Genomic DNA, 116,162 nt, shown 5'->3' with positions numbered 1-116,162 from the left:
GCGATTATGTTCGCGGATTTGGCGATTATGTTCGCGGATTCGCGTCCCGAATCGACATTTTGGATATTTGGCAAGCCTAGTAATTTATTGCATTTTTTTGGGAAATTTCAGGGTAATTTATGGCATTTTTAGAATGATTTATTGAAATTTTAGGGTAATTTTTTGCACTTTTTTTCTGATGGTAAAAAAATCATCTGACGTAGGTACTTATTTGCTTTTGTTCTCGTTAGCATAAATTAGAATCAGCATTATACACAAGTAGTAATCATTGTACTACATGTATGATGCAAAATGCTTTTATTTCTTAGAATTGAAACATCTACCTATTATTACCTATCTACCTATCACCTATAAAAATATTATGAGTCGACATCGATCGACGTTTCCAAAGAGGAAATTCGAGGAAAGGAGAACTGTTATGCAGGTACCTACTGTTTGTTTATTATTATTATTATTAGTTAGCTTCATACGGTAACAACTGACAACTTTTTACGACGAAAATTATTTTATTTTTTTTACGAGAGAGAATTAATGAGAGCAAAAACTACTCGTACAAAGGGATCAGACTCTCTCTCCCTCTCTCAAATTATAAGATATACCCTCAAGAAACAAATTAAAGATCGTACCCCTACTCTGTCTTCATTCCTTCTTTTTCCAGTTCTTCTTCTTCTTCTGCTCTTTTTCTTCTTTTTCTTCTTCTTCTTCGTCGTATTTTTCTTCTGCTCTCTTTTGTTCCTCTTCGTCGTCTTCTTCGTCTCCTTCTCCTCTCTCTTACTTCTCTTCGTCTTTCTTTTTCTTTTATTTTTCTTTTTCTTAGTTCTCTTCTCCTTGCATTAAAAATAATTTGGATGGAAGCATCTTGAATAAAGCTACAAGTTTATAACAATAGGTACCTATATCCTGAAACGTGTTCTCTCCCTCTTTTTCCTCCCTTTCTCCCTCTCTCTTACCCTCCCTTCTCTCTCTCTCTCTCTTTTCCCCTCTTTCCTTCCTCATTCGCTTCCCATTTTCCCCTCCCTTTCTCTTCTCTTCTCCTGCCTCTCTTTTCTAATTTGGGCAAATAGTCTGTTTTATTGTTACTGTTCTAAAAAAAGAAGAGAAAAACTAATTTTGTTTTCATTTTAACTTTCTTCGTATGACTGAACTTATTTTCGCATCTTATCTTTCCCATCTAGGACTCCATTATGAAGAATACATATACATAGATAAAGGAAAGATAGAGAAAATTGAGAAATCAAACTCAGGACTGTAGTGTTAACAACCTGGCAATCGATGAAATTTTGACATGGGAAATTAAAATTTAGGGTAAGGACAAAAGTGGTCACAGTATTGTTACTGTTCTAAAAAAAGAAGAGAAAAACTAATTTTGTTTTCATTTTAACTTTCTTCGTATGACTGAACTTATTTTCGCATCTTGTCTTTCCCATCTAAATACACCGTCTACCTTCCAGTCTAGCCTAGTGAGTTGTCAACTAAAAGGAACACAAAAAATTACCTCTTAGCTTAGACGATAAAAGAAAAAGAATATGAAAGAACTTTGTAAAGAAAACATCGAGATATTCCGTGGCAAGTGAAATTTTCATTATGATTTCCATAAAAAGAAGAAAGGACTGCATTATGAAGAATACATATACATAGATAAAGGAAAGATAGAGGAAATTGAGAAATCAAACTTAGGACTGTAGTGTTAACAACCTGGCAATCGATGAAATTTTGACATTGGAAATTAAAATTTAGGGTAAGGACAAAAGTGGTCACAGCAACACCATGCAAGAAAAACGGAAGTTCTATAAATAGTTTCCAAACAACCTACTTCCGGCTTTTCTATTTTCCAACAGCTGGTATGGTATGGAGTATAATTAATTATGAACGGATGACCATTGTGCAATGTAGGTACTTATCCTTAATAACTTTATCGTACTAATGCTGAGCAACTTTTGTAGCAAATTCTACAGTCAATAAGCAAATGATTTTGCGTTTAGTTGGAATCATGATGTTTTTCTTTTTTTTTTTTCTTCCTTTAAGCTCCTTCACAGGATCAAGTAAATTCTTAGCTTTCCAGAATCCTACCAAGCTCACAAACAAATATTAAAGTTCACCATGTCCTTAGAAGAAACTTCCATTCTATCTAACTTAGACCATCTAATTTACGGGACAGTTCTCACAAAACATTTGAACCGTACTCCAATTTTACGACTCCTACAAAAGGTCGAATTAAACTTCTAAAAAAGAAAAAGGCTCCTTATCTAATCTAGCGTACAACAATCAAAAAAACGCAAACGCCAAAAGTACAAACTCCACTTAAATAAAGTAGGTATCTTCCCAAAGCTGAGTACACTAAGTAGAGTACTACTCGAGACGCTGTAAAACCCTACCATTAAAAAAAATAATAATGGAGGGAATGCGAATAAAAAGGAAATCTTTCTTCCCACCAAACTTGAGACTTCATTTTGTGGTAACTAAGCTCAGACCTTAGTCAGCCTATAGGCCTCAACGTTTCATTGAAGTATTGTACAACATACAGGGTGTCTCGAAATTCTGATTCCTATGGTTTTCTTGTAACCAGCTGAAATTGGGAAGAAAGTGAAGAAACGTAAAATAAAAACACATTTTTTTATGATTACAAGTGAAGACTTGTCAGAAGTGAATACTTACTTTGTCTTTGGAAGACTTGTCAGGCACATAGGTCTCAGACAAGTGATCTGGATGTAGGTCAGGTAACGAGTGACTGATCCGCATGGTGGACTGTTTCACGCTTTCCTCGTCACAATCATTGCTACTCTCGCCCTCTCTGCCGGCTAGTGACCGTTGGTAGTGCGTCTGCCTTGTAAGCGCTAGGCCGCGGGTTCGATTCCCGCCCGGGGTGGATTTTATCCTGATGGGATTATGTTCGTTCTCGGAACGGCTGGCTTTCTCCTATCCTGTCTTCCTTCTCTCTTTGATTTCGGGACGCTAAAACTTTAGCAGTTACAGTTCCCTCTGTCAAACCCCTTATTCTTTTCCTATGTAACCTGGAGCATGGATTTTACAAATCGGGCACTTATTGAGATTGTTCTTTCCAAATTGGACTAATTGTTGCAAAAACTACACCAGGTAAATTAAACACAAATTTTTCTGTACGAGGAGAATAAATTTGAGTAGGTATTACGTTTTCCTCTGCAATAAATCTCAAAAATGTTACCAGTACAAAAAATATGTAAAATTTTCCTCTTTTTACTGCTTTTTATTGTAGAAGGACGAAATAACTAGAAGGACGAAATAAAGTCGCGCCATAGGAGGTATAAAATTGTCGTGCGATTTTGAGGACTTTAGCTAGGTAGGTATGTAGGACTGTAGGTATTTGCCTGTAGGGAAAAGTATAAAACATAAAACATTTTATAATTAGGTTATTAGGTATATGCATTTTTTTAAACCTCTTTATTTTAGAAACATCATATAAAATTTAACATAACAAAAGTAAACTTTCATAATTCATAATAATATTTATAACTGTAGTTCCCTAATATGATATTTAAATTTTTAACTACATACATAGATTTGTGAAAGATAAAGTTTGAAATTTTAATACTAAAAAATTCGAACTTTAGGCACAGTGCACTTGTAGCATACTTATTTATTCTGCCAATCGCTAGGAAAATGAAAATCTATCAAATATTATACTTGATTAATTTTAATCGGGAAATTAACGAATTGCTAAATGTATATTTATAAACAAATAAATAGGTAAACGGTAGTAAGTTGATAACTTTTCCTCGTAAAATCGGACGGGACCACAAAGAATAAATTTAACGAATCATTTTGCTTTAACTAAGTTTACTACTTAACTAAGTTTAAACACTGTTTGTGGTCTCAACTCTCGACCATTACTCGACAAACCTCATCCTTAAAAGTCCTGAGAAACCCAACCTCTCGCAAGGTGTCTACTATTTTCAAAATGCCAGACGCAAGGAGTAAGGAGTACCCTTTAACATGCAACTGACAGCTTGCGTGTGACAAAACTCGAGACGATAAAACAACGCGAAAGTTTAATTATTATTAGGTATTATTCTTGTTTTAATTAATTATGAGCTTGTTTTATAAACGTTACATAATTTATAATATAAATTATAAGATATACCCTCAAGAAACAAATTAAAGATCGTACCCCTACTCTGTCTTCATTCCTTCTTTTTCCAGTTCTTCTTCTGCTCTTTTTCTTCTTCTTCATCGTCTTTTTCTTCTACTCTCTCTTGTTCCTCTTCGTCGTCTTCTTCGTCTCCTTCTCCTCTCTCTTCCTTCTCTTCGTCTTTCTCTAAAATTAATATGTTACCTATCCAAGTCTGTTCCATATGTGAGGAAAAATTTTGGAGATGACAAAATCACGAAATTAATAGAGGCGTTCAACTCACATAATAAGCAATGTTATAATCCAAACTGTGTCATGTGAGAAAAATAGTGGAGATGTCAAAGTTCACTTAGGTATAAATGCAAATTAGTGGAGATGACAAATTCACTTCAAAGTAGTGAAGATGACAAAATCACTTTTAAAAATTAAACGTCGAAAGGTGTTAAAATCACATAGTAAACATGTTAAAATCCAGATCGGTATCATGTGAGGAAAAATAGTGGAGATGTCATCTTTCAGCTGTAATTTTTTATACACATTAGTGTGGAGATGACAAAATCACTTGTAACAATATGATATGCAGTGAACTACCTACGCAGGAAGGTTAAATACGAGTAGTCTGGCAAAAAACTAACAAATTTTGTCCAATTTCTTACTCGTGAAAGCGGAGGAAAAATCCAAGAAAGCTAGAAAAAGTAGAAACTGTACGGATTTAGAAATAATGTGTCTTAAGTTTTAACACTTTTAATACGTATAGGATATACTTTTAATGCGTATAGGATATGGGAAAACTAGGCCTTCGAAAGTTCTTTCAACTCGGCACATGTGGGAGAAAGATGGAGGGAGGGAAAGAGAAAGAAAAGGGAATGGGGGAGAGAAAAATGGAGGAAGGAAGAAGAGGGAAAGATGGAGGGAGGGATAGAGAAAGAAGAGGGAATGGGAATGAGAAGAAAGAGAGAGGAGGAAGGGATAGAAATAGAGAGGAAAGAGGAAGGAGGGAAAATTGACATAGAACTGCTCTTATGGGGATAAGACTCTAGAGCTCCCTAACGAGACAAAATAAAAAGAGAGGGATGGGGAAGAATAGAGATAGAGAGAGAGAAATATGTAGATAGAGAGAGAGAGAGAGAGAGAGAGAGAGAGAGGAGAGAGAGAAGGGGGGATATCATAAGTTTTAAGTTAGGTTCATTATCCGACTGGCACACATAATTTCCCTCCCTCTCTTTCTCTCTCTGCTCTTCCTCTTTCTCATTTATGTCTTCTCTAAATACCTCTTTTTACCTCTTCCATTTATTTATTATCTCTGTCTTTTTCCCTTGATACCTAACAGTCATATAATATACATGCCATCTTTCACTTTCTTTCTTCACTCACCCTCTCTCTCTCTTTCGCTCAGTCTCTATTTCTCTCTCTCTCCTATAATTTTTTATTCTTTCCCTTCCCCCTCCTCTCTCTTCTCTTTACTGCAATATCTCTCTCTCTTTCTCTTTCCTTCCCTCATTATCTCTCTTCTCTATAATTTTTGTTATCTTTGAATCTTCCTCCCTCCTTCTTTCTTTCTCTCTCTCCCCCTCCTCCTCTCTCCTTTCTCTCTCTCTCTCCCAATCTATCTATCTACCTATCTCTATTTCCGTCTTCTATCTATCTCTTCTCTATATTCTTCACTATCCCTTTCTTTCTCAATCCCACTCTCTTTTTATCTCTCTCTCCTATAATAATTTTTGATTCGTTCCCTCCCCCTCCTCTCTCCTCCATTTTCCCCCTATCTCTCTCTCCTATAATTTTTCCCATCTCCAATGCTCCAGTTCAAATTTATATTTCCCTAATTTGTGGTTTCCTCTCGGATTTCCAACTTATTTGACTTCTTGTTTTTCCATCATTAAATTTCGTATAATTTTGACTTCAATGAGTAAAATATTGAGAGCTTGATATCTTTTCATTTGATACTCAATTTTACTTTAGTTTTTCTCATTTATTAGTTTTCATGTTTAATTAATTTAATTTCTTGTAGTTCTTCAAGTAAACTCTTACCTACTCTTATTAATAATTCTCTCTCTCTTCCTCTCTCTCTTTCTTTCTTTATCTACAATTTTCTCTATCTCGTTTTCTTTCGCTCTCTCTTCTCTTTTTCTTTCCTATCAGTTGAATCCTTATTATCAGTTGAAAAGTTTGAATAAACCCTAGCCGCGTGAAAAGCCCCTAAAAGGGGAGAAAATGGTTTTCATTCAAGTTTAGTATCCTTATGGTGGATTTCACCAATGACATAATGAGAGATTTAACTAATGGGCGAATTTTTAATGATCCAAAAAGGAGTTTTTAATGACCCAAACAGGAGTTTTTAAAAACTCCTTCTTTTTGGATCACTAAAAACCCCCTCTTGGATCATTTAAAATTCCTTCTTGGATTATTAAAAACTCCTTTTCACGCGGAATCGAATGGTGAAACTTTTAGAACTGTCCGACTTAATGTAATAGAAAGTCGTGTGATGTTCACACCAGATTTTTTTTAGTCGAAATAGCTAATGGTTATGGAATCTATGGTGAACAATTTTTGGCGTGGGTTCTAATCCTGTCCGATTTTTTTCCCACCTTTCGGAAAAGTTAATTCGGATTTTAAAGCCAATGTAGCTCTTTTTTATGTAGCTTTAACCTATTTTTAACAATTTACGTATCAGGTACAATAATATAGGTACCTGTAGAGCCTTCTTAAGGCTTTTAGCACCATACACAAAAAGGGCACCTAGAGGATAAGTGTAGGGACCAAGGATCCCAAAGGTGTAAGCTCCACGAATCGTACAGCCATAGAAGTTCCTAAGGCTACAGAGAGAAATAATCAATAATTTATTGATGAACTGCATTTCGGAAAAGTTAATTCGGATTTTAAAGCCAATGTAGCTCTTTTTTATGTAGCTTTAACCTATTTTTAACAATTTACGTATCAGGTATAATAATATAGGTACCTGTAGAACCTTCTTAAGGCTTTTAGCACCATACACAAAAAGGCCACCTAGAGGATAAGTGTAGGGACCAAGGGTCCCAAAGGTGTAAGCTCCACGAATCGTACAGCCATAGAAGTTCCTAAGGCTACAGAGAGAAACAATTTATTGATGAGCTGCACAGAGTCTGGGTTGCCATATGACACAGCATACTACTCAAACAGACATGTTACATTGAAATCAAATTCTGGGGGAATTTCTAAAATGTAGAATGATTGTCTAATTGATTTCTACGAACATATACAATAATCACGAATCAGCTCAATCTAGAAATAGGACTGATAAAATAGGACCGATGTGCCTCCATTCCTGCAGGACTTCCTGTTTCTATTCCTGTAATTAATTAAGTTGAAGAAAAGGAAGCAAGTTAACGCTGCTCTAGCAACAAGTTCAGATTTCCTGTGCAGTCTTCACGGAGTTCAATTTTCCTGCTTTCCTTTTGCTGCACTTTCCATTTTGCCTTGACTTTACTTAATGTTTGACTATACTTCGTTATTTATAGCACTTTTGTAATTTCTTCTTTCTACTGAGTGTCTCGAAAATGTTTATAATGAGGTCAGATACCACGGTTGGGCCAAAACTTTTGGTTGTTTTGGTTGAGTGGAAGAGCTTACTGCTTGAAAATTCTGCCTTTTCAAAAACGTCCATTTGCTCTTAGATAAATTGCAACGCAAAGAAAATATTTCAATAAGGTACACTAACACCTTTCTCTTGTTGGGAAAAAACGTAATACGTAATAACAAAATGCTCTTGCATAATAATGAGTTTATTTTTATATACCTAATCCATTAACCACTAATTCATTATGTTTCCACTTGCTTTATAAGTACTTTTATACTTTACAGGAAAATAAAGAGAAATAAAAATACAATGAAAAAATTGATTTATTCACACGCTATAAGCATCAAGGCCATGTGCAGGAATGAGAATATAAAGTGAAACTGTTGAAAACCTTACCAATCAGTAGATCCTCTGAAAACAAAGGCAAATTTAAAAACTTAACTGACCATAAAAAAAGGTATCAAAACGAAGGCAACAACCCTAAAAACTTGGTAAGGTAAAGACCCTATAAAAACTTAACCAAATGGTAAAAACTTCATGGCATGCTGAAATTGATATTTTCAATATTTTGTTATTATTCATATATCCAGATTTTTTGGTCACCCTGTGTTTAACTTCAAAGTTTTCGTTCTTAAAGTTTTCAAAATTTCCCCGGAAAAAGGGGGCAGGATAGGAAACGAGGATGTATAAAATTTTTGGCGTATTATTAGTTTGCCAATAATGTTACAAGTTCAGATTTCCTGTGCAGTCTTCACGGAGTTCGATTTTCCTGCTTTCCTTTTGCTGCACTTTCCATTTTGCCTTGACTTTACATAATGTTTGACTATACTTCGTTATTAGCACTTTTGTAATTTCTTCTTTCTATACTGAGTGTCTTGAAAATGTTTATAATGAGGTCGGATACCACGGTTGGGCCAAAACTTTTGGTTGTTGTCGTTGTTGAACGTTCTCGAGAAAACCGAAATTTTGGTTGAGTGGAAGAGCTTACTGCTTGAAAATTCTGCCTTTTCAAAAACGTCCATTTGCTCTTAGATAAATTGAAACGCAAAGAAAATATTTCAGTAAGGTACACTAACACCTTTCTCTTGTACGGAAAAAACTCAATACCTACGTAATAACAAAATGCTGTTGCATAATAATGAGTTTATTTTTATATACCTAATCCATTAACCACTAATTCATTATGTTTCCACTTGCTTATAAGTACTTTTATACTTTTCAGGAAAATAAAGAGAAACAAAAATACAATGAAAAAATTGATTTATTCACACGCTATAAGCATCAAGGTCATGTGCGGGAATGAGAATATAAAGTGAAACTGTTGAAAACCTTACCAATCAGTAGATACTCTGAAAACAAAGGCAAATACCTTTAAAAACTTAACTGACCATAAAAAAGGTATCAAAACGAAGGCAACAACCCTAAAAACTTGGTAAGGTAAAGACCCTATAAAAACTTAACCAAAATAAATGATAAAAACTTCATGGCATGCTGAAATTGATATTTTCAATATTTTGTTATTATTCATAGCCAGATTTATTGGCCACCCTGTGTTTAACTTCAAAGTTTTCGTTCTTAAAAAGTTTTCAAAATTTCCCCGGGAAAAAACTCGGAGCGTTAGACGGGTTGTGTTTGTGTTGGTTTTAACTTTTCGATGACTCACTTCAGGAAATGGAGCAGCCAAATTAATTTAACAATTGCCTGTTTAACAATCTTCAGATGGCATAACCCCATTAAGACTTTGAGGGACAAAGAGCTCCTAAGTTATCTGCCAACCTAGTTAGCTTAGTTGATAGCGCTCCTGCCTTGTAAGCGCTAGGTCGCAGGTTCGATTCCCTCCTATCCTGGGAAAAAACGGGCAGGATAGGAAACGGGGATGTATAAAATTTTTGGCGTATTATTAGTTTGCCAATAATGTTGCTAACATAAAACTTAGGTATCTTGTTGACGTACTAATCTGTTTATATTGCTGGATTTGATCCGACAAAAAGGGGAAAAAAACGGGAAAAAGTTTTAGCTAACAAAGTAATGGAAATAGCGAGAGGAGAGGGACTTTTTTGCGGGGATTATAGAGAACGTAGGATGGTAGGATCTGAAAACAGAGGTACTTACCTACAAGCAAAAGGAAATGAAAGAATAATGTTGCTAACATAAAACTTAGGTATCTTGTTGACGTACTAATCTGTTTATATTGCTGGATTTGATCCGACAAAAAGGGGAAAAACGAGAAAAAGTTTTAGCTAACAAAGTAATGGAAATATCGAGAAGAGAGGGACTTTTTTGCGGGGATTATAGAGAACGTAGGATGGTAGGATCTGAAAACAGAGGTACCTAGGTACTTACAAGCAAAAGGAAAAGAAAGGGTTAGTAGGGAGAAAGCGATAGACATATCAGAGATTGGAAGAAAAAGAAATGGAGAAAAAGATAATGTTGCTAACATAAAACTTAGGTATCTTGTTGACGTACTAATCTGTTTATATTGCTGGATTTGATCCGACAAAAAGGGGAAAAAACGGGAAAAAGTTTTAGCTAACAAAGTAATGGAAATATCAAGAGGAGAGGGACTTTTTTGCGGGGATTATAGAGAACGTAGGATGGTAGGATCTGAAAACATAGGTACTTACCTACAAGCAAAAGGAAAAGAAAGGGTTAGTAGAGCCCCCTCTCTCTCTCTCTCTCTCTCTCTCTCTCTCTCTCTCTCTCTCCTATAATTTCTGATTCTTTCCCTTCCCCCTCCTCTCTCTTCTCTTTACCGCACTATCTCTCTCTTTTCCTCTCCTCCTGCCCCCTTCCCTCATTATCTCTCTCTTCTATATTTTTTGTTATCTTTGAATCTTTCTCCCTCCCTCCTTCTCTCTCTCTCTCTCTCTCTCTCTCTCTTGTATAATTTTTCGCATCTCCAATGCTCCAGTTCAAATTTATATTTCCCTAATTTGGTTTCCTCTCGAATTTCCAACTTATTTGACTTCTTGTTTTTCCATCATTTTGTATAATTTTGACTTCAATGAGCAGTAGGGAGAAAGCGATAGACATATCAGAGATTGGAAGAAAAAGAAAGGGAGAAAAAGAGAAACATATAATGGTAAAAACATAATGGAGAAGAAAGAAAAGAGAAGAAAGTTGAAGATGGACTATAGAAAAAGAATAATAAAATAATAGAAATAGGTATCAGAGATTGAGAGGAAAAGAACGTAAACGGATACACAATAGGTAAAAAAGATTTCAAAGAGAATGGAGGAAAAGAATAGAAGGAAAGAAGGACAATAGTAGATAGAGAGACAAACGTTAAGACAAGAAATGGAGAAGAAAGAAAAAGGAATAGAAAGAAGAAGAATAAGAAGGAAAATTTTGCGGGGATTATAGAGAACGTAGGATGGTAGGATCTGAAAACATAGGTACTTACCTACAAGCAAAAGGAAAAGAAAGGGTTAGTAGAGAGAAAGCGATAGGCATATCAGAGATTGGAAGACAAAGAAAGGGAGAAAAAGAGAAACATATAATGGTAAAAACATAATGGACAAGAAGGAAAAAAGAATAGAAGAAGAAGGACTATAGAAAAAGAATAATAAATAGAAATATCAGAGATTGAGAGGAAAAGAACGTGAACGGATACACAATAGGTAAAAAAGATTTCAAAGAGAATGGAGGAAAAGAATAGAAGGAAAGAAGGACAAAGGTAAATACAGAGACAAACGTTAAGACAAGAAATGGAGAAAAAAAAGGAATAGAAAGAAGAAGAATAAGAAGAAAATTGTGAAGAGGAGAAAGTGGTTATGTCAATGTACCATAGGGAGCAAGAAAGCAAAAGGCAAAGATGGTAACAGGTGGTAGAAATAGGATAGGGTAATAAAATTACAGAGGAGGTAATGAGAAGGTAATTTGTGCACATTCAGGGGCGAGTTTTGGAGAAAAGGGTCAACTTAGCCCTTGATGGGCTCCATAAAAACTAGAATTAAAGTTAAAGAAAAAGTTACACTTGTAAAATACCTATCTGTTGACAAAAAGGTTCAGTTTTTGAGAACGCGGTAGATCTCCACCCCACCAAATCAAAATTTGTTCTTTTTGTGGCTCGACTTTTGGGTCTGTTTTGGGGTAAAATCATACCATTTACCTAAGTTCGTTTAATTATTTTACTCTATTTCCTTCTAAGTTTATAAAGAAAAAAGAAATCCCTTCGTAGCAAAAGGCAAAGATGGTAACAGGTGGTAGAAATAGGATAGGGTAATAAAATTACAGAGGAGGTAATGAGAAGGTAATTTGTGCACACTCAGGGGCGAGTTTTGGAGAGAAGGGTCAACTTAGCCCTTGATGGGCTCCATAAAAACTAGAATTAAAGTTAAAGAAAAAGTTACACTTGTAAAATATCTATCTGTTGACAAAAAGGTGCAGTTTTTCAAATCAAATCAAATATATTTATTTAATGTATATCAATATGAGTTATTGTTTTGAGAACGCGGTAGATCTCCACCCCGCCAAACCCAAATTTGTCCGTTTTGGGCTCGACCTTTGGGTCCGTTTTGGGGTAAAATCACCCCATTTACCTATGTTTGTTTAATTATTTGACTCTATTTCCTTCTAAGTTTATAAAGAAAAAAGAAATCCCTTCGGATTAACAAAAGAACTACGCATAACTTGTGTGTTGTGTGCAGTTTTTTATGATAATAAAAAATGCTTTCTCTATTTTTCCACTTTCAGAAAGCATTACCTCTGTGTTAATCTCGAGAAGCTTACGTACTTTTTACGTTCATATGTAATTTACGGTAATTACAGGACAGGACGCCCCTGTGAAGCCCCCTCCTTACCCCTGAATCTCCCACCTAACCCGACGTGCGACGTGGTAAAAACTTATAATTATCATATAAATTACACCAGAAAACGGAATTTATGGCCTGCAGGGGAATGAGAGGGAGCAGATTATGTGCGAGGAATTTTAAAACCGAGCTTCTCTTCTGAACTTTCATGCATGGAAAACAATGTAGTTGGGGCATTTTTTTTTCTTTTCTTCCAAAGTAGGGTTTCTAAACTTAATTAGTCTACTTTAGAGTCAAAGTTCCGAATAAATTATTATTATTGTTGTCATTATTACTTAATTTTTTATTCTCCTCCCTTTTCTTATTTTCTTAAATGGGCAAGAAAAATCAAGGTGGATTTCCAGTTGGGGCATTTTTTTTCTTCCAAAGTGGGGTTTCTAAACTTAATTAGTCTACTTTAGAGTCAAAGTTCCGAATAAATTTTTATTAATGTTGTCATTATTACTTAATTTTTTATTCTCCTCCCTTTTCTTATTTTCTTAAATGGGCAAGAAAAATCGAGGTGGATTTCCAAAAATATCGGGTGTGAAATGTGATGTAAAGAGATGAAAATCCTAAAATAGAATAGGAAAAAGTTCAATCATGCACCTAATTTAATTCAATTTATCTGTCAGATTGACATAAAGATAAAAATATCTATTTAATATACATACCTAATTACTAAGAAATATCTACCTGTAACCGTACTCCTATACAGGCCTACAGTAAGTTGATAACTTTTCCTCGTAAAATCGGGACGGGACCACAAAGAATAAATTTAACGAATCATTTTGCTTTGACTAAGTTTACTACTTTAACTAAGTTTAAACACTGTTTGTGGTCTCAACTCTCGACCATTACTCGACAAACCTCATCCTTAAAAGTCCTGAGACAACCCAACCTCTCGCAAGGTAAGTTGATAACTTTTCCTCGTAAAATCGGACGGGACCACAAAGAATAAATTTAACGAATCATTTTGCTTTAACTAAGTTTACTACTATAACTAAGTTTAAACACTGTTTGTGATCTCAACTCTCGACCATTACTCGACAAACCTCATCCTTAAAAGTCCTGAGACAACCCAACCTCTCGCAATGTGTCTACTATTTTCAAAATGTCAGACGCAAGGAGTAAGGAGTACCCTTTAACATGCAACTGACAGCTTGCGTGTGACAAAACTCGAGACGATAAAACAACACGAAAGTTTGATTATTATTATTATTCTTGTTATAATTAATTATGAGCTTGTTTTATAAACGTTACATAATTTATAATATAAATTATGCTGTAACAAATTAACTTATCGTCCCGAAATCAAAGAGAAGGAGGACATGATAGGAAAAAGCCAGCCGGTCAGATTAGATCAGAACTGCAGGCTTGGATCAAATTTTTTATTGCCATGAGGAAGATAACGTTGTGAAATAAAAGGATAAGGCAGTCAAAGGGTTAAAATTAAAACCCTTCTCCGTTAACAATTTTGCATATTTCATATTCCAAGAGAGCTTTAAATTTATTCCAACAAAAAGTATCCTTCTACACTTCCTCCCCCAAACCAATAATATACGAGTATCATCCTTTTGCGTAGACAGTCGGTGATTTCCAAATTTTACTGTGCTTCAGTAGAAGGAAATAGAGGAAAGTGGCAAAGCATTGGAAAGGGGAATAATTGAAAATGGAAAGTAGGTAGGTATTTAAAGAGCAGCAAAGGAAAGAGTTAGAGTAGAGTATGGAACAAAAAAGAAGAGAAACACTTGGGTCACACTGGTGAAAAAGAGATAGGAGAGAAGGAACAAGGAGAAGGATAGAATTAGGGGAAAGGACGATAGAGGAAGAGAGAAAAAGGGAGAGAGTAGGAGAAGAGAGAAAAAGATAGAATGAAGGGAAAGGAGGACGAAGAAAGAGAGGAAGAAAGGGAGAAAGCGAGAGGATAGTATTAACGGGGAGAAAGATAGAATGAGGCGAAAGGACGATAGAGAAAGAGAGAAAGAGAGAGAGAGAGAAAGAGTCATATGTGTTTTATATTATAATGGTGGTTGGGGTTTTATACGCTTTTGACATTAGGGTACCTACGTGTTGCTGGCTGAATGTAAATAAACAGAACTTTTACATAGATATAATGTACATACATTAAACATAATTCCTACATAAATATAAGAGTTCTATATATTTCATGTAAATAAACATAGAGACTTTGGAGTGCTCTCCATTCCATGCTATTAAATAAACATCGCGATATAAACATAACCGTTTTGAATTGCATTTTCCATGCAAGATGAAAGAGAAATATGAACGGATAACTGTTTTATTCCATCCTTCATATACCTTGAAAGAAAGCAGACATTACACGATTACTAAAGCAGTTGAAAGATGAGTAAGGAAAGGAGGGAGACATAGACAGGGAAAGAGAGAGCGAATAAAGGAAGGGGAGAGATAGAAAGAGAGAGAGAATGAAGGAGTGAGAGTGAGAGCTTGCGTGAGACAAAGAGGAAGAGCTTAGTATCACAAAATATCACATCCACAACAACTTCTCACATTTCATTATTAAATTTTCCTTCATTTTTTCCTTTCTCTATCACTTTCTCCATTCATTTTTTTCTCTCTCTCTATCACTTTCTCCACAAATTATAAGATATACCCTCAAGAAACAAATTAAAGATCGTACCCCTACTCTGTCTTCATTCCTTCTTTTTCCAGTTCTTCTTCTTCTGCTCTTTTTCTTCTTCTTCGTCGTATTTTTCTTCTGCTCTCTCTTGTTCCTCTTCGTCGTCTTCTTCGTCTCCTTCTCCTCTCTCTTACTTCTCTTCGTCTTTCTCTTTCTTTTATTTTTCTTTTTCTTAGTTCTCTTCTCCTTGCATTAAAAATAATCCATAAATTAACGCTCTTCCGATCTAAATCTTACCTGCACTCGGATTGGTAGGATGATCATCGCCCAAGTGGTCCTCCTGGTCCGGAGGTCGTTGGTTCACATCTCGTTGATCCTCATGATTCGAACTCGAAGGACCCCCGTTCGGGCCAAACACGTTAATTGCGGGACCGTTTAGCTTGATAACTCCAAGCATGGTGGCACAGAACTGACCACCGCGAAAGCTTGACACTCTAAGCGAGCGCTTGAGATAGGTCGACATGCTGAGCAACTTTTGTAGCAAATTCTACAGTCAATAAGCAAATGATTTTGCGTTTAGTTGGAATCATGATGTTTTTCTTTTTTTTTTCTTCCTTTAAGCTCCTTCACAGGATCAAGTAAATTCTTAGCTTTCCAGAATCCTACCAAGCTCACAAACAAATATTAAAGTTCACCATGTCCTTAGAAGAAACTTCCATTCTATCTAACTTGGACCATCTAATTTACGGGACAGTTCTCACAAAACATTCGAACCGTACTCCAATTTTACGACTCTTACAAAAGGTCGAATTAAACTTCTAAAAAAGAAAAAGGCTCCTTATCTAATTCAAGTTCAGATTTCCTGTGCAGTCTTCACGGAGTTCGATTTTCCTGCTTTCCTTTTGCTGCACTTTCCATTTTGCCTTGACTTTACATCATAATGTTTGGCTATACTTCGTTATTAGTACTTTTATAATTCCTTCTTTCTACTGAGTGTCTCGAAAATGTTTATAATGAGGTCGGATACCACGGTTGGGCCAAAACTTTTGGTTGTTGAACGTACTCGAGAAAACCGAAATTTTGGTTGAGTGGAAGAGCTTACTGCTTGAAAATTCTGCTTTTTCAAAAACGTCCATTTGCTCTTAGATAAATTGCAACGCAAAGAAAATATTGCAGTAAGGTACACTAACACCTTTCTCTTGTTGGGAAAAAACTTAATACGTAATAACAAAATGCTCTTGCATAATAATGAGTTTATTTTTATACCTAATTATACAAATCCATTAACCACTAATTCATCATGTTTCCACTTGCTTATATGTAAGTACTTTTATACTTTTCAGGAGAATAAAGAGAAACAAAAATACAATGAAAAAATTGATTTATTCACACGCTATAAGCATCAAGGCCATGTGTGGGAATGAGAATATAAAGTGAAACTTTTGAAAACCTTACCAATCAATAGATACTCTGAAAACAAAGGCAAATCCCTTTAAAAAACTTAACTGTCCAATAAAAAAGGTATCAAAACGAAGGCAACAACCCTAAAAACTTGGTAAGCTAAAGACCCTATAAAAACTTAACCAAATGATAAAAACTTCATGACATGCTGAAATTGGTATTTTCAATATTTTGTTATTATTCATATATCCAGATTTTGCAAACGCCAAAAGTACAAACTCCACTTAAATAAAGTAGGTATCTTCCCAAAGCTGAGTAGTAGAGTACTACTCGAGACGCTATAAAACCCTACCCTAAAAAATAATGGAGAGAATCCGAATAAAAAGGAAATCTTTCTTCCCACCAAACCTGAGAAACCAGGTAACTGGGTCACTTCTCAAGAAAAACACTCCAACCTCAAAAAGAAAGTAGGTATTATCTCTTTTACTTTTTTTCGAATTATTATTTTTAGAACTCGTGCAAACATTTGAAAATGCGTGGGGGTTCTCTCCCCGAACATTTATTTTAATATGCTGACTCAAGTCTAAGTTAACTGCTGACTGGGAGAGGGAAGGAGTTCAGTCAGCGCGGGGAGAAAAGTTTTATAAATACACACAATGTTATACTGAGTGGGTGCAGTTTTGTGACCTCAAATTTCAGGGAACCTCGGAGCGTTAGACGGGTTGGAAAACCGCCAAAAAAACGGTCGAAATCCGTCCAAAAGCGGTCAAAATACCGCCAAGCGCAGCACCTATCTTAACTAAGCTGTTGATTTTCGCGTTAGACGGGTTGTGTTTGTGTTGGTTTTAACTTTTCGATGACTCACTTCAGGAAATGGAGCAGCCAAATTAATTTAACAAAAACACAATGTTGTAATATTATTTACGTAATAGTAGGTGGGGTGCCCTTGGAAATTTGATATTTACTCTCACCTTTAGGGGAATCGAAATTTGATTTTCGATGTGCTACCTACTTACTAACAGACAAATAAATAATAAAATAACATTCTACTGTCCCTCAATAGAATTTACATTGGTTGAGATGAAAATCCATTTTAGGACTTAACTCTCGATTGTCTCTCGAGAGTCTAAAGTTTACTTTCCTGAGTCTTTTGAGTAAAATGTATCATGTTCAGAGAAAAGCTTAATTGTCAAACTAAAAATGTAAATCTTCCCCTCTCAGTGTATATAACATTTTATAATTATGTTTGCACACTATAATAAATGTTAATAAAAAAAACTTTCCTAAGTCTTTTGAGTAAAATGTATCATGTTCAGAGAAAAGCTTAATTGCCTGTTTAACAATCTTCAGATGGCATAACCCCATTAAGACTTTGAGGGACAAAGTGCTCCTAAGTCCTCTCAAAAGCTATTAAAAATAATTATCTGCCAACCTAGTTAGCTTAGTTGGTAGCGCTTCTGCCTTGTAACCGGTAGGCCGCGGGTTCGATTTCCTCCTATCCTGTCTTCCTTCTCTCTTCGATTTCGGGACGATAAGACCTTAGCAGTTACAGTTTCCTCTGTCAAACCTCTTCAAAATAATAAATATAATAATCCTTATAAAGTACGTCCATGTCATCCAGTATCACCATTAAACTGAATCCTGACAACTATCCTGTCTTCCTTCTCTCTTCGATTTCGGGACGATAAGACCTTAGCAGTTACAGTTTCCTCTGTCAAACCTCTTCAAAATAATAATTATAATAATACTTACAAAGTACGTCCATGTCATCCAGTATCACCATTAAACTGAATCCTGACATAGCACAATGCCTGTTGTTATTGAATATAATCGTGCCCAACTACCTCTGCAACAACCTACATGCTTTCTCTCATTTCTCCGCTTGTATCACAAAATATCACATCCACAACAACTTCTCACATTTCATTATTAAATTTTCCTTCATTTTTTCCTTTCTCTATCACTTTCTCCATCCATTTTTCCCTCTCTTCCCATATTCCTTTCCCTCATCCTTTTCTCCCTATCAATCTTGTTCCTCTTCCTGTCAATCTTCACTTCGCACAATTTTCTCCCTCCTCTCTCCGTTTCTTACTTTTCTTGTGATCTTTCCCTCTCTCCCTCATCTACTTTTCTTGTGATCTTTCCCTCTCTCCCTTCCTGCTTTTTCCTATTCTTTTTTACTTTTCCTCATGATCTCTTTCTTCTCTCTCCGTTTCTTACTTTTTCTTGTGATCTTTCCCTCTCTCCCTCATCTACTTTTCTTGTGATCCATCTCTCCCTCCCTCCTCTCTTCTAGTCTTCCTTCCTTACTTCTTCTTGTGATCTTTCCCTCTCTCCCTTCCTGCTTTTTCCTATTCTTTTTTACTTTTCCTCATGATCTTATCCTTTTCTCCCTATCAATCTTGTTCCTCTTCCTGTCAATCTTCACTTCGCACAATTTTCTCCCTACTCTCTCCGTTTCTTACTTTTTCTTGTGATCTTTCCCTCTCTCCCTCATCTACTTTTCTTGTGATCCATCTCTCCCTCCCTCCTCTCTCCTAGTCTTCCTTCCTTACTTCTTCTTGTGATCTTTCCCTCTCTCCTTTCCTGCTTTTTCCTATTCTTTTTTACTTTTCCTCATGATCTCTTTCTCTCCCCCTTCCTTTTCATACACCTCCACATTTACTCTCATTTTCGCGTTGACTCCTTTTCCACTTTCTTAAAATAGAACATCCACTTGTGAATACACCTGTTGTGTAAATGTTATATCTAGGACAGTCTCGAGAGCGTAGGTGGGACTCTTCCGGGAGCTTCTATAATTTGATTGAGTACACTGCAATTTTATTTGATTGCGTACATTGCAATTTTGTTTGAGAGAAATATCACATCCACAACAACTTCTCACATTTCATTATTAAATTTTCCTTCATTTTTTCCTTTCTCTATCACTTTCTCCATCCATTTTTTCCTCTCTCTATCACTTTCTCCATCCATTTTTCCCTCTCTCTATCACTTTCTCCATCCATTTTTCCCTTTCTTCCCATATTCCTTTCCCTCATCCTTTTCTCCCTATCAATCTTGTTCCTCTTCCTGTCAATCTTCACTTCGCACAATTTTCTCCCTATTCTCTCCGTTTCTTACCTTTTCTTGTGATCTTTCCCTCTCTCCCTCATCTACTTTTCTTGTGATCAATCTCTCCCTCCCTCCTCTCTCCTAGTCTTCCTTCCTTACTTCTTCTTGTGATCTTTCCCTCTCTCCCTTCCTGCTTTTTCCTATTCTTTTTTACTTTCCCTCATGATCTCTTTCTCTCCCCCTTCCTTTTCATACACCTCCACATTTACTCTCATTTTCGCGTTGACTCCTTTTCCACTTTCTTAAAATAGAACATCCACTTGTGAATATACCTGTTGTGTAAATGGGATATCTAGGACAGTCACGAGAGCGTAGGTGGGATTCTTCCGGGAGCTTCTATAATTTGATTAAGTACACTGCAATTTTATTTGATTGCGTACACTGCAATTTTGTTTGATTGCGTACACTGCAATTTTGTTTGATTGAGTACACTGCAATTTTATTTGATTGCATACACTTCAATTTTATTTGATTGTGTACTCTGCAATTTTATTTGGGGAGATCATAATCTACTGATCTCAGCTCAGATACCAAAGGCATTGTACACAAAATCTCCATCGCACACGAAAAAGTTGAAAAAATAAGCATTAAAAACAAAATAACCAGGTGAAACAAATCCCCAACCTTTGCAGTGTACGCAATCAAATAAAATTGCAGTGCAAGAAATCAAATCAAATTGCAGTGTACTCGAATATTAAGCCTTTAGGGACAAGGTGATTGTGTCACATCCACTAATGCTAGTTTAATCTACTTAGTTACTTTCTGTCTGGTTTATAATATTTTGTAAGAAATACAATAAAATAGGTAACTGGGGGGTATTTACTCTCATTTTCGCGTTGACTCCTTTTCCACTTTCTTAAAATAGAACATCCACTTGTGAATACACCTGTTGTGTAAATGTTATACCTATCTAGGACAGTCTCGAGAGCGTAGGTGGGACTCTTCCGGGAGCTTCTATAATTTGATTAAGTACACTGCAATTTTGTTTGATTGGGTACACTGCAATTTTATTTGGGGAGATCATAGTCTACTGATCTCAACTCAGATACCAAAGGCATTGTACACAAAATCCCCATCGCACACGAAAAAGCTGAAAAAATAAGCATTAAAAACAAACAAATTACAAACAAACAGAGATCTCAAGTTAAGTAAAACCATGTAAAAACAAAATAACCAGGTGAAACAAATCCCCAACCTTTGCAGTGTACGCAATCAAACAAAATTGCAGTGCAAGAAATCAAATCAAATTGCAGTGTACTCGAATATTAAACCTTTAGGGACAAGGTGATTGTGTCACATCCACTAATGCTAGTTTAATCTACTTAGTTACTTTCTGTCTGTTTTATAATATTTTGTAAGAAATACAATAAAATAGGTAACTGGGGGGGGGGAAATGTTTGTGCCTTGTTTAGTAAAAAATTATGTACCTATGTACTGGCTAGTTAGGAGACAAATTGAACTAATAGCAAGAGGAGTACTAGGTACATATTACATACACGATTTGGTATACAAAAAAAAGTATCTACGAAACTAAATGGAAAAAGTTTCATTTTCATTATTGCAAGAGATAGTTTCTCTTAAATTTCAAAGTGCTTTCTCAAAGAGGTAAATTTGAAATCAGCAAAATCTTACCTTGATAATGCCAATCGCTTGTTCTCTGGAGGGTAGTCGACAAATGCTGAACTGGACAGGTTCCAGATCCAACCTATGCGAGAGCTGACGCTGAAATGTTTGGTGTCTGGTGGGTACTGATGGAAGCGTGGTTTGTCTGAGAACCTGAAATCGGGGACAATGTTGGACAGTACAGTCTGATTTTCCAGAAATCCAATCTTTGTTTTTTTCTTTCCCCCTTCTTCTTCTTCTTCTTCTTCTTCTTCAAATAATGTATTTTTTAATCTAGAGGTAACTTGGAGTAACTTCGGGTTTAATCCCGTGTTGGGACTTCATTTTGTGGTAACTAAGCTCAGACCTTAGTCAGCCTATAAGCCTCAACGTTTCATTGAAGTATTGTACAACATACAGGGTGTCCCAAAATTCTGATTCCTATGGTTTTCTTGTAACCAGCTGAAATTGGGAAGAAAGTGAAGAAACGTAAAATAAAAACACGTTTTTTTTTATGATTACAAGTGAAGACTTGTCAGAAGTGAATACTTACTTTGTCTTTGGAAGACTTGTCAGGCACATAGGTCTCAGACAAGTGATCTGGATGTAGGTCAGGTAACGAGTGACTGATCCGCATGGTGGACTGTTTCACGCTTTCCTCGTCACAATCATTGCTACTCTCGCCCTCTCTGCCGGCTAGTGACCGTAACCACCGCCAGGTGGCGGCACACTGGTAGCTGACGGCGGCTAAGAGTACTGAAAGCAAACAAGTAACCCCCGGGTTTATAGTGTCAAATTACAGTCGCCCTCTGAGAATGCTTGGAGAAATAATATCTGGGGCCAGCCTAGTTAGCTTGGAATAAGATTGCGCTTGGCCAGCCTAGTTAGCTTGGTTGGTAGCGCGTCTGCCTTGTAAGCGCTAGGCCGCGTGTTCGATTTCCGCCCGGGGTGGATTTTATCCTGATGGGATAATGTTCGTTCTCGGAACGGCTGGCTTTCTCCTATCCTGTCTTCCTTCTCTCTTCGATTTTGGGACGATAAAACTTTGGCAGTTACAGTTCCCTCTGTCAAACCTCTTATTCTTTTCCTATGTAACCTGGAGCATGGATTTTACAAATCGGGCACTTATTGAGATTGGTCTTTCCGCATTGGACTAATTGTTGCAAAAACTACACCAGGTAAATTAAACACAAATTTTCCTGTACGAGTAGAATAAATTTGAGTAGGTAGGTATTACGTTTTCCTCTGCAATAAATCTCAAAAATGTTACCAGTACAAAAAATATATAAAATTTTCCTCTTTTTTACTTCTTTTTACGTATAATAGAAGGACGGAATAACCAGAAGGACGAAATAAAGTCGCGCCATAGGAGGTACAAAATTGTCATGCGATTATTTTGAGGACTTTAGGTAGGTATGTAGTAATGTAGTATGTAGGTATTTGCCTGTAGAGAAAAGTATAAAACATTTTATAGTTAGGTATGCATTTTTTTTAACCCTCTTTATTTTAGAAACATATAAAATTTAACATAACAAAAGTAAACTGTCATAATTCATAATAATATTTATAACTGTAGTTCCCTAATATGATATTTAAATTTTTACTACATACATAGATTTGTGAAAGATAAAGTTTGAAATTTTAAGACTAAAAAATTCGAACTTAAGACACAGTGCACTTGTAGCATATTTATTCTGCCAATCGCTAGGAAAATGAAAATCTATCAAATATTATAAGAATTTTGATTGAAAGTTGATTGGAGTATTTAAAGTTAACAAATCATTCCTTCTCCCTTATTACCAATCCATTTTTTTATAAACCTACTTACCTACATCTAATTTTATTATTAGGTACGTAGGTAGTACGAAAAAAGTTTATTTGTGAAGTTAAAAAAAAAGTTAAACGCTAAAAAATATTCACATCATTCAAAGGCGTCCTTGAGAGGGAAAGTACTCACATACGAGTACTTATACCTGGTCTGTATTACTCTCACGAGAATGATAATGTGTGAAATAACGCCGCGTAATTGAAACTCAAAGGCTGCTGCTCACGGGTAGCAATTAAAAGGGTCAAAATAAAAACTCATACTGTATTCATTTGGAAATGGACTTGGCATGCATAAGTCAAATTCTCAAATACCTATTGAGGACAAATTCTTTACATACTTTGGTCGGGATCGGATCCGCGGCCTTTTGAGTACCAGGCGAGTGCCTTGACCATTACACCACCGAGGTAGCTGATTCATGATTTATTCGAGACACACCCATCTCTAAAGGTATGTCCAATTGTCCAAACGTCTACCGGCCGTCGATCGACGAGGTGAATCTATGTTGTCGAGGCAGTGTGGACGGTTCAGTCGATATCGATCGATTCTTTACATACTTTGGTCGGGATCGGATCCGCGGCCTTTTGAGTACCAGGCGAGTGCCTTGACCATTACACCACCGAGGTAGCTGATTAATGATTTATTCGAGACACACCCATCTCTAAAGGTGTGTCCAAACGTCTACCGGCCGTCGATCGACGAGGTGAATCTATGTTGTCGAGGCAGTATGGACGGTTCAGTCGACATCGATCGACGGCCTATGTGTGGGCACAACTTGACGGATTGCAACCCTTGTGAGAACAGCCTGAGTGTTTCAGAGAGAGAAAAGCGTAAATTGCAAAGAGAAAAACACGGAAACTCGGTGATAAGGAAAAGAAACTAAAAACACTCATCTCCATAAAACAGAAACCGTAAATTGCAAAGAGAAAAACACGGAAACTCGGTGATAAGGAAAAGAAACTAAAAACACTCATCTCCATAAAACAGAAACAAAAAAAAGTTTCAAGCTTGGAGTGAAAATATTAAGTTTAATAAAAATAAATAACCCCAGCTCTTATGCTAGCCGCAACAAAGGGACCCTTTCATGTACTGAGGGTCTTGGATGTTTAGTTTACGTCCATGTTCGAGTACGAAACATTCCACCCTGGCTGGACTATAGCCCTTGTAAGACTCACTATCAGGTATCAGGTGTACCTGATAGAGTGAGTGACTGGCCTTGGGATAGCGTTCTACAATACAAATGAGTGTAAGACTTTTTTTTAGGTAATTCTGAGTCCTAATGTGAGCTGAACTAATACAGAGATTATCTTCGAAGGTTGTAACTTTCCGCTCCAACTCACCGAAAAGGCAGGGAAAAAAAGGTACACAGTTGGTACCTACCTCAAGAAATTACTTTTATGTTCGAACTTTTATTTGAAATTTCGTGAAAGCTCGGGGATACAAAACGTTTCAAGGAGGAGAGACGAGTACATATTTAAATGAGGGTTATGGGGTGCTTTCAATATCCGGTGGAAACTTTGATTAAATTTGTTTTCACACCTAAAGTCGAGCAGTTTTTATCGAACAATGTTTGCATGGAGGGGAGAAAATATTATGTTTGGCTTGAGATACAGGTGGATTATTTTTAGTCCATTGAAGCTTGTAAGGGCCTACAAGCTTCAAACATTACTAGAGTTTTTTTTTTCAAGAGGTTTGATGGAGGGAACTTACTGTAACTGCTAAGCTCTTTTAGTCCCGAAATGGAAGAGAGAAGGAAGCAAAAAGCCGCCCCGGGCTGGAATCGAACCCGCGGCCTAGCGCTTAGTGCCTCAGGAAACTATTAAGGTATTTTTCAAACTCTACAGAACAGGGTTAACTTAGGGAAACTTTGATTAAATTTGTTTTCACACCTAAAGTCGAGCAGTTTTTATCGAACAATGTTTGCATGGAGGGGAGAAAATATTATGTTCGGCTTGAGATACAGGTGGATTATGTTTAGTCCATACAGGCCCTTACAAGCTCCAAACATTACTAGAGTTTTTTTTTCAAGAGGTTTGATGGAGGGAACTGTAACTGCTAAGCTCTTTTAGTTCCGAAATGGAAGAGAGAAAGCCGCTCCGGGCTGGAATCGAACCCACGGCCTAGCGCTTGGTGCCTCAGGAAACTATTAAGGTATTTTTCCAACTCTACAGAACAGGGTTAACTTGAGTCAGGTGTGGGTGTGTACATATAGATTTATACATAGAGATAGTTAGGGAATTACAATATAGGTATGTATAGGGACAATAAAAGTACCAATGTATCTATTCTATGTACATTGTACATAGAATAGATACATAGGTACATATGTACCCACATAGGGATAGGAAGGGAATTAAGTTTCTACGGGTAACCATAACGTATTCACCCCGAAGTCAAATTACACAACAATGTGGGATTTAAACTCTCTCTCCTCCCTCTCTCCCTTCGTCCCTCTTTCTCTCCCCCCCCTCTTCTCTCTCTCTCTTCATCTCTTTCTCTTGTGTAGTACTATTGCGTTCCAAATCTTGTCTGGACCTTCATACTCATAAGTATAGTTGTATGGCGTGTAGCCTTTGGTTAGGTTGTAGCTTCATTTCGAACAGAACGTACCTACCTACTTTTATCTTCCAAGTTGGCATGGGGTAAAACTTATTAATGGTGTTTTTATATTCGATAATTTTGATCAAGATTTCGGACATAGTGATTTTATTGTCGGCCAATTTGATCGGGAATAGAAACGTCATTGTTTTATTGTCAACCATGTTGATCCAGCAGCATAATAGGTCGGTATATCAATTTATTCAATTTTTCCCAAAGTTAATGTTGGTGAAAATAAGAATTCTGATTAAATTTAATTCTAAACTATAACTTTTCCTTGCAATAGCCCAATAAACTATATGAAATCACAAATGATCGACAACTAGTGCAATGCATGATCAACAACTAGAACAGGTGATCGAGAACTAGTGCATTTTTTGATCGAAATTAGATACACACTGATCGAGAACTAGTGCTTTTCTGAAAAATGAGTTTGAGCTATAAAAAAAGCATAAAAACAAAAGATATTGCTATAAAAAATAAGATACATAAAAAATTTGAAGTCTTAGCTTTAATTTGACACCAAAATTAAAATATAACAGTGTCCAACAATAGAACCAGAGCTAATTGAAACTTAAAAACGTGAAAAATGATCGACTACTGGTACAGTCACCCTACCTACTTTTTGTTTGTATTTTCTTAACTCTTTAAAAAGTTTTGTTCTTCTTAAATGTCATTATTACCTTTAGGGCCCTTTATATGTATAAGATAGTTTTCGCCTGCCTTTTTCAGCTCTTGAAAAGGACATGTTTTGTTGTTTAAACTGATTTCCGATATTATATTTCGTTGTGAACTTGTGAGTTTTACTCTGTTTTCCTAAGACCAAAACACCTGTTAAGGGCTAACGTAATTATTTCATGTTCTGTAATTCTCACCTGAGTACTAAGGTGTGTCTGTTTTCTTTTAGTACACAAAGTCATGCAACTTGTAGACTGTAGGATAGGGAATGAAACTTTTTGATCTCAACTGAATTTTTTGCTGTTTATCCCCCCTAGAAACTTTTCTAGTGTAAAAAGGGGTTTCCTTTGTGTTAACTTAACCTAGATTTTGCCCTGATAGAGGGTTTTCTGTCTGCCCCATGTGTGTCCCAATGCCCCAATAGAAGGTGATGTAAACCTTATGTATCACAAAATGGCCAATGTGATTGCTGTTAATCCCATAAAATACACAAGACCTTCTTTAGACTTTTGGGGTAAAGTTACTTTTCAGCCTCATTCAAGCAGGGCGCCATTACTTTGAGAATAAACTGTGTTATGACTGTTATGTTATGAGTTTATAAGCGTAGTGTTAGGTGCTCATATTCATAACAGTATATAACAGTAAAGGTACTTACTTGTATGTCTACTTTTCCCATATACAAACAGTACTATGTACTATAGGCACAACTTTTCTCGAAAGGTTTTCCAGTCTTGAGCTTTATTGTGACTTGAAATACCTCTTATATGTCTTCGTTATAGTTGTTATAACTTTCCTCTTTTCCTGTAAGAGAAGATACTCGTTAGACCAGCTTTTTTTGTAACAGTACTTATGTGTAGGTATTGTTTTTCTTCTCCTGTTATAACTATTCAGCTTCTTATTAAACCTACATACCTACCTACTTTATGGTGCTCATATTCATAACAGTATATAACAGTAAAGGTACTTACTTGTATGTCTACTTTTCCCATATACAAACAGTACTATGTACTATAGACACAACTTTTCTCGAAAGGTTTTCCAGTCTTGAGCTTTATTCTGACTTGAAACACCTCTTATAATTATGTCTTCGTTATAGTTGTTATAACTTTCCTCTTTTCCTGTAAGAGAAGATACTCGTTAGACCAGCTTTTTTCCTTGTAACAGTACTTATGTGTATGTGTAGGTATTGTTTCTTCTCTCCTTTCAAAACTATTCTGCTTCTTATTAAACCTACCTACCTACTTCATGAAATATTTTCAAGAATGTTTGCTTCTAGACCATGTACTTAAACTTGAAAGTCGCCAAGGTTGTTTATGTAAGCTGTTTATCAGCTATCCAAATTCATGAGCGCTAAGCCTCGGCTTCAATTCCTGTCCGGGGCGAATTTTATTCTGAACGTTCTCGGAACGGCTGGCTTTCTTCTATCCTGTCTTCCTTCTCTTTTCGATTTCAGACGATGAGACTAGCCTCGGGTTCAATTCCTGTCCGGGGCGAATTTTATTCTGAACGTTCTCGGAACGGCTGGCTTTCTTCTATCCTGTCTTCCTTCTCTCTTCGATTTTAGACGATGAGACCTAGTAGTAGTTACGGTTCCCTCTAGCAAATCTTTTGGGAAAAAAAGGTCGTGAATTTTTGGCTTGCTGTGCCAGATGGTCACCCAACTGGATAATAACCACGCGCGACGTTTCTGAACTTCAGTGATCGATTAGGTGTATTCAAACTATTCAACGTGCTATTGCCGCTGGCTACTGTGGCATTTTTAATCATCCCCTGATCTCTGAAGTAATGTCCAATATATCTGATTCCAGGGCCCTAATGGGAAGAGGGAGAGGTTGGGTTTTAGTTGGTCTGAATGTCCCGGTATCCGGACATCAATCCCACACTCCCCATTGCAAAGGTTTTTGCAGTGGGCGTCTTTTTGAAGATCTCCCCCTCTCCACAAAAAAAAAAATCATCCCTGATGGAATAGCATCAAGTACATCCCCTGATGGAATAGTATCATTTGCAAATAGTGTTTTTTTTTATCCAAGCCAGGGGGGACAGACATGCACGTTTGAAAGTTGAAACTCATCCTAGCTTTTGACGTAAATACCTAACTAACAGGATAAAAAAAACGAGCCATTTAGGAGTACGAACTAGAATAACATTTTAATTACATTGTTAATTATTTTTATTTGTTCAGAGTAACAAAAAAGTACAAAAACTTAATCAATGTACAATTATAACTAGGGGTATGGAAAGGAAATAAATATAAAACAAAAAATGGGTCCGAGTTTTCTGAGAAGGAAAAAGCTAATTATTCTGTACTTTTTTTTTTTACAAAAGTTAAAAATACATAAAACCCATCTCAGAAAAAGTAAATTTTCCTGAAATCTTTCCCTGTGTCTTCTCGGAAAAATGATTGCAAAATGTCATCAAGTTAATTATGTTTGGACACTTCTTCAAACTAGTTACACACTCCTACACCATCTTTCATGCAACACTTTTTCTATGGAAAAAGAAGTACCTAGGACAACTTTAATAAAACTATTATTTATAGCTCCCTTTATGAGAAACTTTGAAGTTCTCACTTCTTGCCTCTTGTCTTCCACAGGACCTTGCATATATATTTGTTCCATACGCAGTAAGGTACTCGTCTTAAATATATTTACTTATTTCTCAAATAATCCAAGATAAATTGATAATTTAAAAAGTACCTAAAATATAGTACCACTGTTTCAGGAACACAATTTGAGTTTAACTTCTGTATTAGGAATCTGATTGATTGATCCCAAACTTTTTTGCCAGTCGGATTGCTTCATCCAGGAGTTAAAAAAAAGAGTTCTCAGTTTATTGTTCCGACCATCTTGTAAGTGCCTTAATCATAGCAAAGATTTCATCGCAAATACACAAGAGCTCGAAATTTGGCACCAGAATGAGAACTCACAGACACTCAGGACTCGGGCAAAACTAGGTAGTGACTCATTAGCAAAGATTTCATCGCAAATACACAAGAGCTCGAAATTTGGCACCAGAATGAGAACTCACAGACACTCAGGACTTGGGCAAAACTAGATAGTGAGCAAAGATTTCATCGCAAATACACAAGAGCTCGAAATTTGGCACCAGAATGAGAACTCACAGACACTCAGGACTTGGGCAAAACTAGGTAGTGACTCATTAAGTCAATTGCACTTGATATTTCAAGCATTCAACAAGCATGAGTGTGTTCTCAAGATTTCTCAACAAGCATAGCACTTGACCAGTCCCACCTCATCACAGTTCATACACTTGAGCGCCCCTGTCTTCCTTCTCTCTTCGATTTCGGGACGATAAGACCATAGCAGTTACAGTTCCCTCTATCAAACCTCTTAAAAAAAAAAAAAAATCCCCTCTTTTCCTCTTTCCTCCCTCCCCCTGTTTAGCCTCTTATATCAGTTTCAGATAAACAACAGGTGAGCCTGATAGCCTCCTTTTTTTTTGTGAGTATCATAGGATCATTAAAGCATAAAGCCTAACTTTACTTCTCAAATAGGATTCTACCTACCTATAATAAATTTTCTTCCCAGCACAGAGTCGAACCGGAGATACCCGGAAATGTACTTCAGAACTCAGGTAGATACCTATTTTATAACTTGACTTAGACTCGAACCACCAACCTTCAGATACGAAGTCTAACGTGTTAACCACGAATACTACTGAGGTTTGTAGACTGGGTTAGTCAGGTGTGTACATGTACATATAGATTTATACATAGAGATAGTTAGGGAATTACAATATAGGTATGTATAGGGACAATAAAAGTACCTATGTATCTATTCTATGTACAATGTACATAGAATAGATACATAGGTACATATGTACCCACATAGGGATAGGAAGGGAATTAAGTTTCTACTCGTAACCATAACGTATTCACCCCGAAGTCAAATTACACAACAATGTGGGATTTAAACTCTCTCTTCTCCTTCCTCTCTCCCATCGTCCCTCTTTCTCTCCCTCCCTCTTCTAGAGATCTCTCTCTCTCTCTCTCTTTCTCTTTCTCTGTAGTAGTATTGCGTCGTTCCTACTGGTAACCATAACGTATTCACCCCGAAGTCAAATTACACAACTGTGGGATTTAAACTCTCTCTTCTCCTCCCTCTCTCCCATCGTCCCTCTTTCTCTCCCTCTTCTAGAGATCTCTCTCTCTGTCTCTTTCTCTCTTTCTCTTGTTGTGTAGTACTATTGCGTCCCAAATCTTGACTGGACCTTTATACTCATAAGTATAGTTGTATGGCGTGTAGCCTTTGGTTAGGTTGTAGCTTCATTTTGAACAGAACGTACCTACCTACTTTTATCTTCCAAGTTGGCATGGGGTAAAGCTTATTTGTTCTCTTTTCTTTTGTTATGAATTACCAACTAGACTTGTTGGTTGGTGACTATTTAAGCTCCTTTATGACCGATAATAATTTTTTTGTTTTGTTTGTTGTTCTTGTTTGTTTTCTTCTTCTTCTTTTCTGCTAAAGCTAATCAGTAGGTATCAAAATAATGGCACCATTTGTTCTCTTTTCTTTTGTTATGAATTACCAACTAGACTTGTTGGTTGGTGACTATTTAAGCTCCTTTATGACCGATAATAATTTTATTCTTATTTTTGTTGGTTGTTCTTGTGTTGTTTTCTTCTTCTTTTCTGCTAAAGCTAATCAGTATAGATGGCACAAGCTCTGCTTATACGGATGGGTAGGTATACCATTTATATGAAAAATGTATGTTCTGGGTTTTTTGTCGATCAAGTATAAATGGAAACTTATTGGAAAAAAAATGGATTTAAAGCGAGTCACAGTTCACACCCAACGTGCCTCAGTCTACCCCACACTACCCTATCCCCACAGTACAACTAATGGCACCAGCTCAGCTTATACGGATGGGTATTCCATTTATACGAAAAATGTATGTTCTGAGTTTTTTGTCGATCAAATATAAATGGAAACTTATTGAAAAAAAAAAGGATTTAAAGCGAGTCACAGTTCACAACCAACGTGCCTCAGTCTACCCCACACCATCCTATCCCCACACCCTACATTCCCACAGTACAATGTCACATTTCCATGTCAAGCCAGGAAAATTCTCGGGAAAAGCTGGAGGCAGATATTAAAAAAAAAATTAAAAAAAAAAAAAAATGGATTTAAAGCGAGTCACAGTTCACACCCAACGTGCCTCAGTCTACCCCACACCACCCCAACCCCACAATACAATGTCACATTTCCATGTCAAGCCAGGAAAATTCTCGGGAAAAAGCTGGAGGCAGATATTGTCTCGTAACTTTAGCCTTGAACTTAAAAAAAAGGCTGCTGAACACATTTTCCCCTGAAACATTTTCCCCCCATTGTGACATGTGTGACCCAATTCCAACTCTCAATGTCCTATTTCAAATAAAGTGCTGAACACATTTTCCCCTGAAACATTTTCCCCCCATTGTGACATGTGTGACCCAATTCCAACTCGAAATGTCCTATTTCAAATAAAAGACTCCTGTAAACTGTGCCACGTTTAATGTAGGTGAAAATGTAATTGTGCATTTTGTCTCGAGCTTTACGGAAAATTGGAGTCTATTTTGTAAATTGTTCTTTATTTTCACTCAAATGTAAAAACCTTAGTAGTTATACTCGTGTGACGTTAAACCCCAAAAGTCCATTTTATTCTTTTATTGTCCTATGAAAGGAGGGTTAAAAATAGCAAGAGAGTTTTAGGTAGGTACAATATAAAAATTAATGTACCTACTACCCTTCTTTAAAAATTTGGGAAATAATGTTCAGCAATTTTTGGACCCTTGGTTTTAAAATGTTGGTCGAGAGCGGAACATTTCTCTCCCGCAGTCTCTGCACTCTGTGTATTTCTTATGGATCAAAAACTGATCATATCTCAGGATCGATTTAGATTTTCGCAAAAATCCTTTCTTATTGCACACCTAGACCATAAAAGGAATACCTACTCCTACCAAATTTCAGCTTTCTAGGTATTGTGGTTCAGGAGATAGAGCGATCAGTGTGTAAAATGTGAATGAGTGAATGGATCTTGATTTTATAATATAAGATGATCATATCTCAGGATCAGTTTAGATTTTCGCAAAATCCTTTCTTATTGCACACCTAGACCATAAAAGGAATACTCCTACCAAATTTCAGTAATCCTCCTGAGTTCTCCTGACTCGTTCAGCCTTTCAATAGCATCAGCATCCTGAAACAAACAAGGAAAAAATCAAGGATTAAAAAAAGAAAGAAAAACCCAATTCGAGAACACATTTCATAATGAAAAAAGTTCATTTTATTTGATCTTACCTAGGATTAAAATACTCTCTCCTATAAGGGAGGAAGAAGAAGAAGACTTTCTCCTTTAAATTGGTATGTAACTATGTACCTACCTATTTTTCGTCCAGTGTAACTCGATACCAGTCAAAGGAAAGGGTACCCATTATTATTCTGCCCATCAGTCGGTGTTTTGAAATAATTATTTTATCAATGCCTTTTTGAGCCGTGGATGCATAAGGAGTAAGAATAACTAAAAATTTCACGATTCTAAGCAATGTACAGACAAATCTACAATTTTATTTATATATATAGCTCCCTTTATGAGAAACTTTGAAGTTCTCACTTCTTGCCTCTTGTCTTCTACAGGACCTTGCATATATCTTTGTTCCATACGCAGCAAGGTACCCGTCTTAAATATATTTACTTATTTCTCAAATAATCCAAGATAAATTGATAATTTAAAAAGTATCTAAAATATAGTACCACTGTATCAGGAACACAACTTGAGTTTAACTTTTGGATTAAGAATCTGACTGATTGATCCCAAACTTTTTTGCCAGTCGGATTGCTTCATCCAGGAGTTTAAAAAAAAGAGTTCTCAGTTTATTGTTCCGACCATCTTGTAAGTGCCTTAATCATAGCAAAGATTTCATCGCAAATACACAAGAGCTCGAATTTTGGCACCAGAATAAGAATTCACAGACACTCAGGACTTGGGCAAAACTAGGTAGTGACTCATTAAGTCAATTATTGCACTTGATATTTCAAGCATTCAACAAGCATGAGGGTGTTCTCAAGATTTCTCAACAAGCATAGCACTTGACCAATCCCACCTCATCACAGTTCATACACTTGAGCGCTACAAGCTCTGTGGTGAAATGATTGCGGTGCACAGACTTCTTGCTGCCATTGCACAGACTACAGGGGAGCAGTCTGTACCCGCCACAGACCTGGCAGATGGTGCAGGCGTCCGGACTCTGCAACAGAATGAAACAGAACAGATAAGGAGTGAGAAACATTGCGGAGTAAAACATAACGGAATGAGAAATGTTTTTTTTTTCTTATTTTTTTGCTAGATCTGGTGGAATTCCAACAAGAGACGTCTTATTGTTCCAAAATCTAAGATATAGGAGGACAGCATAGGAGAAAGCCAAACGTTCCGAGAACGACCTTTTTCTGTTTAGGATGAAGTTCGCCTCGGGTAGGAAATTTGGAATTAAATGTTTCCTGTGTTGCGCATTGCATACATACAAGAAATACCCGGCGTTCATACAAAATTCATCCCTTATATCCTGGTTAAACAAATTAACATGATCTACCATTCCATTATTTTTCCAATGATAAGTACCAGCCTAATTAGTTTGCAGGGTAGCGCGTCTGCCTTGTAACGGGTTCGATTCCCGCCCGGGGCGGATTTTATCCTTAACAAATAAGGTTCGTTTTCAGAAAGACTGGCTTTCTCCTGTCTTGTCTCTTCGCTTTCGGGATATAAGACCGTAGGAGTTACAGTTCCCCCTCTATCAAACCTCTTGAAAATTCTAATGATTAGTGATTGCGATGGGTACATAGATAGATATAGGTATCTATTTTATAATCTATGTTGTTTTCCTCTAACTGATGGAAAACAAGAGTTTCCCAACTTTAACCCTTCACATTATACCAATTTTCTCAGTTCTAATCCCGTCAGAAAATGACGGGACCTGATCCCAATGCAAAGTCCAAGGTAATGAAGATCGGCCATTATTTCTATCCTTGATATTTGCATGTTCAGGTGTCCATTGTGTTCCTATGACTATAATGACTATACTAAGTTCACATACGAGAATACTTTGCTAGTACCTACTGTTACGAGATATCATTATGAGCATGTTTACATGACTTGGCATTCGAAGTGCATTTCTCATCTCGTGTTACCTATACCTCATAATTATTGAAATATGCAAGTCTATATGCATTGTAGAATCATGACATTGAAAATAAATATACCTAGGTAATATTGGTACAAGAACTATAAGTAATAGGTCTGGTATTATCTTGGACATACATAATTACGTTAATTATATACCTACATAGGTAGGTATGAGATGGACTTTTCAACATCCATTCCGTTATACTTTAATTTCCTTAAATTCTGAAATTCTGGCAAAAGAAGACGCTACAATCAAAACAAAACGTAATACTCGTAACCCAAATGTTTTTTTTTTTTTACAATAGAGAGAAAGTCAGTCGTTTCGCGAACGAAGGAACCTTATCTGTTTAGGAATTTTAGGATAAAGTCCGCCTCAGGCGAAAATCGAATCCGCGACCTACCGGTTACATGGAATACGCGCTACCCTCCAAGATAACTAGGCTGGCTAGCCCATTTACTTTGATAGCCAACTTACCTTGTAAGGTTTGAGGATCCTCCTGAGTTCTCCTGACTCGTTCAGCCTTTCAATAGCATCAGCATCCTGAAACAAACAAGGAAAAAATCAAGGATTAAAAAAAAACCCAATTCGAGAACACATTTCAAAATGAACAAAGTTCATTTTACTTGATCTTACCTGGGATTAAAATACTCTCTCCTATAAGGGCTAGGAGGAGGAGGAAGAAGAAGAAGAAGAAGACTGTCTCCTTTAAATTGGTATGTACCTACCTACCTATTTTTCGTCCAGCGTAACTCGATACCAGTCAAAGTAAAGGATACTCATTATTATTCTGCCCATCAGTCGATGTTTTGAAATAATTATTATCTATCAATGCCTTTGAACCTGTTCTAATGATCTGGGTTTCGTATTTCACAACCTTCTCTTTATTGACTTAAAGACAGACCTGAGGATTCCCCTGTTTTATTTGGTCGGATAGATCTAGGTAGATAAATAAATACCTATAAATCTACCTAAGCATATTTTATGTTTCGAAGACAAAGTTATAGTAGGGAGGTAAATATAATAATAAAATAGGTATAAGCTTTGCCGTCTCTTTACTTTCATAAAGGGAATTCAAAATCTCAAATAAAATGTACGTAGGGAGGTAAATATAATAATAAAATAGGTATAAGCTTTGCCGTCTCTTTACTTTCATAAAGGGAATTCAAAATCTCAAATAAAATGACTGTAAAACAATCCAAACTTGTGTAAACAGAGGGTCCCTCCAAAAAATTGAAAATCACAATCCCCTAGGGACGCTCAAACCAGGACGGGAAATGACGAAAATCCCCAGAATATGAGTACCTACCTACCTACCTATACCTATCATAAAAATATGATGAAAATTTCTGGATATTCATGAAAATATCATGAAATTTCTGGATATTCATGAAAATATCATGAAATATATAGGGAATTCAAAATCTCAAATAAAATGTAAAACAATCCAAACTTGTGTAAACAGAGGGTCCCTCCAAAAAATTGAAAATTACAATCCCTAGGGACGCCCAAACCAGGACGGGAAATGACGAAAATCCCCAGAATATGAGTACCTACCTACCTATACCTATCATGAAAATAAGATGAAAATTTCTGGATATTCATGAAAATATCATGAATTTTCTGGATATTCATGAAAATATCATGAAATATATGGATATTCATGAAAATTGTGCTTCAGCCTCAACTTGTCGAGGGGTAGATTTGCTAATTGTTTACTTTCAAAGAAAAATTGAAAATCACAATCCCCTAGGGACGCTCAAACCAGGACGGGAAATGACGAAAATCCCCAGAATATGAGTACCTACCTACCTATACCTATCATAAAAATATGATGAAAATTTCTGGATATCCATTAAAATATCATGAAATTTCTGGATATTCATGAAAATATCATGAACTTTGTGCTTCAGCCTCAACTTGTCGAGGGGTAGATTTGCTAATTGTTTACTTTCAAAGCCCGCATTTCAGCAAATGCCATCAGTCCTCTGTTATCAATTCCCTCATTCCTTGCTGTTTCTTTTTCATTGTTCCTACTTTATTTTCCCATGATTTTTCCTTTTTTTTTCCAATACCATAGAGCCCCAGAGTAATACCCGCAGATTTGGATGCTTTCGCCTCGTGGCACAGTTTGTCCTATTTCCTCAGTTTTCCGGACATCCCATCACTCTTTTCTACTCAAAGCTAATGTATTGTGTTTACTCCATAAGTCCTTCCCCCTCCTGTTTTCCTGCCCCTCCCTTTCTACCCTCACCTTCCCTTCTATCCTGCTTCCCCCTCCTTTTCCTGTCTTCTTGTCCCTATCCATATCACAGCCATTTCCACATGAATGCCCATTCAAAACCAACATTATTTTTACACGCCCGAATGTGCCTTGTCAGTTGTGTTGTTTACATTTTTATTAGACCTTTCGATTCCTCAGAAAACGAAGTGGGTTTTATGTCTTTAAGCGTAATGTAATGAAATGACGATAAATTGGAATTGGAACGTACTCGTACACCGAGAAAAAAAAAGTCATAGGGTGCCAGAAGTTAGGTCGGATGAACTCTATTGTTGAGCTACTTTCCCTGATTTAGGGTATTGGAAATTGGAATGCTAGGTATATTATAGTGTCGAGTTTCCCGATATAGAGTTCAATATTAGAGTTCCGGAACCCAGTCACTCGATTGGACTTTTTCTGAGTGCAAGACGCATTATTCATTCAGTTTGATTTTTACACGCCCGAATGTGCCTTGTCAGTTGTGTTGTTTACATTTTTATTAGACCTTTCGATTCCTCAGAAAACGAAGTGGGTTTTATGTATTTGAGCGTAATGTAATGAAATGACGATAAATTGGAACGTATCACCGAGAAAAAAAAAAGTCATAGGGTACCAGAAGTTAGGTCGGATGAACTCTATTGTTGGGCTACTTTCCCTGATTTAGGGTATTGGAAATTGGAATGCTAGGTATATTATAATGTCGAGTTTCCCGATATAGAGTTCAATATTAGAGTTCCGGAACCCAGTCACTCGATTGGACTTGCGGCACCCAAGTTTTTTTCTGAGTGCAAGACGCATTATTCATTCAGTTTGATTTAGGAACTTTAAAAAAGGTTCTCCCCAAAGGGAAGTGACAGGGCTTTGTTTTTTACATGATTTTGTTTTGTCTACTACGTTAATAAATTGTATACAGTCTGGTATTAATCTTCATAGGAGAAGTAAATATTGGAACTTTGGTGTCACTTTTATTAGCTTATTGTGGAGAGAACATAATGGGTTAAAAAAAATCTATGTCCTTTAAGTTTGTAAGAGACACATGTTTCATTAAAAATTGATTCTCAAGGAGGGCTCTTATGCTAGGTCTGCTTGAAAAAAGGACTTCATATCATTTTACCTGTTTACCACGCCACGGTAGGTATATTACGTACGTAACAATAAATGTTTCTTCTTCTTCCTTTCGTTCTTTCTTTTTCGCGTTGAATAACGAGTTCTATAAATCTACCCACAAGTTTTTTTTCTAACTAAATCGAGCATTTCAACTGGGAGCAATCTTTTTACTTGGTCATAAAGCTGATGTTTTTTTTCGAATATTTTTTCAACAACAATATTTGGGTAGGTTATATATGTAGCTATTTGATTTTACTATAGATAGGTATTTTTCACATTTCAGTCAAAAATTCAAAATATTTATTTCATCAATTAATGTCGAGGCCACAGGGGGAAAACACAAATCGGAACACAGAACAGGGTTGGTCCAAAATGCACTTCTGTGAGCTACAGACCCTTTTCAAATAGAGTAACTAACTGGGCTGGAACTTTACTGGTGGCCAATGCTGTTTACATCGGCAATGGTAGGTATTCATACATATTTACACAACTGGACTGCTTCCTTCCTCATATTTCAGAATTTCCACCTCTCCTCTTTTTTCATCATTTAATGTCGAGGCCACGGGGGGAAAACACAAATCGGAACACAGTACAGGGTTGGTCCAAAATGCACTTCTTAGAGCTACAGACCCTTTTCAAATAGAGTAACTAACTGGGCTGGAACTTCACTGGTGGCCAATGCTGTTTACATCGGCAATGGTAGGTATTCAACTATTCATACATATTTGCACAACTGGACTGCTTCCTTCCCTCGTGTAATCCAACAATAAGAGACTTTCTTCCGTCCAGCCAAGAGTCCACCGTCCATCTAGGCCAGGGTGGTTCAGTTTTACCCCCCAGTCCCATCAAGTTGACTCGCCCTGACCCCGTCATCTTTCTGTCCTTTGAGCCCTCGGGCCTGATGGTACACAGATTTCGGTGCAAATGAAAAAGCGAAGTTTTTTTTTCCAAACTTCCTTTCCTCAAAACCAAACCTGTCACTAGCATGTCAACTCTACCCTGGAGGAAGTTAGGTCAAAAAAGGGACTTGATGTAAAAAATACGGACTTTGTCGTCCAACAAGAGAGAGAGAGAGAGAGAGAGGGATAGAGAGATATGGAGAAGGAGAGGAAGACGGGCCTGATGGTACACAGATTTCGGTGCAAATGAAAAAGCGAAGTTTTTTTTTCCAAACTTCCTTTCCTCAAAACCAAACCTGTCACCAGCATGTCAACTCTACCCTGGAGGAAGTTAGGTCAAAAAAGGGAGTGATGTAAAAAATATGGACTTTGTCGTCCAACAAGAGAGAGAGAGAGAGAGAGAGAGAGGGATAGAGAGATATGGAGAAGGAGAGGAAGAGGGAGAGAGGGAGGGAAGGAGGGAAGGAGAAAGAAGAAATTTGTGGTGAAATTTGAAAGTCATTTATAATCTTTATGGCTAAGAGCTTAATATACCGATGACACTTCCATAAGATTTTTTATTATTATTTTTTAGAAAACATCATTTTTCAAAATCAATTTATTCTCTCCACTTTTGGCTTTCGGGACATAATGCTGGGGCGGAAACTTGATAAAAAACAACTTTGGGGAGTTTGTTACTTTCAAGCCCCGGTCTACGGGTTCAAGCCCCGATCTACAGGTTTATGTGAAAGTGTTTGATACCCTCAGTACCACAGAGGTCATCCAGGAGCTCGGAAACAAAGTAGTGACAGTTGACAGAGAGAGAGAGGGAGGGAGAGAGAGAGAGAGGGAGATAAATAATATTTGTATAGGTAAAAGGGGTCGAAAAATGGAAAGAAAGATAGAGAGGTAAATAAAGGAAGGGAGAGAGGGTAAAAGAACGAAAGATGATGAAAGAGAAGAGGGAGAGAAAGAGGATAGGTACTTTATGTCTGTACTGTGTGTTTAATATGTGTGTTGGTTTTTTTCTCATATTTCAGTAAAATTAAACAGTCACTACCTCACCGACTCGTTATTTTTGCAGATTAAGTTATTTCCGCTGTCTGGATTTTAACAATCTTTTTGTACGCGAGATAGGTAATAGGTGCAATTACCTAACTTGCTTCTAAACTAGTTACCTACCTACAGGTGAAGAATAAAGTGATTAACTAATTTTATTGATGGCTTGTAATAGACTTGTAGCAATAGGTTTGTAGCAGTGTAATAGACATGTAGCAATAGGTTTGTAGCAGTGTAATAGACTTGTAGCAATAGGTTTGTAGCAGTGTAATAGACATGTAGCAATAGCAATGTTACCCTATCACTCTATGAAACAGAATAAATACTATGCTGCTTCTTCTTCTTCTACTCGTACTTCCCCTTCTCCTTCTTCTCCTCCTTCTTCTTCTTCTTCTTCTTCTTCTTCTTCTTCTTCTTCATATTCTTCTTCGTCTTCTTCTCCTCCTCTCTTTCTCCTTCTTCTTTTCCATCAAAAAAAAAAAAAATCAAAATTTACTGGGCTCCTCAAAGTCCTTAATATTTCTAGGAAAAGTGAGTCTGACTCATTAGTTCATTGCTTACCTGAATTGTAATAATGAGTCTTACGATTGACTCATTGGCTGAGTATCTAAAACTTAAAAGTTCACCAATAAAACTAGTCGTTCTTTAGTGTTAAAAAAAGTTTTCCACTCACCCCAATATGGACTCCTTCCACAAAGATCTGCGGTACGTTGATGACATCTGTTCCCAGTCTCTCTTTGAATTCCTGTTGCGTTTCTCGCGACATAAACACATCCTTGTCATCGAATTTGACCAGATGGGTCCTCAGGATCTGTTTGACCTTAAGACACCGATGGTAGGTATCCCGGACAATCCCCATGGTGGTCGAATACATGACGATCTTACCCGCCTCCTTCTCCTGCCAAGTCTGCGAACAGAAAAACGAAACCAGTTATATTACCTACCATTGGTATGTAAAACATAAAAGGATTTTGAAAAGGTCTTAATAACATCTTGATAGAGAACTCAACTTTATTAAGATTTAGCAATAATCTTCTTCTTCTTCTTCTTCTTCTTCTTCTTCTTCTTCTTCTTCTTCTTCTTCTTCTTACTACAATTTAACCAATAACTATTAACTCTTGTTTTATTGGGCTTTGTCTGTGACAGTGAAATGAAAATTTATTGCAAAATTAGAGGAAAGGAGCCTGAAGAAGGGAACCACATAATACAACGTGAAACGTGACCCAAATTTCAACACTCCCCTCACGATATGAAAAGTATGAACTTTGTGGAAATTAGGTAAATCCATAATTATGAATAATACGATGTACATAAATATATAGGTAATTATGATTATAAATATTGGAAAGTTTAATTCGGATTGGATTCTGAGCGATATGCATTATAATTAGAAATAAATAATTACATGCTTTTCATGAAAATGAGTGCATCAGGGTTGAAAATTGGAAACGTGTTTGAAAATGAAACTGTCTTTCTTTTGGACACCCTGAAATTGACTCGAAAACCATTATTATTTTTACTTTCTATTTTCTTTCTTTTTTTCGCTTTATTTATAGGGTGCAGTGGTAGGCTTCTCCTACAAAGGGCTCTTCCACCCAACCACTACCCGAATTAGGTCCGTAAAATGTCGATAGTTAAACCTGAAACTTGGATGAAGGAAAACAAGAGATCAAATAGAAAGTAATAAAATTGTAGTTTCACCCCTGTTCATGATAGGTACCTACACCAGGGACGGTATATCACTATTTGGACCCTCGTCCCCCCGCGCCCCATCCCCCCCTTCCTTGACAAAATCCTGGATACGGCCCTGACCTACAATACCCACCTAACCTCTGGAAGGTAGGTACTTTATGTCTGTACTGTGTGTTTAATATGTGTGTTGGTTTTTTTTTTTCTCATATTTCAGTAAAATTAAACAGTCACTACCTCACCATCTCGTTATTTTTGCAGATTGAGTTATTTCCGCTGTCTGGGTTTTAACAATCTTTTTGTACGCGAGATAGGTAATAGGTACAATTACCTAACTTGCTTCTAAACTAGTTACCTACAGGTGAAGAATAAAGTGATTAACTAATTTTATTGATGGCTTGTAATAGACTTGTAGCAATAGGTTTGTACTTTGTAGCAGTGTAATAGACATGTAGCAATAGCAATGTTACTCTATCACTCCATGAAACAGAATAAATACTATGCTTCTTCTTCTACTTCCCCTTCTCCTTCTTCCCCTCCTCCTTCTCCTTCTTCTTTTCCATTAAAAAAAAAAAAAATGAAAATTTACTGGACTCCTCAATCAAAGTCCTTAATATTTCTAGAAAAAGTGAGTCTGACTCATTAGTTCATTGCCTACCTGAATTGTAATAATCTTACGATTGACTCATTGACTGAGTATCTAAAACTTAAAAGTTCACCAATAAAACTAGTCGTTTTTTAGTGTTAAAAAGTTTTCCACTCACCCCAATATGGACTCCTTCCACAAAGATCTGCGGTACGTTGATGACATCTGTTCCCAGTCTCTCCTTGAATTCCTGTTGCGTTTCTCGCGACATAAACACATCCTTGTCATCGAATTTGACCAGATGGGTCCTCAAGATTTGTTTGACCTTAAGACACCGATGGTAGGTATCCCGGACAATCCCCATGGTGGTCGAATACATGACGATCTTACCCGCCTCCTTCTCCTGCCAAGTCTGCGAACAGAAAGACGAAACCAGTTATATTACCTACCATTGGTATGTAAAACATAAAGGGATTTTGAAAAGGTCTTAAGAACATCTTGATAGAGAACTCAACTTTAATAAGATTTAGCAATCTTATATTATAAGAACAGGATCCATTCACTCATTCACAGTTCACACACTGATCGCTCTATCTCGAGAACCACAACACCTAGAAAGCTGAAATTTGGTAGGAATATTCCTTTTATGGTCTAGGTGTGCAATAAGAAAGGATTTTGCGAAAATCTAAACCGATCCTGAGATAGGTATGATCAATTTTTCATCGCTAAAATCTCCATAAGAAATACACAGAGTACAGAGACTGCGGGAGAGAAAACTTTTCCTCGCTCCCCTAATATTTGAGTTTCGTTTATGTTTTTAGTTTGATAACTACAAGTTCGGCCATGCCTTTTCCACAAGTTTGGCCATGCCTCGGGATGAACTAGCGGGATTCCGGAGCGAAGCGACGGAATTCAGCTAGTATATTAAATAAAGTCTCTAAAAAAATAATATTAATGAAAACAATAAAGAACATTGACATCTCCACCAAATTCAGTGGAGATATGTATTGTGTATGAAATCGCAGTAATCATGGCTACATTCTAGTTTCTTTCTGGATTAGTACTTGTAAAGATACCTACTCAAAAATAACTAGTAAGTTATAATAAAAGTGTTATTAACAGATAATTGGTGGTGGTAATTAAAAAAGGGTTAATAAATAAAACCTAATCAGACACGTCAAGTTTAGTATTAGTGCAAACAGGTAGGTTTACATATTGGTTAGGTTCAACACTCGTTCGAATTTGTGGTAAATACTCTGTGGTTCCCAACTCATCATCAGGTGTGGGTGTGGGGTGCAAACAGGTAGGTTTACATATTGGTTAGGTTCAACACTCGTTCGAATTTGTGGTAAATACTCTGTGGTTCCCAACTCATCATCAGGCTTCGAAACAGCAACAAGCTTCGAGGGAAACCTCGGCATGTTTCGAAAAAGCCAAAATATTTCGAAAATTCCCACCGTCCCCAAATTCCCTCCGTAAACAGCCTATTTCAGATTGCCTCAATTTTTTCCCTCTTCTCCTACAAATTTCCTCCTCTCCTCTTTTCAGATTTCAAATTTTTCCCTCTTCCCCTACAAATTTCCACCTCTCCTCTTTTCAGATTCCATTTTCCCCTCTCCCACTACAAATTTCCCCCTCTTTTCCTAGAAATTTTAACCTCTCCTCATTTCAGATTATTCAAATTTCCCCCCCTCTACCACTACAACGTTTTTCACCCGTGACATTGGGTGAGGTTGTGCTGAGTACTCAGTCAAGGGCGTGAAGGTTCATTTCTCTCTCTCTTTCTCTCTCTCTCTCCCTCTTTCCTTCTCTTCCCTATTCTTCTCCATCTTTCCAGGATCTTCCTGTTCCTTTTTGTTTTCGTCTAATCACATAAGTGTTCCAGATGATAGAATGAACAAGAGGTGTTTGTAAACAAAATGAGTAATGTGTTATTGAAGAAAGATAAATAAATGTTTGAACAGGAAAACTTTTTGGGAAGGAATGATTTTGAAAACGTGGTTCATTTCAGCGAACTACAAATCATTTCAAAGAAAAACCACAACGTAGTTGCTTTTTAAGCTTTTAAAGTCGTGTAAATAAATATACATAAACAGGTATACAAGGTATGTAATCATTTAAATTATTTACTAGCTCAATATTACTAGTAGGTAAGTTTACTTTTCTTCTTTCCCATCTTCAGTTGAAACGAGGATTTTGCCTTTTGCTATTCAAGCTAATTTTACGTAATTGACCGCTAGTTAGGACATAGATGTTACTCGGAATTACACAAGGTTTAACGTACTCGAAAAATTGCATACACGATCAAATTACAAGAATTGCATATCGTAGTTGCTTTTTAAGCTTTTAAAGTCGTGTAAATAAATATAGATAAACAGGTATACAAGGTATGTAATCATTTAAATTATTTACTACCTAAATATTACTAGTAAGTTTACTTTTCTTCTTTTCCATCTTCAGTTGAAACGAGGATTTTGCCTTTTGCTATTCAAGCTAATTTTACGTAATTGACCGCTAGTTAGGACATTGATGTTACTCAGAATAACACAAGGTTTAACGTACTCGAAAAATTGCATACAAGATCAAATTACAAGAATTCGAAATACAAATCATTTCAAAGAAAAACCACAACGTAGTTGCTTTTTAAGCTTTTAAAGTCGTGTAAATAAATATGGATAAACAGGTATACAAGGTATGTAATCATTTAAATTATTTACTAGCTCAATATTACTAGTAAGTTTACTTTTCTTCTTTCCCATCTTCAGTTGAAACGAGGATTTTGCTTTTTGCTAGTCAAGCTAATTTTACGTAATTGACCGCTGGTTAGGACATAGATGTTACTCGGAATTACACAAGGTTTAACGTACTCGAAAAATTGCATACAAGATCAAATTACAAGAATGGCATACAAAATGAAATGGCAAAGTTAAAGATCCCAACAAAATACTTGGAAGTCCTACAACTGACTATTAACCTATCGGTAATAGGTAGGTATGTAATAATTATTAACAGAAAAACTATATATAGTGAAATGGCAAAGTTAAAGATCCCAACAAAATACTTGGAAGTCCTACAACTGACTATTAACCTATCGGTAATAGGTAGGTATGTAATATTAACAGAAAAACTATGTATAACTCGTAGGAATGCTCTTTTTGGGAGAAGCTACATACTATAAGAAGTAAAGTCTGTTAAAATATGCTGTGAAAAATGTGCATAGCAGAAACTAGTAGAAACTTAATGTAAAACTTAATGTGCATAGCAATAATTACATACCTAGGAAGGTATATCTATTTATTCCGAGAGTTTGAGGGTGATACCTATTTTTTCGCCAATCATAAGACCTTAACTTTATAGAATATTGATCAGTGCGCAATTTATTCGCTCAACAGTGAAAGTTCCATGGACATATCGAGCTAGAAGTTCTATCCCAGGCCATTTGAAGTGCATCACATTCATGAGTCAGGGCTGGGCTTAATTTTTAATGGGCAAAGCTCAAAGTTTTCTGATACCTTTAAGAAAAGGCCCCATAGAAAATTGCCCTGGCGGTGTTGTAGTGGTCCTCTCGTAAAGAGGAGGGCGTTGGTTATCTTTTGGAAATGGCATTTTCTTTTGGACTCCCCAGGCCATTTGAAGTGCATCACATTCATGAGTCAGGGCTGGGCTTAATTTTTAATGGGCAAAGCTCAAAGTTTTCTGATACCTTTAGAAAAGGCCCCATAGAAAATTGCCCTGGCGGTGGGTGTTGTAGTGGTCGTCTCGTAAACAGGAGGGCGTTGGTTATCTTTTGGAAATGGCATTTTCTTTTGGACTCTTTTTTTTTATCAGAGGAGTCCTTGAACTATTTTCTTTTACCTTCCTTAGCTTAGGGGAAAAAATACGACATTTTACATTTCCCTTCACGAAAATAAAATTAAAACACTCATGCAGCAATTTCCATAACTTTACATTTTCACAAAAAAAAGTCAAAGCTGGATAATGACGTCATTTTGAACTATTTCATACAATCTTTCCTTCTGTAATAATGCTCCAGGTCAGTTATTAATTTTGTACACGAAAATGTGAATACCCTCCGGAATAAGCCCCCTGGAAAAAAAAAAAAAAAAAAAAAAAAAGTCAAAGCTGGATAATGACGTCATTTTGAACTATTTCATACAATCTTTCCTTCTGTAATATTGCTCCAGGTCAGTTATTAATTTTGTACACGAAAATGTGAAGACCCTCCGGAATAAGCCCCCTGGAATAGGACCAGCCCCATTTGGCTAAACTCGACCTAAACTTGTGGCACCCTGTCACCATTTTCTTTCTCAGTGTACCTGCAGTACCTTCACCCAGTATAAATTCCTCATTTAAGTAATTGATACTTGAACATTTGACTGCACTGTATGAAGTATGATGCATTACATTATTACATGTAATACATGACCTAAACTTGTGGCACCCTGTCACCATTTTCTTTCTCAGTGTACCTGCAGTACCTTCACCCAGTATAAATTCCTCATTTAAGTAATTGGTACTTGAACATTTGACTGCACTGTATGAAGTATGATGCATTACATTATTACATGTAATACATGTAGGTAATGTATTGCATGTACTAATGTAACAAGCCTGGATAACCATTCTCATGCCTATACTAATTACAAGCACATGGCTGAATCAATTATTTATCAATATTTTGTACTAAGTGAAGGTTAATTCTTGACATTCTTGGCTCTATACTAATTACAAGCACATGGCTGAATCAATTATTTATCAATATTTTGTACTAAGTGAAGGTTAATTCTTGACATTCTTGGCTCCGTTAGCTCTGTTGCCAACGGCAAAGTTGCGCTAATCCTTTTCCTACAGGAAAGCTTGAGTTGTGTCACAGTGTCACTTATAATGGATGTTGTAGTTTGAGTTGCTTCACTCACCTTGGATGTAGTCGTTTTCTTTTCTTCTTTGTGTTGTATGTTGTCTGGATGTCACAAAGTCCATCTCAGGGGTCAGGAATGGAATAGATAAAATGGGACTTGGAAAGATAGAATAGAATAGAATATACCTTGTTTATCCATTATCCTGCTCGAATGAGACAAAAAGAAGTTCCATAAATACAGCGACCTAAACAACGTCTCCATTTTTTCCCCTTCGTCGCGTCGTACACTAAACGAACTACAAATATATTGAAATTCCTTTTGGACTGTAAGAAGTGCACTTGAAATAAGATCATTTTAGCCGCTACTGAGCTCCGGTCTCTCTCCCTTGAAAATGGAATCTACGACTAATGTAACAAGCCTGGATAACCATTCTCATGCCTATACTAATTACAAGCACTTGGCTGAATCAATTATTTATCAATATTTTGTACAAGTGAAGGTTAATTCTTGACATTCTTGGCTTCGTAAGCTCTGTTGCCAACGGCAAAGTTGCGCTAATCCTTTTCCTACAGGAAAGCTTGAGTTGTGTCACAGTGTCACTTATACATATTGGATGTTGTAGTTTGAGTTGCTTCACTGACCTTGGATGTAGTCGTTTTCTTTTCTTCTTTGTGTTGTATGTTGTCTGGATGTCACAAAGTCCATCTCAGGGGTCAGGAATGGAATAGATAAAATGGGACTTGGAAAGATAGAATAGAATAGAATATACCTTGTTTATCCTGCTCGAATGAGACAAAAAGAAGTTCCATAAATACAGCGACCTAAACAAGGTGTCCATTTTTTCCTTTTCGTCGTACACTAAACGAACCACAAATATATTGAAATTCCTTGGACTGTAAGAAGTGCACTTGAAATAAGATCATTTTAGCCGCTAGTAGCGGCCCGCTACTGAGCTCCGGTCTCTTTCCCTTGAAAATGGAATCTACGTTCTCTCTTTGGTCATTCTCATGAAACTGCTTTAAGCTTTAAGTTCTGACTAAAATTACCTATACCAGATGCAGTCTGAGCCCTTTGAAAAAATGGGAAACTATACACTGCCTAGACCCTAGACAAAGCGTGGCAATACTGCAAGGCAGTGTACTGGACCCTATTACTACCACTAGTCCAAACAGTTAGCTCGATTCCACAGTCACATCTTCTAAGTTCCCCTCTGCTTGTTCTAAGACCCATCTGCAAACTCTGAGACCCCGCAAAGTCTTCCGAGACCTCTCTACATGTTCTAAGACCTCTCTACATCTTCTAAGACCCCTCTACAACATCTGAGACCCCGCAAAGTCTTCTGAGAACCCTCTACATCTTCTAAGACCCCTCTACATCTTCCGAGACTCCGCAAAGTCTTTTGAGACTCCTCTTCATCTTCTGAGAACCCTTTACAAGTCTACATCTTCTAAGACCCCTCTACATCTTCCGAGACTCCGCAAAGTCTTCTGAGACTCCTCTTCATCTTCTGAGAACCCTTTACAAGTCTACATCGTCTAAGACCCCTCTACATCTTCTGGGGCCTCCCCAACCTTCCGCCTTCAACTTGGTTATAAAGACAAAGAAAAGGCTGGCGGAACGGCACTGGTAAACTTTTCCCGATAGGAAAACCAGTGGCGGCTCTGAGGCGAGATGGCTAACGTTGTGATATCTTGATAAGTTTGAGACTTTAAAACTTTAAAATCTCATATTCCAAAATTAGCATGTATCAAAATACCCTTTGACCTCTTTTCACCTCCTGTCTCTCTCTCTCTCTCTCTCCTTAGAAAAAGTGTCACATCACTGATCACGAGTCACGAGTAACAGCAGCCAAGCAATAAGACCACAAACTTTCCCCCTTGTGCAAATTTTGCAAAACTTTATTAGATGGAAACAAACGTTGAATAAAAATCTGTGACCCCCGTCACATCTTCTAAGTTCCCCTCTGCTTGTTCTAAGACCCATCTGCAAACTCTGAGACCCCGCAAAGTCTTCCGAGACCTCTCTACATCTTCTAAGACCCCTCTACAACATCTGAGACCCCGCAAAGTCTTCTGAGAACCCTCTACATCTTCTAAGACCCCTCTACATCTTCCGAGACTCCGCAAAGTCTTCTGAGACTCCTCTTCATCTTCTGAGAACCCTTTACAAGTCTACATCATCTAAGACCCCTCTACATCTTCTGGGGCCTCCCCAACCTTCCGCCTTCAAGTTGGTTATAAAGACAAAGAAAAGGCTGGCGGAACGGCACTGGTAAACTTTTCCCGATAGGAAAACCAGTGGTGGCTCCGAGGCGAGATGGCTAACGTCGTCACATCTTCTAAGTTCCCCTCTGCTTGTTCTAAGACCCATCTGCAAACTCTGAGACCCCGCAAAGTCTTCCGAGACCTCTCTACATCTTCTAAGACCCCTCTACATCTTCCGAGACTCCGCAAAGTCTTCTGAGAACCCTCTACATCTTCTAAGACCCCTCTACATCTTCCGAGACTCCGCAAAGTCTTCTGAGACTCCTCTTCATCTTCTGAGAACCCTTTACAAGTCTACATCTTCTAAGACCCCTCTACATCATCTGAGACCCCGCAAAGTCTTCTGAGAACCCTCTACATCTTCTAAGACCCCTCTACATCTTCCGAGACTCCGCAAAGTCTTCTGAGACTCCTCTTCATCTTCTGAGAACCCTTTACAAGTCTACATCATCTAAGACCCCTCTACATCTTCTGGGGCCTCCCCAACCTTCCGCCTTCAAGTTGGTTATAAAGACAAAGAAAAGGCTGGCGGAACGGCACTGGTAAACTTTTCCCGATAGGAAAACCAGTGGCGGCTCTGAGGCGAGATGGCTAACGTCTCGTCTGGTAAAGGGTAAAATTCTTTCCAAGGAGCCACCGATAGTATTTGGTCCTTGATTGACCTAACGTGTGAAAAAATATAATGTGTACCTAATAGGTATAAATACACAATAATTACAAGTTCATATATAGTATTTGGTCCTTGATTGACCTAACGTGTGAAAAAATATAATATGTACCTAATAGGTATAAATACACAATAATTACAAGTTCATAGTATTTGGTCCTTGATTGACCTAACGTGTGAAAAAATATAATATGTACCTAATAGGTATAAATACACAATAATTACAAGTTCATAGATTTACACCCTGTTATTATTTAGAAGTAGGAGTTCTCTGAATTGTAGACCTCACTCAGACTCTTTAACGTGAGACTTGAACGTTACGTAAAATTAGGAATTAAACAAGAATTTAATTTCTAATTCGCAGAAATTAAATTTGCAAAACCCTCGAACTCGGTGTGTTGGTGCACTTTATGAGATTGTCTTTCCTTTGAACGAACGGTAAGCTACTTTTAATTTGCAGTTTGTAGAAAGCTAGTTTTCTTGGAAAGCAAAAGCCCATCAACCAATAGCAACAAAGGCAAATACGTACCCCGAATATTGCACCGAGTATTGAATGTTTACCCAAGGTTCTGGTATTATTTTATCCGAATTGAAAACTTTGTTATGAAATGACATTCGGTAGGTATGCCGACAAATATTGAAATAGCCTTGAATGTCCTGCAGGCAGTTTATTATTTACCTAGAAAATGCTGCACAAAGGCACCTGCAAATGAAACATGGATTGTAACTACCCAATACCTACCTATACCCATGTATATCCTGCGGATGTACCTACTACCTACATATTCTGCTATGGGCTTATACAGCCCTCAGGTTTAGGTTTAGGGGGACACAAACTGAAGAGGTTGTGTAGACGGGGAGGGGGTTGCTTCTATTTTAAGTAGACATTAAACAACTAAAATTTACCTGTGCAGTTTTTACTTACCTAATTGCCTATAGGTACCTATAACATAAATAAATATCTAGGAAGGCACCTGCAAATGAAACATGGATTGTAACTACCCAATACCTACCTATACCCATGTATATCCTGCGGATGTACCTACTACCTACATGTTCTGCTATGGGCTTATACACCCCTCAGGTTTAGGGGGACACAAACTGACGAGATTGTGTAGACGGGGAGGGGGTTGCTTCTATTTTAAGGAGACATTAAACAACTAAAATTTACCTGTGCAGTTTTACTTACCCAATTACCTATAACACAGGTAATAGGATTTTTTTTTCATCGAACCAAGGACCTTCTGCTACCACAACCACACCACTGAGATTGATAAAAGTTTTCTCCATTATGATCACAAAGTATTCCCTGTCATCATTTGCTATCAATAAGTTAACTCGAAACTTTACTCTTCTTGTAAACTTTTATATCTCTTTACATCAGTCTCTCTCTTTCCTTCCTTCGTTCCTCTCTCTCTTTCTCTCTCTCTCTCTCTCTCTCTTTCTCTCTCTCTCCCTCTTTCTTTCTCTTCCCTATTTTTCTCCATCTTTCCAGGATCTTCCTGTTCCAAGTTTGTTCCCTTTTGTTTTCGTCTAATCACATGAGTGTTTCAGATGATAGAATGAACAAGAGGTGTTTGTAAACAAAATGAGTAATGTGTTATTGAAGAAAGATTTAAAATAAATGTTTGAACAGGAAAACTTCTTGGGAAGGAATGATTTTGAAAACGAAACATCTTGTAGAAATGAGATTTGAAAAGAAGATGTTGGATAAAAAGGACCAAAGGACAGATTTTAAAAGCTCCAGATCACCCTATCTTTTGTTGATGCACGTTAAATCAATAATGGGTAATACCCAGTGAGTTTAGTAGAAATGAGATTTGAAAAGAAGATGTTGGATAAAAAGGACCAAAGGACAGATTTTAAAAGCTCCAGATCACCCTATCTTTTGTTCATGCACGTTGAATAAATAATAGGTAATACCCAGTGAGTATGAAATTAATTTACAAAAAATATTAATCATAGAGGACAATCTCTTTGAACTTATGAAGTTATAAACCATGAAATAAGATTTGGTCATTTGGAGAGTTGATTTTTGATTTGCGAAATAAAATAATTATAATTGGTGGAGATGCCAAAATCACCTCTGCACAATTATCTATAAAATTAGTATTATATCATAATGATAGTTAGGTACTTACAACAGAATAATATTATTTAACCTATTATCAACATCCTCTGACTTAATGTAACAAATTATGAAATAATTTTGAATGCTTGAATAATACCTATTTGAAGTTGCGTGTTTTTGGTATCTCCTCTAAAATTGGTGGAGATGTCAAAATCACTTTCTTGATTTTTTTTTTTCTTTACATTACGTATAGGTACGACTGGAGGACATTTTCCACTACCAAAAAATCCTTTTTCCTAAAACAGAAAACAAAAGTAACAAACAATTTCCTAGGTGGGGGAATTTTTCAATTTATTTTTTTTCTTTCTTTACATTACTAGGTACGACTGGAGGACATTTTCCACTGCCAAAAAATCCTATTTCCTAAAACAGAAAACAAAAGTAACAAACAATTTCCTAGGTGGGGAAATTGTTCAATTTATCGGTACTCGTATCTTACTCTACTTTATGGGCGAGCAGCATTCTTCATCTTGCCCTAATAAATTGTGTGCTTGACCTACAAGTTTCACGCCTGCAGTTTTACTGATAAAATTCGTTGTGCGTACTCGACAAAGACTCACTCCTTTCTCCTGCCAGAATTTCCTTTATCATCCCCCTCTCCCTCTCCTTTTCACTCCCTTTCTCTCTCTCTCTCTCTCTCTCTCTCTCTCTCTGTTTTCTCCCTTCTCTCTCACACACATATTTCATTATCATTCTCATTATGGTAGGCATTTCTTTGAAATATTGTCTGCCTACTTCAGTCTGTTGTACTTATAATATCTTCATAGGTACTTCATTTTATGGGTTTCATACTTCACTGTATTATCAAAATGTAGGTAGGTATCAACCAACAGAAGGTATTGAAGAAGTGAAGAACCCTTATCGTTTTAGATGTAGGTACCCTGAGGAAAAAAATAGGGTTCCGGAAGCTCAATGTCATTCTCATTATGGTAGGCATTTCTTTGAAATATTGTCTGCCTACTTCAGTCTGTTGTACTTATAATATCTTCATACTTCATTTTATCATACTTCACTGTATTATCAAAATGTAGGTATAGGTATCAACCAACAGAAGGTAATGAAGAAGTGAAGAACCCTTATCGTTTTAGATGTAGGTATCCCTGAGGAAAAAAATAGGGTTCCGGAAGCACAATCGGGTGACTGGGTTCCGGAACTCTAATAATGAACTCTATATCGGGAAGCTCGACACTAGGTTCAATTCATCGGTACTCGTATCTTACTCTACTTTATGGGCGAGCAGCATTCTTCATCGTGCCCTAATAAATTGTGTGCTTGACCTACAAGTTTCACGCCTGCAGTTTTACTGATAAAATTCGTTGTGCGTACTCGACAAAGACTCCCTCCTTTCTCCTGCCAGAATTTCCTTTATCATCCCCCTCTCCCTCTCCTTTTCACTCCCTTTCTCTCTCTCTCTGTTTTTCTCCCTTCTCTCTCACACACATATTTCATTATCATTCTCATTATGGTAGGCATTTCTTTGAAATATTGTCTGCCTACTTCAGTCTGTTGTACTTATAATATCTTCATACTTCATTTTATGGGTTTCATACTTCACTGTATTATCAAAATGTAGGTAGGTATCAACCAACAGAAGGTAATGAAGAAGTGAAGAACCCTTATCGTTTTAGATGTAGGTACCCTGAGGAAAAAAATAGGGTTCCGGAAGCTTGAAGAAGTGAAGAACCCTTATCGTTTTAGATGTAGGTACCCTGAGGAAAAAAATAGGGTTCCGGAAGCTCAATCGGGTGACTGGGTTCCAGAACTCTAATAATGAACTCTATATCGGGAAGCTCGACACTAGACTATAGCATTCCAACAGCCTAAATCAGGGGAAGTAACCCAATAATAGAGTTCTTCCACCCTAAACTTGTGGCACCCTGTCACCATTTTCTTTCTCAGTGTACCTGCAGTACCTTCACCCAGTATAAATTTCTCATTTAAGTAATTGGTACTTGAACATTTGACTGCACTGTATGAAGTATGATCTGTATGATGCATTACATTATTACATGTAATACATGTAGGTAATGTATTGCATGTACTAATGTAACAAGCCTGGATAACCATTCTCATGCCTATACTAATTACAAGCACTTGGCTGAATCAATTATTTATCAATATTTTGTACTAAGTGAAGGTTAATTCTTGACATTCTTTGCTCCGTAAGCTCTGTTGCCAACGGCAAAGTTGCGCTAATCCTTTTCCTACAGGAAAGCTCGAGTTGTGTCACAGTGTCACTTATATTGGATGTTGTAGTTTGAGTTGCTTCACGCACCTTGGATGTAGTCGTTTTCTTTTCTTCTTTGTGTTGTATGTTGTCTGGATGTCACAAAGTCCATCTCAGGGGTCAGGGATGGAATAGATAAAATGGGACTTGGAAAGATAGAATAGAATATACCTTGTTTATCCTGCTCGAATGAGACAAAAAAGTTCCATTACTACAGCGACCTATACAAGGTCTCCATTTTTTCCCCTTCGTCGCGTCGTACACTAAACGAACTACAAATATATTGAAATTCCTTGGACTGTAAGAAGTGCACTTGAAATAAGATCATTTTAGCCGCTACTGAGCTCCGGTCTCTTTCCCTTGAAAATGGAATCTACTTTCTCTCTTTGATCATTCTCATGAAACTACTTTAAGCTTTAAGTTCTGACTAAAATTAGCTATACCAGATGCAGTCTGAGCCCTTTGAAAAAATGGGAAACTATACACTGCCTAGACCCTAGACAAAGCGTGGCAATACTTCAAGGCAGTGCACTGGACCCTATTACTACCACATTGCCACTAGTCCGAACAGTTAGCTCGATTCCACGAGCCTTGAATGTCCTGCAGGCAGTTTATTATTTACCTAGAAAATGCTGCACAAAGGCACCTGCAAATGAAACATGGATTGTAACTACCTAGGTAATACCTACCTATACCCATGTATATCCTGCGGATGTACCTACTACCTACATGTTCTGCTATGGGCTTATACAGCCCTCAGGTTTAGGGGGACACAAACTGAAGAGGTTGTGTAGACGGGGAGGGGGGTGGTTCTATTTTAAGTAGACATTAAACAACTAAAATTTACCTGTGCAGTTTTACTTACCCAATTACCTATAGGTACCTATAACATAAATAAATATCTAGAATTTTTTTTTTCATCGAACCAAGGACCTTGTGCTACCACAACCACACCACTGAGATTGATAAAAGTTTTCTCCATTGTGATTACAAAGTATTCCCTGTCATCATTTGCTATCAATAAGTTAACTCGAAACTTTACTCTTCTTGTAAACTTTTATATCTCTTTACATCAGTCTCTCTCTTTCCTTCCTTCGTTCCTCTCTCTCTCTTTCTCTCTCTCTCTTTCTCTTTACTCTTCTTGTAAACTTTTATATCTCTTTACATCAGTCTCTCTCTTTCCTTCCTTCGTTCCTCTCTCTCTTTCTCTCTCTCGCCTCCCGGCAGTATAAATAGATGCCCTGTTTATACAGCCAGAATGAGACTGAAAATTCCCTTTACGCCCGTACAAAAACCGTACCAAAAGATGAGTGTTTTATCTCCGTTTTACTTCGTTTTCGTGTAGCAATCCTGACACATTAGACTCGTGTGGTCTATGTCATAGCATGCTCATATTGCTCATCCCGTAGTACGTCCCTCCCTCAATCATCAAGATCTGCAAAAAGAGACTCAATACTTCCCATTTATGTGCTGGGTCAACACGAGAACACCAGAAAGTAACCCGTTGAAATATTTGCGATCAAAATACGAGAGTGCAATTTTTTTTGTCGACTCTGGGAATTGAATCCGGGACTTTCTGCATGGGAAGCAATTGAGTTACCCCTGGTCTAACCGTTTCCATTTATGTGCTGGGTCAACACGAGAACACCAGAAAGTAACCCGTTGAAATATTTGCGATCAAAATACGAGAGTGCAATTTTTTTTTTTTTTGTCGACTCTGGGAATTGAATCCGGGATTTTCTGCATGGGAAGCAATAGTTACCCCTGGTCTAACGAACACCAGAAAGTAACCCGTTGAAATATTTGCGATCAAAATACGAGAGTGCAATTTTTTTTGTCGACTCTGGGAATTGAATCCGGGATTTTCTGCATGGGAAGCAATAGTTACCCCTGGTCTAATCGTTCTTCCAGGTTGACCAACTGATCAACAGGTAGTAAGGTAACTTTGTTTGGGAACCTCTCTCTCCATAATTGAATTAATTGAACTTCCTAGCTTCTTGACTCATCACTACAAGTTTACAGTTAGTTAATTAGTCTTCGTAAATGTGCAATCGACTTCCAGTCAGTTGGGAAATACGGCCGACAGTATAACGACAGTTCTACGCTTGACCAAGACTGGAAAAATTCTGCTGACACAGATGTGGAAGTGAGAGAAAGGTGATAATCATGGTCCTTATGCCACGGTGGTGTACAACCTCGGTTGGTGATCAATATTGCGTGGGTTCAATCCCAACATTCCCAACCAATATGATGATTGATGAAACTTTTCAGCATTGAGCATTGTCAGTACCTTGTAAGTATGTCTTTTTTGCAATAAACCATCACATTTATTTTTACTTTATGTATTTACTTTCCTAGGTACATATTCTTGTTTACTGGATTATTGTAAGTTTCGGTCACTTTCTTTGTTTTCTTCTTCTTCTTCTTCTTCTTCTTCTTCTTCTTCTCCTCCTCCTCCTCCTTCTTCTTCTTCTTCTTCTTCTTCTTCTTCTTCTTCTTCTTCTTCTTCTTCTATACTTCCCTGTGTCGACAAATTTCCCTTTTATTCGTGAACCGTTACCAACTAAGCAAGTGAATAGTTAATCCCATGTAATTTTTCACGTGGAATCGAATGGTGCTACTTTTAGCACTCTCTGACTTACAGTTGAGAAGTTGCGGGTTCGATACTCCCCGGTGTCAACAAATTTCCCTTTTATTTGTGAACCATTAACAAGAAAGCATGTGAATAGTTGATCCCATGGGATTTTTCACGCCGAATCGAATGGTGAAACTTTTAGAACTGTCCGACTTAATGTAATAGAAAGTCGTGTGATGTTCACACCAGATTTTATTCGTCAACCGTTACCAAATAAGCAAGTGAATAGTCAATCCCATGTGATTTTTCACGCGGAATCGAATGGTACTACTTTTAGCACTCTCTGACTTACAGTTGAGAAGTTGCGGGTTTGAAACTCCCCTGTGTCAACAAATTTCCCTTTTATTTGTGAACCGTTACCAAAAAAGCAAGTGAATAGTTGATCCCATGTGCTTTTTCATGCGGAATCGAATGGTGAAACTTTTAGAATTGTCCGACTTAATGTAATAGAAAGTCGTGTGATGTTCACACCAGATTTTTTTCTTTGCAGCACGTTTGCAGCAGGCGTTTTTCTTTTTCACGCCCGCTCTCTCTCTCTCTCTCTCTCTCTCTCTCTCTCTCTCTCTCTCTCTCTCTCTCTCTTTCTTTCTCTTGTTCCTGGGCTTTTTTGTACAAGTATAAGGTATTTACTTATGTACATACATACACATATCTACCTAAGTAATTTTTTCCTATGTGTTTTACTTTTTCCTTTCTCATTTTTGTTGAGTAGATAGTGATGGAATCAATAGCTCTCCAATGCTACTTAGTATGTATGATGTGTTACATACAATATTTCCGTACAGCTTATTACTGTATACAGGGTGGTTGATAACAGAAAAGCTAATGGCCGAGTCCACAAAGTGAGTAACCCATGAGAGCCGAGGCCTAGATTAAAGTCACACTAAACTTGACCAAACCCTTCTTTCTTTTCGCTAATACCTCAAACGCTCTACGTCAGAGTGTATCGGGGATCCGTCTATTACTACTATTTTCAGTATTATCTGACATGTTTACTCAGTACCGGTCCGGAGTTAGAAGCGGTTAAATATCAGCAAGATAAAAAAAAAGATGACAGGGTGCCACAAGTTTAGGGTGGAAGAACTCTATTATTCAGTTACTTATCTTGAATTAGGTTGTTGGATTGGTATATTATAGTGTTCAGCTTCCCGATATAGAGTTCAATATTAGGGTGCCGGAACCCAGTCACTCGATTGGGCTTCCGGCACCCTAGTTTTTTTTCTCAGTGTATCTGCTGATTGACGCACAAAAAAAAGTCTACAATCTAGGTACACTAGTTTACAATAACGAATGTCGTCTGGCCCTCCAAATTATCGATTGGGTGAAAGTTGATTGGAGAGGTTTTTTTTCCATGTTTTTTTAATTGGTTTACTTTATTATGTAAACAAAGTGAGTGTGTTTGTGTATGTGATGTGAACAATAACCAGAATAGTGTCCTGTTACTCTCTGACTAATGGATTCAGTGTTCTGGCGTCAGTGGCGATTGACATCGAAATTTTGTCAGGATTCAGACGCACATTTGGAATACCTACCTTTTTGGGGTAATTTTGTGTACTCTAGCTCGCGGTCCACCGAGAAAAGGAAAGGCTAATAAATAATTTCACCCTAAACAAACATAGAAACTCTAAATTGGAAAATTGACTCTCATCTACGGACCTACAACTACAAGTATAGTCGTTTTCTTTTCTTCTTTGTGTTGTATGTTGTCTGGATGTCACAAAGTCCATCTCAGGGGTCAGGAATGGAATAGATAAAATGGCACTTGGAAAGATAGAATAGAATAGAACATACCTTGTTTATCCTGCTCGAATGAGACAAAAAAGTTCCATTACTACAGCGACCTAAACAAGGTCTCCTTTTTTTCCCTTTCGTCGTACACTAAACGAACTACAAATTTATTGAAATTCCTTGGACTGTAAGAAGTGCACTTGAAAACTTGAAATAAGATCATTTAAGCCGCTACTGAGCTCCGGTCTCTTTCCCTTGAAAATGGAATCTACGTTCTCTCTCTGGTCATTCTCATGAAACTACAGCTTTAAGTTCTGACTAAAATTAGCTATACCAGATGCAGTCTGAGCCCTTTGAAAAAATGGGAAACTATACACTGCCTAGACCCTAGACAAAGCGTGGCAATACTTCAAGGTAGTGCACTGGACCCTATTACTACCACTAGTCCAAACAGTTAGCTCGATTCCACGGACTGGTTGACATTTCTCGGCCATTGTCTCTACTACTTAACATTGAGGGGTGGACGTGAAAGTTCGGGAAAAGTTCGGACGAACATCTTGGTTTGTTTGATAGAGGTTTAAAAGCTGTGTCCACAGATAGTCGAACTCGTCGATCGTCGTCGACTGAAAACGTATTTAACATTGGCGGCAATTACCGCAATTAGTAACACAATGACCTTCTCAGAATGTGCCGATTATTATGCAAGTAGACGCGGTATCTGGTTATCTGGCAGGAATTATTCACGCTACCTGGACAACCCAGGCAATTAACACACACCAGATATTGCATGCTACCAGAATGAGCGGTTCCTAGCCGGTATTATCTTTGACCAAAACACCAAAGATAGAATCAAACGTGCCGGGAGGGGCGCGAACAGGAATTATTCACGCTACCTGGACAACCCAGGCAATTAACACACACCAGATATTGCATGCTACCAGAATGAGCGGTTCCTAGCCGGTCTTATCTTTGACCAAAACACCAAAGATAGAATCAAACGTGCCGGGAGGGGCGCGAAAGTCGAGAGTTCGAAGCTCCAACCAGCGTATTTCGAATACTTCGAACTCTTGACGTTCGCGCGCCTCCCGGCAGTATAAATAGATGCCCTGTTTATACAGCCAGAATGAGACTGAAAATTCCCTTTACGCCCGTACAAAACAACCCAGGCAATTAACACACACCAGATATTGCATGCTACCAGAATGAGCGGTTCCTAGCCGGTATTATCTTTGACCAAAACACCAAAGTTAGAATCGAACGTGCCGGGAGGGGCGCGAAAGTCAAGAGTTCGAAGCTCCAACCAGCGTACGAGTATTTCGAATACTTCGAACTCTTGACGTTCGCGCGCCTCCCCGGCAGTATAAACAGATGCCCTGTTTATACAGCCAGAATGAGACTGAAAATTTCCTTTACGCCCGTACAAAAACCGTACCAAAAGATGAGTGTTTTATCTCCGTTTCACTTCGTTTTCGTGTAGCAATCCTGACACATTAGACTCGTGTGGTCTATGTCATAGCATGCTCATATTGCTCATTCCGTAGTACGTCCCTCCCTCAATCATCAGATGGGCAAAAAGAGACTCAATACTTCCGACTTCCCATTTATGTGCTGGGTCAACACGAGAACACCAGAAAGTAACCCGTTGAAATATTTGCGATCAAAATACGAGAGTGCAATTTTTTTTTGTCGACTCTGGGAATTGAATCCGGGACTTTCTGCATGGGAAGCAAGTGAGTTACCCCTGGACTAACCGTTCTTCCAGGTTGACCAACTGATCAACAGGTAGTAAGGTAACTTTGTTTGGGAACCTCTCTCTTCATAATTGAATTAATTGAACTTCCTAGCTTCTTGACTCATCACTACAAGTTTACAGTTAGTTAATTAGTCTTTGTAAATGTGCAATCGACTTCCAGTCAGTTGGGAAATACGGCCGACAGTATAACGACAGTTCTACTTCTACGCTTGACCAAGACTGGAAAAATTTTGCTGACACAGATGTGGAAGTGAGAGAAAGGTGATAATCATGGTCCTTATGCCACGGTGGTGTACAACCTCGGTTGGTGATCAATATTGCGTGGGTTCAATCCCAACATTCCCAACCAATATGATGATTGATGAAACTTTTCAGCATTGAGCATTGTCAGTACGTTATAAGTATGTCTTTTTTGCAATAAACCATCACATTTATTTTTGTATTTACTTTCCTATAACCTAGGTACATATTCTTGTTTACTGGATTATTGTAAGTTTCGGTCACTTTCTTTGTTTAATATTCTTGTTTACCTACTGGATTATTGTAAGTTTCGGTCACTTTCTTTGTTTTCTTCTTCTTCTTCTTCTTCTTCTTCTTCTTCTTTTCCTTCTTCTTTTTTTCTTCGCAGCACGTTTGCAGCAGGCGCAAGGCGCATCTTTGTTCTTTTCTACTCGTGGAGCCTCGTGAATATTTTCTTCACTATTTATGATAATGGAGTAGATAGTGATGGAATCAATAGCTCTCCAATGCTACTTAGTATGTATGATGTGTTACGTGTTACAATATTTCCGTACAGCTTATTACTATATATACAGGGTGGCTGACAACAGAAAAGCTAATGGCCGAGTCCACAAAGTGAATAACCCATGGGAGCCGAGGCCTACATACATCAAAGTCACACCAAACTTGACCAAACCCTTCTTTCTTAGTATGTATGATGTGTTACATACAATATTTCCGTACAGCTTATTACTATATACAGGGTGGCTGACAACAGAAAAGCTAATGGCCGAATCCATGCACAAAGTGAGTTTAACCCATGTGAGCCGAGACCTACATTAAAGTCACACCAAACTTGACCAAACCCTCCTCTATTTTTTCGCTAATATCTCAGTCGCTCTACGTTAGAGTTCATCGGGGATTTGTCTATTAGATAGAAAACAAAATTTCCTACTATTTTCACTACTATTTGACTTATTTACGCAGTACCGGTCCGGAGTTATAAGCGGTTAAATTTCAACAAGATTAAAAAAAAAATGGTGACAGGGTGCCACAAGTTTAGGGTGGAAGAACTCCATTATTCAGTTACTTATCTTGAATTAAGTTGTTGGAAATGCTATATTATAGTTCCCGATATTGAGCTCAATATTAGGGTGCCGGAACCTAGTCACTCGATTGGTCTTCCGGCACTCTAGTTTTTTTTCTCAGTGTATCTGCTGATTGACGCACAAAAAAAAAGTCTACACTCTACACTAGTTTACAATAACGAATGTCGTCTGGCCCTCCAAATTATCGATTCGGTGAAAGTTGATTGGAGAGGTTTTTTTCCATGTTTTTTTAATTGGTTTACTTTATTATGTAAACAAAGTGAGTGTGTGTGTGATGTGAACAATAACCAGAATAGTGTCCTGTTACTCTCTGCCTAATGGATTCAGTGTTCTGGCGTCAGTGGCGATTATTTTGACATGGAAATTTTGTCAGGATTCAGACGTGTGTTTGGGATACCTTTTGGGGTGATTTTGTGTGCGCTAGCCCCCAGTCCACCTGGTAAGTAGTGCTTTATTTAGACTGTCAGTTTAGAACACGTTGTTCCATGATGCTACTCTATAGGACCATGTGAAGCTATACCTAAACTGAAATTCTGATGCATGATTTGGTGAGTCTACCAATATTTCTGACGTAGGTAACTTAGAGCTCAATCATTTCTTAATGGTATCTCGACAGGTGATTGTCAGATACTATTTGGACAGAACTTAGCTCCCTCTAAGAGAGAGCTCAACTCTTACCTATATGGACCTACAACTAGAAGTACTCTGATTTTGTGTGCGCTAGCCCCCAGTCCACCTGGTAAGTAGTGCTTTATTTAGACTGTCAGTTTAGAACACGTTGTTCCATGATGCTACCCTATAGGACCATGTGAAGTTGTACCTAAACTGAAATTCTGATGCATGATTTGGTGAGTCTACCAATATTTCTGATGTAGGTAACTTAGAGCTCAATCATTTCTTAATGATATCTCGACAGGTGATTGTCAGATACTATTTGGACAGAACAGGAATCTATTGTATTCCACAAAGGCACAAACTTAGCTCCCCCTAAGAGAGAGCTCAACTCTTACCTATATGGACCTACAACTAGAAGTACTGCTTCCAAACTACACCACTGTCTCAATAACCATGTGACACTTGTGATAATCAATAACCATTCAAACCACAAAAATGAAAGTGATCCAATAATGTAACGCTCGCTGAATAGGTCTCCAAGAATCTGTGGTGACTTGGAGAGCTCTAACACCGAATAATGGTCAGCACAATCCGAAGACCCGGGTTCGACCATTATAGCACCTGCTTCGAAGTTTAAACTAAGGCCAGCCACTCACTATCGGTAGACCTAATCAGGTGTCAGGCCTACGTGATAGAGTCAGGTCTACCTGATAGTATGTGTGCTCATCAGGTGTCAGGTATACCTGATCAAGTGAACTGATCAGGAAGATATGTACTTCTAGGTCTTCTAGTATGCCTACAGTAATTATGCTTACTTCTACCACTAGCAATAATAGTTATTCCATATGTAAAGTCACTTACTCCTACTGCTAGTTATTCCACATGTGCTGTTGAGATAACACAGTCCATCGCTCGTAAGTTCATGTAAATGTTACAATAATTTCATGCCAGACCAGAGGTGGAAATTAGACACAGACACAACTCAAGATATAATTCCTCTGTGACGACGTAGAACTGGAGAGCTGGAAGATATACAGGGTGATCATAAAGTTGTGTCCACACGTAGTCGACGCCGTCGATCGATGTCGACTGAACTGAACACTGCCTCGACAACATAGGCGTCGACTATGTGTGGACACAGCTTAAGAATACACAGTGTCTGAGAGTGTACGATTCACGGAGATAAATACAAACACTTAGGTACATTAGCATTACAAATCTGGAAGTATACAAGTCCACCTTAAATACTAACTCTTGACATGGAAGGAGCCCAGATATTCTTTCTGGTGTCAAAAGGGACAAAAGGGTATTAAACCCGATCCTTCCAACAATGTGAGACCACTGAGACAGGTAGATGTGATACCTGTCTCACAGACATGAAAAGTACAAGTAGAAATATTGCTAAAATAAGAAGAAGTAGAGATATGATAACTCCTGGATTACAAACTCACTGTTGAAATCAATGTTGATTCCTGCCCTCCTGCTTCCAGTTTTCCAGGCCATCGCATCCTTGATTACTACACTACCGAAGCAGGACACCACCAAAGTTTCTCACAGGCTAGATGACCAGTGGACAGTGTGGCCACCCAGTATTTTTACATATGAGCGAGGATGAGAAGGAAAATCATCCAAGCATAACTAATACTGGCTGAAATTAATATCCACAACACACAAGATATATGTGATACTGGGAACATTTCACATGGAACACTGACCCGGGAAAACTGACGGGGTGGACGTGAAAGTTCGGGAAAAGTTCGGACGAACATCTTGGTTTGTTTGATAGAGGTTTAAAAGCTGTGTCCATGACCTTTGGACATCTGTGGCCTTGTGAGGGTAGAAGGGGGAGCGTTGAAGCCACACGGACGGGACGGTGGAGCAGCGTCTAACTTAAGGTGATCGATATCGATTGGCATCGCCTAACCATAGTGAACGACACGACGGATCTAAAAGTGTGTCCACACATAGTCGACCGTCCATCGATCGACTGAACCGTCCACACTGCCTGGACAGCATGATGGATTCACCTCGTCGATCGACTTTACGCCACTACGCAACGTTGCGCAATCAAATTCAAGCACTTTACATTTCTTCCGAATTTTTTGGACGATGAAAAATTGTAGAAATCTGAAAATCCAGAGAAACCGCAGCCTATGTATATGTAGTGGTTGTGCAATCACTTGAGCTTCACCGGTCGTCACGTCACGTCATCGTCAGTGGGTTTGAAAAAACTGGACATCCGGGATTTCGGAACCTAGCTAACTCACCCCCTGATATTCAGTGGGATACAGCACCTGATGTTTACAATTAAGTTCGTACCTACGGGATACAAGTTTGTATCGAGGAATATTTTGTAGCGGGGTTATGAGTTTCCACACGCTGCCAGCGGTACATAACCGCGTAGATTAGATAGAACATCGAGCATCCAGATTCAGTGGGATACAGCACCTGATGTTTACAATTAAGTTCGTACCTACGGGATACAAGTTTGTATCGAGGAATATTTTGTAGCGGGGTCATGAGTTTCCACACGCTGCCAGCGGTACATAACCGCGTAGATTAGATAGAACATCGAGCATCCAGTTACAGGGTGACCAAATAAAATCTGAATGGATCTATAACTGATCAACTGATCATACTTGAACGAAAAGTTTTCAAGTTTTGCCAAAGGATTCACCCCAGCAGAAACGAGAAAAAACTAGGGTGCCGGCAGCCTAATCGGGTGACTGGGTTCCGGCACTCTAATATTGAACTCTATATCGGAAAGCTCGACACTATAATAAGGATTCCACCAGTCTAAATCAGGGGAAGTAACCCAATAATTTGTTGAGTTTTCACAATTTTAATACCCTCGCAGAGACGCAACGTGAACGTCGAGTTGACGCCGCATCGACGTGGCGTAGGAAAGCAAAGAGGACAGTCCGAAAAACAAGCTTGACACGAGAACGTCAATATTTCAAAACACATTTTATACCTACTCTTATAATATACTAGGTACCTATATTATTGAAACCTAATATACTACCACACTTCAAAAGCTCAAGTTTAAGCTTATAGTACTATGCTCTAACCTCTCGATGTCTTGGTCCTCTAGTGCTAATACCTCCAGGAAAAATCACAAATCCAGAAGAATGACCAATTTCCCACCATAACTAATGTCCAGGACGGAGCATTATGTTCGTTCAAAAGAGTAGGTGAGAAAAAACTAGGGTGCCGGCAGCCTAATCGGGTGACTGGGTTCCGGCACTCTAATATTGAACTCTATATCGGAAAGCTCGACACTAAGTATAATAAGGATTTCAACAGTCTAAATCAGGGGAAGTAACCCAATAATAGAGTTCTTCCACCCTAAACTTGTGGCACCCTGTCTTTTTTTTTCTCAGTATAGACGTAAACGCATATAAAAAATGTGTTTTTCATTCCAGCGCGGGCATGATGCGAACCCGACGTGAATTGGATGCGTGTTTTTCACTTCCCCTCCTGGCGTATCGCTTCGTGTGAACGCCGCGTCCTAAATTCCGGAAGTGACCCTCGATTAGCATCAAGTACAAAATTGTTTTGCTATTTCTCAGCTAGATGTCATGTTTGTTGAGTTTTCACAATTTTAATGCCCTCGCAGAGACGCAACGTGAACGTCGAGTTGACGCCGCATCGACGTGGCGTAGGAAAAAATAGAGGACAGTCCGAAAAACAAGCTTGACACGAGAACGTCCATATTTCAAAGCACAGTACCTACTCTTATAATATACTAAGTACCTACCTATATTATTGAAACCTAATATACTACCACACTTTAAAAGCTCAAGTTTAAGCTTATAGTACTATACCATACAAACTTGTGCTTTCCAGAAATATACAAGTCGTACAGGATTTCAAAGAAAACTCTACTAGTAAGTACCTAGGTACTTGAGTGCTTGATTTCCTGATGCTTGAAACTGCATGCTCCTTCTTAACATACATAAGAAGGTCTTGACTAGGTATTAAGTATCTAGATAAATATAGGTGCATGATTTTCAGTTTTCTCTCAACAAAATTCGTATAAGTACTTTGCGCTTTAAAAAGGCCCCGTCTACATCCTGATACGGTTTTTGACTTCATTAGTTTCTCTCTCATTGCTTACATTCTTTTTTTTTGGAAGAAGAAAAAATGATAAATTGATGTTAGGGTACTTGGTGCTTTTTTTTTCATAAATTTTAATTTTTTTCCTCTCAACGTTTACTTTTACTGAAAGCTCTCTCTCTCTCTCTCTCTCTCTCTCTCTCTCTCTCTCTCTCTCTTTCATCAACTTGAAATTCAAACTTTAAAGAATTGAGTTGGATTAAAAACAAAAGTGGCAATGTCTTGCTCCATAAAATTATCTACCACTTCGCGCCACGTGCATGGCTGAATTGATGGGGGATAAACTGTGTCAGTTTTCCCTGCGACGTTCTACATACAACAGATGTCCAAATGTATAACACTCAACTAACTCTGCCTGTATTTATACATGATGTTTATACACTAGCAAAACAGGGAGGCGAAATTTCTCCGTTGTTCTTTACATATCAAAGTGGCAATGATCATATAGCCGAAAAGTTTGAAAATCGAGACAAGAGAAAAGAAAAGTTATGGAGATTTCAAGTTTCCAAAATAGGTATTCTCTTTTGTTTCACTTTTCTTTTTTCTGTTTTTATTATTCGACGAAGTTTTTGTCTCAAGATGAGATTTTCATTTTAAAGATACGAAAATAAAAGATATCGTACCTATATGTTTACGTATCTACAGGTGATTCACCTTGATTGTACCGGGTCTGTCACATAAGTACATATTATGTAGATGTGAAAACTCTACTAGTAAGTACCTAGGTACTTGAGTGCTTGATTTCCTGATGCTTGAAACTGCATGCTCCTTCTTAACATACATAAGAAAGGTCTTGACTAGGTATTAAGTATCTAGATATAGGTGCATGATTTTCAATTTTCTCTCGACAAAATTCGTATAAGTATATTAGGTAGTAAGTACCTGATACCTACATATATTTAAAGTTAAATTCTTGCTTTAACACAACTAAAATTGCTTTTATCTCCATTGCTTACTTAAAGTAGTTAAGTAGGGACATATGTCAACATTGGTATTGTTTTCTCGGTATGGTTACCTATACGTATATGTACTATGAATTCGACCTTAATACATCAGCTTTTCCTCACACGTTGAATTGTAGGAAAAGCTGATGTATTAAGGTCGAATTCATAGTACATATACGTATAGGTAACCATACCGAGAAAACAATACTAATGTTGACATGTGTCCCTACTTAACTACTTTAAGTAAGCAATGAAGATAAAAGCAATTTTAGTTGTGTTAAAGCAAGAATTTAACTTTAAATATAGGTATCAGGTACTTACTACCTAATAACCTAATACATATACTTATACGAACTTTGTCGAGAGAAAACTGAAAATCATGCACCTAAATCTAGATACTTAATACCTAGTCAACCAGCTTTTCCTACAATTCAACGTGTGAACCTGTAAACTTTTTATCTACTGCAAAAAAGAGTGGTAAATGAGAAATGAAAGAAAAAAAAACATCTATGTACTTATGTGACAGACCCGGTACAATCAAGGAGAATCACCTGTAGATATTGGGAACAGGTATTTAACCCGCGTAAACCGATGATTTTTACGGGACTAAAGTGGCACCAAAGGATTAGGCTCAAGAGAACAACTGAGATTCCGATATGGCCGGAAAAGCTCAATTTCCCCAATATGTAAAACTTCGACAAGTCACAATATCAATTGCAACGATACAGTTCTTCAATATTTGGGAACAGGTATTTAACCCGCGTAAACCGATGATTTTTACGGGACTAAAGTGGCACCAAAGGATTAGGCTCAAGAGAACAACTGAAAATCCGATATGGCCGGAAAAGCTCAATTTCCGCAATATGTAAACCTTCGACAAGTTACAATATCAATTGCAACGATACAGTTCTTCAATATCTTAGCGTTAGGACCAAATAACTTTGCCACCCTTATGTGGACCACCATCTAACATCAATAAAATTTAAAATATGATTCGATTAGCAATATCTATGACTAAGGGGGTAGGTATCTACTTTCTAATCACACTGTACTTGCAGCCCAGGCTGGAGGTTCCGGGTTTGATGACCAGTGCAGGCAGAAGAAGCTAAGACTGATTCCTTCTCAATTGAACAGGGAACAAGGGCCGGCAACAGGTTAAACTCATACCTTATTTCAGATAAGATCTGTTTGAATAAATTATCATCGCATAATTGATTGTCCTCTGTAATTTAATATTATTAATAGATTCTGTGTATAGCTACATAATTATGTATTCCTAAGAGTAATAATTCTACTTATTGTACATTTATGTTGGTAGCTATACACATTCTATACATTTCAATGAATTCTTTCCCTTTTCAATGGCAAGTGAGCCATCTCCCATGATATCTATTTCACATACAGGGTGACCAAATAAAATCTGAATGGATCTATAACTGATCAACTGATCATACTTGAACGAAAAGTTTTCAAGTTTTGCCAAAGGACTCACCCCAGCAGAAACGATAGATGAGAGAGCTGCACATGCACATCGCATTCATGTTCATAAAATGTCGTCAAAAGATGAGATTCAAAATGGGCATTAGAAACTAGAAAATACTCAGAGGATCTCTAGGACCTCTAGCCTCTCGATGTCTTGGTCCTCTAGTGCTAATACCTCCAGGAAAAATCACAAATCCAGAAGAATGACCAATTTCCCACCACAAGTAATGTCCAGGACGGAGCATTATGTTCGTTCAAAAGAGTAGGTATAGGTTGGTTTTCAGATAAGTAGTACCTTTATTTATTTATTTATTTCAACAGAAAATTCGTCTGAAATGCCCACCCCGGTACTACATAGGTAACTCTAGGTCTTACTCGTAGCATATCAAGAATGTCTTGGTCATAGTACACCTTCTGTAGCTACACGGACGAACTACCTAACATTCGGAATACAGTAGTCTGAAGTATCTGCCCCATTTCCCTACTTTGTATTTCCCGACCGCATGCGACCCTAACCCTTCAGGGCTCCCGATATGGCCGGAAAAGCTCAATTTCCCCAATATGTAAAACTTCGACAAGTCACAATATCAATTGCAACGATACAGTTCTTCAATATCTTAGCGTTAGGACCAAATAACTTTGCCACCCTTATGTGGACTACCATCTAACATCAATAAAATTTAAAATATGATTCGATGAGCAATATCTATGACTAAGGGGGTAGGTATCTACTTTCTAATCACACTGTACTTGCAGCCCAGACTGGAGGTTCCGGGTTTGATGACCAGTGCGGGCAGAAGAAGCTAAGACTGATCAACGAATAAAATTTAAAATATGATTCGATGAGCAATATCTATGACTAAGGGGGTAGGTATCTACTTTCTAATCACACTGTACTTGCAGCCCAAACTGGAGGTTCCGGGTTTGATGACCAGTGCAGGCAGAAGAAGCTAAGACTGATCATCGCATAATTGATTGTCCTCTGTAATTTAATATTAATAGATTCTGTGTATAGCTACATAATTATGTATTCCTAAGAGTAATAATTCTACTTATTGTACATTTATGTTGGTAGCTATACACATTCTATACATTTCAATGAATTCTTTCCCTTTTCAATGGCTAGTGAGCCATCTCCCATGATATCTATTTCACATACAGGGTGACCAAATAAAATCTGAATGGATCTATAACTGATCAACTGATCATACTTGAACGAAAAGTTTTCAAGTTTTGCCAAAGGACTCACCCCAGCAGAAACGATAGATGAGAGAGCTGCACATCGCATTCATGTTCATAAAATGTCGTCAAAAGATGAGAACCTATTGTGTACGGTGCTTGTCATTGTCTGGTCCGGACTAGGTGGCATAGTCTTGACTATTACTACTCTGAGTAGGGCAGAATGAGTATTGGCAGTATGTCTTACCAGTCTTACTAGAGATAGAGGGTCTATAAAGATATGGTTCTAGAATGTTGCCATCAAAAGATCAAACTGAGAAAAGGAAAATCCTATTGAAAGCTTAAACAGAAAGAAAAATAGTGATGGGGTGCCATAAGTTATAGGAAACTTAGGGCGGCAGAACTCTATTATTGGGTTATTTCCTCTGATTTAGGATGTTTTGGAATACTATATTAAAATGGTACGGTGCTTGTCATTGTCTGGTCCGGACTAGGTGGCATAGTCTTGACTATTACTACTCTGAGTAGGGCAGAATGTGTATTGGCAGTTGGCAGTATGTCTTACCAGTCTTACTAGTGATAGAGGGTCTATAAAGACATGGTCCTAGAATGTTGCCATCGAAAGATCAAACTGAAAAAAGGAAAATCCTATTGAAAGCTTAAACAGAAAGAAAAATAGTGATGGGGTGTCATAAGTTATAGGAAACTTAGGGCGGCAGAACTCTGTTATTGGGTTATTTCCTCTGATTTAGGATGTTTTGAAATAGACATGGTCCTAGAATGTTGCCATCGAAAGATCAAACTGAAAAAAGGAAAATCCTATTGAAAGCTTAAACAGAAAGAAAAATAGTGAGGGGGTGCCATAAGTTTTAGGAAACTTAGGGCGGCAGAACTCTATTATTGGGTTATTTCCTCTGATTTAGGATGTTTTGAAATAAAAAAGTGTAGTTTTACGATTTACAACTTACTATTGACGTTTACAAACCTACTGAAGTGTACTTGACTTCCGAACGGGGCAGTTTCGAATCCCGGTCGTGGCGAAAAATTTCAGACCGCCCTTTACAGTACAAAATTACAAATTGGTAAAACAAGAATTTGTGAGTCCTATGCTTTAACGTGAGTAAACAATTTTTGCAATATCTCAAGTACAACACATAACACGTCCCAGTGGGACATCATCCCACTGATTGTTCTAATGAAAGGAAAAGCTCCGATGAGGAATAAACGGAAAACCACACCAAGCTTTACAACTTACACCCAAGGGTAGAAACACACTACTATCACGTCACGTCACGGTACGGCACGTGAACTCAGGAAAAAGTGTAGTTTTACGATTTACAACTTACTATTGACGTTTACAAACCTACTGAAGTGTACTTGACTTCCGAACGGGGCAGTTTCGAGTCCCGGTCGTGGCGGAAAAATTCGGACTGCCCTCTACAGTACAAAATTACAAGTTGGTAAAATAAGAATTTGAGAGTCCTATGCTTTAACGTGAGTAAACAATTTTTGCAATATCTTAAGTAGGTACAACACATAACACGTTCCAGTGTGTCCCACTGATTGTTCTAATGAAAGGAAAAGCTCCGATGAGGAATAAACGGAAAACCACACCAAACTTTACAACTTACACCTAAGGGTAGAAACACACTACTATCACGTCACGGCACGTGAACTCAGGGAAAAAATTCAGACTACCCTTTACAGTACAAAATTACAAATTGGTAAAACAAGAATTTATGAGTCCTATGCTTTAACGTGAGTAAACAATTTTTGCAATATCTTAAGTACAACACATATGTAACACGTCCAGTGGGACATTGTCCCACTGATTGTTCTAATGAAAGGAAAATCTCCGATGAGGAATAAACGGAAAACCACACCAAGCTTTACAACTTACACCTAAGGGTAGAAACACACTACTATCACGTCACGTGACGTCACGGCACGGCACGTGAACTCAGGGGGGGAGGGTCAGAAAGCAGAAAGATGTACTTCAAAGTTTTCCCATAATATTGTAGGTACTTTCGTTCATGATAGCCACACTGCCCTCACGTCATGTGAGTTTATAAGATTGACACAGTTGGCATCTGCAGAGCCAAGTCACCCAAGCCTCTCGAAGGCCGTTTTCTTCAGCAAAGACATCTTAGATGGATTGGAGTTTCGCCTGAGGCTAATAAGCCAATAAAATCTCCATGTTTACTTTGCTCTCTCTCTCTCTCACCTGGTGGAATGTTATGAGGTCAAGGAGGTTCAAGGAATGTATGCAAATGTAAATGTTAGAGGGAATCTTGAAGACCATGGGTATCGAATGTACAGTTATTGGGAGAAATATGTTAACCCTGATTAATACCCCGTGTTATCTGTGGGAACAGGAAGTGCTTTTAACAGACATCCATTCCTGGATCCCTTATTTAGACAGCGGGGGAAAAGGGACTTTTCAGTCTCATCCTAATAGCACCCTAGCAGTACAAATTAATGAGGTATATTCTATTCTATTATGTTCTATTCTACCTTCCCAAGTCCTCAGACCCAATAGCTAGGAAAGTATCTAAAGACTCCGAGAAATAAAATATGCAAAGTATCTTCTCTTCATGAGGATCTAGAGGCTAGATACGGAAAATAGAGCAAGACAACCCTGTGTGGTCTCGATTTGGAAACTTTTTAATACGTTTGATGCAAATTTCGAAAGCTGGCTTTCTCCTATCCTGTCTTCCTTCTCTCTTCGATTTCGGGACGATAAGATCATAGCAGTTACAGTTCCCTCTGTCAAAAACCTCTAAAAAAAAAAGAAGATGCATGATAAATTAACATTCCCCAACTCGAAAAAGGAAGAAGAAAAAGAAGTATTTAAAGTGCTAGAGTACTTACTACATATTTATGTAGCACTCGGTATACATAATAAAATTGATTTTGCCCCATAATAGGTAAGTGCTTTTAACAGACATCCATTCCTGGATCCCTTATTTAGACAGCGGGGGAAAAGGGACTCTTCAGTCTCATCCTAATAGCACCCTAACAGTACAAATTGATGAGGTATATTCTATTCTATTCTATTCCATTCTATTCTATTCTATTCTGTTCTATTCTACCTTCCCAAGTCCTCAGACCCAACAGCTAGAAAAGTATCTAAAGACTCCGAGAAAAATATGCAAAGTATTATCTTATCTTCGTGAGGATCTAGAGGCTAGATACGGAAAATAGAGCAAGACAACCCTATGTGGTCTCGATTTGGAAAACTTTGTAATACGTTTGATGCAAATTTTGAAAAGTTTTTGTTCTCTCATTTAGAAAGTTGGGAAAATCTGGAAATTCAGCGAGGGAAAATCTCGGATGTAATCCTCAAATGAAGAGTTTTCTTCTCATGGTTTTGAAATGACGAAGATTGTGAGCTTAATTACCTTAAATGCATAGTTACCGCTTTACACTTGACCTAGATATTAACTACTAGAAATCTGATATGAACAAAGAGCAAAGATTACAAGGGACAGATTCAGGAATGAAAAACATAAAGAAAGCACACAATCCTGAGTTTTTGGACAACGTTGTTCCGCAAAAGGGATTGATAGTATTGATACTACTTATTCTAACTCCTAAGCTCTTTTTTTACAAGGTTAGATGTTAAATCAACACCAATCATATTACCCATTTATAAGGTTAAGTTCTACAGGCTTTCCGTGTCTTTTTCATTTCCAATAAGTTGGGGAACACCCTGTTTTATACCAAAGTAGCAAAACGAGTGAAACGTAGTTTTTATTTCGCAAAATCTATTACGTTTTGTAGAACCTACCTAGGTAGATATTTGGAAAAACGTATGCAAATACCTACATGACTGGTATGATTGTCATTTCGGTTTGATATTTGACGTACAGAACCTCTATTTAGAACTATAGAACATCCATAGAACTATTATCCCAATCATATTACCCATTTATAAGGTTAAGTTCTACAGGCTTTCCGTGTCTTTTTCATTTCCAATAAGTTGGGGAACACCCTGTTTTAAACCAAAGTAGCAAAACGAGTGAAACGTACCTATAGTTTTTATTTCGAAAAATCTATTACGTTTTGTAGAACCTACCTAGGTAGATATTTGGAAAAACGTATGCAAATACATGACTGGTATGATTGTCATTTCGGTTTGATATTTGACGTACAGAACCTCTATTTAGAACTATAGAACATCCATTGAACTATTATCTATATAGAATCTCCAGGTGACAGAAGTAGATGTTCTTCAGTATACTTCGTCATAATGAGACCATATTGTCAATATGCATCCGTTATAATGGACGATAGGTCTGCAAAATATGGCTGTAGACCGTATGAGTGTATAATAACCAGAACCTATTGTGTACGGTGCTTGTCATTGTCTGGTCCGGACTAGGTGGCATAGTCTTGACTATTACTACTCTGAGTAGAGCAGAATGAGTATTGGCAGTATGTCTTACCAGTCTTAGTAGTGATAGTGCAGTACTGGCACAACTATAGTTGTGCCATGGCCTGCCAGGAAACCACACAAGCACAACTATAGTTGTGCCATGGCAGGGAAAGAGTTAGTTGTTATAAGATGTAAGGAAATCAATTGATGAATATTGTGATGTAAATTGAGACAATAATTGAGAAATTATTATGTAAATGTCTGATAGGTAACTCTAGTATAACTTGTATCTTGTCAGACTGATGTCCTAATTCTCTCTCCCTCTCCCTCTTTCCTTCTCCTCCTCCTTCCAAATATTAGATATATGCTTTATGCTGATAAACACATTTGGATAGCTTCATTTCGAACATCATTTCGCTTCAAGGAGGTACTAAAACTACTCCAGAAAAGCCTGATGTTACTTTAAGAAATGTGGTAAATGTGTCACATCCACTAATTTGGTCAATTCATTTCTATCTGTCTCTCTCTCTCCCTCCCTCTCTGTTCTTCACTCACTCACTCACTCACTTTCATACCATCATCATAAGGCAGATTTTACAGTCCAAAGAGTGTAGTCCAGAGGTTTTCTCATTCTTATCTTCAGAAGATTTCTAAACTTCCTCAAAGCATTAGTTCCCCTAATCTCTAAACTTCTAAGACCCTCAGTCAGATCGAGACAATAATTGAGAAATTATTATGTAAATGTCTGATAGGTAACTCTAGTATAACTTGTATCTTGTCAGACTGATGTCCTAATTCTCTCCCTCTCCCTCTTTCCTTCTCCTCCTCCTCCTTCCAAATATTACATATGCTTTATGCTGATAAACACATTTGGATAGCTTCATTTCGAACACCATTTCGCTTTTTGTCGTAGAGAAATGAAATTTGGTATGCTATCCCGGTATGGTCCAAGGACGCGACTGTAACAATTTGTTAATTTAATATCAAGTTATTAAGATGGTAAAACAATGCAAGAGAGATAATTTGATATTGGGTTCCAGACCTTTCACTCCAAGCTCAGTTCTAGTAAGGACAGCATGGATTATATAAATGAATTAATTTCTTCTACCCCGCGCCGACGATAGCAAAAGTTCCCATAGATCACTGAAGTTAATGAACGTTGCGCGTGGTTAATATCCGATGGGTGACCCTGGACAATCGCAAGCGGCTGACTTTTTCTGGGCCCCACTCAGGCTAAGTGAGGGTAAAACCTTCGTCACCAAAGACCTTGGCAGTCATACAGTGCTGTTAAATACCTCTATCGAACTGTGCCTTGGGGATTGGTACTTACTTACACACCTATAGGATCTTGTTCCAGCAATTGGTACTATTGATTGATCATTCTTATTTTCATATTATCTTTGTACCTAACTGGGCAGTTATTGGAAATGGAAATTTTGCAATGTACTTCTCATAACGAGATAATACGCGGGCTCCTTGATACAGTGTTGTCTATAAGAATAAGCATTCTTAGTAATGACCGTAGCGATTCAGTGAAAGTAGGTCAGATCAGTTGTATGGCATACACTGAAGTGATATGTAAGGTACCTGCGATACCACTGATACCCTATGTGCTATGGGAGATTAGAGGCTTGAATATATTGGCTAGGTCTCCAAGTAAGTATACAAAGTAGGTACTTGGGAGATACCTTTGATAAATAATAAGAAATAATTATTGGCAAAACATAAATGGACAGTTGGACAGAAGGTATTATCGGAACGGCTGGCTTTCTCCTATCCTGTCTTCCTTCTCTCTTCGATTTCGGGACGATAAGACCATAGCAGTTACAGTTCCCTCTGTCAAACGAAAAAAAAAGAAGATGCATGATAAATTAACATACCCAACTCGAAAAAGAAAGAAGAAAAAGAAGTATTTAAAGTGCGAGAGTACTTACTACATACTTATGTATCACTCGGTACATAATAAAATTGATTTTGCCCCAGAATAAAGTGCTTTTAACAGACATCGATTCCTGGATCCCTTATTTAGACAGCGGGTGAAAAGGGACTTTTCAGTCTCATCCTAATAGCACCCTAGCAGTACAAATTGATGAGGTATATTCTATTCTATTCTATTCTATTCTATTCTATTCTACCTTCCCAAGTCCTCAGACCCAACAGCTAGGAAAGAAGGAAAGTATCTAAAGACTCCGAGAAAAATATGCAAAGTATCTTCTCTTCGCACGTGAGTTTATAAGATTGACACAGTTGGCATCTGCAGAGCCAAGTCACCCAAGCCTCTCGAAGGCCGTTTTCTTCAGCAAAGACATAGATGGATTGGAGTTTCGCCTGAGGCTAATAAGCCAATAGAATCTCCATGTTTACTTTGCTCTCTCCTTTCTTCAGCAAAGACATAGATGGATTGGAGTTTCGCCTGAGGCTAATAAGCCAATAGAATCTCCATGTTTACTTTGCTCTCTCCCTCACAATCCTGAGTTTTTGGACAACGTTGCTCCGCAATAGGGATTGATACTTATACCTACTCCTAAGCTCTTTTTTTACAAGGTTAGATGTTAAATCAACACCAATTATATTATCTACCAATTTATAAGGTTAAGTTCTACAGGTTTTCCGTGTCTTCTTCATTTCCAATAAGTTGGGGAACACCCTGTTTTATACCAAAGTAGCAAACCGAGTGAAACGTATAGTTTTTATTTCGCAAAATCTATTACGTTTTGTAGAACCTACCTAGATATTTGGAAAAACGTATGCAAATACATAACTGGTATGATTGTCATTTCGGTTTGATATTTGACGTACAGAACCTCTATTTCACAATCCTGAGTTTTTGGACAACGTTGCTCCGCAATAGGGATTGATACTTATACCTACTCCTAAGCTCTTTTTTTACAAGGTTAGATTTTAAATCAACACCAATTATATTATCTACCAATTTATAAGGTTAAGTTCTACAGGTTTTCCGTGTCTTTTTCATTTCCAATAAGTTGGGGAACACCCTGTTTTATACCAAAGTAGCAAAACGAGTGAAACGTGGTTTTTATTTCGCAAAATCTATTACGTTTTGTAGAACCTACCTAGGTAGATATGTGGAAAAACGTATGCAAATACATGACTGGTATGATTGTCATTTCGGTTTGATATTTGACGTACAGAACCTCTATTTAGAATTATTATAGAACATCCATAGAACTATATTATCTATAGAATCTCCAGGTGACAGAAGTAGATGTTGTTCAGTATACTTCGTCATAATGAGACCATATTGTCAATATGCATCCGTTATAATGGACGATAGGTCTGCAAAATATGGCTGTAGACCGTATGAGTGTATAATAACCAGAACCTATTGTGTACGGTGCTTGTCATTGTCTGGTCCGGACTAGGTGGCATAGTCTTGACTATTACTACTCTGAGTAGGGCAGAATGAGTATTGGCAGTATGTCTAGATAAGTAGTACCTATGTATCCATAACTCAACAACCCAGTAGATTTGTAAATCAGTGGGTAATTTTATGGCTCTCTTGTGACATTTAACTTGGATGAATCTTCAATGTCTTCTTCTATTTTAAACTTCAGAGGACTGGTATCGTTCCTGAAGGGGGACTTCTAATGCCCACGATCACCCACCTTAGCAGAGACTTTCAGGAGTGCCCTGATCACCTTCAGCATTTAGCCCCACAAATAGCCATGGATGAGTTGGAGTTCGGATTCTTAAACATTCCTATTTCACATTCATGTTTCTGAAGCATTTCCATTACAAAACTTCCCAAACTTAATCACCAGAGGTAACTGTTGTAAAACCATTTTGTGTACTCTGGGAAACTTTCCGTTTGCCGCCTCTTGTTACCTTGCGGCATCGCCAGTTGTAATTACTGAAAATTACAAGCGCAAATATTTTTCTTCTGGTAAAGTTAGACGTAACGCGAGACCCAGAACGAAACTTCGACAGGTACGTTCTCTTTGGCGGAAAGTTTTGATGGAAGTAATACCTACTTCTTAAACGAAACTTTTCGCACTCGTGGGATCTCCTTTGAAAGTTTCGCTCATTATTACCACCTTGTCATGCTGTTGTCTTAATGGTTTGTTCACGGTAAGCAGGTTAACACCAGCCTGTTCACACTTCGTCCAAAGTTATATTTCTTCGGGATTTTTCTTCGTTGACAATGTGAACACACTAATTCATTTGTATACGCCTCTAGGCCGCCTTGCGAAAAAAATAATTTGTTGTGGATCCCACTTTTACGGAAAGAACAATCAACGAAGTACTTATTTTTTAAACATACCATAAGATTATGTATGTACCTACTATTAAAACGTACCCAATACTACAAAATCATAAAATTAATTTACAGCAGCATGCGACTCGGTGGAAAATTGAATTTCAAAAACAAGCTCTGTTAGTAGTGGTTAAGTTCAGTGGTTTCAGCAAACTATTTAGCAGAGGAACTATAACAACTATGGAAGCTGTAAACTTCCAGTAAAAATGTTCTTATATTTACTGCCCACACTTGTTAACCCTTTTACTTGGTTATGGTTACATATTTTATTATTATAAAGGCACCACAGAATCTTTTCATTATAATATCTAAAAGTCTTCCATTTTTAACCCGAATTCGTTGCGGAAAATGAGCCTTCGCTCTTTGGAGGAGTGTTTATTTGATGTTTGACAGACTGACTTTCTTTTTACTTTTCTAACGTCCCAGTCTTGACATTGTCTTGATAGTTTTCATATTGTGAATACTTGTGATTTCAATATCACTTTCCCCATCTTGGAAAAGTATCGCGACTTGTCACTTTGACACAACCTGTTTCCTATCGGAAACTTGTAATTTTCCCATGTACTAGTTTCCAAGTGTGGGAAATATTCGAAGGGACATAAAAACTTCGAACTTTTCTGGCATAGCATTAGATAAAATTTATAATCTATCTTTTGTCTTACCCTAATTCTTTCTCATTAACAATACAAGATAATGAAAACTTACTTTCAAGTAGATACTTAGATTGTACTTAGGTTCGGGAACTTATTGTAGACGATTTGAAGTATATATGAATGGTTTATCATACTTTCTGATGTAGGTATTCACTGTTTAGACATTAGGTACTACTTATATCTTAGACATTGTTGCAAATTTCAATATAAGTATAGGTACTTTCTGATGTAGGTATTCACTGTTTAGACATTAGGTACTACTTATATCTTAGACATTGTTGCAAATTTCAATATAAGTATAGGTACATATTCATGTTCTCTTTAGCAGATGTTCTATTTCAGTTCTCATTCATAAGTAGTACGGTCTCACAACCTGTGTCCTAGGTAAATTTTCTTCCCACTTTTTCTTTGACCATTTTTTGTCGTTTTTTCTGTGGAATCTCCATCTATTGCCCTCAGGAAACTGACTGGACCTTTTTTCAAGATCTGAGCTGTTTATAACTTAAGGCAACCAAGGGCTAACTTTCATTTAATCAAACCAAAATGAAATTTAGGAAGTTGAGTTTTGAAAATTAAGTTCGAAGTTTCAACCCATTTTAATTTTGGTCAAACTTTTTATGGGTTCAAATTTTATTGACTTGCTTTTAGTTACAATATTGAGCAATATACCTACCTACACTTTTGTTGAAAGTTGGACTTTTTACTTACTTATTTATATTTCAGAATACATTAAAACTTACATGTGGATAGAATGAATATCAGCCAGCGACACTTTGGGACACTTACCTGTAACAAGAGAGGCAAAAAAAAAATCATAGTTATTTTAAAATTTTGAAAGTAAAAGTAGCTATCTACCTAATTAGTATGTAACCACATAGAATTATCATAATAATTAAATACAGAGGTATTATCTAATAAATTATTCAATAAAGCACCTTAATAATAATAATAATATTAATTACCTACAATAATTAATTATTAATTAATTACCTACAACTAATTCATTCATTTATTTTTGAGGCAGTAAACGGGACCCTTCACATAAAACTCTAAATTTATGTAAATAATATCCAATAAGTCTATTGATAATTGAAAAAAGAATTGATAAAATCGAATTTTAGAGAGGTCCATGAATACGCCTATAGTTCAAGTCCACACTTACTTGACTTTTGACCCCAAGTTTTTCAAATAAATTATTTTATTCAACCCCTGACCTGTAACAATATTAACATCGAAAAACAACCCGTTTTCGTACACAAACACTATATTGTATTTTTTTGTAAAATCGAATTTTAGAGAGGTCCATGAATACGCCTATAGTTCAAGTCCACACTTACTTGACTTTTGACCCCAAGTTTTTAAATAAATTATTTTATTCAACCCCTGACCTGTAACAATATTAACATCGAAAAACAACTCGTTTTCGTACACAAACACTATAGTGTTACCAATACCTCAGATGTCTCTTTCATTGGTAGGTATAGATTTGTAACCAATATCAAGTTTTTCAAATAAATTATTTTATTCAACCCCTGACCTGTAACAATATTAACATCGAAAAACAACCCGTTTTCGTACACAAACACTTTAGTGTTACCAATACCTCAGCTGTATCATTGGTAGATTGGTACCTACTTACACACCTATAGGATCTTGTTCCAGCAATTGGTACTCTTGATTGATCATTCTTATTTTCATATTATCTTTGTAACTGGGCAGTTATTGGAAATGGAAATTTTGCAATGTACTTCTCATAACGAGATAATACCCGCGCTCCTTGATACAGTGTTGTCTATAAGAATAAGCATTCTTAGTAATGACCGTAGCAATTCAGTGAAAGTAGGTCAGATCAGTTGTATGGCATACACTGAAGTGATATGCAAGGTACCTGCGATACCACTGATACCCTATGTGCTATGGGAGATTAGAGGCTTCAATATATTGAAGATCAGTTGTATGGCATACACTGAAGTGATATGCAAGGTACCTGCGATACCACTGATACCCTATGTGCTATGGGAGATTAGAGGCTTGAATATATTGGCTAGGTCTCTAAGTATGTACATACAAAGTAGGTACTTGGGAGGTACCTTTGATAAATAATAAGAAATAATTATTGGCAAAACATAAATGGACAGTTGGACAGTAGGTGTTATCTACCTTGTAAGCGCTAGGCCGCGGGTTCGATTCCCGCCCGGGGCGGATTTTATCCTGATGGGATAATGTTCGTTCTCGATGGAAGCGCTAGGCCGCGGGTTCGATTCCCGCCCGGGGCGGATTTTATCCTGATGGGATAATGTTCGTTCTCGGAACACCTGGCTTTCTCCTATCCTGTCTTCCTTCTCTCTTCGATTTCGGGACGATAAGACCATAGCAGTTACAGTTCCCTCTGTTAAACCTCTAAAAAAAAAGAAGATGCATGGTAAATTAGCATTCCCCAACTCGAAAAAGGAAGAAGAAAAAGAAGTATTTAAAGTGCGAGAGTACTTACTACATATTTATGTAGCACTCGGTATAATAAAATTGATTTTGCCCCAGCCCGATTTTGAAAATTTGGACCGATTGCAATACTTTCATTACTAGTATAGCTCCGCTATACTGTAGTAATAGAAAGTAAAAATGTATGTAACTTTAACAACACTCTTTCTTCTAAAGTTGTATGTCACTGAAAAGATACTGAGTTGCTCAGTCACAATACAGAAACGTTAAGGTACTCGACATAAACAATTACTTAAAGATTCTCATGGGAGACCTTTTCCCATTTTCCCATTTAAACCTGTAGTACACACATACATACGTACAGACCATGGGCTAAAAATCACTTTTTTTGACATCAGGGGATCCCAATAACAATACAAGATAATGAAAACTTACTTTCAAGTAGATACTTAGATTGTACTTAGGTTCGGGAACTTATTGTAGACGATTTGAAGTATGAATGGTTTATCATACTTTCTGTATTAACTGTTTAGACATTAGGTACTACTTATATCTCAGACATTGTTGCAAATTTCAATATAGTTGTACATTGGTCTTGTATGGCCTAGATACCAAGGAATGGTACAAGAAGAAGTCATCAGTAGTTATACATTAATTAACAAAATTGTGATGAGATTTAAAAAAGAAATAAACTTAACCTAAGATTACTACGAGTAGTAGGTATGTTGGTATTGGTGTTACCCAGTACCTACCTCACTATGCGAGTACTAATGGTGTGTTGGTGTGTCATATCATAACAAAGGGAGAAGATTCATGATGGCATGAAATTACATGAACAGAATAAATTTATGATTTCAGTATCTAAAAAATGTATGTAACTTTAACAACACTCATTCTTCTAAAGTTGTATGTCACTGAAAAGATACTCAGTTGCTCAGTCACAATACAGAAATGTTAAGGTACTCGACATAAACAATTACTTAAAGATTAGAATTATTAATAAAAAAAAAGTAAAGAAGAACAAAGTACGCTTCAAAAGTATAGGTACCTATTCATGTTCTCTTTAGCAGATGTTCTATTTCAGTTCTCATTCATAAGTAGTACGGTCTCACAACCTGTGTTTCAGATAAGGTTTTCATTGATCGTAGTTTTATCCTAGGTGACAAGCTTAACAGCCTACTCAACCTCACCTAGCCTTAGAGGGGCCGGGAAAAGCCAGCAGCATGCGATTTCCCAGATGATCACCCAACCCTATACCAACCACAACCACGCGAAACCTCACTTGACTTTGGTTAACCGATGATGAACTAGTTCATTCAACTTGCTATAGTAGCGCTCCTGGCTGAATCCAGAAGATAGAGTCCGACAATTTGATAACGTACTTTGAACAGTAGATACATACATCTACAGGGTGCGCCAGAGAAACACTGACAACGGCTCAGGGTAGGTATGTAGATCTTATTTCCAACAAGGTTCTGTGGGTCATTTTCCTAACTGTGGCTTCTTTTTCTGGCGTACCCTGTATGTATGAACATATGTATGCAGCACCTACAAACGTATCTCTGTATAATTGTACATACATTAGGAAAATGGATGATGCCTGCTTTGTTTACACGCTGCGTAAGGTGTGGTAATTCACCGCCAGGTAAAGAGAGAGAGACAGAGAGAGAGAGAGAGAGAGAGAGAGGGGGAGAGGGAGAGAGAGAAATAGACGTTTGAGTAATTCTACTTGGGTTTACATGACGGTGATAAATCGACGCTTGAAGAGCAAGGTATCTCGATATGTCACAATTTTGAGACTTGTAGAGTTAATCTACGTTCTAGTCATAAGAAGAAATAGAAGAAAAAGGTACAATTGTACATACATTAGGAAAATGAATGATACCTGCTTTGTTTACACGCTGGGTAAGGTGTGGTAATTCACCGCCAGGTAAAGAGAAAGGGAGAGAGAGAGAGAGAGGAGAGAGAGAGAGAGAGAGAGAGAGAGAGAGAGAGAGAAAAAAATAGACGTTTGAGTAATTCTACTTGGGTTTACATGACGGTGATAAATCGACGCTTAAAGAGCAAGGTATCTCGATATGTCACAAATTTGAGACTTGTGGAGTTAATCTACGTTCTAGTCATAAGAAGAAATAGAAGAAAAAGGACGAGGAAAAGAAGAAGAAATAGAAGGCAAAAGAAGAGAGACAAAATAGAAGAAAGTGAAAAGAAGAAGAACCAGAAGAAGAAAGAGAAGAAATTGGACTATGATCATCAAATCATTTTTCTTGAAAGGTTTTAACTAGGTGTAAGGCTTTAACGTACAAGTACCTACGCACCTACCTAACTATCTTTTTTCCGTGCCCGTGAGGTAGGCCACCGGATATCTAATCCGGAATAAAAGAAACTCAGGAACTAATCCTGTTTCCGTCACCGATAATTTGGTTCTCCAGGTACGCGGAAAAAAAAGCTAAAAGCTACCCTACCCTTCTTTTGAAAGGTTTTAACTAGGTGTAAGGCTTTAACGTACAAGTACCTACGCACCTACCTAACTATTTATTTTCCGTGCCCGTGAGGTAGGCCGGATATCTAATCCGGAATAAAAGAAACTCAGGAACTAATCCTGTTTCCGTCACCGATAATTTGGTTCTCCAGGTACGCGGGTTCTTTTGAAAGGTTTTAACTAGGTGTAAGGCTTTAACGTACAAGTACCTACGCACCTACCTAACTATTTATTTTCCGTGCCCGTGAGCTAGGCCGGATATCTAATAGGCCGGATATCTAATCCGGAATAAAAGAAACTCGGGAACTAATCCTGTTTCCGTCACCGATAGTTTGGTTCTCCAGGTACGCGGAAAAAAAAGCTAAAAGCTACCCTACCATTCTACCAATATCAGCATCTTCCTTTTTACCAATATCAGCATTCCGTCCACTAATTTTTTTAATTCATTTCTATCTGTCTCTCTCTCTCTCTCTCTCTCTCTCTCTCTCTCTCTCTCTCTCTATCTCTCCCTCTCTCTATATATATATATATCCCTCCCTCTCTCTCTCTATCTCTCTCTCTCCCTCTCTGTTCTTCACTCACTCACTCACTTTCATACCATCATCATAAGACCGAAGATTTACAGTCCGAAGAGTGTAGTCCAGAGGTTTACTTATTCTTATCTTCAGAAGATTTCTAAACTTCCTCAAAGCATTAGTTCCCCTAATCTCTAAACTCCTATGACCCTCTGTCAGACCGAATATATGTTTATTTACTTTTAGAATTACATAGCACTAATTAAAGAAATGGGAATTATCTGAACAAGCATTATGGAAGATTATATTTTTTAACGCAAATCTTTTAATTAACTCCGTTTGTACCATGTTTTGATACCTATTCTTAATCTTGAATAAAGTTTGAATTTAAAGTGAGAAGATTAGAAGCAGAAAATACAAATAAATTTCTACATTAAATCATAATTTAAGTAAATAATGAAATTCCAAGGGAATAGAGAACTCCAGGTTTTAGGGATCCCACGAAATTGAATCTTGAATCGTGGAAATAAAAACTGGATGAATTCGTTGGTAATTTCAGACATTTCATGAATGAAAATGAAACAGAAATGGAATTGAATGCAAATCTGGTGTTCCTTTATTTACCTTGCTACCTACACTCAGAAAAATCTAGGTTAAGGAGGGAGAAAAGTAAAAAGATGAATTTTGGAGACGAAGGTGTTGGAATGTGGGTAGATGCAAAAAATGAGGTTGGAGGTTCAAGAAACTCGACTGTGGAGGTGTTGGGAAGCATTACACAATACCATCCCTCATTTCTTCCCTCTAGTGTTTATTATCCTCCAAGCATGTTTGGATACTACTGTTATATGGGCACTGTAAGTTTACACTTTTCCTGAAACGCTGGCAGTAACTTTTCGAACAGGTATTTACCTTGCTACCTACACTCAGAAAAATCTAGGTTAAGGAGGGAGAAAAGTAAAAAGATGAATTTTGGAGACGAAGGTGTTGGAAGGTGGGTAGATGGAAAAAATGAGGTTGGAGGTTCAAGAAACTCGACTGTGGAGGTGTTGGGAAGCATTACACAATACACATCCCTCATTCTAATGTTTGTTATCCTCTAAGCATGTTTGGATACTACATATTATATGGACACTGTAAGTTTACACTTTTCCTGAAACGCTGGCAGTAACTTTTCGAACAGTCGATAGTTCCAAAAGTGATGTCACACTTTCAATACTTTGGACACAGTCTGTGCCAGGTATTAATTTAATATCAAGTTATTAAGATGGTAAAACAATGCAAGAGAGATAATTTGATATTGGGTTCCAGACCTTTCACTCCAAGCTCAGCTCTAGTAAGGACAGCATGGATTATATAAATGAATTAATTTCTTCTACCCCACGCCGACGATAGCACGCTGAATGCAAAAGTTCCCATGGATCACTCGAGTTAATGAACGTTGCGCCTGGTTAATATCCGGATGGGTGACCCTGGGCAATCGCAAGCGGCTGACTTTTTCTGGGCCCCACTCAGGCTAAGTGAGGGCAAAACCTCCGTCACCAAAGACCTTTGCAGTCATACAGTGCTGTTAAATACCTGTATCGAACTGTGCCTTGGGAACTTTAGTTAGAAACTGCCCTGCGTGCTGTCGCACGATCTTTTTTTAACGCCATGGAATTCTTGAACCAGGCAAGCCTGGAATGGGTGAAACTGGGCAATCGCATGCTGCTGGCTTTTTCTAGCCCCAATCAGGCTGGGTGAGAGTAAAACCCCCGTCACGTCACCAAAGACCTTTATAGTCATACAGTGCTGTTAAATATCTGTATCAAACAGTGCCTTGGAAACTTTAGTTAGTATTATTAGTACTTACTACTGAGACTTGAATAACTTGGATTACAGAGATTATATATTTTTAAAAACATACATAAACAATCTGCCAGCCTCTGGCTGGTTGCCAAATAAAAGCACAGAATACCAATTAATCAGAGGATATTTGTCTTCAATAGGATTTTCTTTCTAATCACTGAGACATGGATTACTTATTATTTTATTAATTCCGGTCCTAATTCTAACACTTAAGAATACAAAGGGCCATTACTTCTTTCAACAGATTCGTACGTTAGGTAATTATCATTGTGATCATAATTAATTTCTCTCTCTCTCTCTCTCCCAGGTATTAATTTAATATCAAGTTATTAAGATGGTAAAACAATGCAAGAGAGATAATTTGATATTGGGTTCCAGACCTTTCACTCCAGGCTGAGCTCTAGTAAGGACAGCATGGATTGTATAAATCTACCCCGCGCCGACGATAGCACGCTGAATACAAAAGTTCCCATGGATCACTGAAGTTAATGAACGTTGCGCGTGGTTAATATCCGGATGGGTGAAAGAGAAGAACACTCAGTTTCATGAGATTCGGATATAGACCGTCCGGAGATGTCCTACACCTGAGCGCGAGCGCCCTTAAAGTAGAATCCATGGCTATCATCATGGGACTTACTCTGCCCTGCGTGCTGTCGCACGATCTTTTTTTACCGCCATGGAATTCTTGAACCAGGCAAGCCTGGAATAGGTGAAACTGGGCAATCGCGTGCTGCTGACTTTTTCTGGCACCAATCAGGCTGGGTGAGAGTAAAACCCTCGTCACGTCACCAAAGACCTTTGCAGTCATACAGTGCTGTTAAATACCTGTATCAAACAGTGCCTTGGAAACTTTAGTTAGTATTATTAGAACTTACTACTGAGACTTGAATAACTTGGATTATTTTCTTAATTCCGGTCCTAATTCTAACACTTAAGAATACAAAGGGCCATTACTTCTTTCATCGGATTCGTACGTTAGGTAATTATCATTGTGATCATAATTAATTTCTCTCTCTCTCTCTCTCTCTCTCTCCGTGTTGAAAGAGAGAAAGTATTGAATTTAATATCTACCTGACTATTCCATCTCATACGTACCTACCTGTATCATATCCTATGCACCAATATTACCGGAATCAAAATGTTTTGATTTATTTTTTTGTCAAAATTCTGGTTTCTGGTTCCGAGTTGTAACATAATAAACAGATAATCATTCATGGGAATTTTAGGTAAATGTGTCTCTCTCCCTCCCTCAGTAACTCGTATACCTACTGCTCAAATAGTGCTTATTTATACTGCTCAAATGGGACTAAAAAGTCCTTTTAAAATGGTCAGGTAAAATTTCATATGTCTACCAAGCAAGCGCCTTGACCACTACACCACCTAAACAGTTACATAATTGTTGAAAATAAATACATAGGTACCATGTGTTAGAAACATGACATTGTCAAAAATCCTTATTTATAATGATAAAATTTATACCAAATGGTATAATAACATTTATTATTATTAGGGTAGAGGTACCACATTATTGATGTCACCAAACCTACTTGAGATCACGTGTCGGCCAATTTAAGTGTCCTACATTTTTTATGACTTTTTTGTACCTTTAATCAAATTTGGCATAATTTTTACGACCTTCCCAAATTCCACATCCTTCTTTTTAATTTCAAACCTAATTTAACTTTCTTTTCACGAGGTAAGGTTCCTCTTTTTTTTCTCCTTCACTGTCCCTCTTCCTCCCACTCTCTTTCTCTTCCCTTTTCATTTGATTCTGTTCATACAATCTCTTCATTCTCAACTTACTAATCAATTAATTATTTTACCAACTTACCAAGGATGGTAGAGATATGTGATTTTATTGAGAATCCTGGTGCCACAAAGTCCACTTTCTTTTTTCCTCGTTGGCTTTTCCTCATTTCTACTTTCCAGAAATCTCTTCACGAGGTAAGGTTCCTCTTTTTTTTCTCCTTCACTGTCCCTCTTCCTCCCACTCTCTTTCTCTTCCCTTTTCATTGTGTGTGTGTGTCTCTCTCCCTCCCCAATCATTTTCTCCACGTCTTTATTTCTCTTTCTCCTTTTCTCTCTCCCCTTCTCTCTCTCAATCTCGAAGTAAATATATTTGTGTCCTCTCTTTAACCTTTTTTGATTCCCCACGCCTTTCTTTATTGGTTAAAACTTGGAACATATAGGTACCTATTACAGTAGGGATCTTGTCGACATGGAGCTTTGAAGCTTACTGACCACTTGTTAAAAAAGGTTACCGAAAGGTTTAACGTCAAAGAGATTATTGCTTCAGATTTCTTGGAAAACACCTTACTAGGACAAATTTTTCGAGGAACAACTACAACCTCTTCTAATCCAACTCAAGCAAGTTATCACCACCTCTCAGATATTCCCACAGTCTGAGATTTTCTGCAGCAAAAGCAGGTTCCTCTTTTTTTTCTCCTTCACTGTCCCTCTTCCTCCCACTCTCTTTCTCTTCCCTTTTCATTGTGTGTGTGTCTCTCTCCCTCCCCCATCATTTTCTCCACGTCTTTATTTCTTTTTCTCCTTTTCTCTCTCCCTTTCTCTCTCGTTCTCTTTCTACTCTTCTTTCTCTCTTATACATACACACTTTTGTCTGGCCAACAAAAAAATCTTTAATGAAAATAGAAAAACAAAAGGACAGGCAAAAAAAAATAACAAAAGAACAAAAAAATCTGTCTATGATGCTTCTCTCTCTCTCTCTCTCTCTCTCTCTCTTTCTTTCTCTCTCTCTCTCTCTTTCTTTCTCTCTCTCTCTGTTAATTGTGTTTCTTAAGGCTATATCAGCACAAAACACTTTCATGCCAGAATACCAGAATGGGTTTCTGTTGTTAATTAAAAAAAAATCAGCCTCAGGCCAAATTTCGTGACAGAAGAAGCCACTGTCTGATGAGAAGAAAGAAGATGTGAGATGTGAGAGAGATTCATCATGATGTGAGAGATTAATCAACGAACGAAGCAAGCTGCGAATTTTAGAGCGAGATTTTTGTTTGTTTGTTCACCAATAGATAACTACTCTGGAATACTTTGTCCGATTTTTTCGGAATAATATAAAGGTAATTTGCTTCCTAATAATTTTTTAACTCCATCAAGCCTTTTAGGACCCGTAGCCGTAAGTCCCTTCTTAATCTTCTTATGGCATTATTTCTTTTCCTTTAACTCTTCATCACAAACCTGCTTAGCACAAAAAGTATAGCGCTTTTGGACTCTACATTTCTTTTTTGCAAAGATTTTAAAAAGTGACCTTACATTATTCAGTCAGAGGGAGGCTATAAATTAGGTTCAAACATATTAATTAATTATTTTATTTTACTAGAATGTGTTATTTTTGCAGAAAACTAGATACGTAAATAGGTTAACACATAATTATCGATGCGTGTTCTCTGTACTGGATTGGATTTACAAATATCAAAACTATGTATATCAGAATAGATTAACATTGCAGAAATTTATTTCTTTTCCTTTAACTCTTCATCACAAACCTGCTTAGCACAAAAAGTATAGCGCTTTTGTACTCTACATTTCTTTTTTGCAAAGATTTTAAAAAGTGACCTTACATTATTCAGTCAGAGGAAGGCCAGCATAAATTAGGTTCAAACATATTAATTAATTATTTTATTTTACTAGAATGCGTTATTTTTGCAGAAAACTAGATACGTAAATAGATTAACACATAATTTTATTATCGATGCGTGTTCTATGTACTGGATTGGATTTACAAATATCAAAACTATGTATCAAGTATAGGTACCTATTCATGTTCTCTTTAGCAGATGTTCTATTTCAGTTCTCATTCATAAGTAGTACGGTCTCACAACCTGTGTTTCTGATGAGGCAGAGATTGCCTTCGAACCTTAGATGGTAAAGGTCTATTTTTGTTTTGTTTGTTTGATAGGTGCTTAACTTCACTATACTTACGTATCCTAATATAAGGTTTTCATTGATCGTAGTTTTATCCTAGGCGACAAGCTTAACAGCCTACTCAACCTCACCTATCCTCAGTTGGGCCGGGAAAAGCCAGCAGCATGCGATTTCCCAGATGATCACCCATCCCTATACCAACCACGCGAAACCTCACTTAACTTTGGAGAACCGATGATGACTAGTTCATTCAACTTGCTATAGTAGCGCTCCTGGCTGATTCCAAAAGATTAAGACCGACAATTTGAACACATTTCTGATAGATGATAGATCCACCAACAACAGGTTCTAGTGTTCTAGATCAAAGAAATCTTTATTAATCCGGCTGGCCTCCCTAAAATGGATGTTAATGATGTTGTTTGCATAATAGCATGTTATAATGTAATTTAATCATAGACATCATAAAAATCTAATCTAAGAAATCACAACAAGTGGGTACAAAAATACAAAATTTAGATTTGCATAGGATAGGTACTGAGTTACTGAGATTTGCATAGATACATATGTGTAAAGACTGAGTGAGTTATAAAAAAGGGTTTTAGCTGTACTGACTAAACGGTTAAAGATATTCAATAGGATAGGGAAAGTCGTGTGATGTTAACACTAGAATTTTTGAAAAAATACACTCTGTAGAATGTAGAGGTGCATAGGATAGGGAAAGTCGTGTGATGTTAACACTAGAATTTTTGAAAAAATACACTCTGTAGAATGTAGAGGTGCAGAGCCCTCTGCAAATTTTGCAGAACCAGGGCCCTGACTGTATACCTTCACACTAGAATTTTTGAAAAAATACACTCTGTAGAATGTAGAGGTGCAGAGCCCTCTGCAAAGTTTACAGAACCAGGGCCCTGACTATATTTCCTGATTGAGAACACATTTCTCTTTGCAGTTAACCAGACTCGGAACGAGCCTCTTGATTTTATTATTTTTATTACTCTTTTCCGAGTTTATTATTTTTATTGTTAAATTATATGTGTATGCTCAACAGGGCCCTGACTGTATATTTCCTGATTGAGAACACATTTCTCTTTGCAGTTAACCAGACTCGGAACGAGCCTCTTGATTTTATTACTCTTTGCCGAGTTTATTATTTTTATTGTTGAATTATAAATGTATGCTCATTTGACGTGATTTTTTATTTCTTTTTTTTTCAAATACGTATTCCGCAAATGTAATAGAAAGTCGTGTGATGTTCACACCAGATTTTTATTGTTAAATTATATGTATGCTCAATTGACGTGATTTGCTTGTCTGTGTAGGTAATTTCCTCTTGTCAAACAACATTTTATTGAAGTCTTGTGAGAGTACTTGCTGGTTGATTCTTTGCATTGTATTATTGATGCTTCTGTTCAACTTGCTCAAGTCTTTGAGATGAAGATAAAATATGTTAGGTAGGTACCCACTTCTGATATTGTTGGTGATTCAAGATGTTGTACTTGGCTCAAGTCTTTGAGATGAAGATAAAATATGTTAGGTAGGTACCCACTTCTGATATTGTTGGTGATTCAAGATGTTGTACTTGGTTAGTTGTTATAAGATGTAAGGAAATCAATTGATGAATATTGTGATGTAAATTGAGACAATAATTGAGAAATTATTATGTAAATGTCTGATATAGGTAACTCTAGTATCCAACTTGTATCTTGTCAGACTGATGTCCTCTCTCTCTCTCTCTCTCTCTCTCTCTCTCTCTCCCTCTCCCCATTTCCTTCGCCTCCTTCCAAATATTACATATGCTTTATGCTGATAAACACATTTGGATAGCTTCATTTCGAACACCATTTCGCTTCACGGAGGTACTAAAACTACTCCAAAAAAGCCTGATGTTACTTTTAAGATGTGGTAAATGTGTCACATCCTTGAAGCTTACTGACCACTTGTTAAAAAAGGTTACCGAAAGGTTTAACGTCAAAGAGATTATTGCTTCAGATTTCTTGGAAAACACCTCCAACTCAAGCAGGCTATCACCACCTCTCAGATATTCCCACAGTCTGAGATTTTCTGCTGCAAAAGCAGGCATGTTTGTCTTTCTGCTTCAGTTCCCACCAGAGGAGTAATTAACAGGTGTTGTGCATTCCTAGAGGTGTGTTTTCCCAATGGTCCGTGCACAATATGCACCTAACAAATCCAGTCACGTACATAAAAGCCCGGTACACGGGCTATGACACATCTCCCAAGTTGATCTTTCAACGAATGGCCCTCTAACATGGTCTTCCAACTACAGTTACGTGTGTATATGTGTATACGATATATGCGTAAATTTCAGGTCCAAACGAATGAAATTTTTGCAAATATGGCGTAGACAGTTTACACATGATCTGTCGAAAGGTTGAAAGACCATCTGTCAACAGACTAGACTAAAAGAACGACGATTCAAGATCTTCTCTCAGTAAATACCAAAGTCCTTATATTTACATGCCACATTTCTTTGTGTTTAACAACCGGACTCGGAGAGGTAAGTAACAGACTAAGCACTTGGGAGACATGTAGAAGCTTGTGTAAGGGCCCTTATGCACCTAACAAATCCAGTCACGTACATAAAAGCCCGGTACACGGGCTATGACACATCTCCCAAGTTGATCTTTCAACGAATGGCCTTCTAACATGGTCTTCCTACAGTTACGTGTGTATACGATATATGCGTAAATTTCAGGTCCAAACGATTGAAATTTTTGCAAATATGGCGTAGACAGTTTGCACGCAACGATCTGTCGAAAGGTTGGAAGACCATCTGTCAACAGACTAGGCTGAAAGAACGACGATTCAAGATCTTCTCTCAGTAAATACCGAAGCCCTTATATTCTTTGAAATATTGTGTTTAACAACCGGACTCGGAGAGGTAAGTAACAGACTAGGCAGTTGGGAGACATGTAGTAAGTAGCTTGTGTAAGGGCCCTAATAGGGGCCACGTAATTAATTAGGTGACATGTGGTACCATGTGTACCGGTCCTAATAGGGGCCACGTACTTAATAGGAGCCACGTAGACTCCAGAGGATGCTTGACATTCTTCGTCGGGATGCTAGCAGTCATTGCACCTTGGTATTGGATTAGGTTTCATGCTGAGCTGCTTAATGCTTACTCTAGAGACTCTCATTTTATTCAGTACCTACAAATAACTTCGAGACCTTGGATTAGGTTTCATGCTGAGCTGCTTAATGCTTACTCTAGAGACTCTCATTTTATTCAGTACCTACAAATAACTTCGAGACCTATATAATGTTTCTGCCACTAGACGCTAAAACATGGTATACAAGTGCGAAGCTCTCAATGTACTAAATTATTACTGAAACAAAACAAAACACATCTGCTATCCGTCTAAAAATCAGAACATGGGCACATCTAAAGGAAAAGGCCGTTTCAGCCAAACGGACTCAAGGGTCAAATTTGGATATTTGATATAATCGATACTCCTGCAAAAGATAACAAAGTAAAAAGAGGAAATTCGAAGCCAATCCTTCAGGCTAAAATGTAAGAGAAGTCAAAGACTGGTAGGGTCTATCAAAGGTGTTTCTCAATTTCGGCATCGGCACCTCCATCTCTCCTCCATGCAACCTATTTATTATCTTCCAATTTTATATCAAGGTTTCCCCCCCGGGCTGTTTTTGATTGGACGTCATAATTTATTTTCATATTGAAGACTCGCATCAAATATCAGGTTGCTTTGATGAAAATATTACGATGTGTCGGGACCTTAAACTTCGGCTTGGGTTACGTTATAGATTGCTACTTAAAACAAAGTTTAGCTCGTATCCATTTCGGCGAGAAAACAGGTTCTCCTGCTACTTTGTGATCTTATTTGTTTCAGTCCTTATGACAAACTCATCTAAAGATATAAAGATCAGGTGGATGACTTATTTATGTGACTAGTTGCTCAGCTTAGGTGATTGGACGATATAAGTTTTACCTGTTCCTGCTATAACTACTTTGTGATCTTATTTGTTTCAGTCCTTATGACAAACTCATCTAAAGATATAAAGATCAGGTGGATGACTTATTTATGTGACTAGGGGTTCTCCTGAACTTTGAGTCGATTTTTATGCTGGAAACAGTTAGGTTTTACATTTCTTCATCTATTAATAAAGGCGGTATTAGGTTATTACTGGATTGAAATTTTAGAAAGATTAGGGCTTGATAGTAGATTATTAGGCCTTGACATTAGAGTTACAAGCTGGAAGCTGGTTCTGTTAAAAATACATAGATCTACAAAAGTAATGTTAATGTCCTAGATTTTAACAGCTGGACCCATAGGTAAAAATAAAATTGAATACGCTCTCTATTCACTTCAAAATTTTCGTATTGACAACACATGGATATACTGACATACCCGTGTGTACCTTCGTGGCATGGTGGTGGACTGCAGGAGACGATAATACATTGATAAACGTATATGATGAAATAACATCACTCATGACAAAAAGAAACAATATTGTCATTTTTGACAACCTTTCGAGTGTATCTTTCAAGAGGCACCACCGTGGAATAAACAATAACATGACTGTAACCGACAGCATCCTGGATTAGAGGGGCTTTTGGGAGATGAGAAGAAAGTTAGAATAGGGAGATGGTCCGATAGGTATGGAATATGGAATGTAGACAGCATAGGAGGAATAAATAAAATAGCTTTCTAAACAGTCTAAACACAGGGGGTAGGTTACGTATTAAATACAACAACAATGAGAGAAAAAAATGTTGTTGTTGTTGTTGTTGTTGTTGTTGTTGTTGTTGTTGTTGTTGTTGATGTTGTTTTCAAATGCTCGGAGTTGACTATTAGGTCATTTTCCCTGAAAAAAAAATCTAGGTACGTAGGTACCTCCATAGTTACCTATTTAGTAGGTGGTATCTATGCCTATGTACAATAGTACATACTCGTACATATCAGAAATATCATCAGGATTCAGGGGAAAAATGTCCTATATTGTTTCCCTGTTTCTCGTATTAACTATACATTTTCTTTCTATTATTTACATACTTGCATAATATGAACATGGACGATGGGTTTTTGCTGAGTTATTCATGTGTGTAGGTGTAGGAGTATGCCCATAATATGTGCAATTCAATTTCTAAGTATTCCTATACCATAAACACAGGTATGATGTTCACACCAGATTTTTTTACATAAAGCTAAATCAAAATTTTGAAGGTGTACCTTCAAAATCAAGCCCCCCCAAAAATTTAGGCCAGAACCGCCTATGAATAAAACCTGGAGAGCTAGGCCACTGTCATGACCACTACAGAGATTGCTTTCATATTGATGTCGTTTTTCAAAAGGACTTTTTGGTATTTTTTTGGCAGTTATTTTCTCTTTCCTCAAACAAGTTCCAGTAACCTATGACATTCTAGCATTTGCATCTAGTGAAACTCTTGTCCATCTTCCATTTATGGCTGCATTTTGGAACATGTTGCTGGAAAAACAGGTTTCACCTCTTGAGAACTTTTTAAAGGAAGTTGCAAGGATGACTTGAAGAGAGTTAAACCTTGTTTATATTGCCTGGATGTTTAGAAAGTTTCAAGTGTAGCTTCTTGAGTATTTTCTAGCGTTGAGGTTACCGACCTGGCAGTTCAAGTTGTAGTGGACGATGAGTGTTATAGCTGTTTTAATAAAAAGTTACACGCTACCTTAACATAGTTAGGTATTTTTCATTAGTATTTGCTCCAATAAGTTTCTTCTCTCCAGTTGGTTGGAAGATACAAGATGGAACGGAAAATTGAAATTTATGATAATGAAGAATACCTTTTTGCTAAATACATAGCTTTTTATCGAAATACAAAAAAGTAGGATTTGCTCCAATAAGTTTCTTCTCTCCAGTTGGAAGATACAAGGTGGAACGGAAAATTGAAATTTATGATAATGAAGAATACCTTTTTACTAAATACATAGCTTTTTATCGAAATACAAAAAAAGTAGGTATATACCTAGAGTAAGTACTACCTAACGTCTAATGCATCTTTCTCCTTTTTTTACCTTTTTATGATCACGCATCATTGTACAATGTTCATTTTTATATAGAAAAGTATTCCGACGAAAAAATGGTATCCGTCTATCCGATGAAAGAACAAAAAATTCTGTTCAGTCATTCGAGGAATTCAAAGATTCAAACCCAGGAGTTTTACAGGCGTAATGTTCTTGTTGAAACAATAATCTTACGGTAGACGTGGACTCCTATCTGGAGATAGAATCATTGGGGAAAAAAAATAATTAAAGAGATACCTACCTAATGATTTTCCTTTCTTCTTCTTTTTTTTTTTCATTTTGAAAATCCCATACACGAGTAAGTAGGTAACCATGTAAAAGAAATACGTGCACGTGCATTTGCCCTGTGTGTACCTGTGTATCTCATGCTAAATGAAATAAAGTTCAAACCTTACACTCACCTTTGTGGTTGGCATGGTTAGAAATGTGGCAATTCCAGCTCGCACCCTATTCTTAACACCTCTGACAGTTCCTTTAGAACTTTTGATTGTAGAAGTTGCTGAGCTGGTCATTCCATCCAAATTTTTATATCCTGCAAAGTAGTCATCTTCTTCATTCTGTTGCGATTTCTTGGCATCATCTGTATCGAAATTATTCTCATTGAGATGGAATTTATAATGTTGATCATCTTCGTAATGAATACAATCTCTTCATTCTCAACTTACTAATCAATTAATTATTTTACCAACTTACCAAGGATGGTAGAGATATGTGACTTTATTGAGAATCCTGGTGCCACAAAGTCCACTTTCTTTTTACCTCGTTGGCTTTTCCTCGTTTCTACTTTCTTGAAGTATAAATATATTTGTGTCCTCTCTTTAACCTTTTTTTGATTTCCCACTCGTAATGAATCTCTTTGCGTTTGAATTTCATCTTGGTTAATCCGGTGTGATGATCTCTAGAATTACTTATTACTAACTTTTCAACTCCATCACTGACAGAATTCTCACTAACACAATTTTCATTGTTGTTTATATTCACCATTTCACTATCACTGGATGTTTCATTACTCACACGAGGCACGGATTCACTGATTGCACTTTCGGTTATACCTACAGACTCAAACTCATTTGGTGCTGAGGTGTTTTCTTTGTTAACAAAGGTTAAATTGGATGTTTTCTTTAATATTGGTACTATTTTAGTGACAGAAGTACATTTTTTATTATGAATTACTTTTTCTTGTTCACTTATTTGGTTTACACTTGAACTATTTTCTTTAGATTCACAACTATTGTTAATATCATGAAGAACAATTTTCCTATTAAAGCTTACTTTAGATACATTTAATTTACTATCATTATTATTACATTTAGATTCGTTTCCTAAAATTTGTTTTTGTTCAAAAGCGTTTAACTTTTCTATAAAACTATGCTTACTATTATTTACTTGAGCATCAAAGTTATTGTTACTTTTTACTAACAAATTATTTTCATTGATGGTTACAATTTTCTGTGAGAATAGCTTTTGCTTTTCTTTGAAACTTGCTTTGAAGTCGATGTTGCTATCGTCCTCATGTTTCTTGCTGTCGGTAATTTCCTCCAACTCACTGCTGTTCAGTGAATCACAGCTGATTTCATCGTCACTGTTAATGCTGCTCCCGGCAACACTGGATCCTTCAGAGGAGAATGTTACAATGGATTTCTTCTTGGGTAGAGGAGGAGGTGTACTGCCGTCTAAATCACTACACGTTCCACTATCCAATGTATCACTAAGCGAGGATTGCGCACTAGATTTTGACCTCAAATCACTAAATCACTAGATTTGCCAAGAATTCACTAAATTTAGTGAAAAATCACTAAGTCTGGATACACTGTTGAGCTTTATATCTCCGATGAATAATGTGTCGTGTCAAATTCAAATAGCGTACCAGCCTTACATTCACATCATTGTGCAAAGTCAAAGTTTTGTCACGTCACAGTGAAAAGTGAGCAAGATTTTGATATGCCTCCCTTGCTGATGTCAAATGTCGATAGGGTGCTCCAAAGAACTTCTTCTTTTTGTGATTCTGCATAAATATACGATTATGCGCTATGTTTGTTGACTTGAACCACAGTTGGACGAGGAAATTAAACATGGAGGCAATGACATTTTGGAATCTCTCTCATTTACTACTGCCTTGGATAGGTAGGTAATGTAACACTTGACTTGAGCCTCAAAGGAATCTTTGACGAAAGCTGTTGAACTCGATTGTAGCCTTGTTTCGAGTACCTACTTACCTGTACCTACCTACCCTTGAGCCTCAAAGGAATCTTTGACGAAAGCTGTTGAACTCGATTGTAGCCTTGTTTCGAGTACCTACTTACCTGTACCTACCTACCCATTTTTCGTATACGGGAATCAAAATTTCATTTATAAATTCTGACGATTTCAGAGGACATTTAGAACGCCCTGTACAGAACACTCCCACCACCATTCCACCTGTGTTGAGTTATGATACTCCGGTCTGCTGATTACAACCGATAGCTTGTTACTTGTTACGTCAAATTACTCCAAAGAGTTAAACATAGTTTATTGCTGCTTGCTGGAAACCGAAAATTGCCAAATTTCTTCATATAGGTAGGAGTAGAAGAAGAAAACAAAAATAACATTGGATCTTTGTCTAACATATCATTATTCGAATGATCCAATCGTTATGACATTTCCTCCGTCATTTGACGTCGTACCTCGATCATTGGTACTCTGTCATTTGATAACACATATTTCAATTGCACCTAAGAGTAGGTACTCCAAATTTTACTAGAGTTCCACCTATCCGCCCATCACCAAACCTGTCATTAAGTTGAAGGTGCGCATCACGAAGGAAATATCCAGAGCGGAAAATGTAGGAAACAAAACCAGACCTCGAGAGGCTCACCAATTCACTTTCAGAATCTTGCAGACCCATTTTTCGTATACGGGAATCAAAATTTCATTTATAAATTCTGACGATTTCAGAGGACATTTAGAACGCCCTGTACAGAACACTCTCACCACCATTCCACCTGTGTTGAGTTATGATACTCTGGTTAATCCTCTCACACGTCATCACCTTTGAGCTTTGAGATGAAGATGTTTATCACTATGATAAACTTAAGCTCAGTTTTACATCTGTTCTACATCTCCCTATTACTCGTATGTATCGTATTAGGCCTGCTGCACATTGGAAGTGTAGTCGCGCGACACCACCTGAAAATCCAAAACTATAATATTTGCATAGATATTTCACAGTCCATGTATAGAAGACCTTAGTCGCGCGACTCCAGTGAGAGAGATCTCCGTCTTCATAGGTTTAGATTTTCAGGCGGCATCGCGCGACTCCGCGCTACTAAAAGTTGCGCGACTACAGTAACAGGTCCCATAAGCGACAGGCCTTATTGAGCTCGATACGTTTGTCATCAGCATTACTCGTATGTATCGTATTGGGCCTGCTGCACATTGGAAGTGTAGTCGCGCGACACCACCTGAAAATCCAAAACTATGAAATTTGCAAAGATATTTCACACTCCATGTATAGAAGACCTTAGTCGCGCGACTCCAGTGAGAGAGATCTCCGTCGTCTTCATAGGTTTAGATTTTCAGGCGGCATCGCACGACTCCGCGCCACTAAAAGTTGCGCGACTACAGTAACAGGTCCCATGAGCGACAGGCCTTATTGAGCTCGATACGTTTGTCATCAGCTTTATGGATATTTAGATACTCGTAATCTAGATGTGTTTTGGTACGTTAAATTCCAGACATTTGTTCAGCATTGTAGATGTTATTGTCGTATAGTGAATTCCATGCATTTTTCATACGTACATCATCATTGTACGTTAAATTCCAGACATTTGTTCAGCATTGTAGATGTTATTGTCGTATAATGAATTCCATGCATTTTTCATACGTACATCATCATTACACGTCGGTACTCGGTAGACGACGAGTAATTTGTTGAACTTTGTACAAATATTTCTCTTGTTTACATTTTGTTTATCTGTAAGCTTCAGACATTTCTCAACGTAGTGTTTTCTAAAATGAGAGATACTTGTAAATTATTACTAGTAGGTACCTTGAGTATGTCAAATACTTTACCGTCATACCTAGATACTATGTGCATACTTACTACCGACTCATACTTCTCTGAACAACGTAGTGTTTTCTAAAATGAGAGATACTTGTAAATTATTACTAGTAGGTACCTTGAGTATGTCAAATACTTTACCGTCATACCTATATACTATGTACATACTTAATACCGACTCATACTTCTCTGATGTGTGTGTCTACTTTGTGATCTTATTTGTTTCAGTCCTTATGACAAACTCATCTAAAGATATAAAGATCAGGTGGATGACTTATTTATGTGACTATAGTTGCTCAGCTTAGGTGATTGGACGATATAAGTTTTACCTGTTCCTGCTATATCTAATGGACTTAGAAGACTGCAGTTACAAGCTGGAAGCTGGTTCTGTTAAAAATACATAGATCTACAAAAGTAATGTTAATGTCCTAGATTTTAACAGCTGGACCCATAAAAATAAAATGGAATACGCACTCTGGTTTTGATGTCTTATCTCTCGCTATCTTTACGAGTATTTTTGATTTTACCAGAAAGAACTCGGGCTCAGTTTCAAATCCTGTATCTGTCGAACCAAAAGAAAAAGTTATTTTGGTGTTGTTTCGCACGTATTTTACGTGATAGGTGGTACACAAGTACATAATGGTCATAGTAGATTGTGTCAGCGCTAATCGCTAACAGTTTTCAGCTAATTTTGTTCAACATATCTCATTACAAGAGCATGAACATACGTTTATAAACTACACAGAAACCAATAAACTGCATTAAATATGAACAAGCTAGACAGTTACATTATTATTACACATGGGTAGGTGAGCACGTTATTACACGGGCAATTATACCTACCTAATTATAACTGGAATGCAACTGCAGTTATGCTAAGAAACGCTATACTGCCTACTTTATTATTACAATGTCTATTTTATTAGTATTACACCTTACTACCATATGCCTGTTGCATAAAGCTATAAAGTTTAGCCAAGAGGAAAACGAGAAAAACTGTGTATAACTTGTATTGCATAACTTCGTCTAACTGTGGAAGTGTGGAGTTATAACGAGTGTAGATAAGTTGATGGAACTTTGGGAAAGGTAGGTACAAACCCCAAGGTTGATCTCTCAAGGAAACTCATAAGTATAAAAATCGTTTCATCAAAATCCTTGAAAAGTATGTTTACAAAAAAAACGCTGTAACTCATCGAAAAAAAAAAGTTATCACTGCGGTTCAAACGCTGGAAGATAGAGCACACCAAGCTCTATTCAAAAAACCGTTTTACGCAAGAAGGGCAAAAAATCCATATTTCCCTTTTTGCACCCAGCTCCTCAATTTTATTTGAGAAAATAGCACTAGCCTTCTTCAGGTAGGTACCTACATACCTGACTAGGTACTTCAATAATTATGTCTGTAATTTACTTCCTCCAATTATTCCTACATCTTGACTCAGATAGGTATGACAATCTTATATAACGATCGAAAAAATCTCGTCCCATTGCCATTTATTAAGTGGAAGTATCATGTAAAACATTATTGTATTAAATGCCATGCTCCAAGTTCCTAAAGATAAACCGCCTGTTCTAGTGTTCTATTAGATGAGGTTAGGTAAGAAACAACATAACAAAGAAGTGTCCAGGTATACTAATATTTCACTTTCTAATCCCTGATGAATTCATGGAACATTGAAAAGAAAGTTGAAAACTTCCCAGTACCAACAAAAATAGAAATAAAGGTAATGTTATGTAATGAAAAACAGAAATGGAACTAATTTTGAACAAAAAGCACAAGACTTTGGACCTTTCAGGGTATAAAGGATTTAGGGGTGGATTTTAGGGGTAGTTTTATTCTAATTATTAAGGTATTAACATGATGTTTCATGTTTTTTAATCATGTTGTAGAATGTAGAGTTTGTAGAGTGTAGACATCAGGGATCTCTGGAGACTATAGAAATACACAGGCCAGAAACTACAAAGGTTTGTTCTTACAAATAATGAGAGAGGGAGAGAGAGAGGGAGGGAGAGAGGAGGGAAGAGAGAGAGGGAGAGAGAGCTTACAAAATGCACAAAAATATAAAATTACCTAGGTTGTTATTGTTACAATAAAGGAAATTAGGAAATATGTAGAGAGAAGGAGGTAAAAGTCTTTCTAAGTAAGTAGATAATTAATAATTACTGACTATTTTTACCGTCGGCCGAGGACTGGTTTGTCCTATTACGCGAACAAATAAAGAAGGTCTTTATTTGTTTTGATTTAAATAAATCATTACTTTAATTCCTATCCTATTTATTCCAGTACTTGAGCAAATTATTCACATGGTTTCATCTTACCGGTTTGTGAGTAAGTTACATTTGTCTGAACTTAAGTTGCCTGATCTTAAGTTTATGTTACCTGCTCTTAAGTATTCCTACAAACATGTTCTACCCACATTTGAAAATAAAAACGAGCACACTGAATAATTTATTAAATAAAATCATACTAGCTGAATTTATTAAATAAAATCATACTATTCCGCATGGCAATAAATACGGCATGAGCTAGAATGTATGAAATTGCAAATTATTATGCAGAATAGCTGCACGTTTTCAGATGAACATTATTGTAATACCACAGTGCGTCTGTCATTAGATTAACCCAGTAGGTATCCTGTGTCTATTTTATGACCCTTAAGGAAGTCTCTATTTTCTTTCTTCTCTTTTATTTGTGTCTCTTTGAGGATGGTAATTTGGCACATCCACTGATTAGCGGATGTGCCAAAATCACCAGAAATAAATTATTTATGTAGTGTTTTGATTGGTCTTATCTTCCTCTCTTTCTCTTTTTCTTCTTCTTCTTCTTCACTCTTCTCATGGGGAGAGAGAGATTTATGAAATACTGATAGAATCAAATTTTACCTCCTGTTTAAACTCGTTGGACTAGATGAATAATTTATTAAATAAAATCATACTAGCTGAATTTATTAAATAAAATCATACCATTCCGCATGGCAATAAATACGGCATGAGCTAAAATGTATGAAATTGCAAATTATTATGCAGAATACTTGCACGTTATCAGATGAACGTTGTTGTAATACCACAGTGCGTCTGTCATTAGATTAACCTAGTAGGTATCCTGTGTCTATTTTATAACCTTTAGGGAAGTTTCTATTTTCTTTCTACTCTTTTATTTGTGTCTCTTTGAAGATGGTAATTTAGCACATCCACTGATTAGCGGATGTGCCAAAATCACCAGAAATAAATTATTTTTGTAGTGTTTTGATTGGTCTTATCTTCCTCTCTTTCTCTTTTTCTTCTTCTTCTTCTTCTTCTTCACTCTTCTCATGGGGAGAGAGAGATTCATGAAATCATAGGTAACTGCTCACATGTAAAATGCAACTATAGTAGATGTGATGGATACCAACATCATCAATCAAAGCTCACCAGTCTTGTCAGTAGAATTATTCCTACAAGTGAGCAGCAAGGAGACAGTAGCATTAGCTAGGGGAAAAAAATATCAATTAAAGCTCACCAGTCTTGTCAGAAGAATTATTCCTACAAGTGAGCAGCAAGGAGACAGTAGCATTAGCTAGGGGAAAAAAAATTGGAGCCTTGGTTCTTCTTGGAAAGCAAAGAAGAAATTACTATATCTCGTATCCTTGTTTCCTAAAGTGGTTCGTGATTCCTCTTTGGATCCATTAGTCTCGCCAACAAAGAGGTAATTTAAACCAAAGAGGTATGCTATGTTATGTTATCATTAGATGCCGAACATTAAGATAATACTCGTAGAGGTTCGCTTTATTAGGGCCACATTCTTCAGATTTGCCAAATAGAACGAACTCAGCAGTATAACTGGAATGCAACTGCAGTTATGCTAAGAAACGCTATACTGCCTACTTTATTATTACAATGTCTATTTTATTAGTATTACACCTACCTACCATATGCCTGTTGCATAAAGCTATAAAGTTTAGCCAAGAGGAAAATGAGAAAAACTGTGTATAACTTGTATTGCATAACTTCGTATAACTGTGGAAGTGTGGAGTTATAACGAGTGGAGATAAGTTGATGGAACTTTGGGAAAGGTAGGTAGGTAGGTAGGTAGGTAGGTACAAGGTAAATCAGTAAACCCCAAGGTTGATCTCTCAAGGAAACTCATAGGTATAAAAATCAAAATACCTAACTACTCAACCAAATATGTGTGTTACAATCGTTGTGCTGTGAGGTTTCAACTCATTAACCTCCTACAATTAAAGTAGGTAATAGGGTTCTATGAGTCTTGCATTTTGCTGATGCCCGGTTAGGTCATTAACATCATATTCAAGTCTATCTAGATAAAAGAGTTCTAAACAATTAAATGATGGATTGACTATCATAGAATTAGAATTTTGATTAGGTTAAGGCGGTCTCTTCCTGATCCCTGATGTGCCGCGTCCATTTTAGTTTAGGACTATTGCACTGCCAACTACTTTTGATTAGGTAGTTGGTAAGAGCTTTAGCTCTAAACCTTGTAAATTCTCATCTAACTGGTCCATTGGACTTATTTTAATCTTTAATGTGGCATGTTTATGATAATACAAGTTACATGATGGTTAAATCTGTGGGAAATACATTGTTAGCAGTTTTGATACAGTTTAAATCCAGAAACTAATTTAAGTACATGTCCCTAACTTCCCACCCTATGTGAATTCCCACATACTATTCTATATTTTTATCAATTTCCAAAAAATAATAATAAAATCTACCATCAATTTTATTGTTAAATTATTACTTGTGTTAGTTTGATGAGGGCGATTTCAAGAGATACCGACACTCCCTGATGGTTGCTCCAAAAAGAAACAAGATCATCAATAATGCCAAGTTTGATTTTTGTTTTTAGGTATACTACATGGGCAAATAAGTATAGGTTTAGAAAATCAAGAATATTAGAAAATAATATTTCAGAAAGTAAAATCGTGAACTGCCAATTTGCCAAGGTCGAGAAAGTTATCTACGTTTTTGTTTCACTTTTGGCAATTCTTTGGCAGAGGTTAAGATTTAACAAAATAGATAGGTATAGGTATATCTATCGGATTGAACAAGTTATAGTAGCCTACGGGGCAATCTAAAAATACCTACATCTATTGCCATAGAAGAAGAAGAATCCAAGTTCGATTTGTATTGGAACAAAGATATTGGTTTTCCTACACTCTAATGTGTCGGAAACCTATTAGGAAAACCTTGGATCTTGTCTTGTAAACTTGATGGAAAGTAACTTAGACGACTTACAGATGCTGTCCCCTTGAATCAGTCAACAACACAGTAGCTCCACTGACAATGGATCTGTTACGTCTTTAGAAGAAAAAACTCATTTGCAATTTTTTCAAATCTTGTTTTCTGCTTTACATTTTTTACCTCAACATGAGCAATACTTATACTTATATGTATAGGTATATTATATTACCATTATTATCTATACCAGGTTCTTGAATAACTGGATCTTGCATCTAACGTGTATTGGACTAACAGAACTTTAAACTATGTAATACAGTTTTGTATCGACATATGGAGTTGAAACTCTTGAATCTTGATGTAGTCAATATAATGCATAACACATGTACGGCTCGGTCAAACAGACACATAAGATTAAAACATACATAAAAAGTTAATAAGATGTGGATTGAATGTCTTCCAGGGATATGACATAATAGATAAATGTTAGAATAAAGTTATCGTAAATAATGGAATTCTGATAGTACTAGATTAACTACCTACATAAGTACATAGTAACATCTGAATTCAAACACTACTTATAAAGAACTAAGATCATGGTCTGACCTTACCTCGGCCATTTTGTTGGAGACTTTAAATAATATTGCTGATTTATTGGTCGCGGATTATATTGGTCGAATAGGACTAAAGACTAAGGAGTACCTTTTCTCCAACATAAGCTATACAACTATTAGGTATTGTGGTAAAAATTTCAAACAACGTAGATAAAACTCCATATCACGTTTGAGATTGAAGCCATTGAACCCACACTCTCCTGTTTACCATAGGCGAGCGTCTTGACCACTACACCATCAAGGCAAGAGCCGAAAAAGCTTAAGGAAGTCCTAGGAAAAGACTTAATTGAGCCTGCGGTATCAAATCAAGAATAATAATAATAAACTGAATATTAAATAAAATAGGTAGGTACATAAATACTGATTTTCTTTACCCAAGATCGAAAAATTCCCGGAGGGACGGGCCCCGCTTGTATTGATTGACATTCACAAAGAAGCAAAGAATAATCCGTACAACAAAGTAGCGAAAGAACCAGCATGAAATCCTTAAAACCAATAAAAACAAAGTAGGTACCATCATAACTCTCAATAGCAGACTGATCACTGATGGGAAAATACTTTTCATTTTCACTCGCTAGATATTTTTCCAGTCGGATTGAGTAAACAATTTCCCCTGACGGACACAGGAGATCATAAAACAAACATAACCAATAACATAGCTAGGAGCATAAAATAATAACATAACCATAAACAATAACATGGCTGTGAGCATAATAATAGATAATAATAATGAAAATAACTAGCATCACCGCGAATTTTGCCGCTCCACACACAAATTTAATTCACTTCAAAATTTTCGTATTGACAACACATGGATATACTGACATACCCGTGTGTACCTTCATGGCATGGTGGTGGACTGCAGGAGAAGATAATACATGGGTACCTATATGATACATTGATAAACGTATATGATGAAATAACATCACTCATGACAAAAAGAAACAATATTGTCATTTTTGAAAACACTTCGAGTGTATCTTTCAGGAGGCACCACCGTGGGAATAGACAATAACATGACTGTAACCGACAGCATCCTGGATTAGAGGGGCTTTTGGGAGATGAGAGGAAAGTTAGAATAGGGAGATGGTCCGATAGGTATGGAATATGGAATGTAGACAGTGTAGGAGGAATAAATAAAATAGCACAGTCTAAACACAGGGGGTAGGTTACGTATTAAATAGGTACAACAACAATGACGAGAAGAAAAAAAAATCTAGGTACGTAGGTATCTCAATAGTTAACTATTTAGTAGGTGTCTATGCCTATGTACAATAGTACATACTCGTACATATCAGAAATATCATTAGGATTCAGGGGAAAAATGTCCTATATTGTTTCCCTGTTTCTCGTATTAACTATACATTTTTTTTCTATTATTTTTTACATACTTGCATATAATATGAACATGGACGATGGGTTTTTGCTGAGTTATTCATGTGTGTAAGTGTAGGAGTATGCCGAGTATGCCCATAATATGTGCAATTCAATATCTAGGTATTCCTATACCATAAACACAGGTGATAAACGAATATGATGAAATAACATCACTCATGACAAAAAGAAACAATATTGTCATTTTTGAAAACACTTCGAGTGTATCTTTCAGGAGGCACCACCGTGGGAATAGACAATAACATGACTGTCACCGACAGCATCCTGAGGGGCTTTTGGGAGATGAGAGGAAAGTTAGAATAGGGAGATGGTCCGATAGGTATGGAATATGGAATGTAGACAGTGTAGGAGGAATAAGAATAAATAAAATAGCACAGTCTAAACACAGGGGGTAGGTTACGTATTAAATAGATACAACAACAATGAGAAGAAAAAAAAATCTAGGTACGTAGGTATCTCGATAGTTAACTATTTAGTAGGTATCTATGCCTATGTACAATAGTACGGGAGATGAGAGGAAAGTTAGAATAGGGAGATGGTCCGATAGGTATGGAATATGGAATGTAGACAGTGTAGGAGGAATAAATAAAATACCTAAACAGTCTAAACACAGGGGGTAGGTTAGGTATTAAATACAACAACAATGAGAAAAAAAATCTAGGTACGTAGGTACCTCCAGAGTTAACTATGTAGTATATATAGAATAATCTATTATTTTGTTTTCTTTGTTTTTTGATATTTTATGTTTTTTCTTCTCTTTGCAAATTTTAACTACTCACACTAGGAGAGGGGTCTCTCTTGTTTTGTGTGCAGTGATTCTTTCTTTAGTTTTCCTTAATACTCGTACATATCAGAAATATCATAAGGATTCAGGGGAAAAATGCGCTATATTGTTTTCCTGTTTCTTGTATTAACTATACATTTTCTTTCTATTATTTACATACTTGCATAATATGAACATGGACGATGGGTTTTTGCTGAGTTATTCATGTGTGTAGGTGTAGGAGTATGCCCATAATATGTGCAATTCAATATCTAGGTATTCCTATACCATAAACACAGGTAGGTAACTACATATACGTAGATGTACTCACAATGTGCTTTTGTCAGCATTTTTCAAGGCTGTTTTGTAGGCACGAAATAGGCATTTTTACTGTAAAGAAATTTCTACGTTCTAAACAAGCATGAAATTGTCACAGAATTTGTAAACAACATAGGTAATGCTAGATTTTACTTAGGTAGGTAGGCCCCGCATTAATGAGTTTAGTGCATAATAGCATAGGTAAATAGCATGAAATAGCAAAATCCATCAATCCCCTGTAAAAACAAGGAAATGGCATACTAAATGACGCGATTATAAATCTGAACACAGTTGTCATAACACAGATAAATCGTAGAGAAATCAAATCGAATCTGTTCATAATAGTCAAACGTTGAACATTGACTAGAAAGTTAGATATAACACAAATACCTAACAATAAATCCAGAAGAAACCCAATAACATCTCTTTATAATAAACAAACGAGTAGAAAGCTTCCGAGCTACTGAGCTAGAGATATACGTAAACGAGCCAAAACATATCAAATCATATCTGCAAAACAGATATACATCCCTTGCCCTCAACCCCCATATCTGCAAAACAGGTATGTATTTCCCATCCCTAGCCCAGTTGTCATAACACAGATAAATCGTAGAGAAATCAAATCGAATCTGTTCATAATAGTCAAACGTTGAACATTGACTAGAAAGTTAGATGTAACACAAATACTGATCAATAAATCCAGAAGAAACTTAATAACATTTCTTTATAATAAACAAACGAGTAGAAAGCTTCTGAGCTACTGAGCTAGAGATATTCGTAAATGAGCCAAAACATATCAACTCATATCTGCAAAACAGATATACATCCCTTGCCCTCAACCCCCATATCTGCAAAACAGGTATGTATTTCCCATCCCTTGCCCAATGGCATACTAAATGACGCGATTATAAATCTGAACACAGTTGTCATAACACAGATAAATCGTAGAGAAATCAAATCGAATCTGTTCACAGTCAAACATTGAACATTTTGACTAGAATGTTAGATATGACACACATACCTAACAATAAATCCAGAAAAAAAACCCAATAACATCTCTTTATAATCAACAAACGACTAGAAAGCTTCTGAGCTACTGAGCTAGAGATATTCGTAAATGAGCCAAAACATATCAACTCATATCTGCAAAACAGATATACATCCCTTGCCCTCAACCCCCATATCTGCAAAACAGGTATGTATTTCCCATCCCTAGCCCTACCCTACTTGGTGTAATGTTGAGCTTTATATCTCCGATGAATAATGTGTCGTGTCAAATTCAAATAGCGTACCAGCCTTACATTCACATCTTGAGCTTTATATCTCCGATGAATAATGTGTCGTGTCAAATTCAAATAGCGTACCAGCCTTACATTCACATCATTGTGCAAAGTCAAACTTTCGTCACGTCACAGTGAAAAGTGAGCAAGATTTTGATATGCCTCCCTTGCTGATGTCAAATGTCGATAGGGTGCTGCAGAGGACTTCTTTTTTATGGAATACTGTACAAGTGTATACTGCCTAGACGCTTTGGTATATCACGTCGTAGTAGGTATTTCTTCAAGGTATTGCAAAGAACTCCCTAAAATGCCCTAAATGCTCTCTGGCCGTAGGACAATTAACAAAGGGAAGTGCAGCCAACCCTAACCATCCTAGGAGCTGCCAGTTAAGGACGATCTCATTGAACATCAATAATCTTCGGACCATTACCCTGGTGGCAATGAAATAATGAAATTTTGGAACCTGCATCATCTACTAGTACTGCCTTGGTGATATGTACATCGTACATCATATTTGTGAGATCTGACTAAAAGCCTCCACCAAAACTTAGACGGAAGATATTGAATTCGATTGTAGCCTTATTAACTTATACCTATACCCATTTTTCAAATACGAGAATCAAAAATTTCCAGAAATCCTGAAGAAGAGAACATTTAGAACTCCCTGTACAGAACACTCCCACCACCATTCCACCTGTGTTGAGTTATGATACTCTCATCATCTACTAGTACTGCCTTGGTGATATGTACATCGTACATCATATTTGTGAGATCTGACTAAAAGCCTCCACCAAAACTTAGACGAAAGATATTGAATTCGATTGTAGCCTTATTAACTTATACTTATACCCATTTTTCAAATACGAGAATCAAAATTTTCCAGAAATCCTGAAGATTTCAAGAGAACATTTATAACTGGATCTTGCATCTAACGTGTATTGGACTAACAGAACTTTAAACTATGTAATACAGTTTTGTATCGACATATGGAGTTGAAACTCTTGATGTAGTCAATATAATGCATAACACATGTACGGCTCGGTCAAACAGACACATAAGATTAAAACATACATAAAAAGTTAATAAGATGTGGATTGAATGTCTTCCAGGGATATGACATAATAGATAAATGTTGGAATAAAGTTATCGTAAATAATGGAATTCTGATAGTACTAGATTAACTACCTACATAAGTACATAGTAACATCTGAATTCAAACACTACTTATAAAGAACTAAGATCATGGTCTGACCTTACCTCGGCCATTTTGTTGGAGACTTTAAATAATATTGCTGATTTTATACTGCTCGAATAGGACTAAGGAGTACCTTTTCTCCAACATAAGCTATTCTACTATTATTGTGGTAAAATTTGCAAGATTGATAAAATTTCATACCAGCAACGTTTGGGATAGAAGGTTTAAGCCTTTGGACCCACACTCTTCTGTTTATCAGGCGAGCGTCTTGACCACTAAGTACACCATCGAGACAAAAGCCAAATAATTGTAAAAGAAGTCCTAGGAAAAGACTTTCAAGATAAAATAGCTTTTATTGATTGACATTCACAAAGAAGCAAAGAATAATCCGTACAACAAAGTAGAGAAAGAACCAGCATGAAATCCTTAGAACCAATAAAAACAAAGTAGGTACGATACCTGATGGAGAAAATAAAATACAAAGGTAAAGTGCCTTGAAAAGAAAATCCGCCGGGCAACAAGTGTTTCTTATTACCCTCACTCCTATAATACATAGTACCTATAACCTATAAGTAGATGCTATAATGCTAATAAAAGGAAGAAAGATTATTCCAATGTGGAGGAGAAAGGAGGTAAGCAGAGGGAAAGGGTCTGAATTCTGAAAGTTAAGTAATTAGGTAAGTGACAGAACAGTAAGGTTTATTTGGTAGTGAAAAAAAAACAAACAAACAGAGATCTCAAGTTAAGTAAAACCATGTAAAAACTTGCCTTGAACTGGCCATTATACAAGATGGCCTTAAGAGTTCATTTTGGAGCTCATTATGGTATGGCAGGAAAAAAATGGTCTTAATTCTCTGAACGGAAGTAGGTACCTTTCTTTTCTACGGATGTTACGTAACGTATAAAACGGAAGTTCATATTGCCCCTTCAAAATGTTCTGAATGCAAAAGGCTGATGTTTTTTTTCCCCCGTTAGTTATCTCTGAAAGATATTTTTATCCAAAATTATACTTGTATTTCAATAAGAATTGGAAGGGTAATATGGACTTTGCAATAATGACAACATGGTCTGCTGATTACAACCGATAGCTTGTTACTTGTTACGTCAAATTACTCCAAAGAGTTAAACATAGTTTATTGCTGCTTGCTGGAAACCGAAAATTGCCAAATTTCTTCATATAGGTATGAGTAGAAGAAGAAAACAAAAATAACATTGGATCTTTGTCTAACATATATTATCATTGATATTCGAATGATCCAATCGTTATGACATTTCCTCCGTCATTTGACGTCGTACCTCGATCATTGGTAGTCTGTCATTTGATAATACATATTTCAATTGCACCTAAGAGTACTCCAAATTTTACTAGAGCTCCACTATAGTTCATCCAGATCAATGTGACAGCAATGAGTCATCAACCCAAAATGAAGGAACCAATCAGATTGCAGGAAATCCTTACATTGTTGCAATTGAGGTAAAGGTCTATTTTTGATAAACTCTCTCTTTTAAAATGCAGAGGTAGCTCTAAGTTCAGAGGTTGGATTCTAGAATAGGTAAGGTGGATATCGCCTTACCTGACTTTGTTTCACTGTCGGAGGAAGCACTGTGCAATATACCTTTCCCTTTTAAAGATTCTCTACCATTGCACATGTGACATGTTTGGCAACAATGCCTATTTTTTTGCTGTCACATTGATCTGGACACACTGTAGTTGGACTTTTGTTTTGATTGTGAGCATAGATTTCTAGTTGTGTATCTACTGTAAGTATTACAGCTTCCATGTTGGACTTTTGTTTTGAATGTAAGTACTTGTAGGTATATACATAGATTCCTTATTGTTTATCTAGTATGCATATGCAGTTTGTCTTAAAAATCTTCGTTTTCTTTTCAAAGAGACTGCCTTTTTGCATAGATACGTATAGCTACATATTTGCCTGCCTATCTACTTTTGATTGTGAGCATAGATTTCTAGTTGTGTATCTACTGTAAGTATTACAGCTTCCATGTTGGACTTTTGTTTTGAATGTAAGTACTCGTAGGTATATAGATTCCTTATTGTTTATCTAGTATGCAGTTTGTCTTGAAAATCTTCGTTTTCTTTTCAAAGAGACTGCGTTTTTGCATAGATACGTATAGCTACATATTTCAGGGAAACTAGTATGTAGTAAGTTAAGACGTATTTACTGCCTATCTACAAACCTACCCGATAAAGACGTATTTGTGCATGCCGGTAATTTCTCTGCCAAAGAATAGCCGCGATGCAATGCCGCATGGTGGCAGACACTTAGGTACTACATGGGCAAATAAGTATAGGTTTAGAAAATCAAGAATAGGTATTAGAAAATAATATTTCAGAGAGTAAAAATCGTGAACTGCCAATTTGCCAAAGTCGAGAAAGTTATCTACGTTTTTTTTTCACTTTTGGCAAGTCTTTGGCAGAGGTTAAGATTTAACAAAATACGTACATAGGTAGGTATATCTATTGGATTGAACAAGTTATAGTAGCCTACGGCGCAATCTAAAAATATCTGCATCTATTGCCATTTCAGAGGCAAGTAACTAATTGCTTTTTATACTGGGTCCCCTGGGCTGTAGAATTTTTTTAGACCGGTCGCTCAGCTTTGACTGTTAAAGTCCGTCAGAACTGATAAGGTTCGTTCTCGGAACTGCTGGCTTTCTCCTATCCTGTCTTCCTTCTTTCTTCGCTTTCGGGACAATAAGACCGAAGCAGTTGTTTCTATCAATATCAAACCTTTTGGGGAAAAAGAGGGGAAATTTTTTTAATTAAATTGGGACAGCTGTTTGAAAATCTTCTGGTTCATCCAATCATTATATCCTTTCTCAAGTGAAATTCCTTATGTTCATTGATGTTCTTGGTAATGTAATGGGACGAAGAATCACGCTTCCAGACATGCACAGCATGAACGCATGCAATGAGTGCAAATGCAAACTTGTTGATATAATTGAGCCATACTTAACATGTACCTAGCCTCTTAAATACAGACACCACTATCCTCTTAAATATAGCTAGTCTCTTTACAGACACTTCGGCGTCCATAAAAGCACTAAATCTCCATAGACAAATGCTAAGCTGCACGCCCTCCTGGCTTTTATGGCTGACCTTCAGAATCAACAGTCTGAATCCGCTAATAATGGTCTTGTCAGAAGTCATAAACTAGACATAGAATCAACAGTCTGAATCCGCTAATAATGGTCTTGTCAGAAGTCATAAACTAGACATTTCTTTATGCTCAAGCAAAACAATAAGCAAAGCAATAAACTGCTACACAATATTAGCTTTAGTGAAGAGCTTTAGTGTGTACGTTTCGGGTTGCCTTTATCTGAAATTGTAGACATGCAATAAACTGCTACACAATATTAGCTTTAGTGAAGAGCTTTAGTGTGTACGTTTCGGGTTGCCTTTACCTGAAATTGTAGACAATATATGAAGGCGAAACTTTTCAAGAATTTCAAGCCTTTTGGAACACAAATTAGGTGTTGAAACTTGAAAGACAATGCAATAAACTGCTACACAATATTAGCTTTAGTGAAGAGCTTTAGTGTGTACGTTTCGGGTTGCCTTTACCTGAAATTGTAGACAATAAGAAGGCGAAACTTTTCAAGAATTTCAAGCCTTTTGGGACATAAATTAGGTGTTGAAACTTGAAAGACAATTTTTATTGCTTGGCTGACGATAATAGAGTTCGAAATTTTGCTCCACGTGTTGCGTGTTTCTGAAATTCTGCACAGTTGTGGTGAAACAGGTACCTGTCAGAAGTCATAAACTAGACATTTCTTTATGCTCAAGCAAAACAATAAGCAATGCAATAAACTGCTACACAATATTAGCTTTAGTGTGTAGGTACGTTTTGGATTGCCTTTACCTGAAATTGTAGATAATATGAAGGCGAATCTTTTCAAGAATTTCAAGCCTTTTGGAACATAAATTAGGTGTTGAAACTTGAAAGACAAATTTTATTGCTTGGCTGACGATAATAGAGTTCGAAATTTTGCTCCACGTGTTGCGTGTTTCTGAAATTCTGCACAATTGTGGTGAAACAGGTACATACATATTACCCTATTACCTACCTCTACCTGTGTGTATTTCAATTTCCAGGAATCTAGAGCTTTTCGTTTTCGTGTTTAATTTCTCTTTCATCCCCCCTGCTGTTGAACTAATAGGTTTAGTAAGTTTAGTTGTACCTTCTACGATGGAATAAAAGTGTCTCTCATTCGGTTAAGACTTTGGCAAATTTGGGGCATAGCCTACCTCTACCTGTGTGTATTTCAATTTCCAGGAATCTAGAGCTTTTCGTTTTCGTGTTTAATTTCTCTTTCATCCCCCCTGCTGTTGGACTAATAGGTTTAGTAAGTTTAGTTGTACCTTCTACGATGGAATAAAAGTGTCTCTCTTTCGGTTAAGACTTTGGCACTTTGGGGCATAGTATTTCGGGCACAGCCGTTTCTAACAAGTGAAATGCTCTTTGAGAGTAAAAAATATCTCCATATCCTGTGGAAAGATTCGTTTTAGACACAGTTCTACCTATACCTATACAATTCTGGAAGATATTCTCTTTTTAGGGATAAAGAGGTAGACTTAACAGGGAACAGTTGCCATTACCCTGGCAATATGTACCTAGTACCCACCTATACCTATGCATAACATAATGCTTCTAATACCTACAGTTGTAGGCACGAAATAGGCATTTTTACTGTAAAGAAATTTCTACGTTCTAAACAAGCATGAAATTGTCACAGAATTTGTAAACAACAGTCATTTTTGAAAACACTTCGAGTGTATCTTTCAGGAGGCACCACCGTGGGAATAGACAATAACATGACTGTCATGAAAAAAAAAAAAGATTAGAGGGGCTTTTGGGAGATGAGAGGAAAGTTAGAATAGGGAGATGGTCCGATAGGTATG

The 116,162-nt window shown here is 37.1% G+C and overlaps 1 protein-coding gene across 1 annotated transcript; it reads right to left on the bottom strand.

Annotated features, from left to right (window-relative positions):
* Positions 1 to 32,853: 32,853 nt before the first annotated feature.
* LOC103512149 (glutaredoxin domain-containing cysteine-rich protein CG31559-like) lies at positions 32,854 to 98,197 on the bottom strand (the record flags this gene model as incomplete). Its single annotated transcript, XM_017445281.2, has 5 exons — positions 32,854 to 33,514; positions 34,922 to 34,987; positions 42,202 to 42,435; positions 96,861 to 97,089; positions 97,301 to 98,197. Coding segments are annotated over 5 exons (1,600 nt in total), but the record flags the coding sequence as incomplete, so codon positions are not given.
* Positions 98,198 to 116,162: the final 17,965 nt, after the last annotated feature.

This window comes from Diaphorina citri, unplaced genomic scaffold (genome assembly GCF_000475195.1).
Source record: "Diaphorina citri unplaced genomic scaffold, Diaci psyllid genome assembly version 1.1 scaffold797, whole genome shotgun sequence".
In the NCBI taxonomy this organism is placed as follows: domain Eukaryota; kingdom Metazoa; phylum Arthropoda; class Insecta; order Hemiptera; family Psyllidae; genus Diaphorina; species Diaphorina citri.
The sequence above is the reverse complement of the archived record's forward strand: the minus strand, read 5'-3'. Positions and strand labels throughout refer to the sequence as shown.